Raw genomic sequence first — 117,102 nt, 5'->3', positions numbered from 1 at the left:
ATCCATTTGGAAAGTGAGCACTGCACTCCTAGGGAGTTTTGAATAAGAATGTCACAGAGGAATGAGGGTCCTCAACACGCAACCGCCGTGAGGAGCAGCATGAATTTTCCGCGAGTCTCTGTGTTTTGGAAACCTGCTGAAGAGTCAACCAGGTTGATGAAGTGACACACAAAGCAGGACTTTCCAGATGTTAGTGAGACTGGGTGCTGAAATCCCTTGGGAGATTGCCATGGGTCTGGGTTGGGGGATGACCCTGAGCCACATGCCCGAGTTTGGGAGGCTCTTGGGGACCCTCATATCTTTGGCCAACCCGTCTCATTCCACCTTGGGCACTTGCTGCTTCTCTGTGCCTTGCTCTCCTCACTCCCGACCTGCCCAGGGTGCTCCAGGTCCTCCCCCTGATCCCAGAGCCTGCAGGCAACTTGGCAACATCTTCCAGGGCAAATACACTGGCTGCGTGTCAACCTGCCTCCTTCGTGCTGATCCTCCACCTCGAGGACATCTGGGGTTGGCGGGGGTAACCAGTGTGGCCTGACCAGAGGCCTCTGTGTCTGTGGAGAAGACGCTGCGGCCAAGGCTCCAGCAGGGCAACGCCCTTTCCCCCTCCCAGGAAGGGACGGGGAAAGCAGAGACCTGCGTGGTCCTTGGAGACGGTGGAGTAGGTCAAGGAAAGACTCCTGTCTGCCTGGTTGCCTGTGAAGGCAAAGCAAATCGATGGTATTTCCTAAATGAATGAATGAAGATGAATGAGTGAAATGTCATCACTAGCCCCTCCCCCCGCTCCTCTGAGAGGACCCAAGCATCTGACTTTGGTATGGTGGTTCTCTCCAGCTCGAGTCGGGTGGCTTGAGTGTCCCCATGGACAATGTCCATCCCCGGCCTCCAAAGCTCCTCCACTCCAAGGACCTTCCATCTGTCTTTTCAGCTGCCCACTCCTGTGGCCGCACCCTGCGCCTTGTCATCACCTGAAACTGCCCCACCTCAGAAAGCTTAAATACCAGTATCCCGCTCTCATACCCAGCTCCCACTGCACTGCCCTCAGCGCGCCCACACACACACAGACACACACGCACACACCTCTGCCTTCCCCTGCTTTCACCTCCTCCCAATGCGGCTTCTTTTCATGCCAGGCAAACGGTCTGAACTGCTTTCTCATCAGCACCTCTGATGCTCTCACGTCCTACTCTCCCCGTGAATCCACCTCACCTTATTTCAGCAAAACCCTTGGTGCTCAGTCTCCCCCTGCCCCCCAGGCAGCCCAGCCATGCCCGAGAGGTGCCCCCGGGCTGCCCAGCTCCACACGTGGCCTCCGTCTGGTTGTCCCTTCCCTCCGTCACTCACCCTTCTGTGCTTTCAACGGATATGCAGAGCCATGACCGCAAGCCAGGACCGTTCAAGGTGCCAGGGACTGAGTGGTGAAAGCTAGTTCCGGTCCTGCTCTCATAGACCTCCCCGCTCGTGGGGGACACGGTAAATTGACCCAAGACCATTGTGGTGACTCAGCCAGGTCTGCCTCGCTGCTCGGCTGCAGTCTCTCCTGGAGGCTTTGCAGCCTTCATTCTGAAGATGACCTCACCCCCCACTCCCCAGGAAAGTGATACCCTCAGATGTCAGTGTTGCTTCTAATTCTGCCGGTCTATGGATTTACCACCTTATGTAGTCCTTCACCCTGTTGCTGCCTTGTTCTTGTTTAGAGGATATGACAGGTCCACCTCTTTGAGGCTGGCACCCCCTCCCCGGCTCATCACCAAAGCCTCCCCCATCTCCTCTGTCAGCTACCTCCTAGCTGTCTTTCATCATCCAGCACACCGTCACTCTACGATCCTCCCCTTCAGCGTGCAAACTCAGCCTTCTTTCTTTCTGTATTATTGTCTTAATTGTTGGCCGTGCCTTGCAGCTTGTAGGATCTTAGTTCCCTGACTGGGGATTGAACCTGGGTCACCACGGTGGAAGTGTTGAGTCTTAACCTCTGAACCACCAGGGAATTCCCTTAATCATCATTTTTATTTAAACCTCTTTCCTTGGTCCCTGAGCCCTACTCCACTGCCCCCCGGGTCTCTCTCCTTCATTCTAAATGTCCAGCACTGTGTTCACATCCCGACTGCCGGGCACACCCGCGTTCCCCTGCCTGTGGAGGACCTACTGTGTGTACAAGCCTGTGCTCATGGCCAGGGGAACCACAGGGGACACAAGACCCCGGCCTCAGGCAGCTTCCATTCTAGTGTGGAAGGCAGGTCAGATGCAAGTAAACAGGTAAATAAGCATAAGAAATTAACTTTTTTTTTTTAAGTTCTTACAAAGAAGATCAAAAGGGGGAATGAGACTGAGAGTAGCTGGGAAAACCCATTTCAAATAGGGTTCTCCCTGGAGAAGTGACAGGGCCTTGAAAGCTTAGAGTGGCCCAGATTCATGAGGGATGGAGACAGGAAGAGCTGCACCTGGTGGGAGGAATCTCCAGCTGAGCATGTGTAGGTGGGCGCTGTTCCCTTCTCAGGCCGCCCCCATCTGGCTCTGTCCTCACCACTTCCTCAAAAACAATCCTCCTCCCATTTTTCAGCCCAGGGAACAGGTGTGGTCGTGTTTATCAGTGCTCCCCTATCTAGGTTGTTGTTCAGTCGCCAACTCATATCCGATTCTTTGTGATCCCATGGACTACAGCACGCCAGGTTCCCCTATCCTTCACCACCTCCCAAAGTTTGCTCAAATTCACGTCCATTGAGTCAGTAGTGCCATCCAACCGTCTCACCCTCTGTCACCCCATTCTCCTCCTGCCTTCAATTTTTCCCAACATCAGGATCTTTTCCGGTGAGTCAGCTCTTTGCATCAGGTGGCCAAAGTATTGGAGCTTCAGCTTTAGCCTCAGTCCTCCCAAGGAATATTCAGGGTTGATTTCCTTTGGGATTGACTGGTTTGATCTCCTTGCTGTCCAAGGGGCTCTCAAGAGTCTTCTTTAGCACTGCAACTCATTTAACACTCTCCTCTGGAATCACCCCTTGTTGGGACTTGCATGAATCCATCGTCTTATGTGGTCACTCAGGCTCCTTTCTGCACATCTTTTCTCTGACGTACCTTTATTTTTGTTGTCTCCATTCATTATCCACTGCTCTCTTGCGCTACACTGGAGGTTCATGGCTTTTGAGGACTCACAGAACCCCTTTGATTCTCTGTTGATCTCTCCTCCCAGGAAAAATATGTGTATATTACATGTACATAGGATTCTTTTCATATATCATCAAGGGGTTTGTGGGCCCACCTAGACTCTTGGATTCCAGATTAAGAAGCCTTATCTATACATTTTCCCAGAGATATTTCACCCACTTCCACAGGAACTACTTGTTCTTCATAACTTTAAAAAATTCAAGTGTAGTGGAGAGGAAGGGATGAGTAGATAGAATACAGAGGATTTTTTAAATAGTGAAACTACTTTGTATTATATAATATTTTTGTAACATCTAATGGGAAAACTGAAATTTAAATTTGAGCCAACCCAATGCTATTACAATGATGAATACATGTCATTATACATTTTTGTCCAAACCCACAGAATACCAAAAATGAAACCTAATATAAACTACAAACTTTGGGTGGTAATGAAAATCAGATGAAAATATAAATTGGGATATTTTTCTGGACTCTCTCTTCTTTTCCATGATATATTTGTTGATTTTTCCTTCAGAAGCACACCATCTTGATTACGGTGACTTTATTGTAGGCCTTTAAATAGTCTCTAACTTTGTGGTTTTTTAAAAGTGTTTTGAAAATAATTTTTGTACTGCTACACATTAAAAAAAAAAAAAAAGCCTGCTGATGTTTTGCATTGAATCTATAGATTAGTGTGGTGAGAATGAATATCTTCTCATTTATTTATTTATCCCCCCAACCTTCCACCCCTCCCCCACCACCAGGACCTGTTCTTGTGTTATCTACCATCATGCCTGACCCTGAAACTGGGAGGAACATTTAACCTTGCCCTCTCCCTTAGCCCTAACGACAATCATAAAGGTCTGCTGATTTTTCTCTTTGTCCTTAGTGGTACCATGTGCAGGCCTTCCTCATTACTCACTCAAATAATTGCAATCACTGCTTAATAGCTGGACCCAGCAAATATAACTCACATATCAGCCTGAGAGGCTGCTTTTGCAAATCTGACCCCACCCATCTAGCTTGACACCCATTAGCTCAGGGTGAATTTCCAGTTGCCTTAACTTGCAATATACCAGTTCACTATCTGGCTCTTTTGTACCTTCTTGGCTGCATTTCCCAATATCCACTGCCCCTTCCTTTTCCCAAAGGCCTCCCCACCCCCTGAATGAGTTGGGGCCCCTTGTTGATGCACCCATCATGCCCAGTACGTGGGACTGGGCACATAAGGCAGGGTCTCTTGCTCCAGAATTGTTAAGAATTTCAAGATGCAACAGCAGAGTTTTAAACCAGGTGTGAGTGAGGCTCTTGTGAGCACAGGGCTCTTTATGACCGTACTGGGCCATTGCATATCTCGTGCTTGTCACTGTCTCTGTTTCTATGGAGCAGGAAGCCCTGGAGCTCTGAAGAGCCTGGGCAGGTCATCTGTGAAGTGAGCTGCTTTTTTCCAAAACCAGTGGCTTTGGTTCCTTTGTATAACCTGATCACTTTGAATGCTCTTAGAACAGAGAACATTGACTACCATTATAGTCTAGCTGCTTAATTCTGACAACTGAGTCAAGAAATAATTACGGTCGATGAGGCCTGCTGTGAACAGGGTATTTGGAGATGAAATGAATTCGCTTGTGGTTTCCTTGTCAGCCAGTGATCCCACTGGAAAGGTGGGGATGGTGATAAACCTTCAAGCACAGAGGTCACCAGTTTTGGGGTGGTATAATCAGCCTGTGCTCATTCTTAGTAAACATCTGTTCTTATTCAAAGGATTCTACACATGAAACTCAGGTTTTCCAGGTGGCTCGGCGGTAATGAATCTGCCTGCCAATGTAGGAGGTGGGTTCGATCCCTGGGTTGGGAAAATCCCCTGGAGAAGGAAATAGCAACAGACTCCAATATTCTTGCCTGAAAAATCCCATGGACAGAGGAGCCTGGCTGGCTATAGTCCATGGGACCACAAAACAGACAGACATGACTTAGTGACTAAAGAACAACAAATACATTAAACTTTCCAAAAAAGCTCCTTTAAATAGACTGGAAATGCATGCCCATGTGTATTTGGTGTTATTTACACAAAGTGTAAGTGTGTGATTGAAGGGGGAAATGTGCCCCGAGGTAGCATCCCACAGTCTGGGGCAAGGTATGGAGTGCTTGCTGTGATCTGGTTTGTTCTCAGGCCCTAGTGAGAGTCTTCATGGTCAAGTATAAGAAGGCTTCTAGTCTGACTTCTACTTCCCCTGGCTTAATTTCTCCTGCTCTGGACTCCTTTTCAGCATGGACTGTGCTCTATGCAGTCTTTTATCTCTAATATGCATGAGGTCTGGAAATAGGTCCACTAAATGGCTAATGAATGGAACATAAAGAGAGGAAAAAAAGAAAGAATCAGAGGGGAGATTTCAGGGTTGGATTGTATTATCTTATGGAAATAAGATAACTTCTATTACCCCCTACCACCACCACCTAGAGCAGACAATAAAATGAAACACAGCCTTACTTAAAGTTCAGCTTAAGTTTGTCCATAATGTAGATAATAACTCATTCCAGTTTAAGATAGCTAAATGCCCATATATGTAATACTAATGAAAACAAAAAAATTTAAAAACTAGCAGAGACAATAATAAATTTATATCAATAACATTTGTGAAAGTCGTTTTCTTAAGAACACGTATGTAACTTTGACTTTTTAAATTTAGTTGTTCATTTATTTATTCAACAGACATGAAGTGTTTATTATGTGTCTACCTAGGGAACAGATTTCCATGATCAAACATTCTATAACTCACCATCATCCATTTGTGGATTTAACATAATTAAAAAGGAAATCTTTTTAACAGCAAAAATATTAAGTCTATTCCTCTCTCTTTCTTGCCCAAGCTATATAAAATGGACAAAAAGCATAACACAAGGCCATGTGAAAATGCAGGGCAGCACCAATGTGCAAACTGCGTGTGCATTCCAGAAAACTTGAACATTATCTCATAATATTGACTCTGGAATCTGTGTACCAAGTCAGCCCACAGAGAAAGACTTACATGGTAGTATCTTATTTTCATATAATAATGTCATCTGCAAAGCATTTTCATAGGTGTAATGTCACTTCAAATATGCCTTCTAGAACCCAGCAACCTGAAGTGGACATATTGACAAATACCTGAACACACAGTAGTAACTCAATAGCTACATTTTTTTTTTTTGGCTGCACTGGGTCTTCACTGCTGCGCATGGGTTTTCTCTAGTTGTGGTGAGTGGGGGCTACTCTCCTGTTGAGGAGCTCGGGCTCTAGAGCATGCAGGTTTCAGTAGCTGTGGCACGTGGGCTTTAGTTGCCCCACACCATGTGGATTCTTCCCAGACCAGGCATCAAGCTCTTGTGCCTTGCACTGGCAGGTGGATTCTTAACCACTGGGCCACCAGGAACGTCCCTCAATAGATATTTGCTGAATCAGTATATGAGTGAATATGGTTACAGGACACATAATCAAGAGCAAAGTATTAAAAGAATACAAAAATTTTATAGGGAAGTCCCAAAGGCATTTCAAGCCAATAGCTGAATACATGTGTACTTAATTTAGTTTCTCAAATCCTTGCTGTATCTCAGAAGGGATTCTCTTCTTCTCTGGGTAGGAAAGACAACCTGTCCATGCTGATTATGATGACAATGATGGTGATGGTGACGACTATACAAGCTGCACATGGTTAGGCAGGATTCCCAGATGACCCAATGTCCTTCACCTTTGCATATTTCCCTCCTCTGTAAATATGATATCACGTTACATCACATGACAAAAAGGTTTTGCAGATGTAATTAAGGTTACTAATCAATTGATCTTAAGATAGGGCTCACCCACTCACACGAGTCCTTCTCTGTTGGATACAGAGGGGAAGTCTGAGACCTACTCTGGCTGGCTTGAAAGACTACAAGCATCTATTTTGCGAGTTGCCCGTGGCGGGAAGTGGGGGAGCGGTCACAGGGGACGAACCTGTGATCAGCTTCTGGGAGCCAGGAGTGGCCCCTGGCTGACAGCCAGCAAGGAAATAATAAGGGATCTCAGTTCTACAACTGCAGAACATTGAATTCTGCCAAAAGCAAGAATGATCTGGGAAGCCGCTTTCTCCCCAGAGCCTCCAGACCAGCCAGACTGGATGACACCATGGTTTCTGCCAGAGAACCAGCCATCCCATACTAGTCTTCTGGCATACACAGTTGTGGGTCAATATTGATACTGTTTTAAGCCACTACCTCCCCTGGAGAAGGGAATGGCTGCCCACTCCAGCCTTCTGGCCTGGAGAATTCCATGGACAAAGGAGCCTGGCAGGCTACAGTCTGCTGCTGCTGCTGCTAAGTTGCCTCAGTCGCGTCCGACTCTGTGCGACCCCAGAGACAGCTGCCCACCAGGCTCCCTCGTCCCTGGGATTCTCCAGGCAAGAACAATGGAGTGGATTGCCATTTCCTTCTCCAATTCATGAAAGTGAAACGTAAAAGTGAAGTCGCTCAGTCGTGTCTGACTCCTAGCGACCCCATGGACTGCAGCCTACCAGGCTCCTTTGTCCATGGGATTTTCTAGTCTATGGAGTCGCAAAAAGTTGGACATGACTGAGCAACTTTCACTTCACTTTAAGCCACTACGTTTGTGGTAATTTCCTATTAGCAACAGAAAACCAATCCAGTTGTTGATGATATTTTTAAGGTGTGTAAATTCCTGTGCAGGAATTTACGGGAAGCCTGAGCGATGATTTAGAGAAACAGGGAAATAGGTGGGCTTGGGCAAGGTGTGGCCAGCCACCAGGAACTTCAGTATTCTGAAACGGGGTCTGTCAGGCGGGAGGAAGACCATGCCATCAGCAAGAGCCTGAAAGACAGAGCATTATCTTTGGGAATCACTGAGAATAACATCTTTCTCTTTCGTTCAACAAATTTATATTTGTCCTGTTCTCAGTGTTGCATGTAATTACATACATGTATAGTGGTCAGATGGATAAGGTCCCTGTTCTCAAGGGGCTTCCATGCTAGTGAGCACGGAGGAACCAGAGGATAAAAAAACTTTCATCACGGTCTGAGAGCAAAGTCATTTCAGGTAATAAATGCAAGAAAGACAACAAAGCACAAGAATGTGATGGAGGCAGCCAGGTGGGGGTGGGACTGCTGTGGGTCAAAGAAGGCATCCGGGGGTGGGGAGGGACATTTCAAATGAGATCCAGATGGTGCAAAGTGGCAAAATGCTAAGGTCAGAACATTCCAGACAGAGAGAACAGCAAGTGCAAGAACCCTGAGGTCAGAAAAGCAAGCAAGTAATGTGGCCAAGCCACTGGGGAGAAAGAGGTAGGCTGAAGACAGGCAGTGGAAGATCGCATCGGCATCAGGGAGGAGCTGGGATTTAAATGTGAGTGCACTGGGTTCTAAGAAGGAGAAGGGAATCATCTGATGTGGTGTTTCTAAAAGGTTGTTCTCAGGGCTAAGAGTCCGGGTAGGAGTGAGAGCAGGGAGGTCAGGGGTGAGAGGCATCAAGAGTTCTGGTTCTTGGGCCTTCCTGGTAGTCCAGTGGTAAAGAATCCACCTGGCAATGTGGGAGACACGGGTTCAATCCCCGATCGGGGAAGATCCCACACACCTCAGAGCAACGTGCAGCAACTACTAAAGCCCTTGCACCCTAGAGCCTGTGCTCCACAAGAGTCATTGAAAAAGAGCGTGCACACCGCAACTAGAGTCGCCCTGCTCAATGCAACGAGAGAAAAGCTCACTCAGCAGCAAAGACCCAGCCCAGCCACAAATCAATAAATCAATAAAAATAAATTTTTAAAAAAGTGTTCTGTTCCTGGTGGATAGTCGGGAAATCTATACACAGGCCTCCTGTAATGCTCACGGAGAGAAAACAAGTAAGCAGGCTCCAGAAGAAACGGTGAAGCTCTATGGACCTAGCAGGAGGGCTCTCAATATCAGCTGATTCTTAAAAGACAAGCAGGCAAGCAAACAAAAAAACTTTTATTCTTCAGTAATTTTAGGTGAATTTAACTCATACAACCATTTTATCTACTACTGTGGGCAGGAATCCCTTAGAAGAAATGGAGTAGCCATCAGAGAGTCCGAAATGCAGTACTTGGATTCAGTCTCAAAAACAAACAATGATCTCTGTTCGTTTCCAAGGCAAACCATTCAATATCACGGTAATCCATGTCTATGCCACGACCAGTAATGCTAAAGAAGCTGAAGTTGAACAGTTCTATGAAGACCTACAAGACCTTTTAGAACTAACACCCCCCAAATATATCCTTTTCATTATAGGGGACTGGAATGCAAAAGTAGGAAGTCAAGAAACACCTGGAGTAACAAATTTGACCTTGGAGTACAGAATGAAGCAGGGCAAAGGCTAATAGAGTTCTGCCAAGAGAACACACTGGTCATAGCAAATACCCTCTTCCAACAACACAAGAGAAGACTCTACACATGGACATCACCAGATGGCCAACACCAAAATTAGACTGATTATATTCTTTGCAGCCAAAGATGGAGAAGCTCTATACAGTCAGCAAAAACAAGACCGGGAGCTGACGGTGGCTCAGATCATGAACTCCTTATTGCCAAATTCAGACTGAAATTGGAGAAAGTGGGGAAAACCACTAGACCATTCAGGTATGACCTAAATCAAATCCCTTATGATTATACAGTGGAAGTGAGAAATAGATTTAAGGGACTAGATCTGATAGATAGAGTGCCTGATGAAATATGGACAGAGGTTCATGACATTTTATAGGAGACAGGGATCAAGACCATCCCCATGGAAAAGAAATGCAAAAAAGCAAAATGGCTGTCTGAGGAGGCCTTACAAATAGCTGTGAAAAGAAGAGAAGCGAAAAGCAAGGGAGAAAAGGAAAGATATATCCATTTGAGTGCAGAGTTCCAAAGAACAGCAAGGAGAGATAAGAAAGCCTTCCTCAGCGATCAATGCAAAGAGATAGAGGAAAACAATAGAATGGGAAAGACTAGAGATCTCTTCAAGAAAATTAGAGATACCAAGGGAACATTTCATGCAAAGGCAGGATCAATAAAGGACAGAAATGGTATGGACCTAACAGAAGCAGAAGATATTAAGAAGTAGCAAGAATACACAGAAATATACAAAAAAGATCTTCACAACTCAGATAATCATGATGGTGTGATCACTCACCCAGAGCCAGACATCCTGGAATGGGAAGTCAAGTGGGCCTTAGGAAGCATCACTATGAACAAAGCTAGTGGAGGTGATGGAATTCTAGTTGAGCTATTTCAAATCCTGAAAGATGATGCTGTGAAAGTGCTGCACTCAATATGCCAGCAAATTTGGAAAACTCAGCAGTGGCCACAGGACTGGAAAAGGTCAGTTTTCATTCCAATCCCAAAGAAAGGCAATGCCAAAGAATGCTCAAGCTACCACACAGTTGCACTCATCTCACATGCTAGTAAAGTAACGCTCAAAATTCTTCAAGCCAGGCTTCAGCAATACATGAACCGTGAACTTCCAGATGTTCAAGCTGGTTTTAGAAAAGGTAGAGGAACCAGAGATCAAATTGCCAACATCCGCTGGATCATGGAAAAAGCAAGAGAGTTCCAGAAAAACATCTTTATCTGCTTTATTGACTATGACAAAGCCTTTGATTGTGTGGATCACAATAAACTGTGGAAAATTCTTCACGAGATGGGAATACCAGACCACCAGACCTGCCTCTTGAGAAACCTATATGCAGGTCAGGAAGCAACAGTTAGAACTAGACATGGAACAACAGACTGGTTCCAAATAGGAAAAGGAGTATGTCAAGGCTGTATATTGTCACCCTGCTTATTTAACTTATATGCAGAGTACATCATGAGAAATGCTGGACTGGATGAAGCACAAGCTGGAATCAAGATTGCCAGGAGAAATCTCAATAACCTCAGATATGCAGATAACACCACTCTTATGTCAGAAGTGAAGAAGAACTAAAGAGCCTCTTGCTGAAAGTGAAAGAGGAGAGTGAAAAAGTTGGCTTAAAGCTCAACATTCAGAAAACTAAGATCATGGCATCTGGTCTCATCACTTCGTGGCAAATAGATGGGGACACAGTGGCAACAGTGTCAGACTTTATTTTGGGGGGCTCCAAAATCACTGCATATGGTGACTGCCGCCATGAAATTAAAAGACGCTTACTCCTTGGAAGGAAAGTTATGACCAACCTAGACAATATATTAAAAAGCAGAGACATTACTTTGCCAACAAATGTCCATCTAGTCAAGGCTATGGTTTTTCCAGTAGTCATGTATGGATGTGAGAGTTGGACTGTGAAGAAGGCTGAGCGCCAAAGAATTGATGCTTTAGAACTATGTTGTTGGAGAAGACTTTTGAGAGTTCCCTGGACTGCTAGGAGGTTCAACCAGTCCATCCTAAAGGAGATCAGTACTGAGTGTTCACTGGAAGGACTGATGTTGAAGCTGAAACTCCAATACTTTGGCCACCTGATGTGAAGAGCTGACTCATTTGAAAAGACACTGATTGCCGGGAGCCAGCACGGGAGATCCCACCCATGACAAGGTAATGCGGAGAGGCCTGATGGGCAAGGCGAGTCAGGCCTCAGGGGTTCCCCCTGGATTTTCCTGAACATCTACCCTCAAAAACCAGAGTCTGCCTGCAGTAAACTGTGTTATGCTTTCCACCTACTCTTCTGACATTAACAGGGGGCTGTCCCCCCACCACCTTTTTCTGGAAAAAGTTAATTTAGAGCTTTTAGATAATAAATCTCCTGGGCATAATAGGAGTTTCAATCCAAAAACCCCTCAGATGGCTTCCTAGCCTGCCTGCCGGACTCTTACAGCTGCGCATGTGATTGTTTGCGGCCTCCCTATCGCTAGAGGCACAGGAAGCTTAAAACATCCTAGGAATGTAGGGGCTTCCGAGGAGTCAAAATTATTAGAATAGAACTGATTAAAGGTTTCATTTGTTGAGCCAATACTTGCTGCCAAATTTTCATACTTTTATTTGTAGATATAGTTGGTATATAGAAAAAACATGTAGTAGACCTGGTATTAGCAACATTAGATCTTTGAGTTAAGTACTTTCTTTGTTATAACCCACTGCACCTTTGTTCTACAGGAATGTAACTTTATTTAGTACTTTGAGGGTGATGCAGGGTAAAGAAAAAACACTTCTAGCGAAAAAGTTTTCTGGTTGATAGACATTTATCTAGGAAGAGAGCCATAAAAATGTCAACAGGCCTCTTGGCCAGAAGATAATGTAAACCACCTGAGACCTTTTGTATACAGGAAGGTATGCAAAAAGAAAGCTTGGTCTCAATGAGGGTCAGGACTGCTGCCCCTGCATAACTCTGCATATTCCACTATTTATGTACAACTTGGGGTATATAAGCTGATTTTGAAAATAAAGTTGTGAGTCTTGCACCGATGCTGGGCTCCCCTATGTCGTTCTTTTCTCCCCTTTTCCGGGTGAATTCCCATCTGGAGCACGGAGGCTCGCCAAGTCTACCTACTTGCCCTGGTTTCTAAGACCCACGAGAGGGAGCCCAAGGCGGGGCACCCTCTGCTATTCAAGTGGGGGCCTGTGGCCTGACGTAGATGGTGCAAACCTTTTGTCTCGAGGTTTTATTAGTTTTCCCCGTAAACAAATTTATTCGGCCTCTTTTCTCCACTAATTTTCCTACTACACTATTCTTTCCTAATCTCTTTATATTTCTAATTAAATAGTCCTTTTCCAGACTCCGACTCCATCCCCGCTTCGAATTCCCTGGATCCACCGGGGCTGGACCCCGGCAACTGATGGTGGGAAAGATTGAGGGCAGGAGAAGGGGACAGAGGATGAGATGGTTGGATGGCATCCCCGACTTGATGGACATGAGTTTGAGTAAACTCTGGGAATTGGTGATGGACAGGGATGCCTGGCGTGCTGTGGTCCATGGGGGTCGCAGAGTCGGACATGACTGTGTGACTGAACTGAAGACATTAACGTTGGTGCAGTTTTTATTAAGTAAACTACATGGTTCATTCACACTTTACCAGTTTTTTCACTAATGTCATCTTTCTGTTCCAGGATCGAATCCAGGACACCGTCATGTTGCATTTAGGACTTAATTCTTTCTAGTGTTTTATTTAAGGATGCACAAATGTAAACCCAGCTATAAGTTTATTAGGCTTTTCGCTCTTGTATTACTGTACACCAAAACAAACTCATAAGTTATTTTCATGCAAAATTGAAAAAAAAATTAAAACCAATATAACTCAAATTAATTTACTATGATGATTGATATATTTTTTTAAACGACAATCAATTGCTGCTTTGCTAAATGAATATGCAGCACTGCTACGGCCTGAGGGCTTTCACATTCTCTATCCCCACCCTATTTACTTCTTTCCACCTCTGTTACCGATTTGATTAACTGCAAAACCTTATTTCACACAGCAGGCCGTGACATCATTGGGTTTTCAGTAGGCTCACACTCGCCCCTACTGTATTTTTTCACACTATCACCTCTCCTTCCAACCACTGAACTGAGACAATAAAAGCAGTGGCACGTGGAACCAGTGAACTGTAAACTGAAACACAAGCTTGGTGATGGTATGAGCAGTAGTACTTTTCAGAAGATGCCAATCAGAGAATCAGATATGCTTATGGCAACTGTTTAAAAGGTGATTGTTGAAATAGGAAAAAAAAAAAAAAAAACTACACCCGAGATGCTATTTTACAAATACATCTGTAAGCTCTAGGTTAAGAAACAGTGCAGTGAGTTTACATATAATGTATGATGAGAATCTAGGTTATTTAAAGCCTCCTGGAGATGAAGGAGATTGAGTGGGAGTTGCTGAGGTACATGGGGAAGGTGGTTGGCGGAGGGGTGGAAGTAGTCAGAAGAGCAGGTGCAAAGACTTGAAGGAGGCGTGAGAGAAGGTCTCACATTTTTCTCCTTTTTATTGGAGTTTAGCTGCTTTGCAGTGTTAATTTCTACTATACAACAAAGCAAATTGGCTATCAGTTCAGTTCAGTTCAGTCGTTCAGTCGTGTCTGACTCTTTGCGACCCCATGGACTGCAGCACACCAGGCCTCCCTGTCCATCACCAACTCCCGGAGTTTACTCAGACTCATCCCCACTAAGTCAGTGATGCCATTGAATCAGCTGTACGTACACTATGTTCCTCCCTTCTGGCATTTCCTTCCCTTTTAGGTCACCAGAGAGCAATGAGTCAAGTTCCTTGTGCTATGCAGTAGGCTCTAGTTTGTTGTCTATTTTATCCATCATATCAATAGTGAATGTGTGTCAATCCCATTTGGGGTCTCATATTTTTCAAGCTGTATGTATTTCAGCTCGGAGAGTCTAGGGAGTGAGGGCGCGGATGAGAGAGGTGCTGGGAGGGGCCAACACCAGGTGTGGTGGCTGGGAAAGTCAGAAGGGGGCAGACAGGTTGTTCAGATGTGTTCTTCTAGGTTCGCGGAGAACTAAAAAGTTTTGAGTTGGAGTGTTAACGTGATTGGGTTTGCCTATTAGAGACATGACTTTGTCTCCTGTGAGAGTCAGATTTGAGGCACAAAGATCAGAACAAATGGATTTTGTTGGGCCAGGTGGGAGAGGATGACATTTGATCTCATCTCACAGTGAGAACACAGAAGAATGAATTCTACATCTGAAAGGTAGAATCAAAAGGATTTGGAGATGAATGGGCTGTGGAAGTAAGGAATTAGTAGAGGGATCTTGAAGGCTGCTTGAAGGTTTCTGGAATGGCAACTAATAACACAGCATTTAAGGTTATTTAGAGTCTACAACTTTTTTTTTTTTCTTAAACTGTTTTTAATGTTTTGGTTCCCCAGCATTAATAATAACTAGTGCATAGTGCTTACTATGTCAGGAACTGTTCTAAGCGCCCCATATATATTTTATTGAATCTAAAAGCTCATTAACTATAAGATGCACCATTATCCCATGTACTATTAGAAGAAAAATTACTGCCAATTAAATAAGTTTGACACACAAGACACATCCTGATTTCAAAGTAATAGATATCCTGGACTCAATGATTTATGGCATGCAATCATTTTATCTTTACGTCAAGCCCTCTGAGGCAGATTCTATAATTATCCTCATTGTTCAAATGAGGAAACAGAGGCAGAGAGATTACAAAACTTGTTCTCTCCAGTCTCTATCCAGGTAGCCAGTGGTAGGGCCAGAGTTTGGATCCAGGCAGTGTGGCTTTAAAGTCTATGCTCTTAGCTTCAAGGATAGGTACTGAATAAAGCACTGCATTCAAGTTCATCCCAGTCTAATAACTGAATATTTGTGCTAGAGATGAAACTAGAAACACCCGAGAAGCAGCAGCTGCTTTGTAGTTCCACCCTATAAAACACTGGATTGAACCCTCAGGCCAGTGACTGCAGGGAGGGCGCCATCCTGGCACCGAGGACCGAGAACACCTTGTTCTATCTGGCAGAAAACACTGCATTCCTTCAAGTGTGTTTCCTGATTCTAAGCTATGACATTTTTTGTTGGAGAGACAAGGTGTGTAACTGGGCATGTTTGAAACAACCATCATCTGTCAGAGAGCTGTGCTGTTTTCAATATTCCAAAGGCCAAAATGTAGGTAACAAATAACTAGGACTTTGGGTCAGGATGAGGAGTGATTAATTGATACAATTTTAAATCAAGAAATCTTTACAAGAGTGTGCTATGTGCCAGGCACTGGGGTAGGCCCAGGAAACCCAGAGATGAACTAAGCCCTAGACTTGTCATCACGTCTAGATGGAAGGGGTGGTCAGACAAGTACGTTACAACCCACAGAGGTAATTGTCATGGACTGAGTTTCAATCTTTCAAAGTAATCCAAGGATGAGGAAGTGGTGAGGGTGTAGCTGAAACATGATGGTTCATGTGTGAATTGCTGAAACTGGGTTTTACATATATGAGTTCAATACGCTATTATACTCCTAAATACATAAAACAAAATCCCTATGATAAATGAAGTAGAAAGAAAACAGGGTGAAGAATACGTTCAAAAGGAACTCTACACCACATGGAAAAAACCTAAGGGTTCATCAACAGATAAATTCTGTGTGTGTGTATGTCCATCAACACGTACAGTGGAATACTAGTCAGTCATAAAAAGAATGAAACCTTGCCATTTGCAGCAACAAGGAAGAACTTGGGGGGCACTATGCTAAGTAAAATAAGTCAGTCAGAGAAAGATAAATATATATGATATTGCCTATATATGTATTATGTTTATTCTAAAAACTACAGCAAACTAGCTGTAACAAAAGAAGCAGAGAGAGAGAACAAACTAGTAGTTGTCAGTTATGGGGGACAATAAAGGGGTGGGGGAGTGGGAGGTACAGACCACTGGGTGTAAGACAGGCACAAGGATGCATTTATAACATGGGGAATATAACCAATATTTTGTAATAACTGTAAACTACAAATAATTATAAAAGTCAATATTTCCTAGTAACCTTTAAAAATTGTTTAGAAATTGATTTTTTAATTTTTAAAAAGGAGCCCATCCCAAGTTTAATTAAAGAAAGGAAGTTTTATGGGCTTTATTTTTTTTAAAAATGACATTTTAATTAGCCTTGAGAAATTGTAACTTAAAGGCATCTAGCATAGCATGGCATCCACATTCATTATTTATTATTTGTAGGATTTTGTGTATTTTGGTAATAAAAATCTACTAAAAAACGCATTTATTCAGTACAGTGAAAGCATAGGAAGATGAGAAAAATATTCTACTCCAAGAATTCCTAAGTCCTCAGGTCTAGGCAACAATAAAGGTAGGTTTCTAAGTAACTGGATGATCATCAGTGAAAGGTTGTGAACCTTCTGAAAATGATACGTAAGTGAGGGGCTGTGACTGTCAATACCGCCACACCCATCTCATAAGGTATCACGTTCAAATCCACTTCATTCCTGATCACTTTTCTTTTTTTTCCTTAGGACATTTTTTTTTTTTATCCTTATTTAGTGGAATTGCCAGGAAGGAAAAAAATCTTTCTCTACCCTTCTAGGTTCCTTTGGCTGGTTTAAGAATTAAATTGACATCAGACAGACTAATATGAGAAAAATCAAGTAAAAGTGTACTAACATGAAACCACTAGACCATTCAGGTATGACCTAAATCAAATCCCTTATGATTATACAGTGGACATGAGAAATAGATTTAAGGGACTAGATCTTGATAGATAAAGTGCCTGATGAACTATGGACGGAGGCAATCCACCCCAGTACTATTGCCTGGAAAGTCCCATGGACAGAGGAGCCTGGTAGGCTACAGTCCATGGGGTCAGCAAAGAGTCGCACATGACTGAGCGACTTCACGTTCATGACACTGTACAGGAGACAGGGATCAAGGCCATCCCCATGGAAAAGAAATGCAAAAAAGCAAAATGGCTGTCTGAGGAGGCCTTACAATTAGCTGTGAAAAGAAGAGAAGCGAAAAGCAAAGGAGAAAAGGAAAGATATAAGGATCTGAATGTAGAGTTCCAAAGAATAGCAAGGAAAGATAAGAAAGCCTTCCTCAGCAATTAATGCAAAGAAATAGAGGGAAACAACAGAATGGGAAAGACTAGAGATCTCTTCATGAAAATCAGAGATACTAAGCAACCATTACAGTTTTTCCAGTAGTCATGTATGGATGTGAGAGTGGGACTGTGAAGAAAGCTGAGCACTGGAGAATTGATGCGTTTGAACTGTGGTGTTGGAGAAGACTCTTGAGAGTCCCTTGGACTGCAAGGAGATCCAACTAGTCCATTCTGAAGGAGATCAACCCTGGGATTTCTTTGGAAGGAATGATGCTAAAGCTGAAACTCCAGTACTTTGGCCACCTCATGCAAAGTGTTGACTCATTGGAAAAGACTCCGATGCTGGGAGGGATTGGGGGCAGGTGGAGAAGGGGATGACAGAGGATGAGATGGCTGGATGGCATCATTGACTCAATGGACGTGAGTCTGAGTGAACTCCGGGAGTTGGTGATGGACAGGGAGGCCTGGCTTGCTGTGATTCATGGGGTCGCAAAGAGTCGGACACGACTGAGTGACTGAACTGAACTGAAGGGAACATTTCATGCAAAGATAGGCTCGATAAAGGACAGAAATGGTATGGATCTGACAGAAACAGAAGATATTAAGAAGAGGTGGCAAGTATACACAAAAGAACTGTACAAAATAGATCTTCACAACCAAGATAATCATGATGGTGTGATCACTCACCTAGAGCCAGACATCCTGGAATGTGAAGTCAAGTGGGCCTTAGGAAGCGTCACTACGGACAAAGCTAGTGGAGGTGATGGACTTACAGTTGAGCTATTTCAAATCCTGAAAGATGATGCTGTGAAAGTGCTGCACTCAATATGCCAGCAAATTTGGAAAACTCAGCAGTGGCCACAGGACTGGAAAAGCTCAGTTTTCATTCCAATCCCAAAGAAAGACAATGCCAAAGAATGCTCAAACTACCTCACAATTGCACTCATCTCATACGCTAGTAAAGTAATGCTCAAAATTCTCCAAGCCAGGCTTCAGCAGTATGTGAACCATGAATTTCTAGATGTTCAAGCTGGTTTTAGAAAAGGCAGAGGAACCAGAGATCAAATTGCCAACATCCGCTGGATCATCAAAAAAGCAACAGAGTTCCAGAAAAACATTTATTTCTGCTTTATTGACTATGCCAAAGCGTTTGACTATGTGGATCACAATAAACTGTGGAAAATTCTTCACGAGATGGGAATACCAGATCACCTGACCTGCCCCTTGAGAAACCTATATGCAGGTCAGAAAGCAACAGTTAGAACTGGACATGGAACAACAGACTGGTTTCAAATAAGAAAAGGAGTACGTCAAGGCTGTATATTGTCACCCTGCTTATTTAACTTATATGCAGAGTACATCATGAGAAACACTGGGCTGGAAGAAACACAAGCTGGAATCAAGATTGCCGGGAGAAATCTCAATAACCTCAGATATGCAGATGACACCACCTTTATGGCAGAAAGTGAAGAGGAACTAAAAAGCCTCTTGATGAAAGTGAAAGAGGAGAGTGAAAAAGTTGGCTTAAAGCTCAACATTCAGAAAACCGAAGATCATGGCATCTGGTCCCATCACTTCATGGCAAACAGATGAGGAAACAGTGGAAACAGTGTCAGACTTTATTTTTGGGGGCACCAAAATCACTGCAGATGGTGACTGCCGCCATGAAATTAAAAGACGCTTACTCCTTGGAAGGAAAGTTGTGACCAACCTAGATAGCATATTCAAAAGCAGAGACATTACTTTGCCAACAAAGGTCCGTCTAATCAAAGCTATGGTTTTTCCAGTGGTCATGTATGGATGTGAGAGTTGGACTGTGAAGAAGGCTGAGTGCCGAAGAATTGATGCGTTTGAACTGTGGTGTTGGAGAAGACTCTTGAGAATCCCTTGGACTGTAAGAAGTTCCTACCAGTCCTACCATTCTGAAGGAGATCAGCCCTGGGATTTCTTTGGAAGGAATGATGCTAAAGCTGAAACTCCAGTGCTTTGGTCACCTCATGCAAAGAGTTGACTCATTGGAAAAGACTCTGATGCTGGGAGGGGTTGGGGGCAGGAGGGGAAGCGGACGACAGAGGATGAGATGGCTGGATGGCATCACCGACTCGATAGACATGGGTTTGAGTGAACTCCAGGAGTTAGTGATGGACAGGGAGGCCTGGCGTGCTGCGATTCATGTGGTCGCAAGGAGTCAGACACGACTGAGCGACTGAATTGAACTGAACTAAAGATAAATACATGGGAGAAACTCAGGGAAACTACTCAGTTACTCAACGCACCAAAACGGTCGAAACCCTCACCTTAAATGCCATCACTGCTGCTGGTGCTTAGCTGCTAAGTCCTGTCCAATTCTTTGGGACTCCATGGACTGTAACACACCAGGCTCCTCTGTCCATGGAATTTTCCAGGCAAGAATACTGCTTGTTGTTGTTCAGTCACTAAGTCGTGTCTAACTCTCTGTGACCCCACAGACTGCAACACACCAAATTTCCCTGTCCTTCACTATCTCCCAGAGTTTGCTCAAACTCATGTCCACTGAGTCAGTGATGCCATCCAACCATTCCATTCCCCGTTACCTCCTTCTCCTCCTGCAAGAATAGTATAAGAAGGCAAAAAGAACACTGGAGTGGGTTGCCATTTCCTACTCCAGAGTTATCTTCCTGACCTAGGGAATGAACCCAAGTCTCCTGCATTGGCAGGTGGATTCTTTACCACTGAGCCACCTGGGAAGCCCAAATACCATCTTTCATTTCAGTTCAGTTGCTCAGTAGTGTCCAACTCTTTGCGACCCCATGAATCACAGCATGCCAGGCCTCCCTGTCCATCACCAACTCCCAGAGTTCACTCAGACTCGCGTCCATCAAGTCAGTGATGCCATCCAGCCATCTCATCCTCGGTCGTCCCCTTTTCCTCCCGCCCCCAATCCCTCCCAGCATCAAAGTCTTTTCCAATGAGTCAACACTTTGCATGAGGTGGCCAAAGTACTGGAGTTTCAGCTTTAGCATCATTCCTTCCAAAGAAATCCCAGGATTGATCTCCTTCAGAATGGACTGGTTGGATCTCCTTGCAGTCCAAGGGACTCTCAAGAGTCTTCTTCAACACCACAGTTCAAACGCATCAATTCTTCGGTGCTGAGCCTTCTTCACAGTCCAACTCTCATATCCATACATGACTACTGGAAAAACCATAGCCTTGACTAGACGGACCTTAGTCGGCAAAGTAATGTCTCTGCTTTTCAATATGCTATCTAGGTTGGTCATAACTTTTCTTCCAAGGAGTAAGCGTCTTTTAATTTCATGGCTGCAATCACCATCTGCAGTGGAGCCCCAAAAAAACAAAGTCTGACACTGTTTCCACTGTTTCTCCATCTATTTCCCATGGAGTGATGGGACCGGATGCCATGATCTTTTCTGAATGTTGAGCTTTAAGCCAACTTTTTCACTCTCCTCTTTTGCTAAAGACAAAAAATTGTTTTGGGCTCTGCTTTGAGACTTCAAAGGCAAGGAAGGCAACTGACATGGAGATTAAAAAGCAAATGTTTAGTAAACAAATAAATGCTTGCTGGGTACCTCAGAGACAATGGGACAGCTAGAAGGATTTTAACAGACTTTGCTAGGTTCCTCCTTGTCCACCACACCTAGTTCATACTATAGTTATCTCTGGTGACAGCTCCCTTCCTAGAACAGGTCCTCTGGCTACATTCTGCTAGACAGAGAATGGGAAGGTCAAGTCTCTTCCCATGTCTTTTGGGCTGTGATTGTTTTCAGATGGAACTAATGCACATCCCAAAGAGACATGTCGGGGTGGTGAGTTTTGCTCTTCTATGGATGAATGCCAAATCCAGATGAAGGGACTTCCCTGGTCCCTGCGGTGGATAGGAATCCGTCTGCCAATGTAGAATTCCATCCGGGTCTGGGAAGATCCCACATGCTGCTGAGCAGCTAAGCCCACCCGTCGGCCGCATCCACTGAGCCTGCAAGCCCAGACTTCACAAGAGAAGACACCGCAGTGACATCAAGCAGCGCAGTGAAGCCCAAGCATCACGAAAGAGCGCCACCTCGACCCAAACTCCGCAAGTAGAGAAATCATACGCAGCAAAGACGACCGATTGCAACCAATTGATAAATACTTCCGAAAAAAATCCAGATGGAAAAAAAATCTGCATTTAATCATTTAATTTTCATCCTTGGCCACTCCATGCAACACGCGGGACCTTAGTTCCCCGAGCAGGGATTGAACCCGTACCACCTGCAGAGGAGGCCCAGGATCGTCGGGGCAGTCCCCTCAGGTTTTTCTTTTTTAAACACATCTCCAAAAGCATTTATTTCTATGGGAAGGTTGCAGAAACACCGGTGAGAACGGAATTTTACTGCCACTCCGCATTTGCTCACAGGTCTCCTTCTCTACTTGGCTTCATTGACTGGGAGCCCCCCGCCCCATTCCCGAAGGCTTCCTCCGCCCGGCCAGCCACGCCCTCCGGGGGGTACCTCGACGCTTCGGCCCGGGCAGCGACCCTAAGAGCTTCCTGCGTCTCTCTGCCATGAGGAGGGAGAGCGGTTTCGGCCCTCCCCACCTTCACATGTCTCCAAGGGCGCTGCCATCTCTCCGAAAGCCTCACCAGATCCTCTCCCCTAATTCCGTCACTTCCGGAGTCGGCCATTTTTTTCCTTTCCCCCGGCACCCGGAAGTGCGTAATCACCCAGCGCCGGCGCTCGCGCCTCACGCTGCTCAGGCGCACCGGGAGGCTTTCTTAAGTTTCTGATGCTCCCTTGCTCCGCGGGGAGAGGGTCCCGGACAGGAACGGGGATTGTTGCCTCCTCGGCGCCGCCATGCAGGTCTCCAGCCTCAACGAGGTGAAGATTTACAGTCTCAGCTGCGGCAAGTCCCTTCCCGAGGTGAGTCAGGTCGGGTCCTCCTCCTCGCGAAGGCCCCTGTCTCCTCCGCTCCGTCCCTGGCAGTTTCTGCTGGCCTCGGGCCGGCCCCGGTCTCGGGGAGGCTCAGAGGCGAGGAGTGGTACCTGGGGAAGCTGATCGGTGTTGGGAGACGACGACCGTGCTGTTACCACGCCAGAAATTGGGCCTCGGGGTAATCAGGATGGATGAGTTTTTCTTGAACTCTTTTGGGGGAAAGTTCTCTAGACAGAGGAAGTGTCCCTTTGGACTTGTATGGATGTTCAGAGCCGCTGCTACAACCAAGGAGGAAAACGTGGACAGTTTGGTTGACAGATATTTCTCCCCCGTTTAAATGCCCCTCATCAGCTTCCCTGGTGGCTCAGACGGTAAAGGATATGCCTACAGTGCGGGAAATCCAGGTTTGATCCCTGGATCCGGAACATCCCTTAGAGAAGGGAAGGGCAACCCACTCCATTGTTGTTGTCTGGAGAATCCCACGGACTGAGGAACTGGTGGGCTACAGTCCCTGGGGTCGCAAAAAAGCCGGATAGGACTGAGCGACTAACACTTTGACTTTTTTCAGCTGTTCTTGAATTTCTGTTGTATGCCAAGTTCTAGAAATACAGCAGTGAAGGGAAATGCAGGCTTTGCAGCTGCAGAATTTATGACATGGACACATTTTTGAACCTTGTTGAAGTTAACTTGATATTATTGAGTCTTTAGACGCCAAAACTGGAAGGGACTTGGAAAGTCAGCGATTCTCTTGCAATCTTTTCATGTTAGAAATATGCAAAGTTCCAGGGAGGGAAAAGGTGACTTGTCCAGGGGTCACACACCTAGGCTCTGACGCTTCAATGTTATTTCTTAAGAGTGATGGTCAAGCCACCGTGGAAGCACTACCAGTGAGAAGAAAATTTGGCAGAAGCTCTTTTCCACTTGAGACTACTTGTTAAAGAGTTGTTTTTAAAACATGGCCCTTCCTACATGCTACCATTGGTCTGAGTTCTGCCGTTGGAAATCAGAATCAGTGTAGCTTTTTTCTTGTGTCCGACCCTAAAAGATTTGGAGCCAAGGATCAGTTTCTTATTAGAATTCAGATTAAATAACTCCTTCTCCAGCTGTCACACAGCACAATCTCTCTCAGTTTGTTCTTCTCCTCCGTGCATTTCCTGGGACGTGAGTACGTGCAGGCAGCCCTGAGCTAAGTGTTGGGATACTTGATGAACTGGTCAGATATGGTTTCCTGTTGGAGAAAAAGGTAATAAGTAAGCAAATAGAACAACTTCAGATACCGATAAGTGCTTTGGATGCTGAGTGTCTATAAGAGAGCTCTTGTGGATGAAGTGTTCAGAGAAAGTGGTTTGGACTAAAGCCTTGAGGGCAGTCTTCTCTGCAGGAGGCAACCTTTGAGCAGAAACTTAGATGATGAAAAGGATGGAGTCTTGTGGTGATAAGGGGAAAAGAGTTTTTTTGTGCTGAGAGAACAGGTGTCAGTGACCTGCAGTGGAATGCACTTGGCACATTGGAGACACAGAAGCACCACGGTGGTGGCTGTGGAATGCTCAGTGGGGTGGGAGAGGGGGGCCAGATGAGACTGAAGAGATGGGCCTTGTAGGCTCAGGTAGAAAGTTAGGGTTTTATTCTTAATGCCTGTGGAAGCTATTGTTGGGTTTCAAACTGGCTACTCCATGTCAGATTACTGCAGCTGGGGAGAGTGAGTGGGGATGAGTTAGATGGTCCAGCTGAGAGACTGATGCTTGGGCTAGGATGGTGGCAAAGGAGATACTAAGACTTGGTGGCGTAAAGGAGGTATTTTGGAGATAGGCTAGTGGCGCTTGCTAGTGGGTTGAATAGTGGTAGGGAGTTGAGGTGAAGGGAAGGAAAGAATCCAGAGAGGACTGTTAGGGTTTGGGTCTGAATGACTGGGGGCACCGTGTTGCTGATAGTTGAAATGGAGAATTGAGCACATTTTGCTCTACCTACTTCAAATGTAAGATCCACTAGGGTTTTTTTTTTCCTCCCCCCTGTGACGGCAGGGTGCCTGTCCAGTGCGAGATTTAAGTCATCAGCATCTCCGGAGCTCTTTTGCTGGGTTTCAGGTTAAATTATTTGGCATTGGTAAAGTGCCATTCTTTATTAGCGGTGATTTTATAGAACACAAAGAAGATGCCCGGAATCAGTGACAACTTTCAGGTCTTTGGTGAATTTTTAAAACTTAGCCTGATTCATTCTTGTACCGGACAGACTCTGTCTAGTGTGCTGTCAGTTCGTACAGAAACTCCAGCATGAATTGTCTTTGCTTCCTGTCATCACTGTGGTACAGAATTTCTGGCCCTTTAAGGCCCCAGGCTCCCATTTAGAAGGCAGTCTCCATCCCCTTCTCTTTGCCCCATGGTCATGATGTATGAGCATCCCTCATAGAATGGGAATCATAGCATTGGGCTTCCCTCATAGCTCAGTTGGTAAAGAATCCGCCTGCAATGCAGGAGACCCCTGTTCGATTCCCGGGATGGGAAGATCCACTAGAGAAGGGATAGGCTACCCACTTCAGTATTCTTGGGCTTCCGTGGTGACTCAGCTGGTAAAGAATCTGCAATGTGGGAGACCTGGGTTCAATCCCCGGGTCAGGAAGATACCCTGGAGAAGGGAAAGGCTACCCACTCCAGTATTATGGACTGTATAGTCCATGGGGTCACAGAGTCAGACACAACTGAGAGACCTTCACCTTCACTTTTCATGATGTATGAGACCAGCTGTTGAGTGAACTGGCCTCTTCTTGAGCATAACTTCTGAGAAGAGAAATTGAATACCCTATTAAAGGAGAGGCCCTGGTAATATACCTCTGTTTTGCTTGTCTTTTGTTGTTTAGTTGCTCAGTTGTTTCCAACTCTTTGCAACCCTGTGGACTGCAGCCCACCAGTCTTCTCTGTCCGTGGGGTTTCCCAGGCAAGAATATTGGAATGGGTTGCCATTTCCTTCTTCAGGGGATCTTCCCGACCCAGGGATCGAACACAAGTCTCCTGCATTGGCAGGTGGATTCTTTACCACTGAGCCACCAGGGAAGCCCTTTGCTTGCATTAGTTTGATGTAAAAGGACATGTCGAGTGCCCAGAAATACAATTTAACATCACCTCTAGTTGAAACATTATTGCCTCAAGTGAAATCAGAACAATATAATCACAAAGACTAGTATAAACCCACAAATCAGTGCTCTGAAGACAAAAGCAGGAGGAGAACTCTGATTCGTACTCAGGCCCTTCAAAGAGTGACATGTGTTCCAGTGTCCACCCTTCCTCAGGTATCACACATCACAGTGAGTGTCTTTAGGGGTGGGTCTGCGTGACCAAAGAGCCCTAAAGATTATAATGTCTGGTATCTAACATGGGCTGTACATTGGGTTTGTGCTTTTAGAAATGGTATCTGTTAATCTTTCTCTTGGTTTTCTTTGATTTCTTGAGCATATGTTTTTTTAACCTTGTGATTATTGACATTTTGGGAGGGACAATGCTTAGCGTACAGGCTGTCCTGTGCGTTGTAGGAGGTTTGGCAGCATCCCTGACCTCTACCCACTAGATGCCAAGAGTGCCCACCCCATCCCATTGTGCCAACCAAATATGCTTTAAGAATTGCCAGATGCCCTTTGGAGGCAAAATTGCCCCTGGTTGAAAACCACTGCTTTAAGGTAATTGTACTTTAAGGTGCTTCATCATTGGACCTGTTCATGCAATGGATTTAAATTGCTAGCTAAAATAAGGTATAGTAATTACAGAACAAAATGTGGTATCTGTGAATATGAGTTTTAAAAGTATCATTTCTTTATCATCAAGTCTCAGCTATTTATCTAGTTTTTTGTTTTGTAAAAAATATATTTATTTGAGATAGTTTCTTCATTTAATGTTTTGCTTTTTAAAATTTCACTTCAAGTGGTTCCATATATTAGTTATAGCCCATATGATTTGAGGCTTACTGCTTTCCCTTAGGTTGATTTAGATGAACTAGTTTTCTCTTGTGTAAAAATATGGTAGTTCTTAAAATTTATTGTCTAGTATAGGAAAATGCATACCAGGAAAAAACCTATATGGCAGGATGTAACAGTAGGGTTAGGATTACAGAGTATTTTCCTTTTCTATCTTACATATTCCTTTAAGTTTCAGTTTTTAAATATGAGCATGTATTATTTTTTGTAAGCAGAGAGACAATTCAAGTAAATGTGTTTTAAAATGAAGTCTCCGCTTTCTTTAAGTGGCTTTCTGACAGGAAGAAAAGGGCACTTCAGAAGAAAGATGTCGGTGAGTATAATTTTTTTTTTTCCATTTCAGCCATATTTGTGATCCCTATTATAATGCTTTTACTCACTTATTGTTATATTTAAGTGAAGGTTCAGAAAAACAGTGGAATTCGTGCAGTGGGAAATAAACATTCTTGCCCTTTCCCTCTGAAGAAAACTTTTGCTGTGGTAAATACAGTCACCTGTGGGCGTGGGATTTGATTTTCACCTACTCACCTGGCAGTCAGTTAAGCCTCTTACTGTTTCATGGATGATGGCAGAAGTCATAAGACTCCTGGGTCAGAGACGAGGACCCCATGCGTCATGTGGCACAGCAAATAGTGTGAACACCAGCATTCTTCTGTCACTTCCCTGCCCAGAGTCCCAGGGGGCACTCAGGGTGGCCCAGATGGGTGCTCTGCATGCAGTAGGCTTGTGCTGCAGCCGAGGAACACTGAATATAGGGGTCCACTGCCTTTAAAGTAAGCAGTAAGCCAGCTGGCTCTTTGTCTGAAGGAGACTCACTCGTAAAGCTCCCCAGCTGCATAAATAATGCTGAGAAATGACTCAGGTTAATGGACTGACCAGGGCCTTACCGTCTTGCCATACCCACTGAAGCAATCCTAGAAGGACTAGCTGTCCTAGGTTCCATAATCGCTTTATTTTCCAGCATGTTAAAATCTTTTTCCGTTTGTTAAATCCATCTGTCAGTTTTTGAAATATAGAGACGTTGGACCTTTTTTTTTCTTAACAAAGTAATTTTATATACAGGACATATAAACATGAACCCTGAAAGATCATTGTAGAAGATTTTTTTTCATTAAGTTATGACAGCAGGGAAGATAGGCTTGTAAGATCAGTTTTTAACTTAAATCATTTCAGACAGACTTTTATTAAATTTTCTCTGTTACAACTTGTTATGTATGAAGAATGATTGATTAACTTCCCATATATTTTGTTCAAGTTATTTTCTACGAATCAGAGACCTAAGATAATGGAGGGGTTTCTGGATGTGAGATAAATACCTCAAAGCAAGCATCTTGGAAAAGTAGGCTTTATATAGTATCTATAAAATTAGAAAATTAAGGACCTCCCTGGTGGTCTAGTGGTTAAGAATCCGCCTTGTAACGCAGAGGATGTGTGTTTGATCCCTGGTTCAGGAAGATCCAGAACGTGCAGTGGAGCAACCAAGCCCCTTGGCCACAACTCTTGAGCACGTGCACCTAGAACCCGTGCTGCACAACAAGAGAAGTCACAGCAACGAGAAGCCTACACCTAGGGAGTAGCCCTCTCTCGCCGCAGCTATAGAAAGCCTGTGCTCAGCAAGGAAGACCCAGCGCAAACAAAAATGATAAATAATTTAATTTTTTAAATTAGAAAATTAAAACTTTAAATCAAAGGAAAAAAGCAATTGCTGCTTTCTCAGTGCTTACTGATTCTGATTTCTTCTGTTTCTCTCTTTGCCACTCCAGTGTTCAAGTGTGTAAGCAAACAGACTCAGATTATTTAGAGGAAAAATGTAGTTCACTGGCTGCTTTCTAACCCACCTCAAAACTATCCCTGTCTTCCAAGCTGTGTGGCCCACTCCTCCTTAGCCGGTTCAAATCTTAGGTTCAGGTTTAGTGACCGAGGCAGTGAGGGGCTGGACAGTCATATGCGGTCCTTGCAGAGGGCACATACAGCAGCCAGCCAGAATCCTCACCCCCTTGTGTTAGGCAACCCATTTTTGAGAGTCCATCTTAGTGTTTTAACCCAGAGAGGTTGCTGTAAGTCTTCTCTAGCCTGGATCCTATTGGCTGCAGATCAGTGCTGCCAAGGAGAGGCAAAAGGCAGCTTGGTACCAGTTTCTTATATAAATTTTAAAAGATTTTAAAGGTTTAAGCTTATTATTCAGCCATGATCCATCATTGAATAACAGTAGTGGTTTAATGTTTATTCTGTCCCCCTTAATCCGGGCCTTGAAACTGGATGCTTAATGCACTATTATGGACATTTTTTCCCCCATTAATGGTGATACTCTTTGCTTTTTGAAAAGTACAAATAAAATAGTTTAGAAAAATAAGGCAGGAGCTGAGAGAAAATCTTGCTGTGTAGTGGGGCTGTGTTGGTGCCTTCCCAAGGCTGGGAGGCACTGGGTTTTTGTTGTTTATAGGGACTGCTCCAAAATCTGTCTTCCTGTGACACAGAATAAGCACGTGACCATTAAACCAGTTATGTATTTTCTTTCTTTGCAGATATCCGTAGGAGAATTGAACTTATTCAGGATTTTGAAATGCCTACTGTTTGTACCACTATTAAGGTATCAAAAGATGGGCAGTATATTTTAGCAACTGGTAAGCATCGTTTTTGTTATAATTTAATATATGTTTCATACCAGGAAATGCTTTGGAGGAAAAGGGAAAATTATTCTAATATTTTATTATTAAAAAATTTCAAACATACAGAAATACTGGAAAAATTGTACAGTGAACAGCCATTTACCTGTCACCTTGATGCTTCAGTAGTTTGCTGTGTTTGCTTTATCACCTGTCTATCCCATCTTTCCATCCGTCCACCCTATGTTTAGATGCTTTTCAGAGTAAGTTGCAGATATTAGTATCTTTCACCCCTAAATACCTCAGTGTGTATGGCATTAACTAGAGTTCACTGTTTGTTTATGGCTTTTTAAAAAAAATTTGCATAAGTAAATAATTTTGATGAGTTTGAACAAATGTATATACCTATGTAGCCCAAACCCCCAGCAAGATCCAGAACTTTCCTTCCACCCAGAACAGTCTCCTCACAGTCAGTCCCTGCCCCGACTCATGTGTAGCCAGGCCCCTCTCTGTGATTTACTTTTTCCCTACAGACAAATTTAGCCTGTTTTAAATAGACTCTTTTATATAAATGCAGTCATGTACTATGTATTCTTTTTGTGTAAGACCTATTTCACCTAGGACTTTGTATTTCAGATTCATTCATGTCATTATATGTGTGAATAGTTCTTTTTTTGTTGCTGTTACCAAGCGATATTTCCTTCGAGGAATATGCCACACTCTTTATTCTTCAGTTGATGGATATCTGGGCTGTTTTCATTATTTGGCTGTTACTGATAAAGCATTATAAACCATCTCATACAAGTCTGTTTTGAGGACGTTGCTGGGTCATAGGGTAGGTGTGTATTTAGTTTGATGAGAACCTGCTAGGTATTTTTCCAGAGTAGTCAGATCATTTTATACTCCCACTGACAAGGAGTGTGAGTTCCAGGAAAGGTCATTTTTATCATAATGATTTTCTCTATCATGTACTAGTATTTCTTATGCTACTAAGACCTCGTGTTAGCAATAATTCATCAGTATGAAAAAACCATAAAATATAGGGAACTTTTAATGTTTTGTCCTTTACAGCAACATTACTCAACCATTTTTGGTTGTGATTTTGCTCCATATATTCTAGATATTGTCCACTTACTTTTTATTGTTGTTTTTGGCTTAACATTCATCTATATCTCTTTTCCAACCACTTTCTTCTTTGACAGAACTTTTATACATCTACATGCCATTCTCTTTTGTTCTGTGTCAGTGGTTGTCTCATTACTAACACTATCCATGTTTTTTAGCCTCCAGTTTTATGTTCAGGATATAGACTACAATTGTAGATTATATATAACGTGTATATTACGTAGAGAGTATGTATGTGTAGATATATTGTACTATAATGTGTGTGCTCAGTCACTCAGTCATGTCTGACTCTTTGTGACCTTGTGGACTGGAGCCCCCCAGGCTCCTTGGTCCGTGGGGTTTCCCAAGCAAGAATACTGGAGTGGGTTGCCATTTCCTACTCCAGGGGTCTTCCCGACCCACGGATCAAATCCTTCTCTCTCACATCTCCTACATTGGAAGGTGGGTTCCTTACCACTAGTGCCACTTGGGAAGCCCGGCTATACTGTGTACTATTTTTAAGTGAGATCTTGGGCTTTGATGCATGTCAGAACATATAAGACTACTTCATCACTTTCTTTTAGAAGTATCCTCATTGGTTTATGAACTTCCCTGATGGTCCAGTGGTTAAGTCTCTGTGCTTCCACTGCATGGGGCATGAGTTTGTTCCCAGCTTGGGGAACTAATTTCCCACATGTAGTAGGGCATGGCTAAGAAATTTTTAGATATAGAGATATCCTTACTGGTTTTAAAAATCAGTCTTTTCCTGATTGCAAATGTGATAATCTTATAAAAAAAAAAAGTAACAGAAATACACAGGAGAAAATGGGAAAGACCCTAAAATTGTATTAAAATATACCAGGTGTCACTGTGCTTATTCCTCCATCGATTTTTGTGCAGAGGACTAGCACTGTCACAGTTGAGTTTTACAGAAGCTGGATTGTATTAATATTACAAGCATCACCCTGCAGGGCTCACCCCTCTTGCTGCACTCACTCTGCATTTCACTTCATACTGTGTTTCGACAGCTTCCATGTCAGTGGTTACAGGTCTGTGTTATCGTCTTTATAAGTTATATAATGATTTACCATCATTTACATAACCATTTCCCTCTCAGTGGACATTTAATTTACTTTCATCTTTTGGCCATTTGTAAATAATGCTTCAGTGAACATTCTTCTTGTCTTTGGTATGCTTATGGGTGTGTTTCTGTAGAATTAATTTGTGTAAATTGAAATAAAGATTTAAGATGTAAAAATATCACATATTTTACAAATACTGCCAGATTGTCCTTCAAAGACTTTGGAACAATTTAAACTTGTCACTGTACTTTCCTGGTGGCTCAAACAGCAAAAAATATGCCTGCAGTACAGAAGACCCAGGTTCGATCCCTGAGTTGGGAAGATCCCCTGGAAAAGGGAATGGCAACCCACTCTAGTATTCTTGCCTAGAGAATTCCATGGACAGAGGAGCCCGGTGGGCTACAGTCCTTGGGATTGCAGAGTTGGACATGACTGAGCAACTAACACTTTCAAACTTTCACTTTCATGCTTGTTACCAAAGTATGAGAGTAGATTTTTTTTTAATATCCACCTAAATGCAAATATTAACCAATTTTTCATCTTGGCCATTTGATAGATAAAAACTAGTTTTTAAAAAACCTACTTTGTTAGAATATTTGTGAAGTTTATTAGTTATTTGTATTTCATTTTCTGTGTCTTCCTTGTTTATATCCTTTGCTCATTTTTCCCTTCACATGTTGGAAAGGGCTGCTTTTAAATTCTTTTTGTTTGGTAAGCTTATAATTATCCTACTTAACCGCTAAACAAAAAGTATAATCAACATGTCTGCAGGATATTGGTAATAAAAAGTATGTCCTTTAGATTTTACAGCCCATCGAATTTTTTATAGGAACATATAAACCTCGAGTTCGATGTTATGACACCTACCAGTTATCTTTGAAGTTTGAAAGGTGTTTGGATTCAGAAGGTAAGAGATTATATTTGAATTCACGAAAATAGTTTTTACATTTGGGTACTTTTCTCCTTTTTAAGCTGGGTATGGGTTGTGTATTAGTTACAGTAAATGTGGCAGCTTTGAAAATTCATTTCATTACTCATAGCTCTGTAGGTAAAGTCCCTGCAGGCTCACCTGTGTCCTGTGCTTAGGACTGACCTCATGGTGTCAGCGGGATGGGACTCTTCCACAGGCCCTGGGCAGGATCTGTTTTCAAACTTACAGGTGGTTGGCAGAATGCAGTTTGTTGTGGTTGTTGGGTTGAGGTCCTGCTTGCTGCTGGCTGTGAGCTGGGGGGCCACACTCTTCTTCTGGAGGCCCCTGTGTGCCTCACCTGGTCTCTGCCTCATTCAAGCCAGCAGCAATTCCTTGTGCTCTAAATCTGCCTCTTCTTCCAGCTGGAGAAAACACTCACTGTTTTTAAAGGGCTCGGGAGAATTATCAATCTCAGCTTTGCCATAAAATGTGACGTACTCACAAGAGTGGTGTATCCTCATGTTGACAGGGTCTACCCACACTCTCCAGAGCAGGGGACCGTACCCGGGGGAAGGTCAGTGGGGTCGTTCTTAGAATTCTGCCTGGTACCAGGGCAGGTTGAGATGGGGAAGTTCATCTCCAACATGGAGATGGCCCCATGTTTGAGGTGAGGGAAAAGACATTAATGGAATTTGTATTCTCCTAACTTGTTTCACTCTTTTTTTAAAAAAAGCAATACAAACTCCACGTGCTGCTAATAGTAACTGTTTTCACTCTTTAGTTTTGTTTAACAGGTATACTATGAATGAGTAAAAAGTTACTGTTACCTTTTTTCAAGCAAACATTTTTGAGCTTTTAATGTTTGTTATTTTACTTTGAACATCAGAAAAACTGTGGCAAAATTTACAAATCATTATATTTTGTGAATTTATTATCTAATTTGCTTCAGTTCTGCAGAAAATGTAGCTGATCTGTATTAAGAAACTATAAAACGTTTAACTTTCCACTTGGAGTTTTGAGGGCAATATAGTATGACATCTTTGTTCTTGTTGTATGTGGATGGCAAAAAAGGAAGCAGAACCCAGTGTTTGTATATTTGTGTTGAATTAGAATCTTTGCATCAATTTTATTAAAAATATTGATAATTATATTTTTCTTACTACTGCTTATTTTTCAGTTGTCACCTTTGAAACTTTGTCTGATGACTATTCAAAGGTATGTTTTATAGTGTTGCTTTGTACTGCCTGTGCTCAAGAAATGAATGAGTGGAGTTTATTTTTATGATGTGTTTTTATGGTATTTCCATGGTTAAATTTGAAGTGGCTATGCAGCAGCAGCAGCACGCAGTAAAATAAGATCTATTCTTTGCTATTAATATCTGTTCAGTTTGTCTTGTGAATGTGACAACAGGGATGGAGACAGTCTTTGGCAAGTCTGATATCAAAATAAGTTTTCCATAGCATGTATGAATAAGACATTACCTATATTTTTAAGAATTGGTAGCTGTCATCTTTTTAGACCACCTTATATCCTAGATGTGTGATTTTCATTATTGCATTTAAAGTAGTATTGTTTGCCAGCTTGCTTTCAGTTTCTTATTCATACATGAAAAATACAATAGCAGGTTGTTTGTTTAATATTCTTAACTGTGCAAGTAAGTGGTTGTTGTATATACAGAAGCAGTTCAAGACACAGCTTATATGCTTACATTTGCTTTTTTTCTTTTTTGGTGCCATTAATGTGTCTTTCAGCTCTGTGGTCATTTTCAGCAGTTACAGAATTGTCAATAGAAGTGCCTTATTAAATTCAAAATGAAAAATTTTTAGTGATGTCAGGTGTCATTGTGAAGGAAAATTGAAATTTCAGAGCTGGTATGTTTTATATATTGTCTTCAGTTTTGGCAGCTATGGAATACAGTTTCTATAGCCTATGGGAGCTATTTATCATATGTTTTAGAATATTCAATTTTATGATATATTTTCTCTAGATACTGATAAATTTGCTTGTAAGTCTTTCAGTTACAAGGTAAAGCTTGCCAAAAAACCTATCTAGAATGCAGGAAGGCATTAAGTAACTAATGGAGAGGTTGATTCTTAACATATTTCTTAGCTATGATGGTGAGTTGTGTTTATACACTTGTGTTTACAGAGAGCAAGGAAAAGGACAAAATGAGAGTTTTACTTGCTTTGCCAGTTTCACTGATGATGAAATAAACACTTTATCTAGAAACCTAAGCAAACTAATTTTCTTTTTTCATTTTCAGATTGTCTTCCTGCATAATGATAGATACATCGAATTTCATTCACAATCAGGTTTCTACTACAAAACCAGAATACCAAAGTTTGGGCGAGATTTCTCTTACCATTATCCATCCTGTGACTTGTACTTTGTTGGCGCAAGGTATTGGGTCTAATCACCCTTTGTTTTCTCCTTTCCAGCTTCCCGAATGATTTCTATTCTTAAAATGGAGGAGAGGGATTAAAAGAAGACTAAGACATTATCCCTGCCTTGTGGTTGCTCAGAGGGTGTAGTTCCAAAGTGACCGGCTCATTTAAGAGTCACATCCTTGACTTTCATTGGCATGGGGCTCTAAATCTAGAGACATGGTGACCCAGTAGGGCGACGGTGGTGGAAAGTCAGTATCTTAGCCCCATTGCTTGCATTGTAAAACATTATTCTTAAATGCTACCTTCTTTATGATTATCCAGTTTAGAAAACTGAGAAAACATGAAAAAGAATAAAGAGAAAAGTCACCTATCCTATAATTATGCCACCCAGAGAAAGCCCTTGTTAGTATTTTGCTGTTATTTCATTGTAGTCTTGTTCTTATATACACTTGTAGATGCATTTTGGATCTCCTATTCTCCTGTTATTTGTAAATAATATTCTACTTAACAACTTCATAATTTTTCATAATATTCTACTTAACAACTTCATAATTTTTCCTTGGCACATGGTTGGTTGAAATCACCCTTATGCATGAACAAATTTACAAATAAGGTCATTATCTTTTAGGTTTAGAGTACATTTTTGTATCAGTTTTACAGTGGGAAGCGATGCCTTATGACAGATACGTTTCTAAAAATTATACTCGAAGAAAAGTTCCTTTAGTATACTGGATTTTTAACCCTTTCATTGTTTGGCAGCTCTGAAGTTTATAGATTAAACTTGGAACAAGGACGGTACCTGAACCCTCTACAGACGGATGCTGCGTGAGTGTTGTTATAAGAATCCTACTGTATTTATTTCGGCCAGGAGATGGAGCCAGACTCCCAGTTTGTTGTCACATAGCCTGTGTTGCATTTAATCAGAGCTCTCTGGGCAGCTTAGGTAAAAGAGTAATGTTAAATTTTCTCCTACACACACAAAAAAAAATCGCTAAAAGACCTGGTGATGTCTTAAAATTAAAAAAAAAAAAATTTTGTATCTATCCAAAAAGGTTTTAACTCACCTCAGAAATTCAGTTATTGTTTTTTGCTGTGTTCTTTAAATTTTCATTCATGATTTTAATTTTCTGATATTTTCTCTTATAGGGAAATTTTGAATTTACTCAGAGTAGCATTTTTTTAAATTTTATTTTTCATGTTTTTGCTAGTGGACATTTAAGATTTTTTCACGTTTTCTTTTTATCATGTGTTATAGTCTTTACTTTTGTTTTATTCATAGAGAAATATTTTAGGAATGAATCTGTCATAATGTTAATACTGAGTAGTAGCAACAGCAACACAGTAGTGAAAGCGCTTACTGTGTGCCAGTCTTTATTCAGGATTATATATATATTCACTCATTTGAAGCTTATAGCAAAATTTTACAGTATAGGTACTGTTATTACCATTTTACAAATAGTACAGCTGAAACTCAGAGGTGAGTAGCTTGTTTAAGGTCACACAGCTAGTATGGAGTGGAAGCTGGATTACTTTTCATCTAGGTATATAAAGTGGAGAAGGCAATGGCACCTCACTCTAGTACTCTTGCCTGGAGAATCCCATGGAGGAGGAGCCTGGTGGGCCGCAGTCCATGGGGTCGCTAAGAGTTGGACACGACTGAGCGACTTCACTTTGACTTTTCACTTTCATGCATTGGAGAAGGAAATGGCAACCCACTCCAGTGTTCTTGCCTGGAGAATCCCAGGGACGGGGGAGCCTGGTGGGCTGCCGTCTATGGGGTCGCACAGAGTTGGACATGACTGAAGTGACTTAGCAGCAGCAGCAGGTACATAAAGAGCTTGCTAGAGTTTCCTTATTGCTTTGAAAGGGATTTTTAAAGGTTGGATGAACAGGTAATGATAAAAACCGGTAAACTCTTGTTACCTTTTTTTTTTTCACATTGCTTTGAAATACCGATTTTATTTTCTTAAATTGTAACACCATGATGCATCCTTGAATAATAGAAGAGTTATCTGCTCTTTACTTCCATAATTTCCTGTTTATAATAGTAACTTACATTTATTGAGTGTCTTATAAACTCTAGACACTGTGCTGAGCATTTTATAGTTTTTTCATTTAATCCTCATGATGATCATATGAAGTTGGTGAAAAGCGTTTTGCTGAGAAAAGAAAATTCAAGCCTAGAAACGGTGGACTCAGTAGGCTGGTCAAGCCTCTGGATTGGTGTTTTTTAGCCTGTGTTATTTTGCTTTGGGAGAAAATTATTGAGAAATTTGTTCTTGTGGCAGTAGGATAGTGGTTTTGAAGCAAGCCCTTCCATGTCTCATCCCCTGGCAGGTAGGGTGTCACGCCTCGGTCTGAAACTCCAGGGCCCTTGTGCTGCCTTGGTGCTTTTCATATGCAGATGATCGAGAATCTGCTGGCTGCCGCCTTCTCCACAGTAGTGGGTTCCTGTTTGTTTAGAAAGTTTTTTGAGTGTCCCTCCCTGGCTCAGAGGTTAAAGCATCTGCCTGCAATGTGGGAGACCTGGGTTCGATCCCTGAGTTGGGAAGATCCCCTGGAGAAGGAAATGGCAACCCACTCCAGTAGTCTTGCCTGGAGAATCCCATGGATGGAGGAGCCTGGTGGGCCACAGTGCACGGGGTCGCAAAGAATCGGACTGAGCGACTTCACTTTCACTTTCCCCCTAAAGCAGATGCTAAAACTCTCTCCCTTATCGCTTTACTGTTTTAGGGAGAATAATGTTTGTGACATAAATTCAGTGCATGGCTTGTTTGCCACAGGAACGATAGAGGTAAGCATACATTGACTTCATTTTGAAAAACATTCGCCCTGCATTTGCTAACAGAGTTTGATGTAAAGACAGGGTTACTTGGTTCCTAAGAGCAGAGTGCTGATGGCGAGACAAGCGCCCGGTTTGCTTTTCACGTGAACGGTGGGTCACGTTCCTCGGAGACACAGCTGTGCTCTTGCTGCAGACTGTGCCCCTCGGGGTTGGATTTGGCCTTGGGGGTGGGGGACCGTCATCACTGGGGGTGAAGCTGATAGTTGCCAGCTCTTGTGGCGACCACTCTTGCTCTTCACCAGCTCCCTGCTGCTTGTTAGTTTTATGACTGCATTCCTTTCTCTGAGGTTTATTTTTCTCATCAGTGAAATGGAGATGATAAAAATTACCTTGCCAGCTGTGTGGAGGCGCTGTGCTGGTGAAAATCACATGGAAGAACCTACATGAGAGCATTATCAGCTGTAAGGGGACATGGAGTGTGATTTGGACATCCTGTATAGTAGCACTCAATTATGCATGTTTGCATTTTAAACTACGTAACACCTTTGATTCAGTTTCTTTCATACTTAGGAGTTTTTCTAGATGTGCTTTTTTAAATTACAATATTGTTAAACACAGTATTAAAAAAAGGTAAATATGTCAAAAATATATTGTTAAAAAATGCTCTTCTGCACCTTCAAGTCATCAAGTCCTACACCAGAGGTGACTCTTTAATGACTTGTAATATTCTTCTTTCGTTTTTGTTTTTCTTTGTTTATGCAGGTATGCATATGTGTTAGTAACATGTTTTTAAATGTTTTTCACAAAATTGAGATAATGCTGTGGTTCTTCATTTGCTTTTTTTTTTTAATGTAATGCTATATAATGTACGTGTTTATACACTGGTGCTTGTAATTACTTGAAAACTAAGGTAATTGTTTAAAACTGGTGGATAAGATTCCATTGTGTAGATGTACTGTAGTTTATTAAACCAATTCATATGGATGAAATGTAGATTTCTTTACTCAAATCATTTTTAGGTTAAAAGATTAAGATTTGAAATGGATCGCCTAAGATTGATTTAATGGAAATATATAAAACTATGTTGACCTTGTTAGAAAAACTACTGTGCCAAAGTTAGGCCAGTGAAGCATTATCTCGCTAATTACTTTTCTTGAGATTACCAAGGGGAAGTTTTAAAATATTTTCCTTGAAAAATTTGGTTATTTGAATAGAGTCCTTATAGAGCAAGCTAGGCTAGACACCAGGAAACATGCTGTGTAAGAGAAGTTGTGAATTAGAGCAGGCTTCTCTTGCACCAGCTGTTTTAAGACCAGCCACGAGACTTGTTGAAGGGGGCGCAGACCACCCAGCCCAAAGGCTGGGTTCCTGAAATTCCTTGGGTACCTCGATTACTCTGTGTGTGTGTGTGTGTGTGTGTGTGTGTGTGTGTGTGTGTGTGTGTGCAGTCATATTCAACCCTTTGTGACCCTGTGTGTGTGTGTGTGTGTGTGTGTGTGTGTGTGTGTGTGTGTGCGCGCGCAGTCATATTCAACCCTTTGTGACCCTGTGGGGGTTTGATATTTGATATGCATAGTCAGACCACTTTAAAATTCATTTTTACATTAATTTTGATATTATATGTTGGATTTTGATTTCTTCTGTGACAGTTATTGTAGTACATATATTAAATATTTATCATTGATAACAATAATATTTACATTTAAAATTTGCCAGTTATACCAAAATGTCTTTCATAACTCCTCTCCCCGCTACCACACCAACCAAATCAAGGTCCAATCAGGTATCATGCATTGCATTTTGGACCTTTTTTCCCTTAACCATCCTTTTTTATTTTTCCTTTTTTAAATTATAAAAAAAATGCAGTTCATGATGAAAGGATTGACAGTACTAAAAAAGATACACACGATAACCAGTAAGGCTTTTCATTTTCTTTTTAGGGTGTATTTTTCTAAAAATTTCCTAATAGCAGCTGTAATTTACAATGATTGTTCTGTTTGTTTAGGGCCGAGTAGAGTGTTGGGACCCGAGGACTCGGGGCCGAGTTGGTGTGTTAGACTGTGCATTGAGTAGTGTCACGGCTGATTCAGAGTAAGTGGAAGTGAGTTTAAATACTCACCAACTTGTGATTTAAACAGATGTGTCAATGCTGAGATGTTGGGAAAGATTGAAGGCCAAAGGAGAAGGGGGGTGGCAGAGCACAAGATGGGTAGATAGCAGCACTGACTCAAAGGACATGAGTTTGAGCAAACCCTGGGAGATGGTGGAGGACAGAGGAGCCTGGTGTGCTGCGGTCCATGGGGTTGCAGAGTGGATCATGACTTAGTGACTGTAGAACAGCAACCACAGTGTCAATACTAAATTAAAAGCAGTTGCTGAAGGATGAAACTCTTAAAACATGCTTCTCCGAGGTTGTGGTTTTGTGATTGTTTTATGGAAAAATCCTTTCCTGCGGAAGCTCACTAAGTGGGGAAGCCAGTGGAATTCCTTGTTTATTTAGTTACCGTGGAACTGAGTTAAAATGTATATGCTACAGGAATTTATATTTCCCATTCTGTAGGATCTGGTGGTGGAATCCAGACAAACCACACAGTTACCTATTGCGTGTTATTACATTTTCATAGGAAAAACAGTGAACTTACATGTATATCGGGAAGAAATCTGGATATGTTGTATTGTAGTGTTGAAAGTAGCTTTACTTGTCGATTTAGTTTGGGGTGATTTTTTTAATTACTTTTTTATGGTTAGCTTTATTTTTTTCTGACATAAGTGTTATAAGCTGTCACCTCTGTTACTGGACATAGGTGACCTTCTGGAAGGAGAAGCCAGTACAGCCAGAGAAAGAAATAAGAGTTAAATATTGGCTAGGGGAGGACAGGCTTTGTTGTTTACAGGTGATGTATGTGATTGTGTGCCTGAGAAACCCAGTAGAATGAACTGAGAAACTATAAAAACTAGTATGAGATTTAAGTAAATTGGTTACAAAATAAATGTACAAAATCAGTGGCTTTGATGTTTATCAGCAAAGTCCATGTAGAAAGATACAATGAAAACCAGTTCTCTTTTATAACAAAAATTGTAAAATATTGAGGGTTAATCTTGATACGTAACTGTCAAGAAAAGGAAAACATTTTATTAAGAAACAAACAGGTTTGAATAAATGAGGAAAAACAGTATCACCTCACCAAGAATGGTTCCAGAGTTCAGTTTGAAGAGTCAGTGGTGGAAGTTGATGTAACGAGAGGACCCGATGCTTCAGTGTAGTTGCAGGCTGAGGCTTTAGGTGGCGTAAGAGGCCTGAGGATGCCAGCAGTCAGTGGCCTGGACTCTAGGTTCTGGTCCAAGGTCATGGAGACAACAGCTGTTGAAATCAGGACTATGGCCATCATCTAGGACCCTTTCCACCCCAGAGTTACTTTTGGTTACTGAGTGAGAAGCATATTCTAGATTAATAGCTGTAAACATCCATTGTTCTGTTACTTTTAGAGATTCTAGGCTCTCATCTGGGGACTAGTCTTTTTTTTTTTTTAGCTTGACATCATTGACTTTAAAAGTGAAAATGGGTATACCCATGTCTGAATATAAAACTGTTTCCTCTTAAGCCAAAAAGGGTCATTTCTGTAAATACCTCATTCTGGCTTAATCAAAATGAAAGATACTGTCATACTGGTCCTTTTCAGTTGGTTTTATATTTTCAGTAACTTTTATTGTTTGTTGTTACTTTAATAATGTTTCTTACAGTTTTAAAAGAAGATAACCTGCAAATTTTTTCAGGTAAGTTACATTTATAAGTAAAGGTTAGTTTTCATTTTGACTTGGAAAGTTTGGATACAGTTCTTTTAAATAGGAGACTAGAAATGTGATCCTCTCCATTAGAAGTGAAGAGTAATAATTTGTTACTTGGAAGAGATTTGACCATATATGCATGGAACACAAATATTTTGCCTTTCAGAATAAACAGTTTGCCAACGATCTCTGCTTTGAAATTTAATGGTGCCTTGACCATGGCCGTTGGAACGTCCACAGGGCAGGTAAATATGTTTCAGCTGGAAACTTTGCTCTTAAGTTACTGTTTCAGAGGCGTGTATATCACGGGAAATACCCACTCATCTGTTCACTGTGTGACCAGACTCTGAGGCATTACTGTTTGGCCAGCGTGGAGAGGGTACTCAGATTGCCGTGTTCTGTCAGGACCTTGAGAAACTCTGCTTCTGGCCCCAGTGGTGGGTCTGAGAGATTCTCAAGCTGAAGCTGCAGTGGGGCTATCCCTCATGTGTCCTCTTGACTGTGGTTTAGAACAGTGTTTTCTTGAGTGTGTGGAACAGAGTTCTGTGGAAAAACAAAAATTTGAAATTCTCCAGATTCCTATCTTTGAGGTTTATAGTGCGTTTAAATATACAGTGGAGGCTCTGAGAATCCCTGTAGACAAGAAATGTGCTGAGTCAGTGTTTCCAAAAGGTATTTGTCCAAGGAGCCTTTTTTTCCCACCCAGCAGTCTCCCACATCCTGTGCAGGGAGTGGTCAGTGGGACCTGCCTCAGCGAATGCTGACTAGTCTGAGGAGTATGAATGAAATAGCTTCAGAGATTTAATTTCATCTTTCCCCCTTTCCTTCAAGGCAGAGCCCACACACTTAAGTCTGTCCAGACCTCAGCACAGGCGGGAGCCCTGCTTCCAGCAGAGTGCCTGTATCATCTGCCACCTGGGTCTGAGATCCAGCTTCCCCAGGCCCCTCATCTATCAGGATAGAGCTCAGAAGAGAACCCTGCCCTCCACCCCCCCCACAAAGTCATAGCCTTGCCACCAGCATCTGTCTCTAATCTGCCACCACTGCCTTCATGATGATTCTTGTTTTTGTTTCTTTCAGCCACTGAGACAGTGCCTGGTACATACTAGGCCCTCAGTGTTTATATTTATTAAATTCATAAATGACACAAATTCTTGTGCACTTTTCCCATTTGGTTCCTTCCTTAACTTATCCAGGTAGTTCTCAATCTTAGTGTGCCTAAAAATTACTCTTAGGGTTGAATCCATAGAGCCATACCCTGGAAGGGTAATTGAGATTTTTCTGGAGTATTTTTTCTGGCTGACACTTACTTTAGAGTCTTTGTACTCTGAGTGAGGATGTTCATATTTAAAAGTTTCTTTTTAAGATGAAATATTTTATTTAAACAGAAATACCTTTTTTTTTTCTTTTAGGTTTTATTGTATGATCTTCGATCTGATAAGCCATTGCTAGTTAAAGATCACCAATATGGGCTGCCCATTAAATCAGTTCATTTCCAGGATTCCTTAGATTTGATTTTGTCTGCTGACTCTCGAATTATCAAAATGTGGAATAAGAACTCAGTAAGTATTTTTTGTTGTTAAAATGACTTACTTGCCTATTTTCTTTATGTTCCTTTTCTTTCCAGTTGCCTTGTTTGAGTTATATGGGTTCTTGAAAAAAAAATACTGAGTATCCATTCAGGCCCTTCCCTGGAAGTTAGTTACTTCCAGGTCCTTAAGGTTGTTTTCTTCCTGTTAAGAACTTTTCCTCATTTGCTAGAACTGACACGCATTTTTACATGTTCAGTTCAGTTCAGTCGCTCAGTCATCTCCGACTCTTTGTGACCCCATGAATCGCAGCAAGCCAGGCCTCCCTGTTCATCACCAACTCCCAGAGTTCACTCACACTCACGTCCATGGAGTCAGTGATGCCATCCAGCCATCTCATCCTCTGTCGTCCCCTTTTCCTGCCCTCAATCCCTCCTAGCATCAGGGTCTTTTCCAATGAATCAACTCTTCAGTTAGGTAGATATAAATCATTATTTTAAAAAAACTTGATCCATGAGAAACCCCCTAGATTTTGGGGCTCTTTTACAACCTTAGGAAACTTTTTATGAGCTACTACTAATCTTTCCAGGCTTCCCTGGTGACTCAGTGATAAAGAATCCACCTGCTAACGCAGGAGATGCAGGTTCAATTCCTGAGTTGGGAAGATCCCTTGGAGATGGAAATGGCAACCCACTCCAGTATTCTTGCTTGGAAAATACCATGGACAGAGGAACCTGGTGGGCTACAGTCCATGGGGTCACAAGAGTGGGACACAGCTGAGCACACATGCACTAATGTTCCCATATCAGTGTTATTATGCATCTCAATTTCATACCCTTTCCTTGTGTCAAACAAATAGATTTTAGATATGATACCTTTATAGTAATTTCTTACATGAAAAGTGAAAGTTGCTCAGTCGTGTCCAACTCTTTGTTACCCCATGGACTTTAGCCTACCAGGTTCCTCTGTCCATGGAATTCTCCAGGCAAGAATACTGGAGTGGGTAGCTGTTCCTTTCTCCAGGGGATCTTCCCAACTCAGGGATCAAACCCAAGTCTTCCGCTTTGCAGGTAGATTCTTCACCATCTGAGCCACCAGGGAAGCCCAATTTCTTATATAGTGTTTTTCTTAAAAGTAGTATTTTCTTAAAGAATGTTTGATATTCTGTGTCCTTTTAAATGTCATTTAAAAAGTAATAAAACCCTATGTTGTTGATTCTCCTGTTTTGAGAGAGTAGTAAAAGGTTAGTTCATCTACTGGGGCAAAATTCATTCAGTGTAGCAATTGCTTTTAAGAGTCTTCGTGTTTATTGATTTCAGACTTAGCATCTTTAAAGTGTTACTGTAAATAGAAAGATTCATTTTTGAGGTAAAGAGTATGCGGGGCTGAGAGCCTCAGCATTAGTTACTGGAGGGCAAGCGTCAGTCCTTCCTGTGGGGCTCCCCTACACAGGGCAGAGGGGCCACCAGCAGCCTCATCACAGGTCAGCTGCTGATGGGAATCCCTGGCTGCTGGGACAACTTGTCAGCTCTCAAAGTACTGACCTTACTCTGCTCTGTGTTTTCCTCTGGATCTTTGTGGAGACTGAGTTATCCCTGGGGCATGTCCTGTCTCTCAAGCCCCATCACCTTTTCGGGCCCTCCTGAGACTTCCTTACAGAGAAAAGGAAGGGCCTTTGGCTCTCATCATCCTTGGAAGAATTCCCCTGATGCTTCATTGCCCAGGAGCCAACTGTCTCGCTTTGAATTTGGAGGGTTTTGAGGGCTTTCTTGAATGTTCATGGTGTCTTAGGCCTGAATTTTTCTCTACTCTTTTCTGATAATCCAAACTAGTGTACTTTAAAACAACATTTCTTTTTACCTCTACAAATGCAGACTTTTCATGTTTGAAAGTTCCTAACACACTGGTAGAGTAAGTTTTCCATGGCCTGGCTCCCATCCTACCTAAAGGTGATGACTAACCAGTCGGAATGCCCCCTTCCCAGCCCTCCAGTAGGCATAGTTTTCCCCAGCATGGATTTCACGAACTGTGGTACCGTCTCTTTTTTGTTCTGTGCTATTTTTATTCCGATTTCCCCATCCTTTTTCCTCTTCTCTTTCCATTTTTTCGTTTCATTGGAAACTTGAGACAAAAGGGAGGTAACTGTGAGTTTCACTGTCTGTCTTGAATTAGAACCTTGCTGCTGTTTTTCATGGAGCACGAAATTAGTTTTTTAATACCTCCTCTCCCCTGCCGCCATGGAGCCTCTAATAATGGGTTAATAAATGCAAGAGCTGGCAGACATTTTCCACATCAGGTCTTGAAGTCATGTTGTAGTTGCTACAGTAAGTTTTACCTTGGCGTTGTTGTAATGACTGAATACGCCCTCTTGACCAACACCCAAATTACTTGCTTTTGCTTGACTCACCCTCCTTGTTTATCTTTCTCATCACCCTTTCCCACTCCCATCTATTATCTTCTTTTTTCTTTCACTTAATTTCTGTTAATTTTAAAAAATACAGCATATTTTCCCCCACATTTAAAATAAAATATTTTACCCTTCACTGTATAATAACTAGCACCTTATGTATTTATAGCATTTTGTTAAATTATTTTATATTCATTATCTTACTTGATCCTCCTCAAATCCTAGCAACACAGGATGGCAGATACCAGCCTCATTTTACCGTATTGACTATCTCTTCTTTGTTTCTTTGAGGACAAGTTTAACTAGGGTGTGTCTTCCAGATTATGGACATTTTTAAGTTGACGTACAGATTTATTTTAAACTTTACCCTTGCCTGTTGTGTAGACATTATCTTTAAAAGTTTGTATTTATTTTCCGAAGAAAGTCAGCTCTTCCTACTGAGCCTCGGTTTCTTCCTCTCTAAAATGAGAGGATTTGATAAATTGATAAAAGAAATTCTCTTAAGTTTTTTTTTTTTTTTTTAACCTTAAATTCTGTGATTTCTGTTAGGTGACTTTATTTTCTCACATAAGCAGGATAAATGGAGTTATGTCTCCAGCTTACTTCCTGTATATCGCATTGCCAAAAGTTGTCTTCCTTTAACTGTTTTAACAGTTCACTTTTGCTTACTCTTTTAGGGAAAAATATTTACTTCCTTGGAGCCAGAACATGACCTTAATGATGTCTGCCTCTACCCCAACTCAGGTATGCACTACGGAGCAGCAGACCATTTTGTGAGATGAATCTAGGCTTTGCTTTACAGGGTTTTAAACTCTTTTCATTTCTTAAGACAGGGTTTGGCTCAGTTAAGACAGTTTTTAGATATTGTATTTACTTGCAAAATTAAGAACAGGAAGTGATGTGGATGCTTCAGAAAGTGACACGCTCAGTGACTCAGCCCCCAGCCAGCCTAGCTGTTAGGAGAAGCTGGTGGCACTCTGTGGGTCGGGGCAGGCAAGGTGCTATTTTAGTGTGCACTTTAGCTCTTTTATGGGATTAGTAATTTTGTGTAGATTGAGGTTAGCGATTTGGAGAAGGCCGGAGTTGCCTGATGATACACAAGGCTGGCGAAGCCAGACGTCGAGTATATTCTGTGTTGCTGGCTCTTCTGTAAAGTACCTGGTAGATTTCGAGATTTAATACTACCTTCAAGCAAATCTGAAGAATTCTGGGGAAGGAGAGAAAATGAGAACACTTCTCACTCTCCCGTAGGGTTGTGTCCTGAGGACGGACACGCACAGATACTTCTGATAGAGGGATACCAGACAAAACAGGAGAAGTTCTGCTACGGAGGTGCACACTGGCCCTGTGACGGCAGGAGAGCGAGGGGCTCCAGGCAGAGGAGCGAGAGGAGGGCGGAGGGGAGGTCCTCACTGACACCGAGTATGGGTGCTGGGTGAGAGACGTGGTGGGCAAGAGGAGCCCCGTGTGCCAGAGTGCAGGGTCTGTGGGAGGAATGGGGTGGGAAGCAGGTGGTGTGCAGGGTGTGGGCCCCGGAGTGACCATGCTGAGTGGCTGGGTGCTGTCTGTGGTCAGGACTGATGCAGGCCATTCTCACAGAAGGCGGTTCTGTCCACTGGGCAGAAGGTAGATCAGTTTTGAGCTAAAACAAATAGGAGGAGAGACGGAGAGCTGAGATGGGCAGCACAGGAGAGAGGGCAGACTCGGAGAGAAAGATGGTGCTGTCTTCTCTGAGCATCTGAGTCTGAGGCGGCAGTGAGGCAGTGATGGTGTCTGGCAGAGGGTCTCCAACCTGCCTGCCCACCAATATCACCTGGGAGCTTTTTAAGAAGTACAGATTCCTCAGCCCCATACCAGCTGTGCAGACTCAGAGCGTCTGGGGGAGAGCCCCGAAATGGGTTATTTTTCACCTGCTTCCCAAGTGGTTGTGGATCCCCGCCCTGACCTACAGCCTCATCCTGGGAGCCACGTCCAGGGCACAGTAGGCAGCGTGGCCCGAGGAAAGCAGGTCTGCAGACATAAAATTTTAAGACATGTAAATAGAGGTCATCACAGAAGAAGTGGCAGTGCAGGCAGTTACCAATGAAAAGTGGAGAGACCGTAAGACAGCAGGACCTGAGTCCATGGAAAGGGAGGTGAGAGGGAAGAGCCGGCGGAGAGGCCGACAGAGTTGACAGTGAAGGAACCAGCAGCTATGGAAGTAGAGAGAAGTGATTGCCCGGGCATTGCTCAGTGAACAGAGCATTGCATCGCAGAAGTGGAGGAAGAAAGGGGCAGGAAGGCCCTGTGCTGTGGGTCTGGATGTCATCGTGGTTTCACTTAATCCTCTCATAATGTGGGAGAGTTAGTGACTCTTTTACCGTTTCTTTCCTTCCTTTCCCCCTTCCCTTCCTTTCCCCTCTCCTTTCCTTCCCTTTTGCATCTTTGGAGGTAAGGACACTGAGATACATGCCCAGGGTTGGTCACCCGGCCGCCGTGTGGCAGAGGCTCAGTTGGAGCAAGCCTCCCCTGATCGTGGAGCCTGTGCGCTTTCTTAAGTTACAGGGTACTCTCCTGAAAAAGATGAGAAACCCTGAACCTTTGTAATTAGCTTTTCATCTGTGATCGTTGGGAGAATTTTCTTATAATAGGAGTGAGTCAAATTGTGATGAATTCGAATTCAGAAATTAATGAAGGTGCTGGGGTCCTAGGTTGAGGTGCTGAGTGGTCTAAAATGGGGTTTGGGCTAGGTACAAAGGTGAATAAAATCGGGTGAAACTGAAGTTAGAACAAGAGGTTAGTTGGATTGAAGGAGTGGGGGTTTGAAGAGTGCAGACACATGGTGACGAAAGTTGTTGACCTGTGTGCTGACTGGTTTGTGCTCACCTGTGGCCACAGAGAACTTGCGGAGTAACTAATCTGAAATACGTGCTCTAAACATAAAATACACACCAGACTTCAGATGTACCACAAAACAGGAAAGAATGTGATGTAGATCATTAATTTTTGTATTGATTACATATTAAAGTGAAAATATTTTAGACTTACTGGTTAATAAAAATGTACTCAAATTTACCTGTTAAAAAAATTTTTTTTTTAATGTGTCTTACCAGAAGATTTTTCGTCACTTATGTGGCTTGCACAGTATTTCTGTTGGGCAGGGCTAGTCCAGACATGGAAGGCTTTGATAGTATAGAATACTGATAAGGTGCAAGGTGTTGAGAGTCAGCTGCAGGCATGGAATGTGACTGTAATCTCACCAGAGTAGAAACCTTCTGGTACCAGAAATACTGTTACCCCATGTAAGAAAGCAGTCCTTTCCTAATAATACCTTTCACTTTTCACATTCCCCTGCTTGTCCACCAAATGCCTTTTTAAGCCCGTTTATTTGGAACTAGTCTATCAGCAAGGTTGTGGATTACATTTAGCTGTTGTGTCTTCCACTTCTTTCAATCAGGAATTCTCTCCCATCCTTTCTTCCCCTTCCTCCACGGCACTTGAGTTTTCTACCATCAGGTCTGTAGTCTTGTAAGATGTTCTGCATCCTGGATTCCTGTGATTATTTTTCCTGGTGTCCTTTACTTGTTCTTCCGGCCCCTGTATTTTTTGTTGTTCTAAAATAGAAGTGAAATCTAACAGCCCAGTGCACTGCGGGTTAAATATTTGGGACAAGGGTGGTGCTCAGGGCTGATGGGTTCTCCATGTCGTTTCCCATCCTGTTGGTCATCCCAGAACAAGCAAGGAGAAGCGTGATGGCTCTGCCTAGATGGCCAGCAGTTCTCTCTGTTACACAGGATGCTTTCCTGGAGGTAGAACATTTAAGATGGTGTTTTGGTCAGAAGAGTGACTTTATTGTCAGGTAGCTTATAAGAGCTTAATCAAACACAAACAGTAGCCAGATGATTTATTTCACAAGCTGGCGAGCCCCAAAAGGCACGTCCCTCCACGGCTGTCTTCGGGTTGGGACCGAGCGTGGTTGGTTCACAGGTTTTGCTGTCTTTCCCTCGCTTTACTTTCCTGTCCCGTTAACATTGTTGGTTGGGTTTTTTTGCTTCATCACTATGAGCGTAAACATTCTTTATCTTCTCACTTACTCATTTTGAAGTAATTAAAGCTGAATCTTGATTGCTGTTCTGTCATGTGTTTCTGATACCCAGACTGCTCAGAACGTTGAGAAACTGTTCTGCTTTCGTGGCTGCCTCAGCTTCTAGTTGCTCATGCAGTGTCTCCACGTCGGGTGCTGCCCTGCAGGTTGGGAAACTGAGGTCGCGGCCCCACAACCCTGGTCCGCAGTGCTTGCTGAGCCCCAGCCCAACCTGTGAATCCAGAACCACTGGGAGAAGGAAAAGGAGATGTCCACTCAGAAAGGCTACTCAGGCTTCAGAATTGTACCAGTGATCCAGGCTGTTTTTCACCTGCTTTTAGGCCTGCTGGAGGCAGTCTGTATCATCAGACCTGAAGTCACCTTTTATTCTCTCAGTAGCCTCCCAGTAGCCTGCCTAGAAATAAGATGTGGCCCATCACTAGCTTGGCGCCACGTGTAGTAAAACCGCAGGCTCCCCGCTCTCTGTAGGAGTTGACCGCATGAAAAGGCGTGTCCTGTCCTTTCCCCTCCAGCACAGGGCAGTTCCGCCCAGCTTGTCTGCTCTGAGCCACTCCAGCTATGACCCGATGCCCTCCGTTTCTGGGCAGTGATTCTCAGATGTATCTGGTGAAGGACCAGCCTTTTATGTTTTTTCGTTTTGTTTTTAAATTTCCAGTCCATTGTATGTGGATGCTTTTGTTAAATATCATAAAGATGAATTAGTAGGAAAAGGGTCACATGTTTGGAACTTGCTGCAAGGTCGAGTCACTATACAGGTTTCTAAATTCTTCAGTTTCTGTACTCAACGGAAAGCTTGATAGCAGTTTTCAGACTGGCCCGGGGAGCACGCTTTGAGTTGTCCTGGCTTGAGTAGTGTTTCTGATTTTGAGCTGTGACCTTCCTGAGTCCTTCGCCCCCAAAGCCTGGACAGATGAGATTTCTTCTCTGCGTGTCTCTGGGGGCCACGTTGTGGCCCCCACTGAGCTCACCGCGTCCTACGCTCTGCTGTCCACACTGGAGCTGTGTGCTCCTCCTCCTCAGTGCTGACGATTTCTGCCTTCTCTTCCAAGGTTCCTATTTTTATTGTTGGTGCTGTTCAGCTGCCCAGTTGTATCCGACTTTTGGCGACCCTGTGGACTGCAGCACACTAGGCTTCCCCATCCTTCACTGTCTCTCGGAGTTTACTCAAACACATGTCCATTGAGTCGGTGATGCCTCCAACCATCTCACTCTCTCTCGCCCCCTTGTAAGGAAATTTAAAGGAAAAGCCATAATCTCACAATCTCTTCACAAGTGTCATTACTCCTTCCATTAGAGGAATTCTTTTTGGGGGGCCACACTGAGTGGCCTGTGGTGTCTTAGTTCCCCAGCCATGGATCGAACCTGCACTCCCTGTCTTGGAAGAGTGGAGTCTTAAACACGACCACCAGGGAATTCCCAGAGATTCTTGTCTTATAAATCACTTGTTTGTGCGTTTTAAATTGTCACCATGTGTAATTGTCTTGCTTTCCAGTTTGACATTCTTATTAAATACATTTGTCATGTTACTGTATGGTGTTTATATCTGTGTTAATGATTTATTCGATCGTGCAAGAAGTCTTTTCACTTTATCTTAGTTGTCATTGGAGTTTTAGAGTCCCATGTCACACGGGCTTTGGAATCAGTGCAGTGGTCACCTTGAGCAAATGGTCTCGCTTTCCTGAGCTACCTTCTCACCTGTGGAGGTAGAGTGCCTGAGCCTGGTACTTCGCCCTCTTCTCGCCTTTTACCTGTGATCGTCTTAATTTCTGCTGAACTAACTCCATCCCTGGCTTGACTTTCCTGCTTCCCTCTTGTTAGAAACTCCTCATGTTCCCTGGGCTGTGTGAGGCTGTTTTCTCTTTTATAACTCGTTTTGGTTCCAACTGTCCCAACTTCGGTTTCTTGGTAGGTCAGCTTGTGTTGTTGTCCATGTTTGGTCAGGTGAGGTCCTGCTCATTGTGGGAAACAGCCTGCTGCATCCGGCCTGGATTCTTCTGTGTAATTAGAGCCCAGCCTTTTCTGTGGTCTGTTTGGTAGGTGTGGTGTGTTTCCTTGTAAAGTGTTCACTGTTGAATATTCAGGGTTGAGCCAGGGAACCTGGGCTTAGGGGATGTCTTTGTTGGGAGCCTTCTTTCTGGTTGTAAGATGTCTCTTCAATCTCCAGACCTTCTTTAACCCTGTCTAAAGGTCTCGGAGAAGTTCTGATGGTGCTGTTAGACTTGGGAAGTGCAGGTCAGTAGAGGTGGTTTCTTCCTGTGGTGAATTTCAGTGAGCAGTTGTCTCCGGGACAGAAAAAGTTTCCACATGAAAGAGTTTATGGAGGCTACAAGCTATGAGAAAGTGTCTGATTCTTACTTGACTTTCATTTAGACGTACATTTCTTGCTTCCTCGAGCGAGTGAGGGAGTGTGTGTGTGTGTGTTTGTGTGTCTTGCTTCCTCAGCTCTGTGTGTGTTGTGGTGAAGGTTGTGTGTGTGTGTGTGTATATTCTGGTGAAGGGTGTGTGTGTGTTTTCTGGAGAAGGTTGGTTCCAGCTCAGGACTCACTCCCCTTTTGGACTTGATGTGTACAACATGGCTTTGCCGGCAGAGCATTGAGCTCCTGCTCTCTGCCTATCAGCGAACCTCCTCTACCTCAGCGTCGTATTTCTGTTAACAGCATTGAAGAGCATCCCTTTGGCAAGCTTTTGTGTTAACAGAAGAGCAGCACAAAAGTACTTTTTAAATCACAGAATTACATCACCATCCTTAACGTTTGGTGTACTTAATTAGGACTGTGAGCTTCCGTGGCGTCTCAGACAGTAAAGAAGCTGCCTGCCTTGCAGGAGACCTGGGTTTGATCCCTGAGCTGGGGGTCTGGTAATCCAAACGTGTGCTTTCTGTGGATTCTTCTGTTGTATTTTACAAATACATGTTTTAAATGAAGGTAACGTAAGTTGATATGTAAAGGTATTTAAAAACAAGAGCTCTTGACTGAAATTTTGCTCTTAAATTCTCTAGCTTGTAATGTTCTGAATGTTCTTCTCAGCACTCGTAACTCAGTACATATAAGCTTTACTTTTTGATCTGTAAATAAGGATGATAGTCCTTGCATCAGAGAGCGTCACGTCTTCACCAAGATAAAGTACGCAGTAGTGTTTTGTAAATGACAAAGGACTGACTTTAGTTTTGCTTCGGTGCATCGTTCTGGAACAGGGCAGAGAGGATCGGAGCTGCCACGAGAGCCCCTGCGGGGTGGGGTTGGGGAGTGGGTTGCGTGTGTGGCAGAGACCTGAGCCCAGGGCTGAGCCAGCTGAGTGCCCCGGTTCTGTGCCGAAGCATAGTGGATTCGTTACTGTTGCTCCTGGGGTTAGGGGGAGCCATCACTGGATGCCACAGGCTGTCCCTCACTCCATTCTCACTTTCTGAGAATGCTGATCCCTGGACTAAATTATCAACCACTCTCTGGGTGAATCATTTTGGTAAAGGCTGTCAGATTCTGTCTGGGTCTTTTCTAGTGTAGCTACACGTAGCATTCCTCTTAAGCCATTTTGTTTTCTATTAAGGTGTAAAGTTTAATTCAGACGTGAGGAACTACTTTGCTATGACATTTTGTGGGAAATGCTTTACTTTAGTTCTTGGATTCCTGAATAACAGAAAGATACCTTTCTTAACTTTCATAATACATAATAGTGCATCAAAGCTACCTTTTATTGGTGTGTCTGAAGCTTAAAACTTACCCCCTTAAAAATGGTGGCCCTTCTCTGTGGGAACCGCTCAATCACTTAGCTGATGCAGCCTTAGCGTTTTGCAGATGGGGAAGCTGGTCTTTCTGATACTTCAGACGCCCCATCCGGGAGGGTCAGGGACCACAGCCCACAACCTGACTCTGAGGGTGCCTGGCCGCTGGTCTGGCTCTTCTGTTCATCATGTTCTGAGCATTTCACTCATTTCAAAATATAAAGCAAGTAGGAAGAGTATTTTTCTTTTCCCTTATGTTTGCCTTTTTCATTGTGTTTATTTTTAGGAATGCTTCTTACTGCCAATGAAGCCCCCAAGATGGGCATCTATTACGTTCCGGTAAGTGATACAAAAAGAAGTTACGGTAAAAATAGAACAAGGAAAGACACTGTATTTTTAAACTGGCTGTGTCGAGGGACCTTGCGCCTGTGGCTGTCTAAATTAGACACAGTGGCTCATTTGTCAAATCACTGTGCTTCCTGGAGCCAATAAAGTAATAAATGCTTAACCATTCTTTTATGGGAAACTATTTAACATCCCATTAAAAATCGTCAGTAGAAATTCGTCTTTATTCTTCAGATTTACATTTGTTTTTTGTTTCAGAATGTTTCAGAATCTTAAACTTCCAGCTATTAGTGATCAAGAGACCTAATCCTCTAAAATAAAAGTCTAGGACTCTTTCAGTCATTGCATTGTCTTTTAAAAATGGGTTCTGTGTATAGGAAGCCATCTTAGATTGCCACGATCCGTGATGGCATGCAGTTTGCTATTTTGTCCCTTTTTTTTTTCTCCTTCCTTAAAGCATTCTTCCATTACATATGCCAGACACTTCTCTCAGTTCATCCCTACCTATGCTTAAACAGAAAAGCCTGTGCTGCAAAGTTGGCCTTCAATTCTGGTCAGCACGCATCTCCTTTTCTGAGATCTGCGGAGAAGAGCGTTGGGGTTGTAGAAGATCAGATGTTTGGGGGAGTAAACTCTCTGTGATCAATGTTAGCCTCCAGTTATGAAGATTCTTCATATTTATGATGGTTCTTTTGAAATAGTTCAAACGTGTATGTCCCCCCCGCCCCCCCCCCAAAAAAAAGATACTCTGTTAATGTTGACTTTCTATGGCTTCAGGAACCTGATATGTTGTTGAAAGCACTTTGGGATGTTTCTTTTGGTTGATGGTGAAATGAAGGTCATTCAAACAGCAGCTTTTCCATTTTCCTAAATTGTCATTTGTTCCTTTTCTCCCCGGCCTCTCAGAGATACTGCCTCCGTTTTCCTGTTAGTTTATGTATCTTTGTCTTCATTCAATCAGTAACTGTTTATTGCTTGTATCAGCTGTGTCAGGCCCAGTGCTGTAGGTTGACAGTGTAACAGTGGATAGGGTACTACCCATTTCTTTGAAGAGCTCATTATTAGAAAGTAAAACAAGAAAGTAGACAGTTTCCGGTCAGCATGATGAACACTCTTAACTGAAGTAAGGAACCTGGAACTGGAAACTAGTGGGAAGTATGGCAGATACTTGGAGAAACCTTCCAGAGAAACTGATTTCCGAGGAGCAACTGGAAGGCTGGTTCTGTGTTCTAGATGAAGAGGGTGGGGTGCAGAATGGGAGAAGGGTCTTGGAACTAAAGGGAACATTATCTGCCGAGATCCAGAAGAAGGTAACACACATGGTGGGGCATTTGCCCTTGAGGGACGGGGTGGCTCTGGCTGAAGGCCCTTCCGTGGGCTGGGTGTGGTGGTGCAGGTGGAAGAGTGATAGGATCAGACCTGCATTTCTGAAGGATTATGAACTTCTGGCTGCCACCAGGAGAATGGATTAGATCAGATCTAATCCAGAAGCAGCAAGAACAGGCTGTGGTGATCTGCAGGAGAGACATGGTCCCTCTGTTACCTTTGCCAGACCTCCCCTTTAGAAATTGGGGCTTGGGAGGTTCTAGGGTAGTTTCAGAGAAGTCTGATCTGGCAGGCAGTGATTCCAGGAAGTTATCCTCCTTGAATAGCCAGGGAGCATGTCCAGAGGCGTCCGCCGATAAAGACTTGTGTCTGTTACAAGAAGAGCCTTCCCTCAGTCCAGCACCGAGTCTTCTCACAGCATCAGCCCATCTGGGCACCTCAGGAGAGGCAGACTAAATCAGCCTGCCCCTCCCTGAACTTCTCCTGGAAGAGGTCTCTCTCTGTCTTCCTCTCAAGAGGGCGTTCTGTGGTTTGATCTTCAGCATCTGCCTACAAGTTCTTGATGTCTCATGTCGAAGAGCCCTTCCTCGTGTAAGAAGAGTGTAGAGTCCACCAGTGGGAGGGAGAATGAGCACTGAGTAGAGTGTTGAGGCCGGATCGGGAGTCTGCTCAGCTGATGAGGAGCCTCTGGCTGGAAGCCCCTCGGTGTGGAGCAGTGTGGGGCGGTTCTGTTTTTGCAGGAAGGCCATTTCACCAGCTTGTGCAAAGATGGTGGCAGTGGAGGCAGAATTGGGACCGTTGACAACAGTTGTAAGATAGGCTTGGTCATTGCCTGGATGTAGGGAGGAAAGGAGAGGAAAGAACCACAGGTGACAGCCGCTTTCTCCCTGGTGAATGTGTGGACACAGAAGCGACTGCTTGAATCCAGGAGGAGAAAGGGGATGATAGACTTAGAACTGGAGGAGACCCCCGTTCACTTCTGCTTGTCTGGATCCATTTCTCAGGCTGGGTTTTTTTGTTCCAAGCACTGGGAGCTTCACACAAGAGGGGACCCATTGCTGGCCAGGTGGTGAGAAGCAGCTTTTTCGATCAGTGTTAGCTTATCTTAGAAGATCTTCTTAGTTTCAACTCTGTAGTTCACATGTAACCAAGCGAAATCAAAAAGCCACCCAGAGACTGCTCCCAGGTGGCTGCGCATGTGGACGGTCAGTGCAGAGTTGTTCTTGCTCAGCTGAACATTGTGCAGCAGCTTGTACCTAAGTGTTCCTCCCTAACCTATCTTTCTGCCCTGCTGCCTCGCACACCGTGAGGGTTTATGGTGCCACTTATCTTTACTTGGAACCTGTTCTCTGTGACACTCCAGAGCGAAAGAGCCCAGTGGTCTGAAAGCCTGCCATCTTTGCTAAGATTTTATCAAACTCACCAGGCTGACATTTTTCACAGAGATTTATTTGAGGCCTGTAGAACCAGAGAAGTGTGTGTTGAATATGCAGTTCATGCCAAATATAGGCGGTTTGGACAACGATTTGTATTAACATCGTATAAACCAGGTATGAAAACTTTTTTTTCCCCCCTGCTTTGAGGCTGTGCTGAAAATGAAGACAGCTTCATGTTCTTTCAGCTTGTTAATTTTTGCTTATCTACCCTATACCATCTTTCTTGAGTACTTGAAATCTTTTTAAAGTAAATGCACTTCCTGATTTATATAGTCTCTGCCACTTACTTATCCCAGTAGCTAGGTAGTCTTTTATGACCAAATACGTTTTGTCCAGCTCTTTCCCCATTTTCTCAGTGTTCTCTTTTTCTGTCTCTGAGAGACCAGGATCTGTTCTTTTGTTTGTTTGCTTTTTAAATTCCAGGGCTTAATTCAGCTGCAGCTTTCAGGACTAATGCCAGAAACAGTTTTTCAAGTTTGGGTTCCTCTGAAATGTAATTTAATCGTAGGTTAGTTCTTCCTAATTAACACCTTTGGCAACTGCATGGACTCTAGATGGAATCCAAGTCCCGTGGCACCCAGCCCAAGCCTGCCAGGGTGCCGAGTACTGTTCCTGTTGGAGATGCTTCTGGGCTCCAAGGCCCCGTGGGTCAATGAGCTCCGAGACCACACATGACCGACGCGTGATAACTGGCACGCTTGAGACTGTGTATGGATGCGTAAGGGCTTCCCAGGTGGCGCGAGTGGTAAAGGACTCACCTGCCAGTGTAGGAGACGTAAGAGACACAGGTTCCATCCCTGGGTCGGGGAGATCCCTTGGAGGAAGACATGGCAACCCACTCCAGTATTCTTGCCTGAAAAATCCCATGGACAGAGATGCCTGGAGGGCTACAGTCCATGGGGTCAAAAAGAGTTGGACCTGACTGAAGCGACTTAGCACGCGTACACACACACGTGAATGCGTAAACTTGAGAAAAAGAACAATTACTTGTTTATTAGGAAGCTATTTGAATTAGAAAAGTAAAAGTCAATTGATTGAGGATGTATGATTTTTTTTAAAACACTTAAATTTTTTAAATTTGGAAAGTACTCTTGGAACCAGAGTACCTGCACATAGGGCAGAGTTAAACACATAAAGAGTTATATTTACTTACACCAGTGCTTATGTTTTTTTTTTTTTTAAGAAATAACACTGAAACTTATTCAGCATAATGCATGAAATGTACAGAACTCTTTGCAAAGAGAGATGACAATATATTAAGAAGCATAAAATCTCAAGGACACTTGCTTCACTTAGTTGTAACACCCAAGCACACATCCTCCCAGAGGCATTGCTGCTTGGGATGGGAGTGCTCAGTCGTGTCTAGCTCTGTGTGACCCCATGGACTGTAGCCCGCCAGACTCCTCTGTCATGGGGATTCTCCCGGCCGGAAAACGAGTGGATCACCATTTCTTTCTCCAGGGGATGGATCTTCATGACCCAGGGATTGAACCCGCGTCTCCTGTGTCTCCTGCATTGCAGAAGGATTCTTCACTCACTGAGCCACCAGGGAAGGCATTACTGCTTGGGATGTTTTGGCATGATTTTCCAGAAGGCTCAAGGGCATAGTTACATAGTGCTTCCTAGCAGTTACTCCTTACCTTCACCTCGTAAGATGATAACATATTTTTATCAGCTGTCCGTTTGGCAAATACATTGTTTTAGTTTTGCATTATATTTGACAGTACCTTACAGAGTATTTTGTGTCTCCTTTTTATATAGATACTCTCTTCCTCGTTTTAAAGTTTGGGGCTAGGGACTTGGTCTTTTATTTTGTCTTATGATAGCAGCACACTTCTAGGGGCAAGATGGTGAAAGTCTCTGGAAACGAGGCAGGCGGCAGAGAGAACTTTGGCCGACAGAAGGTTCTGCTTTTCGTGCAGAGTCCATTGTGCAGGCAGTCGTGCTTTCTCCCATAAGATAGATCTCGTCTGCAGATCACTTAGGAGGCATTTAGCCCCCTCGGCCAGGCCGCGCCGGCGTCTGGAAGCCACATTCTCCTGGTTGTCGTCCCGCCGCCCAGTTCGCCCTTCAGCCAGTCTGCTGTCTTGGCCTTTCCTGCTCGCGTGGCCCGGTGATTGAGCCTCGGCACTCTCCCTTTGATGCTGGGGCTTAGTCCTTGTCTCTTTGTTCTCCCCTCAGGGAGCTCACCTGTCCCCCGGGCTCCGTAGGGACACCTGTGTGCTCCGGACTTCCAAACTTCTGTCTCCAGTCTTTCCTTCCCCTCGGAGCTGCAGAGTCACATACCCACCAGTCTGCTGGGCCGTGGAGGTGGAGACCTCTCTGCTAGACGTCTCATTGGTGCCCTCTAGTTACGTGTCCACAGCAGAATGCCTGGTCCCAGCTCCCCACCCGCCCCTCTTCTCACTTCGTTGCTTACTCAGTTCCTCGGCCCAGAGCACAGGCACAACTGTGTTGCCTCGCCCGTCCTCTTCCTCTTCGTGTGTCCTTGTCCGGTCCATCCAAACCTCCGTCAACTCTTTTTCCAGTATTGGTTCAGATCCAGCCATTTTCCAGTACTTCTGCTCCTGCCACTCACCTGGGTTACCTTAATGGCCTCTTACCAGATCCTTCCTCTTTCGCTTTGTCTCCTTTGCATTCTGTTTTTCATACAACAGCCAGGTTAATTTAAAATATAAAAATAAGACTTCCCTGATGGTTCGATGCTGAAGATTCCATGCTTCCACTGCAGGGGATGCAGGCTCCACACCTGGTCAGCGAATTCCATATGCAACCTAACATGGCTAAGAATAGTGATGATAAAATGTAAAAGCAACCAGTCAGAGTCTATCACTCTTCTCCATGACAGCTTCTAAGGGCTTATCATTTTGCTCAGCATAACATCTTAGCTCCTATCATTAACTTAGAACGCCCTACAAAATGGAAAAGGCTAAAAGACCAGAGTCTCCGTTTTCTCTCACCCATCAGAGAACAGATCTCTGAAAACCACTCATCCGTTTACAGAGATCGACAAGTGGTTAGAGCAAAAGACCAAATCCCTCGCCATCGCTGCCAGCAGCAGGGAATAACTTACAGGTCGTAAATTAGCCCCCAACGCAGAATTAGTAGAGAGGAAAATCAAAGTTGGAAAAACAGAGTCCATGCAGCTCTCGTTTGGATTTATCTGTTGCCAAGGGAACAAGCTGTGCTTGGCCGTTCTTCTTGGTGCTGAAGTCTCCCTGACACTTTCAGGTGAGTCCACTGTGTGTCTTGGGTCGAGATGGCAAAAACTGTTTAAGAATAATTTTCAGAAAAAAGGAAAGTCATGACTTTCACATAGATCTCAAATAAACATGTTAAAAATTTCATTTAACTTATTAAAGGAATCAGGCACATGTCATCAAAGGTGAAGTCTAAAATAGAGATTTACGTGGAATAAGGTGATACTGAGTTGGGAATGTACAAATGAATAGATTGGCTTTCTGAAGGTATGGAGGGCTGTCTGTCCAGGACAGAATTCTTTCATGTGACTGTTAGCAATTAATCTTGCATTGCTGTCAGTTACTTACAGTTTACAGAGTTGTAAAATGTGTCCCATAGAATCAGAATCAGGTAATCTTGAAAGGCGTGCACTTAGACCAGGAGTTTGGCAAACTAAACACCTAACTAAATGCCCACTGCCTTGGAACAGTGCACCCATTCAATTATTATATGTTGTCTACAACAGCTTTCTGACCAAAAAGGTAGAGTTGAGTACTTATTATAGAAAGACCCTGTGGTCTGCAAGCCCTAAAATCTTTAAGAAAAAGTTTGTGGACCCCCTACTCTTGATTATACATAACTTTCCACTGAAGCACAAAATCTTCCTTATATTTATTTACTTATCTATATACTTATATAAATAAAAAACGAATAAATATGTAATGAATGTGTATTTTTCTTTATTATGATATAAAAATCATGGACACAGAGATACTATTTCTTTTTTTTCCCAATTACACTCCCACCCCCTAAAGCAGTGCCTTTTATGCTGTAGGCATTCGATTAATATGTGCTGAAAAATTAATAAAACATATATGAGATAATCAGATAACTGTAGTTTGAACAATCTTAGATAATGGTCGTATGTTTTGACAGTGGCTGGTTTGCAGTGATTTTTAACTGTTCTTATACCAAATTTGAGTTTCAGTTCAGTTCAGTCGCTCACTTGTGTCCGACTCTTTGCGACCCCATGAATCACAGCACACCAGGCCTCCCTGTCCATCACCAGCTCCCGGAGTTCACTCAGACTCACGTCCATCGAGTCAGTGATGCCATCCAGCCATCTCATCCTCTGTCGTCCCCTTCTCCTGCCCCCAATCCCTCCCAGCATCAGAGTTTTTTCCAATGAGTCAACTCTTCGCATGAGGTGGCCAAAGTACTGGAGTTTCAGCTTTAGCATCATTCCTTCTAAAGAAATCCCAGGGCTGATCTCCTTTAGAATGGACTGGTTGGATCTCCTTGCAGTCCAAGGGACTCTCAAGAGTCTTCTCCAACACCACAGTTCAAACGCATCAATTCTTTGGTGCTGAGCCTTCTTCACTGTCCAACTCTCACATCCATACATGACCACTGGGAAAACCATAGCCTTGACTAGACAGACCTTGGTTGGCAAAGTAATGTCTCTGCTTTTGAATATGCTCTCTAGGTTGGTCATAACTTTTCTTCCAAGGAGTAAGTGTCTTTTAATTTCATGGCTGCAATCACCATCTGCAGTGATTTTGGAGCCCCCTAAAACAAAGTCTGACACTGTTTCCACTGTTTCCCCATCTATTTCCCATGAAGTGATGGGACCAGATGCCATGATCTTAGTTTTCTGAATGTTGATCTTTAAGCCAACTTTTTCACTCTCCACTTTCACTTTTATCAAGAGGCTTTTTAGTTCCTCTTCACTTTCTGCCATAAGGGTGGTGTCATCTGCATATCTGAGGTTATTGAGATTTCTCCCGGCAATCTTGATTCCAGCTTATGTTTCTTCCAGTCCAGCATTTCTCTTGATGTACTCTGCATAAAAGTTAAATAAGCAGGGTGACAATATACAGCCTTGATGTACTCCTTTTCCTATTTGAAACCAGTCTGTTGTTCCATGTCCAGTTCTAACTGTTGCTTCCTGACCTGCATACAGGTTTCTCAAGAGGCAGTTCAGGTGGTCTGGTATTCCCATCTCTTTCAGAAGTTTCACAGTTTATTGTGATCTACACAGTCAAAGGCTTTGGCATAGTCAGTAAAGCAGAAATAGATGTTTTTTCTGGAACTCTCTTGCTTTTTCCATGATCCAGTGGATGTTGGCAATTTGATCTCTGGTTCCTCTACCTTTTCTAAAAGGAGCTTGAACATCAGGAAGTTCACGGTTCACGTATTGCTGAAGCCTGGCTTGGAGAATTTTGAGCATTACCTTACTAGCATGTGAATTGAGTGCAATTGTGTGATGGTTTGAGCATTCTTTGACATTGCCTTTCTTTGGGATTAGAATGAAAACTGAGCTTTTCCAGTCCTGTGGCCACTGCTGAGTTTTCCAAATTTGCTGGCATATTGAGTGCAGCACTTTCACAGCATCATCTTTCAGGATTTGAAATAGCTCCACTGGAATTCCATCACCTCCACTAGCTTTGTTCGTAGTGATACTTTCTAAAGCCCACTTGACTTCACATTCCAGGATGTCTGGCTCTAGATGAGTGATCACATCATCGTGATTATCTGGGTCATGAAGATCTTTTTTGTATAGTTCTGTGTATTCTTGCCACCTCTTCTTAATATCTTCTGCTTCTGTTAGGTCCTTACCATTTTTGTCCTTTACTGAGCCCATCTTTGCCTGAAATGTTCCCTTGGTATCTCTGATTTTCTTGAAGAGATCTCTAGTCTTTCCCAATTCTGTTCTTTTCTTTTGTTTCTTTGCATTGATCGCTGAAGAAGGCTTTCTTTTCTCTTCTTGCTATTCTTTGGAACTCTGCATTCAGACGTTGATATCTTTCCTTTTCTCCTTTGTTTTTCACCTCTCTTCTTTTCACAGCTATTTGTAAAGCCTCCCCAGACAACCATTTTGCTTTTTTGCATCTGCCTTTTTCTGCTACCATTAGTGAAGTTAAAAAGTTAAGAACATGACTCATAAGTGCTAGACTGTAATTTTTATACAGCAGGATAAGGATCAGTTCCTTTGCTTTGACAGTATGTTCTAATCAGAATGATCACAGAATCTTAGGGTCATGCAGTCCTTATGCATTTCTGAATCCCCTGGTAGCTCAGATGGTAAAGCTTCTGCCTACAATGCAGGAGACCTGGATTCAATCCCTGGGCCTCAGAGATCTCCTGGAGAAGGAAGTGGCAACCCACTCAGTATTCTTGCCTTGGAAAATCCCATAGATGGAGGAACCTGGTAGGCGACAGTCCATGGGGTTGTAAAGAGTCGGACATGACTGAGTGACTTCACTTTCACTTTGAAGCATTATGTTTGTGAGGGCTGACAGATTTCTAAAAGAAATGCCTCATCCAGAAGATGTATTACTGGTGTTGTTGTGAGATAACCTCTTTCCTAAAAAAATATAGAAGGAGAATATGAAAGTAAGGACATTGAGCTTTTGTTGTACCTTTTTTGAAATGTGTGGGAATGTTGGCTTTGCATCTAGGATAGGATGGGCTTATGCATTATAATGATTGGAAATGCATCATTTTTCTTCCTGTGCTTTTAGCTGGAGCTACTGGAAGTGCTGTGCCTGCTGCTTTCTAAGATTTGGCTTCTAATATGGACCATTGATCCAGTTTGATCCAAAGCCAAGACTGACGGCTCTTAGGTTTACTAATCTGATACCAGAGATTCCCCAGATCTCTTTGACCCCGTAGTATATGCTGAAATGGCCCTGAATATGTTAGTGCTCACATGGAATCCTAAAAGTGATGGATCACATTTTCCTCTCAGTTGCTCATTTAAGCAGAGAGATATTAGAGACAGTGACAGAAGTAGTTTTGTTCAAAGTTCCTGTTTTCTTCTTTTTTTTTTAATTGAGAAATTCCAATTTTCTAGTGCCATTTGCAGCGTATTTTCTTGGTTTAAGGAGGCAGTACCAGATGTATCTGGGGAACTTTCTAGCATCAGAGGACAGACAAGACAGAGCATGAACTGGACAGATAAATGCTGAATGTTTTCCACAATAAAGGGTTTTGCCACAGGCTGCAAAGGAACAGGGGAAGCTTTTGAAGCACAGAACACTAGAGGAGGTCAGGAGCTTTGAGGTCATCTAGTCCACCCCTTCCATTGATAGCTGAGAAATCGAGTCATTTGTTCAAGGTCAAATGACAAGCTAGTTCCGGAGCTGGATTGTGAAGGCATTTCATCATTCCGAGTTGATTATGAAAGGAATTTTAAAATTCATCTGACCTGAGTTTGAATTCCTGGATTTCCACTTACAAATTTGGTGACCTCGAGCAAGTTGCTTATCCTGACTGAGCCTCTGTTTCTTGAGCTACAAAGGAAGAATGATTTTGTGAGACAGCTGTGTGCAGTAGACACTTAGTCATTTATCATGGTGCTTGCTGCCCGACAGATGTTCAGCTGATTATTGCTGCTGTACGTTTCTGCGTTGAGTAAAATTTGATGGGTCCAGTGGCAAAGAGTATTTATATTTAACATTATATGAATGTGGGCTTTTATGTAGCTAGGAAGAATGTGATATTGAACAGAATAAAGATATACTGAAAAGGTTGTGACAAAATCACAGATGTGAGTGAAGAAAGTGACGTGAGAAATATGATTTGATACTGTTCAGTCTGTTACAGGTCATGTAAACTAGAGGTTGAGAGAGTACTACTGAATGCCATTGGTTTTGCTGTTAGTTATTGGCTGGATGGCATCACCGACTCGATGGATGTGAGTTTGAGTGAACCCCGGGAGTTGGTGATGGACAGGGAGGCCTGGCGTGCTGCAGTTCATGGGGTCACAAAGAGTCGGACACAACTGAGCGACTGAACTGAACTGACTGAACTGATTGAAACAGAAAGCAGTGATGAAATCTGGTTGCTTAAATTAAAAATCAGTTTTAAAGCTGAAGTCCATTTCCCACATTCTGTTATCAAAAGCACACTATAGAAAATGGGCAATAAAGACAAGTAGAAAACTCACTCTTCCATTAACCAAAGTGAAAGTGAAAGTCGCTCAGTTGTGTCCAGCTCTTTGTGACCCCATGACTACATAGTTCATGGAATTCTCCAGGCCAGAATACTGGAGTGGGTAGCCTTTCCCTTCTCCAGGGGATCTTCCCAACCCAGGGATTGAACCCAGGTCTCCCACATTGCAGGTGGATTCTTTACCAGCTGAGTCACAAGGAAAGCCCAAGAATACTGGCATGGGTAGCCTATCCCTTCTCCAGCGAATCTTCCTGACCCAGGAATCGAACTGGGATCTCCTGCATTGCAGGTGGATTCTTTGCCAACTGAGCTGTCAGGGAAGGGCAAACACATTTTACCATTTTGCTCTATTTTTTCCATTGTTTTTAATTGATATGATCTAATATCTTGCTTTTTTCTCACTCCCTGTTTTCCCATGTTATTATAAACTCTTAGAGATCACTGTTATGTGGTTGAGATGAGGCATGCAATTTGAAAGGGACTGCTTGAGTGTTTTCTTCCAAAGATATTTGTTCCCAGTACCTCTCATAGCATTGCCATACTGAGGATGATTCTGGTAATTTAAGATAAGTTTTCGGTGACAAGGCCCCTGGCTGCAGGTTGCCCTCTGTATCTGATGTTGGTCGACACCCAAGGCACACGTGCTCTTTTAGACTTACTGAAGGGCAGCCCGAAGGATTTTCAGGTTTGACTTTAATTGCTGCTGTTCTGTGCTCTGCTCAGTTGTGTCTAACTCTTTGTGACCCCGTGGACTGTAGCCCGCCAGTCAAGAAGTCTGGAGTAGGTTGCCGTTTCCTCCTCCAGGGAATCTTCCTGATCCAGGGATCAAAGCTGAGTCTCTTGGGTCTTCTGCATTGGCAGGCAGATTCTTTTGCACCATCTTGTTAATCTTAGCTGCTTGACTGTAGAACCTGATCTCTATGTAAGAAGTTAAACCAATGAAATTACAGCTCAGAAGTATTAAATACAGTGGTCAGAGTAGAAGAAAGAGAAAGAAATTTTAAATATAGTTAGCAAGTTCAGAATGAGTGAGATAGGGCTTTGCAGTGGTATCTATGAAAAAGGGTTTGGGGGTTTTGTTCAGTTCTAAGTCAAAGGAATAAATTGAGCAGGATGTTGGCAGTGATTTCACATGTGAGTAGGGCTGGGGAAGGACAAGAGATACAGTGAAGGGCTGATCTTGGGGTTGTTAATATGCTTGTTCATTGAGAAGTAATTCACAGATAGAGGATTAGAGAAAGCTCAGAAAAAGAGTTGAGGAATTGTGTTATCCAAAAAAAAAAAAAAAAAGAGGAATTGTGTTATCAGGCACCATCTAAGGAATGTTTATAGGATTTAGGATAAGAATAAGTTCCTAAAAGAAAGGCATCCCATGGGAGGTAAAGAAAATGATGCACATTAGACTAAGGAAGAAAATTTTCATTATTGAGTGTGTGGAAAGAGCTATCAGAATACAGGAAGCAGTGGAAAAGGAAAGAGAAGACAAATATGAATGAAAAACCTGATTCATTTTAAATTGAGTTCAACTCTGAGTTCAGAGATGGGTATTTTTTAGATGTCTTGATTCATGATAATGTAGATGGAACATACATTTAATTTTGTTCTCTAAGAAAAGCATTTAAAAGATAAAGCCAATCCCATAGGAAAGATCTGCGGGATAAGACATCTTATGGAAGGTGATAGACCTAATTTTATGGAGAAAAATACGTGAGGCACTTATAGGCAGAACAGCAGGTTAGTGGCAGTTAATTACAAGCTCCATGTATTTTCATTACTTTTTCTAATTAACAGAAAAAGAGAGGGATGAAAAGCAGAGTGAGCTTATTTTCTAACTTACCCAACCTCACAGCAGATCTCTTGTAACTGAATTTTCTCTTATGCATGAAATTGCTTTATAAGGTGTCGTGTTCTATTTGTAATCTTTCAGTTATATGTTCAAAATTGTGAAATGGGAAGTAAGGCATGAGTGTCAGGTGGCTAATAAAGCATCTGTTCTAATACAAACAAGTTGTTTGTGTCTTTACAAGGGGGAAATGTGGACTTCCTATTTTAATCTAAACACTTTCAGGCAGTAACTGTATCTTTGGCATTTTTCTCAACAAAGGAAATCCTCTCCATTTCCCATCACATTTTATTGGGTCACCAGAATAGCAGACGCACAGAGAGCATTAATGTGTAACACTCAGGAAGTAATTTTCTGAACATCCTGTCACATTTTCAAAAGTTAATTTCAGTTCCGGCAAGGTAAAAATGAACGTAATTTCCATATGGAAATATTTGACGCACGTATAGCATTAACTTGATTCTGTTAATATGTTTTTATATGATACTTGTTTTTGCTAAAACGGTTGCACATCTGGCACGCCTGTGTGCTTGAAAGCTTCCTATTCAGATGCTGGTTTTTAGTTTTGAATCAAATATTGACCAAAGATCATGTCTTTCCAGCTCTGGTGATTCCTTTTGTCTTGGTGCTCACCAGGTTCATCTCTTTACCATTCTTGTTTCGGGCAAAAGAGAGATGGGAATCACTCTGGTACTCCAGGGGCCTGTTGGTATGGTCGCCTAGAGGGTGCTGGTAGAAGGTAGTGCTTACAGCCAGGGGTCAGTTTTTAGTTTTTGCCTGATGGTCTGAATCCTCTGGCACTTTCTTTGACTAATATGCGTATTACCTACTGTGGAGTTGTTGTGTTTGGTTTTTTCTTTTTTAAGCTTAAAAATAGACAAGTTATACAAATAGGTAAGAAATTTGGATTAAGTTCTTTTAAAAGGCCAGGCTAATTCAGAAAACAAAAAGAAAGTTCTAAGACTTGGACTTTCTTTTACTTTAATATGGTGTCCTCTCAAATTCCAGGGAAGTGTGTCTTCCAGTGCACATGTGCCTGGATGTCAGCACGCTCAGGGCATGACTTTTGTGTGTTTTACTTTCTGCTGTATCCCTGGTGACTAGAACCATGTCCAATACTTCGTGGGCCCTCACTGAACATGTGCTGATTTGAAGGAATGCGTATTTGACACTTCATTTAAAAAATTTTATTATGTAAATATCTCAAATATGCATAAGAGTAAAGATGGATATAATGAGCCTCCGTCTATTCGTCTCCTTGCTTCAGTGTCATCTGCTTTTCCCCCATGCCCTTTTGGGTGATGATTGTGGGATTGACTTGTGTTATTAGCAGTTTAAATTGCTCTAGAAGGTAGTTGTGAAAATTGTTGTTGTTGCTGTTCAGTCACTCAGTCGTGTCTTTGCGACCTCAAGGGCTGCAGCACGCCAGGCTTCCTTGTCTTTCATTATCTTCTGGAGTTTGCTCAAACTCATGTGCATGAATCAGTGATGCCATCCAATCATCTCATCCTCTGCCACCCTCTTCTCCTGCTTCAGTCTCCCAGCAGCAGGGTCTTTTCCAGTGAGTAGGCTCTTCACATCACGTGGCCACAATTACTAAATGGAGGGAATTCCCTGGTGGTCCAGTGGTTAGGACTCCATGCTTTCACTGCCAAGGGCCCAGGTTCATTCTTTGGTTGGGGAGCCAAGATCCCATGACTTCCTGCATTGCACAGCAGATTCTTAACCACCGGACCACCAGGGAAGTCCCTGTACTGAATCCTGAAGGATGTGTAGGAATTAACCAGTGAAGAGGTAGAAAGAGAGAGCTTTCTGCACACAGGGATTGAAATTAGAGCCTCAGATCTGTTCAGTGCACTGGGAAGGAGCTTAGGTTTTCCAGGGATAGGGAGGGGCAAGAGATAAGTAAAACTGGAGAGATAAAAAGGCCTATATCCAAACCTTTTGCACAGTGTTTTTGGTTTTGGTTTAAAGTGGAGTGGCATGATTTTAATGGGTTTTATTCAGGGGTGTGAGATCAGATATGGGGATAAGATTATTCTGCCTGTAGGAAAGGGTGACTTTGAAGCAGGGGTTGTGCCTGTTAGTTGCTCAGTCCTGTCTAACTCTTTTTGACCCCATGGACTGCAGCTCTCCAGGGGATCTTCCTGACCCAGGGATCAAACCGGGTCTCCTGGATTGCAGGCAGATTCTTTACCGTCTGAGCCACCAGGGAAGCAGGAGTTAGGATTGTAATTGATCAGGAAAAGTTCTGTGAGCTCCCTCTGAGATACTGGCAATGGGTGGTGAAGGAAGACACAGAAGAGACAATAAGGAGGTAATACATCCTTAGGGCTTGGTGATCATTAGGTGGTTGTTCAGTAGCTAAGTCATCTCTGACTTTTTGCAGCCTCATGAACTGCAGCACGCTAGGCTTCCCTCTCTTTCACCGTCACCTGCAGTTTGCTCAGATTCATATCCATTGCGTTGGTGATGCCATCCAGCCATCTCGTCCTCTGTTGCCCCCTTCTTCTCCTGCCCTCAATCTTTCCCAGCATCAAGGTCTTTTCCAATGAGTTAGTTCTTTGCATCAAGTGGCCAAAGTATTGGAGCATCAGCATCAGTCTTTCCAATGAATATTCAGGGTTGATTTCCTTTAGGATTGACTGGTTTGATGTCCTTGCAGTCCAAGGGACTCTCAAGAGTATTCTCCAGTTAAAAAGCATCAATTCTTAGACACTCAGCCTTCTTAATGGTCTAACTCTCACATCTGTTCATGGCTACTGGAAAAACCATAGGTTTAGGATTTACTGGTTGGATCTTCTTGCAGTTCAAGGGACTGTCAAGAGTCTTCTCCAGCACCACAATTCGAAAGCATCATTTCTATGGCACTCAGCCTTCTTAATCGTCCAACAACATCCGTACATGACTACTAGAAAAACCGTAGCTTTGACTGTATGGATCTTTGTCAGCAAAGTGATATTTCTGCTTTTTAATACACTGGCTAGGCTTTTCATAGCTTTCCTTCCAAGGAGCAAGTGTCTTTTAATTTCATGGCTGCTGTCACTGTCCACGGTGATTTTAGAGTCCAAGAAAATAAAAATTGCCACTGTTTCCATTGTTTCCTCATCTATTAGCCATGAAGTGATGGGACTGGATGCCCATGATCTTAGTTTTTTGAATATTGAGTTTTAACCCAGCTTTTTCACTCTCCCTTTTCACCTTCATCAAGAAGGCTCTTTTTAGTACTCCTTTGGTTTCTGCCATTAGAGTGGTATCATCTGCATTTCTGAGATTGTTGATATTTCTCAAAACGAAAGTTGTGAGTGAGTTAAGTTCTTGAATTTTCTGGAGAGAAAAAAAGAGCTTTTGTCTTTCGTAAAGGTCTCTTCTCAGTCAATATCACAAATATACTAAGTTCACTAAGGGCCTCGATTCTGAATTACAGGCTGGACCCCTGCTTCTTCGTAAAGATCATCTGAAACAATTGATGTTTCAGTTTGATGTTGTATGGCTTGCTGATCAGTTGGTAACTCCATTTGTATGTGTGCCTCTCTGCCTTTGGGAACATTGTTTTACTTTAGGAAAGATGCTTTATTTAAAAAAAAATGAAATGTATGAACCGAAGAAGTCCTTCATAACTGCTACTCCCGCTAGCGTTGTTAACAAGATGGTGTACATTCTCTTTCCCTCCATACCTGTCCTGCAAACCCTGCCCACACACTAGCGTGTGATTTTGCAGAATTGGGATCTCATGATGCATACTGTTCTGAGAGAGATTTTTGTCCTGTAAAGGTATATCAACATTATTCTGATCAGATCAGATAAATGTAAAGTAAACCCATTCTTTTTAATAGCTCCACAATATTTCATTATATAGGTATGTCATAATTTATTTGCCTACTTTCCTATTAATGGGTATTCACCACTCATTTCTTTGAGTTCTCTAAACCAGTGCTGTTCAGAAAACTTTCTCTAATGGAAACGTTCCAAGATGTGCTCTGTCCAACATGGCAGCAAATAGCCATGTGTGATTATTGAGCATTTGAAATGCGCTCAGTGTGCCTCAGTTCAGTTCAGTTCAGTTGCTCAGTCGTGTCCGACTCTTTGCGACCCCATGAATCGCAGCACGCCAGGCCTCCCCGTCCATCACCAACTCCCGGAGTTCACCCAAACTTAAGTCCATTGAGTTGGTGATGCCATCTAGCCATCTCATCCTCTGTCATCCCCTTCTCCTGCCCCCAATCCCTCCCAGCATCAGAGTCTTTTCCAGTGAGTCAACTCTTCGCATGAGGTGGCCAGATTACTGGAGTTTTCCTTCCAAAGAACATCCAGGACCGATCTCCTTTAGAATCAACTGGTTGGATCTCCTTGCAGTCCAAGGGACTCTCAAGAGTCTTCTCCAACACCACAGTTCAAACACATCAATTTTTAGGCGCTTAGCTTTCTTCACAATCCAACTCTCACATCCATACATGACCACTGGAAAAACCATAGCCTTGACTAGACAGACCTTAGTCGGCAAAGTAATGTCTCTGCTTTTGAATATGCTCTCTAGGCTGGTCATAACTTTTCTTCCAAGGAGTAAGTGTCTTTTAATTTCATGGCTGCAGTCACCATCTGCAGTGATTTTGGAGCCCCCCAAAATAAAGTCTGACACTGTTTCCCCATCTATTTCCCATGAAGTGATGGGACCAGATGCCATGATCTTAGTTTTTTGAATGTTGAGCTTTAAGCCAACTTTTTCACTCTCCTCTTTCACTTTCATCAAGAGGCTTTTTAGTTCCTCTTCACTTTCTGCCATAAGGGTGGTGTCATCTGCATATCTGAGGTTATTGATATTTTCCCAGCAATCTTGATTCTAGCTTGTGCTTCATTCAGCCCAGCATTTCTCTTGATGTACTCTGCAGTGCCTAAGGAACTGAATTTTACATTTTATTCCATCTTAGTTAAGTCTGAGTAGCCACATGTAGCTAGTGGCTACTGTATTGGACAACACAGAGTCAAGTTAGGTCATCAAGCTGTTTGCTTGGATCATGTTACTTGGACCTTCATAAATAACAGTTTAATGCTTCTTTGATGTTTAACAGTCATATGAAGTTTCTTTCGTAAACGTGTTTTAAAGAAATACTGTCCAGTTAGAGTTCCTTAGAGAGAGATCTATGAAATGGTTCTCAAGTTTAGTTCTAAAAGAGAGCTTCTCTTTCCAGATATATCAGTACGCTTCTTTTTCAAGTAAATAGTGTCCCTCTACCTTATTATACGTCACTTTTTGCCTTGGTTACCATGGAGTCTGATTTTTGGAGTCCAGTTTTTGGTTCTGCTACAGGAGGTGATCTTTTCCCTTTCATCACTTCCCCCATCAAACGACATAGCTTTCCTTTCATTCTGAGTTTGAAGATGTCATTATATGTATGCTTTTCCTTGTAAAGTGCTTCTCTTTTTGAAAATGATTAGATTTATGTCAGGTTTTTGAAATCTATCCTAAGACTTCACTAAGAAAAGATTAATACAACATACATACTACATCCTTCCCACAACCTTGTACATACACACACATACCGTATATCCTAGTGAAAGAAGAAAGAAAGTGAAGTCCCTCAGTCGTGTCCGACTCTTTGCGACCCCATAGATGTAGCCTACCAGGCTCTTCCGTCCATGGGATTTTCCAGGCAAGAGTACTGGAGTGGGTTGCCATTTCCTCCTCCAGAGGATCTTCCCGACCCAGGGATCGAACCCGGGTCTCCCACATTGTAGGCAGACGCTTTACCGTCTGAGCCACCAGGGAAGCCTGTATATCCTAGTAGGGCCATTATATTGTCATGTGTAGGAATCCTGTCTATCATCATAGTGGGGAACATGCATATTTAAAATCTGAAATAGACTTTTCACCTGGGTTGTAGAAAATTACTGAAGTGCATTATAGTTGAATACATTTTATTCAATTATGACTTGAACTTGGGTTCTTTTACCCTCTTTTGCTCTGTCAGTATAATGCTCTACTTTGGCTTTCTTTGGGAATATATGGAAAATCTTCTTTTGCTTGAATTTAAAGTGCATTCTTCAGGATTTCCTAGTTCCGAATGGTACCTTGTAGATAAATATTAACTGCTAAATATTGGGGCAAAATATTTTTTGGACTCCCCCCCTAAAAAAAATAGCAGTGTTGAGGAGTGTAACCTTAATTTTAAAACATTTTACTCTTCCTATGTCTCTGCCAAGTTTCTTCAGGATACCCTTAGATTTTACATGGACTTTAGAATTAGAAGGCATCAGAATATGCTGAAAAATTTTTAATAAATTCCTTTGCCTGTAAGGAAGTAGGATAGAACCAGGAAACTGCTGATGTGGTAACCAGGATAGCACACTAAAACCATCTGTGTAACTCCTGGCAGGAATAAAATGACAAAACAAGATCTTGGAGAGTGGGTGTTACCAGGTGTGTGATCAAAAAGATAAATACATTCTCAAATGATTAAATTGGCCGAGTGCCTTTAGCACCCATGGGGCTGTTGCATGTATTCTTATGTGCAGACATAGCCGTCAAGGTTGAGCATTTTTAGCATAGTTAGGAAATTGGGACCGGAAAAGACTGGAAGCAGAAGATTTTAACATTGCTTGGAGTCTTTGGAGCTGTGGACTCTGGGTGTGAACTTGAGGAAACTGCGTGGAACATGATAAACATCCAGTGATACTTGCTGCAGAGCCACAGTCAGACTCTCTAGGAGAGAATGAGGAGGAGACCCTACGAGAGCACGTTTGCCCCATTTAACAGTGGACTTCGGAAAAGGACCATGTTAAGATTCTTCCTTTTTTCTTGAGCTTTGAAGGAAGATGGAAGCTGAGGACTTTTTCGTACTATTTAATGACTATTTGTAATTTTTGGAAAAAGCAAAAATGAACAGTTTTTCATTCTAACTCAAATTAGAAATACTTAGGTTAAATATAGTACAGCTTTGAATACTTAAAAGAGAACTTGAAGACATTTGGTTTATGAAGGAATGTCATGGTTTTGAATAAGATTTTTGCTCTCTCGAATTGGCCATGGTTCACTTGAGAGTAATTCTTTTAAGCCCTTTTCCTCAATTTAGCAGGACTATTTGGTGTTCACTAAGCTTGCATGTTCTGAATATCACCAAGCTCAAAGTCAGTAGATCTCCAGTGGATATATGCGTTTAGTTTTCAGTGCATATAAAAGTTATGTTTACATTATGCTATATTGTGTGCAAGAGCATTCTGTCTAAAAAATGTACATTTCTTAATTTTAAAATGTTTTATTGCTAAAAAAGGAGGGGGGCTTTCCTGGTGGCTCAGCGGTAAAGAATCCACCTGCCAATGCCAGAGATAGGGTTTGATCCCAGAGTCAGGAAGAATCCCCTTGAGAAGGAAATGGCAACCCATTCCAATATTATTGCCCAGGAAATCCCGTGGACAGAGGAGCCTGGCAAGGCTACAGTCCATGAGATGCCTAGAAAGCAACTGAGCACACACACTCCTACTTAGTTGCTAAGTCGTGTCTGACTCTTTGTGACCACCACGGACTGTAGCCTTGCCAGGCTTCTCTGTTCGTGTAATTTCCCAGGCAAGAATACTGGAGTGAGTTGTCATTTCCTTCTCCAGGGGATCTTCTTGATCCCAGGGATCAACAGCTTGCTAATCGTCATCTGACAATGCAGGGTTGTCACACACCTTCAATTTCTAAAGAACATAGTATCAGCAAAGTGCAATAAAATGAGGTCTGTGCCTGTATTGGAGAATTCCCAGATAGCAACATTGGGAAGGCTCTCTTTGGGGATCTTTAGTTTTCTATAGAGAATCCCCCAGTTTCTCACCAGGAGTGCTGGGGGTTTCAGCTGGCAGGGATGGAAGCCCAGCAGCACGCCTGTGGCTCCTGGGTTGGAAACGGGGTGGAGGGCCACGTACTCTGATGTGTAGGCTGCCAGTTAGTTTGTCAATTCCAGCCTTACAGCTCAAGTCACCACCACCGGGTATCCACGCACATGGAGCAGCTTTCCTTCACTCTCTCCAGGGAACGGTCCTCTGGTTTCTTAAGGGGCTTCATCAACTCCGTCATCTCCCCTCTGTTCAGGCCTGTCTTCCCAGATACATGGAGCCTGGGAGTGCTGGGTCTCAAGGACTCTAAGGAATAAATCTAGTCTCCTCCTTGTTATTACCTCTGTAATTTATGCTGTGTTAAATCTGTTAACCACTGTATTTTCTTCTCTTGTTCTTTTTGTCCTTGCAGGTTATTATCTTTTATGTTGATTTACTGTCATTTTAACTAGGCTTGGGAGGGAGAGGATATAATATATAATTAGTGTGCCACTAAAATGTTTGTCGGCTGATGGTGGTAGGGTGGCATAAGTGATCTTACTTTTTCCTTTTCACCTGGCCTTATTTTATGATCGAGCTTCCCTGGTGGCCCAGGGGTAAAGAATCTGCCTGCCAATGCAGGAGACGCGGGTTCAGTCCTTGAGTGGGGAACATGCCCTGGAGAAGGAAATGGCAACCCACTCCAGTGTTCTTGCCTGAGAAATCCCATGGACAGAGGAGCCTGGCAGGCTATAGTCCATGGGGTTGTAGTCGGACACGACTTAGCAACTAAACAATTATTTTATTTTATTATCATTTTATTTCAGTGTCTAAACTACTTTTTAAAAACGGAATGAAAATTGAAACCATGGTGGATAATAATTTTTCTCCTTTTTAAAATAAATATTTTTAAATGTTAAAATTAAATCGCTCTTTTGCTAATCTGATTTTTAGGAATGAGAACAAAGCACTACAAGTCAGGTACCTTTAAATGACTCATAATTACTCACGCAAATGCATGTAAACTTGAATATGCAATTAGGCAGCTCATTATGTTGCAAATGCAATTACATGCTCAAATTCATGGTCACTCCCTTGGCTCACCCAGCTGTCTTCTCTTGTCTTAGGCTTATTTATGATCGGTTATTAGTAATCCCCAGCTGTCAGAATTTGAAAATACATGCTGGTGCTAGTGGTGTCATTCAGCTTATAATGGAGGGAAGGTTTGAAAAGAAGTTTGCCTTTGAGTTTATGTACGCAGGGTTGGTCGTCTTAGTTGGCAAAATCCCATTCCCCTTCTGAAGGTAGAGGCTTTCCATTTAGAAAAATTGTCATCATTAATAGTGGTTAATGATATTTACAGTACAGTATACTCCATCATCTCTGATCTGCCCTTCTGAAGTCCAGAAAGCCCTTAGTTGTTTTTTTGTTTTGTTTTGTTTTATCATAACTTATTGGCGGCAAAATCAGAAATGCTTCATTAGGACTCAAATCTGACATGTAATGGCAAGACTCTTCATAGTCTGTTTATCCAGATCACTAGCATGAAGATGTATGGATTTTGCCTCAGAAAACTTTTAATATGTTTAGTTATGGACCACTGACCCATACACCACTGAAGACTTTACGTAAATGCAGTATACATACTGTGTTACCTTTCGGAAAATGCCTAAGGTTCTGCGTTTCAGATGCTTTTTGGCCCCAGCAGTTTCTAATAAAGAATATTGGCCTTACAGTGGGAGTAACAGAGTCCGCATTAGATATGGGTTAAAATTCTAGTTGGGGGAAACTTTAACTGGTAGATGTATTAGACCACTTGGGTATTTTACATACAGTTAATTTCCCATTTTGATTCAGGGTTACTGTGAAAAAAGAAGGAAGTTATTTATTATATGCTGATATAGTTCTACTAAATGGGGTAATTAAGAGTTTTCTTGGTTACTAAAGCTTTTTAAATTGTTTTTTAGATAATTAGTTTAAAACTCAAGATAACAATTTCATATTTAATTGCTATTCTATATTGTCAGTGACTTTTAGATTAATAGTAGGAAATACTCTCGGTATTGTTATAAGTAAATGGAAAAGACTGTCATCTATATTGAGTTAGTACAGTTGGTTCTTTGTCTCTAATAATGTCAATAATTGTTAATCACCCTCGATCTATTAAAACCATCCATCCAGTAATCCTCAATACTTAGTTCTGCCTTAACCCAGCTTTAGGTGTGGCACATTGGTTTTTAAAAAGAAGAAGGGAAGGGATACCATTTTCTGTCAACTCTCTGAGAATTTGAATATTCATTGTCTTTCCTCCCCACTCTTTATCATTTTTGTCCGTTACCAGAATATACGAGAATTTTGAGGTTTTAAACTAGGCATATATGCTTAACCTCTTACAGGTAGCTTGTAATCATGCAGACAAATAATCTTGGGCATGTGGCATGTATTTTCATGTACCTTCAAATTGGTTCTTTTCCCCAAATGGATTAGAGCAAGCAGATACTTGGCTGCATTTGAGTCAAGGGCGTCCCATAGCACACCGATAAAGATTCTCTCTTTTGGAGGACAGGTATTTCTGTTTAAATTGGTTGTCATTAAAATTGCTGAGAAACGCCTCAGTATCCTTTATAGCAGTTTGTTGAGTCAGTTTCCAATTCTGTACTTTTACTAACCTGTACTTTAGAAAATTCTTTATGAATAAACAGTGGAATATCATAGATCACTGAAGTTTAAAATAGAAGAATCTTCACCAGGTTTCTGAAACAAAACTCTTAGTTGCATAAAAATGTAGATCATCAAAGAATAATCTGTTTTGACTGCAGCAGAGAATGTAACAATATAATGATACTACAGAAAACCTAGAAACTTTTGAGATAGTAGTAATAGTATGTCGGTTGTTTAAAAAAAAAAAAGATGTTTTCTTCAAGTTGTGAAGCCTGAATTTTAAGAATAAGTTAATTTATTTTAAAATCTTAGTTGAAGGATTAACATTTTATGAGTAAAGATGGTGAGGAAATTTTACACATGAATTAATACTGTGGTCGTTACAGATACATCAGAGCTGTGCATGATGTGGTTAAACTCTCTTTGTTGGTTAAGCCAACCACTGTTTTTGCAACTTACTGGGGGGTAGACCTTTGCGGAAAGCTCTAATGTGGATAAAACCTCTAGTTAATGCCAGCTAAATCAGTAATTTCAACTTTGTTATCATCATTTTGATGTTTTTTTCTCTGAGTAGGAAGTAGGGAAACGTGATTAATAAAATGAGCCCGTTAGACTTTCTTGTTTTTGATGGAACTATTTCCTCCTGTAAAATTTGATGGTCGTGAATTTGATGGCAGAGATTATTTACCTAGCCAGACTTGTCCCTAGAGAGGCAATCTGCAACAATTCCATTAGAATCCAGACAACAATCAAGAAACATAATAAAAAAGAACCACGTGAAAGTAAGTCAGATCTGGTCTGATATTTTGATACTCCATCTCTTTCCCCAGGAATAGTCAGTAAACACAGAGTAGTATCTTTTCATTGTCTTTGAACCCCATGTTTATGACTGATATAAGGTTTAAATGTGAAACTATTGTGAGGTCCTAGACAATTTAAAAAATACTTTTGCCAGACAAGACCTTTTAAGTCTTGTTTGGAAATCTTAAATGCATTCATATGTGTTTTATGTAAGAATCGATTTATTTATGAAACCCTTAACACCTGCTACTTGGCAGGCAATATTCTAGGTACTGGAAATTAAGCACTTAAAACAGGTGAAGTTTGGACCCTCCTGTAAGAACCTATCTTGGATCTTAACGTCCAGGAAAAGTGCTAATAGTGAATACACCTTGTTCCTCTCTGAAAGAGAAGGCTGCTGTCCTGGGTCATACAGCAGCACGTGGTAGAGCTGCACTTTTGCAGCTTTGTGACTGATGGAAAGCAGATTCCTTTGTAGCTCCGGTGCCTAAACTCTCACTCTCAGAAGATGCCCTGTGGTTTTCCTAGCTTGCTCACATGTTCATTGCAGCCGGAAGTCCTTTCAGATATGCTTATCCCAACCCAGCCTGTTTCATCTGGCCCTCACTTGTCTTCCACAGGGACTCAGTGCAATCTCAGTCCATTGCTTTAAGCAGCTGAGTGTGTGTGCATGTGCATGCGTGTGCACACACATACACGCTATCTGCTCCAGTTAGGTTTTTTAACTCCTTGGGGGGTAAGACCATGGTCGGGGACTTTGGTTTAGCACAGTGTTTTATATCTAGTAGTAATTAATATCAGTATTTGTTGACTTCAAGTGACTGTCCTAAAATTGCTTAATATCAGAACAGTTTCTTTAAAGTGGTCTACGTTGATTTTTTTTTTAATGCCTTGAATTTCTTCAAGATTTGTCTTTTATGGTTAGTCAAACAACTTAGTGTATCAAGACCTTTCCTTCTGTTTTTAAGAATTATATAGATTATGCTAGTAAGAAAATTCTCAGTGGTACTTTTTAATGGTCATTAAGAGTTGTTTTTCTTGTTCATGAGCCCCATAGCCTTTGGCAGGAGTGGTGGGATCACTCTCTTTCTAATCAGGCAAAATAATAAAACTAAATTAGTATGGCTATATCTAACATCTGCTTTTTTCTTTTTTCTTTTTGGTTGAAGAGGATATTAGGGGCCATTTTTCTTTGATGTAACTCTCTTCCTCCTGCCTTCCTTTCTCTAAAAAGTTTAAGCTAGATTTAATAATTTCCACTATGAGTTTTGTTCTTTGTTTAATTGGTTACAGAATACACAGGCGGATAGATCCATTTCTCCATTTTGTAGGAGCCCAGAGTTCTCTCTTCTGAAAGCCTCTACCATGAGGTTGGCTTTCCTGCTGAGTGTTATTTCCTTTGGAATAAATGTTGACCTCAGTGGCATCTGGTGGGAAAGAGTTGTATCAAGGGCAAAAAAGTGAAAAACAGTCATTATTTTATGGAAGTAATTGGGTTACAAATTGAAGTATCCATATTTTATTACTTGGTTATACATTCTCTTTAATCCTTTGTTTCTCAGCCTTTCGTTGGGACTAATTGTGGATCTTGGCCACCCCTTTTAGGTTAAATCTGAAGAATTCTATACACAGAATTTTAATTTTTTCATCAACTACATGAAATGGACCATATAAGATAGAATGTAATTATCAAGTCATTAGTTGAAAACTCTAAAGAAAGGGTGATTCTCCTTTTGTTTAGACTTTTGTTTGTCGTGCATGACAAACTTAAAAAATCTGCTATGCCAAGTGTATGCCTTTGTAAATTCTATTTATGTTTTGAATGAGAGAGGTGGTGGAACTATATAGATGGATGTTATTCTTAGTACCTGAGTTATTATTTATTTTTCATAGTTCTCATGTAGGAATATTCATTAATATCATTGTATCCCAGACTGAGATTTTTTTTCCCCTGTAAGCCTAAGCTTCTTCCTACTTTGTTTATTCTTTTCCATTATAGACTTGATGATGCATTTTGCAGTTATTTCTCAGTACTTCTGATGGAATCAAGGATTTTAAAAGTATATTTATGGAAGCTGGTTGTAAAATAACTGGCTCTTAGTTGATATGATGAGGGTATACACTTGATAACTTTCTGTCAACCCGGCAGGTTTTGGGTCCTGCTCCCAGGTGGTGCTCCTTCTTGGACAACTTGACAGAAGAATTAGAAGAGAACCCAGAAAGCACAGTTTATGATGATTACAAATTTGTCACCAAGAAAGACCTTGAAAATTTAGGTAAAAGAAAATTACGGTGAAATGTTTATAAAATTATTTCTACTTGTTTTGAATTTTGAACATCAGAAGTGATGGAGTCACATTTATCTGATGTTGCAGATCTTCTCTTTCTGACGAATCAGGTATTAAACATAGTGCGGATAGTGTCTGCTTAGAAGATCCAGATGAGTTCAATCTACTGAGTGTTTTTGTATGTTAAGTGAGGAACAGTTTTTTTAGCCTACCACCCGTGTATAGGAAAATACCAGTCCAGGAAGCAGTGACTTTCTTTCAAGTACTATTTGAATATAATAAGATTGTGAGAAATCTCAGAGACTGCACGTAAATGATTTTTGTCTCTTTTGTAGGTTTGCTTATTAATAGATCTAATCCACAACTTAGAAACCATGGGTTGAATCCTCAAATATGTAGAACCTTAACTGTTATTTGGGTTTAAAGAATACAAACCAAAAATGCTTCTTAATGATGGCCAACGTTAAAATACGGCTTTCATGTGCCCAGGCAGTATTCTGAATGTTTTATATACATTTTATTTAATCCTCACACCTGTGGAGTGGATATTATTATGATTTCATTTTATAGGTAAAGAAACTGAAGCATGGAAAGATTAAAGTAACTTCCCAAAGGCTTCAGTGGTGGTAAATGTGAGGGTTATAATTTAAACCTAGAGTCTTTGCTCTTAACTAGCCTCAGCCATACTGACACCCTGAAGAACATATTTGTCTTAGTTGACTAGCACTAGTTTGCAGGATGAGAGTAGGTTTTGTTAATCTTGCTCTCTTGGGAAAAGCGTGCATAGCAAGTTATTGAGAATAGGAAAACAGGATCCATTCTTCACAAGCCTAGGCAGCTTAGTTGTCTTTAGAACAAAGAGATATACAATAGCTGTTAAAAGAAAATAGAATCACGTAACAGATTAGACAAGAGTCTTAAACTTTATATTTAAACTATATCTTTAGTACAGTTAATTCAGGCAAAATTATTTTCTGCCAGCTACCACCAAAATAATTCCTTAAATTTTAATGTGTTTAAAAAGAAAAGAGTTGTGTTTAGCCTTTAGAAAAGTGACTTACGGATGAAATAAGGTAAAATAGATCTTTCTGTGGAAATGCCTTCTTAAATATCTCCAGTGTAATTTTTACAGTATGGATGTGTGACACTCACCTACATTCTTACACTGGAGAATAAAAAGACATTTTTATTTTGTGAATTTTTAAAAACTACTTTGTTTAGTATATTTTGGGTGCTTTTTCAGTCTCTTGACTATGTTTATTTTGGGTGAGGAAGGCAGTTATAAAGGTTTAAATATGTACATTCATGCTGCCAACTTTTTTCTTCAGATGCTTATTTTTTTATGTATTTATTTCGCTGCACAAAGTCTTAGTTGCAGCACACAGCATCTTTAGTTGGTGGCATGTGAACTCTTAGTTGCAGCATGTGGGATCTTGTTCCCCAACCAGGGTTCAAATCTGGGTCCCCTGCATTGGGAGCATGGAGTCTTAGCCACTGGGCCATCAGGGAAGTCCCCACACTGCCTATTTTTAAGACTATGCAAATAGATATAATAATCAACAAAATAAATTATACTAGAAATCATCTTCATGTCGATTATTATCTTTTAATATAAATTAGCCACTGGTTATATTTTTCAATAGATTTTACCATCAGTATAAAGCATTTATCGAATAAGTAGCTTATGTTAAAGTAAAAATAAGGCCATGTAACTGACTTCTCTTGTTTGTTAAGATTATAGCATTTGAAAACTTGCTAAGTTCTGTCATTTCCTAGCTGTGGCCTTTAGCAGGTCCTGTGCCATGCCATTTCCCAGAATGTGTTGTGTGGCCCCCTGCTTCTGTAAGAATTGCTAGGTGGGCAGCATAGTGGCTAATACAGGCTTTAGAGAGGCTGACATGGGTTCACACCCGACCTCTACCACGTAATAGCTCTGTGACTTAACCAGTTTACTTAACTACATTGTGCCTTGGTTTCCTCATCTATAAAATAATAACAATGACACCTACCCATCGAGTTGCTTAGAGAATGAATCCTATCATGCCTGAAAATTACTCAGTACAGTATTTAAACAATCCATAATGTTACCTATCATTTTAAGAGATTTGTGACAAATGAGTTTGAGAAATGTTCAGTTTAACCAAGTTAAATCAGTTTCTCTACTGTGGACTTTCAGCCTTTAATGTCATTATACACTGTAAATTGCCAGGAGGGAGGAAACTTACTTAGTCACAGAACCTCATCTTCCTCCAAGATATGTTGGGGCTAGTGTTCTCTGGAGCTAAGGATGAGAAAACCTGATGCCAGATCTCTCCTTAGAATTGTTTTAATATGAAAAACTTCCTGCTGGATTTTATTCATGACCTAACTTGGAATGGGAATAATTCTGGGCCATAAATAGTTCTATATACTTAATAGAGGAAATTAAAAGTTATAAAAACACATGTGCAGGTACCTCAATGCAGATTGTTGTGCATTTGGACATTTCATTAAGGTTCAGCCCGCCCCACTGCCCTTTTAAGTTTCCACTGTGCAAATTCAAACAATGGAGTTTTATTGACCTAACATTCTAGGAAAGTATTTTTCTGACCAAGACTTATAATTACCTTATGAAATTATCCTAAATTTAGGTTTGCCTTTTGATGTTGTTGTATTTAAGTTTTGTACACCTATGTGATTTTTACCTAGACATTATTTGTAGCCCTGGAGGGTTGTTTATTTCTAAAATTTGAAAATCAGGGTAACGCTTTCCTTGGATCCTTAGTCACTTAGTATTATACCAACTAAAGCTGCTGTTCATGTGAATTATTTCATAGGTGATCTTATTCTGAAGGTGAATATTCTTGTAACCTTTCTCTGTGTAAATATTTGCAGTTAATAATTTCTGTGACATAGGCAGGGCATCCTTATGTGACCCCCAGCACCACTAATTGTAAATGAAATCTACTAAATCTTGGGAACCCTGTGAAAGAAACTCTTTAAAGCAGGGCTGCTAGACACTCATCGGCATTGGACTTTTCATTCATCCTTAATGCAGTATGCGTGTATAATAGTACATGTGTTGGTAGACGTTTGCCAGTTATTCTGTTTTGGGGGAACATATACCTTTTCTACATTATTGTTGTGACACAGTTTTTCTTTTGTTTTTGGAAATTACGGGCCATCTCCCTCACTCCCGCCCCTATCCCGGTCCTGTTCTTGCTTGGCAATATGAAAGTTGACAACCTAGTGTTGAATCTCAGTATTATTTTTAGATTTAAAACTGGCTTATGGAATAAAGGGCTTCCCTGGTGGCTCAGAGGGTAAAGTGTCTGCCTGCAATGCAGGAGACCTGGTTTGATCCCTAGGTTGGGAAGATCCCCTGGAGAAGGAAATGGCAACCCACTCCAGGACTCTTGCCTGGAGAATCCCATGGACGGAGGAGCCTGGTAGGCTATAGTCCACAGGGTTGCAAAGAGTGACACGACTGAGTGACTTCACTTTGATGGAATGAAAAATACCTGAGAACCAATAGTATAGGGAGCCCTTCTTTACTAGTCTGTTACAGCTTATGAATACCTTTCCATCATTTTTATGCTTAGTACAATGTTACATTAAAAATAAGTAAGGTAATGTTGCTGAAGTAGATTAAAATTTTCTTTGCAGTTGTTAAAGAAGATTAGTGGTTCTAATCCTTAAATTTTTACTTAGAATTGAAATTATAATCAAATTGTAGTCCATGAAAAACTGCTGAATTGTAATCAAGATTTCATAAAGATCTGCCCTCTTCTGGTTAACTTCCCCCAGGGCTCACACATCTCATTGGATCACCTTTTCTTCGGGCATATATGCATGGATTTTTCATGGATATAAGGCTCTACCACAAGGTAAGTACAAAGCTACAGTTATTTAAAGTGACTGACAATCACTTTGTGGCCATTTCTTCTCTACTTATGTATATTTTTATAAAACATACTTAAGATTTGTAAAATATCTATACTTTGGCATAATATTCATGCTGTATATGAGACATGCTGCTAAATATAGTTCTCTTCTGTTTCATTTTCTTCTTCTTCAAAAAGGTGAAATTGATGGTAAATCCATTTGCTTATGAAGAATATAGGAAAGATAAGATCCGGCAGAAGATAGAAGAAACACGAGCACAAAGAGTGCAGTTAAAGGTAAATGTTAGAGTCAGCATCGAAGCTACTAGAGAAAGGCTCTTTGTTTTTATTTTGTTTATTATTCGGAGAAGCTTTCCATCCATTTCTTTCTTTTCCCATTCTTAGTTTATGTCATTCACTAATATTCTTGACATGTTTTATTTGTCGTGAGGGTGGATGCTCTAGTTTCATCCTTATGGTAAAGGTAACGGTGTTGTGGCAAGTAATGCCAGGTGAGCCGATCCTGTCGGTCCTACCAAGAAAATATGATGCTGTTTTCAAACAGGTGTTTTTAGACTTTGGAGTGCTGGGGCTTTGCTAATCCCCATTTCTTGGTGACACGTGGGAATGTCTTAGGCTAGCTGCTTGGATCATGGGAAATGGTCATCAGACTATGCCAGGGCCCAGACAGGAATCAGGCCACTCTAGTTCTATTATCAGAGAGAATTTAATGTAAAAGAATTGTTACCCGGTTATTAGAGAGGTGAAGAGGCAAAAACACTGCGGTACTCATAAAGGAGGCGGTGGCTACAGGGAGCAGCTAACTTGCCAGGACCGGACAGTAGGAGACAGGCGGGCCTAGAGACTCGGACCTCGGAGGAGGGCTGACAGCTGGTGGTGGGGCCCTTGAGGCAGGACGAGGCTGTTCCTGGGAGTGTGGGGAAGCCACAGACTGGACTCTCTTGCTCTACTGGAGCCACGTCATTGCTGCCAGGAGACAGAACTATTGACGCATGATACCAGCCCTGCAGCCAGCAGAGGGGAAGCGGAAACCCCATCTCCTCCTGCCTTCCCGGCCTGATCGAGATCAACCACCGAGGGATATGATCGTTTCTAACTGGACATTTTGTAAAACGCACGCACACACTTTCAGTGCAGAGACTAGTAGCAAGCTTGTCCTTTTTCCAGATTGTTAGGTAAAAGCAGTGAATATGTGTGTGTATATTGGCCAGGGCAGTGTAGGACGTGGAGTCCCTTTGTCCCTACTCTTTGCTTTAACCTTCAAAGCTCAATTGTAGGTATTGCAGTACAACTTTTTTTTTTTTTTTCTCCTCCACTAGAAATTGCCAAAAGTTAACAAAGAGCTGGCACTTAAATTAATTGAGGAAGAGGAGGAGAAACAAAAATCTACCTGGAAAAAGAAAGTTAAGGTAAGATTTTATAAGGCAAAGAAAATCTTGATAAGTTATTTCTCTGTTTTCTTGATAGTAAATCGTATCCTTTTACTTTGAAAATATGTTTAGTTTTCCTTGTTCCCTCTGCTTATTAGATAGTATATGCTCAGTATGGAAAGTTTGTAAAACAGATAAGAATATAAAGAAGAAAGTCACTCATGTACTTCTCTCCAGAGAAAGCCATCATTAGTAGTTTAGTGAATTTCCTTCCTGTCTTATTTATCTTAAAATTGTAAACTGTAATAGGATACTACTGTATATATATATAAATATATATATCTTGGGTCTGTAAAGTAACACACGTGGCTTCCCATTTTACTAAACAATCTTTATAAATATTTTGAGAGCTGCATATTTTATCCTGTGGATGTATTTTAAATAACCCTTTTATTGTTAAATGTTTAGTTTGTTTATTGTTTTTCTTTGTAGTGACTAGGTTTGTTTATAACTGAAAAATAACCAGCTTTCGTTTAGACTTGGCATTACTGGGCGCATGCACTCTAAGGAATAACTGCTCTCTACCTTCCATCCCTGATGTAAAATGGACAAAGGTCGGTCGTTAACTAAGTAAGGGTCAGCTGGTGGTGTCAAGACAGGAGGCGGATTTTTTCTCATTTTCCCAGAGAATTGAGAGCTTCCTTGTTCCTCTCCGTGCTGTTTCCCCATTGGCTTAGATCAGGCAGGCAGATAAGTGGGCCGGACTCTTCTCTGGAATGAGTTGTAAAGATCCCATCTCTCCTAAGAGCCTGCAGGACCTGCCTGAGTCGATGGCCAAACTTTGTATCTGGGCCAGCTGTGTCGAGCTGTCCGGAGAGTTTTGTTAGTGTTTGTTCTTTCTGTTCTCTCCCTGGTTTTTTAACCAGGTAAGTGAATGGAGACAAGTGAGCTCTTCGTGTGTTTATTTTTGTACCACTCTTCAGGAGTGTCAGGGAGCTGCCACTGAAGAGTCTCATGTCTGGTCCCCCTTGCTCACCAATTGTGTCCTTGTGGGTGCCCCTGAGCTTCACTGGGTCATAGCTTGTTCTTCTCTAAGATGAAGAGTAGGACTGTGGTGGGGATGGGGGGCCTTCTCGGTGCTGTGATTGTGTTTGTGGCTGTGTACCTTCCTAATTTCATCAGTGTATCACATGTATGCGTAGAGCCTTAAGTGTTCAAAATGTGAGTGCTTCCGGCTCCCTTGACGTTCTCTTTGGCATGCTTCCAGTGATTTTCTTGTTAACCCAGCCCGAGGATGGTTAGGGAGGTAACTTGTCAGCTTTATAGGTCATTCCCCAAGCTTCACGGATACGATCTTTGGATTTACACACTGGAAGCTGCAGTGGGAAGGGAGAGGAGCTGGTTATGCCGAGGTCTTCTTTCCTGTCTACAGTTTATGCATCTGAGTCTGTATGACATTCAGTGTTACAAAGAATACAACACAAATTAATGTTTAATTTTGATACTTTGTGCAGCATGGTTTACACAGTGTACAGGAGCCTTTCTTAAAGGTCTTATGATTATGAAGATGCGGGGGAAGCCCCGTTTCTCTCTGCCCCCCTTCTTCACACTCTTGCTGAGGTTAGAGACGGCTGAAGGAGACAGAGCACACAGTTGGCGTTTGCTGTGCCCAGGGGTGCAGGATGGTAGCAACAACCCCAAGAGCTGAAAACATGCAGAGTGACCTGCAGAGTCCATGGGAAAGTCATGGTTGTCTGTGCCTTTAAAACAACTTATGGGGTTATCCTATAAAGAAGCATCCAGCTACGTGCTGTTCATACTGCAAGTGCAAAGAGGAAGAACCTGAGAAATCCCTCTCTTCTTCCATCAATTTCCCTTCAGCTGTTGGAAGCTGGAAGCATGGTGTTTGTAGTGGTGTGAACTCTAGAATACTGCTGGAAAGGGGTGTTTGTCATTGACTTTTCAGTGGCTTGCTGACCCAAGTCAGGTCTCATGATCAGAGTTCAGTTTCTTTCCAGAAATACTTAAATTTAGGAAGATTCCCCCAGAGAAGGAAATGGCAACCCACTCTAGTATTCTTGCCTGGGAAATCCCATGGACAGAACAGCTTGGCGGACGGCAGTCCATGGGATCGCAGAGTCAGATACCGCTTAGCTACTAAATACTAAACAACAGCAACAACAAAAAGTCTGTTGTTAGAGAGCTTGTCTAATTTGTTGTTTAACACTTTTATCTAATTCAAATGACCTTGGAACTTCCCTGGTGGTCCAGTGGTTAGGACTTGGTGTTTTCACTCCTGGCACCTGGATTACATCCCAGGATATTAAGATCCTGCAAGGTGAGGCCAAAAATAAAACAACAAAAAACAAAGACCTTAAAAACTGTTTCTGAATTAAGAAAAAAGTCCTTCATTATAATTGTAAAGAATACCTGAAAGAACTGTTAAATCCATCAGCACTTCACTAGTCTTGTCTTTGAACTCAGCTTTTCAAACCCTTAAGAGCCTTAATAGCTCTGGTAACTTCTGATTTAAAAGTCAGTATGGTGCAGTTATGGCCTGCTTTGACTCCAGCTGAAATTTCATGGAGGCAGACAATGAAATATGTTCCCAGATATTGCTCCCACTGATAACATAATTAAATTCTAATAAGATGTTTACCATTCACTTCATGTTAGATCTGCAATGGCAAGTACTCACCACATAGTGTCAGGAAGCAATTATCTGGACCTTATCCAAACTTAGAAATGAGGTGGTGTTAATTCTAATTAAGAATCAATTCATTTATTCTTTCAGCTAATACATATTGAGCTCCCAGTAGGTACAAGCACTTTGGGAGAGGCAAGCAAATGGTGATCCATTTGATCTATAAGGGTGTGCGTTGTAACTAAGCCACTTTTCTTACGAGTCCCATTTCTTGCCTATTGGCCTTTTCTGCCAAATTTTCACCATTGCCTTAAATTATCTTGTATAAAGGTACTTCTCTAGAATTCTGCAGCAGCCCAGCCAGGTACTGTCATGCATGACATCCATAGGCAAGGTGTGTTCTGTGGTTCAGAGACCGTGGGAGAAGTGTCCTACCAGCCTTAAGGATTGTGAGGTGATCAAGTTTATTGCTTAAATAAATTTTTAATGACAAAAAGAAGAAAAGAAAGAAAAGACAATGCCTGACATTTGAAAATCAAGAAGTAGCACCGTAGGCCAGCAGTAAGGGACAGAGTTTTAGACCGAAATAATGAACTAAAAAGGCAAGAGTGTCAGGGGAGCTGAAAATGGGAGAGGGGAAAGAAGAGGGTGACTAGAAGGATGGGCGGGCAGGCAACACTCCTAACAAACCTTGGAGAAATACTTAGTTTTCAAAACTCTGTGTACAGAACTGTAACAACAACAACAGAAACCACACAATCTTTAATTGGTACTGAAACGCTTTAAAACATAACATATAGACAGGCTTCCCTGTCTATAACCAACTCCCGGAGTTTACCCAAACTCATGTTCATCGTGTCAGTGAGGCCATCCAACCATCTCATCCTCTGTCATCCCCTTCTCCTCCTGCATAAGTCAGTTCTTCACATCAGGTGGCCAGAGTATTGGAGTTTCAGCTTCAGCATCAGTCCTTCCAGTGAATATTCAGGACTGATTTCCTTTAGGATGGACTGGTTGGATCTCCTTGCAGCCCAAGGGACTCTAAAGAGTCTTCTCGAACACCACAGTTCAAAAGCATCAATTCTTCGGCGTTCAGCTTTCTTTATAGTCCAGCTCTCACATCCATACATGACTATTCAGCATTTACTTTGTTACAGACGTGCAGATACTCTTTACATCTCCTCCTCCTCTGCTTAGCTCCGTTCTGGAATGGTCCCCTTCAGATCCTGGTTCACAGCCAGCATCTTGGTGGTTCACTCCACCTCACGCCCGTGATGGACCCAGGATCATAAGGACCTTCAGGTTTCTGAAGGGGTGTTGTTTCCAGCCCAGACAGACAGCAGTCTGTATAAGGTGTAGTAAAGAGATCCTCACACCCACAGTTATCAATAGCAACAACAGCAAATCACTCTTAAACATGCGGCTTTTCCTCAGAAAGTTCCTTAGGGTTTTCTCCTCCAATGTGAGACTAAGGCAAGAAGGAGAAAGAGTAAGTCTTCGGACCGGCCCGGGGCCATTCTGGGGGCCATCTTCCACCAGAGATCCACCCTCAGTGCTGGCCACCTTGGGGCCCTCTCAGTCCAGGAACTCAGGTGCTGGGAAATAGTCTTGGGTAAAAACTGTGCATAGTTTTTGCCTGCTGTGGTCCATAGTCCTTGGTCCAGATTTAAAAGAGTGGAAGATATAAAAAGCTGAGTAGAGGCCCTGAGGTGTGACAGGGCACCTCGGTCCTCTGTGTTGACCTGGCCAGTCTGTTTGTTTGGGAACGCACCAAACCTCAGTGTCTTTCAGCCTCTCTCTTCCGGTCAGACTCTTGCTCAGAGGGTGACGGCCTGGCTGCCAGCATTTCGAGGACTGGGAGCTGCAGCAGGAGGGTGGGGGTGTGGGGTGAGGCGGCATCTCCCCCTCGCCTGCCTCCCTGGGTGCCAGGTGCGTCCTCAGCGTGCTGCAGCCCCTGCCGGGCGCGTCCCCTTCCAGAAGGGCCTCCGCTTGGGGATGCCGGGTGCTAGACCCTCCTCTCTCGCTTCTGCAGCCTCATTGCTCCCATCTCCTTTCCTGGCCTCCTCATCCTTAGGGATTCGTGTTCTTTTAAAGCCCCTCTTCTATTGTTTTAGTGGTGTTTTAGCAGAGATTGGAAGGAGATGCTCCCGTTCAAACCACCATCTTTACTCAGAAGTCGGCATTACCTTAATTTCATAGATACCATTGCATTGCAAGTGTTGATCTGTTTTAAATGTGGAGTATTCCTCATGTATGTTGCTGTGTTGGGACACAGTGTGGATAATGAGCATCCCCACTCAGATCTACCCAGAACACCCTTCTCTGAGGCAGGGCTACAGTGTGACAGCACCTTACGATGTTTCCCAGATCCAGTGGCACGTGTTTGGCACACATGCACACGTGTATAGGGTAGGCTGCGAACCAGACGTACGTAAACTACCGCAGCACATCACTAGCTCCGTCTCATCCTACTTTTTTTTAAAGACAGCTGTGAAGACAAACAATTAGACTAGCAAAACTCTGTGGGGGAAGTATTTTTACAGCTTGGTTATAAGAGTTTTTACTTTATATTTGTTCATCCAAGGCATACTTGTCTTTGGGCAGTGCAACTTGTTTTAAATTAAGGGAAAAAAGAGAATACTAGCCAACTTACTCTTTTTTTTTAACATGTTTCTCTGTTATTTATTAAATGTGATAATACAGTAGGATGGGAAAGAAAAGATTTCCCTTGGGATTTGTATATTTACATATGTATAAACGTGGACATTGGCTTCCCTGGTGGCTCAGACAGTAAAGCATCTGTCTGCCTGCAATGCAGGAGACCTGGGTTTGACCTCTGAATTGGGAAGATCCCCAGGAGAAGGAAGTGGCAACCCACTCTAGTACTGTTGCCTGGAAAATTCCATTGATGGAGGTGCCTGGTAGGCTACAGTCAGTAGGATCACAAAGAGTCATACATGACTGAGCAACTTCACATACGTATAGGTTATACATTTTGTATCTAAATATACATTTTATATACATATAGATTACATTTTATATCTAAGTATATAAAACCTGACAATGTGTAACTATAAAACCTGAAAATATATACTTAGCAAATAGCTTTTCTTCTGGTCTTGGGCAGTATCACCTGACTTGTGTTTACAGGTAACTCCAAAATGTATCCAGTGTGGCCCTCTCTTTTCTCCTGAGCCCTGGTGCCTGGTTTTCAGACACCTGATGGCATCCATCAGAATCCAGGCATACACTGAGTTAACCAGTCTTATATGGAACATAATTTTGTTTTTTCTCTGTTTAACTTCTCTCATTGACTGGATTTTTCTAAAGACACTTTCTAATAACAGTTTTACCTTCACAGCAAAAGTGAGAGGAAGGTGTAGAGATTTCCCACATACCCCCTTGTCCCCCACACGTGTGTTATGTCCAGACCCACCTCGCTGTTAATATCCTCCACCAAAGGGGGATGTTTGTTACAGCTGATGAACCTACATTAATATGTGATAATCCCCTGAAGCCCACAGTTTACATTAGGGTTCACCCTTGGTGGTGTTCATGCTGTGATTTGAGACACGTGTATAGAGACACATGTCCACTATTAGAAGGTAAGCATATTTTCGCTTCCCCCACACCCTCTGAGCTCCACCTTTTCATCCCTTTCCTTGACCCCTAGCACCCACTGAGCTTCTGCCTGAGTCCATTGCTTTACCTTTTCTACAGGGTTATTTAGTTGAGATTGTAGCCTTTTTCAGATTGGCTTCTTTTGCATAGAAAGGGTCTCTCTCTGTCTTTTCGTAACTTGATACCCTGATTCTTTTTAGCGCTAAATAATACTGTGTTGTCTGAATGTATCACGGTGTACTTAGAGCCACTGGGGGACATCTGGGTCTCTTGGGTACATAATTTCTTGCCCTTTATTCCACCCTTTGTCTTTTTTTTCCTGATCATCTCCAAGGATAGATCCTAACTTACGGTATTCCCCACTTTCTAGTCACTTTAACTAGACATTTGGTAGAAATTTTTAACAGTATTTTAAAAAAAATTTTAAATACCATTTTTCAGTATTCCTCCTCCCATCTCCTCCATAGAGATATCTGTCAATTCTAGCTTACTAGTGTATCTTCACCCTTGGATTCCAGTTGCCCTGATTCAGGCCCTGTCTCTGTTCCCATTTCCTCAAGTGGCCTCTCCTGTCTTCCTCATGTCTGAGTTCTGTCTCAGTAGCCCACCATGTACTATGCGGCTGCAGAATCACAGAGCAGCTTTCTTTGTTCTGCGATTCTTGACTCACTCTTCTGCTTGTCACCTTTCTCCTCCTTATCCTCTTTTTCCCTAGTCATTTCCCCTTACCTGCAGAGTGAGGTCACGGCATATTAAATCTTTTACAATCTGGCCTGATCAAAAAAATTTTTTTTTTTTTTTCAAATTTTGCCACTCTCCTTGCATTATCAGACTGCTCACCACTCCTCAGGAGACTGGAAATGCTCTTCCCAAATTCCTATCTGTTGAAAAGTACCCTTCTTTCAAGCCTCCTCCCCTATGTGCACCCCTCCTGCCTCCCCCTCCCCACTGAGATGTCTCTGGAATTACTTTTTACCCCTCTACTCCTAGAGCACTTATGTCTGCTTAGCATCCTTCATAAAGTGCCTTGTAGCATAGAATCTGGTTTGTTTATTACTCTAGTTGTGAGTGAGTGAGTGCCTTGGGGTCAAGAACTAGGACATTATCTTTTTGTTTCTAAATCTGTCTTGGAAATGATAATAGAGAAGCCTTCAGTGTGTCTCAAATATTAAAAACTAAGCATATCATAGAATTTTAGTAAAGGTTAGTCAGAGGAGAGTGAAAAAGTTGGCTTAAAGCTCAACATTCGGAAAACTAAGATCATGGCATCTGGTCCCATCACTTCATGGGAAATAGATGGGGAAACAGTGGAAACAGTGTCAGACTTTATTTTGGGGGGTTCCAAAATCACTGTAGATGGTGACTGCAGCCATGAAATTAAAAGACGCTTACTCCTTGGACGGAAAGTTATGACCAACCTAGATAGCATATTCAAAAGCAGAAACATTACTTTGCCAACAAAGGTCCGTCTAGTCAAGGCTATGGTTTTTCCAGTAGTCATGTATGGATGTGAGAGTTGGACTGTGAAGAAGGCTGAGCACCAAAGAATTGATGCTTTTGAACTGTGGTGTTGGAGAAGACTCTTGAGAGTCCCTTGGACTGCAAGGAGATCCAACCAGTCCATTCTAAAGGATATCAGCCCTGGGTGTTCTTTGGAAGGAATGATGCTAAAGCTGAAACTCCAGTACTTTGGCCACCTCATGTGAAGAGTTGACTCATTGGAAAAGACTCTGATGCTGGGAGGGATTGGGATAGGAGGAGAAGGGGATGACAGAGGATGAGATGGCTGGATAGCATCACCGACTTGATGGACGTGAGTTTGAGTGAACTCCGGGAGTTAGTGATGGACAGGGAGGCCTGGCATGCTGCAATTCATGGGGTCGCAAAGAGTCGGACACGACTGAACGACTGAACTGAACTGAACTGAACTGAAGAAATAAGCAAGAAGGAAGGCCTGGAAATTGGTTCTTTAACAATTTCATAATAATTTAGTAAATTGTGCCTTTTTAAAAAAGTTTTTATTTTTACTTTATTTTGCTTTACAATACTGTATTGGTTTTGCCATACATTGACATGAATCCACCACGAGTGTACATGCGTTCCCAAACATGAACCCCCCCCCCCCCCAACCTCCCTCCCCATAACATCTCTCTGGATCATCCCCGTGCACCAGCCCCAAGCATCCTGTATCCTGCATCGGACATAGACTGGTGATTCTTTTCTTACATGATAGTATACATGTTTCAATGCCATTCTCCCAAATCATCCCACCCTCTCCCTCTCCCTCTGAGTCCAAAAGTCCACTCTACACATCTGTGTCTCTCTTGCTGTCTCGCATACAGGGTCATCATTGCCATCTTTCTAAATTCCATATATATGTGTTAGTATACTGTATTGGTGTTTTTCTTTTTTTTTATTTTTATTTTTAATTTTTTTTAATTTTTATTTATTTATTTATTTATTTATTTTTATTTTTATTTTTTAAATTTTAAAACCTTTAATTCTTACATGTGTTCCCAAACATGAACCCCCCTCCCACCTCCCTCCCCATAACATCTCAGTGGGTCATCCCCATGCACCAACCCCAAGCATGCTGTATCCTGCGTCAGACATAGACTGACGATTCAATTCTTACATGATAGTATACATGATAGAATGCCATTCTCCCAAATCATCCCACCCTCTCCCTCTCCCTCTGAGTCCAAAAGTCCGTTATACACAGCTGTGTCTTTTTTCCTGTCTTGCATACAGGGTCGTCATTGCCATCTTTCTAAATTCCATATATATGTGTTAGTATACTGTATTGGTGTTTTTCTTTCTGGCTTACTTCACTCTGTATAATCGGCTCCAGTTTCATCCATCTCATTAGAACTGATTCAAATGTATTGTTTTTTTTTAACAGCTGAGTAATACTCCATTGTGTATATGTACCACAGCTTTCTTACCATTCATCTGCTGATGGACATCTAGGTTGTTTCCATGTCCTGGCTATTATAAACAGTGCTGCGATAAACATTGGGGTACATGTGTCTCTTTCAATTCTGGTTTCCTTGGTGTGTATGCCCAGCAGTGGGATTGCTGGGTCATAAGGCAATTCTACTTGCAATTTTTTAAGGAATCTCCACACTGTTCTCCATAGTGGCTGTACTAGTTTGCATTCCCACCAACAGTGTAGGAGGGTTCCCTTTTCTCCACACCCTCTCCAGCATTTATTGCTTGCAGACTTTTGGATCGCAGACATTCTGACTGGTGTGAAGTGGTACCTCATTGTGGTTTTGATTTGCATTTCTCTAATAATGAGTGATGTTGAGCGTCTTTTCATGTGTTTGTTAGCCATCCGTATGTCTTCTTTGGAGAAATGTCTGTTTAGTTCTTTGGCCCATTTTTTGATTGGGTCATTTATTTTTCTGGAATTGAGCTGCATAAGTTGCTTGTATATTTTTGAGATTAATTGTTTGTCAGTTGCTTCATTTGCTATTATTTTCTTATGTTGCTTTTTAATGAATTGTTGAGTAAGATGTTTTTAAGCTATCTTCCTGGGCAGATTTTATTCTAATATTAACTTTAAATTTTGACATTCTTTTTCTTACAGAGCCTTCCTAATATTCTCACTGATGATCGATTTAAAGTTATGTTTGAGAACCCTGACTTCCAAGTAGACGAAGAAAGTGAAGAATTTAGGCTTTTGAATCCACTTGTTTCCAAAATTAGTGAAAAAAGGAAGAAGAAACTGAGACTCTTAGAACAACAGGAACTTCATGGAAAAGTAATGTACTGTTTATCATTTAGAATTTGTGTAATATTTAGTTTTCTGTATAGGTTAGAAGAGTCATTGAATAAAGCTGTAATTTGTTTGACCTTCAGCTTAGGAATATATCTTCTTTTATTAAAGACTTTTTTCCAACGAACGCAATGTCACAGACTCTGATAGGTTAATGCTATTTAAAAGGAAATAACGGGTCGATATTTTTGGCAGAGGGAAAGGAGCTGCTTCTTAACTATTTTTATTTTCAGGAAGAGGAGGAAGAACCGGAAGGAAAACCAAGTGATGCAGAAAGTTCTGAGAGTTCAGATGATGAAAAAGACTGGGTCACAGAGGTCAGGAAACAGCGCCGGCTTCTCCAACAGGAGGAAAAAGTGAAGAGGCAGGAACAGCTCCGGGAGGATCAGCAGACGGTCCTCAAGCCGCAGTTCTATGAGATCAAAGCTGGCGAGGAATTCAGAAGCTTCAAAGATTCAGCCACAAAACAGAAGCTGATGAAGTGAGTAATGCTGCCCCTGATCCTGGCTTGCTTAGTGTCCAGCCTTGCTCTTCCTGGCTGGCCCTGTGCCCTCAAGGGGTCATCTTGATCTTTGGAGTTCATGTGACAGTAGCAGCTCGAGGCCAGAGGGGACATACACTGGTCCTTACTGTAGTGATTCTGAACAACTTTTTGAGGCATAGTTTACGTAGAGTAGGATGCAGGGTGTGGCCCCAGGAGTATTGGTAAATACGTACATTAGAGCACTTTGATTCTGCAAAACCCACACTCTTAAAAATGATGGTGGCAATTATAGAGGTAACAGCTTCTTTCACAAAAAGTTATTTTTAAAATATTTCAGTTACGTTTACTCTCATCGTAGTTTATCTGAGTATTTAAAAGGTCACTTGGAAAATTTGCCAGGAATTTTTTTAGCTTTATGTAAGAAAACAAAGAGATCAGAAAGAGTGGTATTCTGGAATAGGTGAGTACACAGGATCAGAAAGTGGAATGGTGGTTGCCAGGGTTGGGGCCTGGGGAGACACCACTTAATGAGCTATGCGGTTTCCATTTGGAATGATGAGAAAGTTCTAGAAATGGATAGTGATAATGGTTGCACAACAGTGTGACTGTTCACTGAAGAATCGTTAAAATGGCAAGTTTTATGGTTAAATATTTTACTACAGTAAAAATAAAAAAAAGTCATCGTTAAAAAGAAATTATATTATTTGAATAGTCTCAGTTGTCAGGTGTCTCAGTAAGGAGTTAGGTGTTTAAGCCCCCAGTGTTTATAAGCTCTATGTCACATGAGAGTCACATGAAATTCTCTGCTTAGAGAATTTCTTGGCCGAGTGTTGATCTACGGGATCTGGATGTAATAGAGTAGACAGTCTTGTAAGAAGAGCCTGAAGATCTGGGGGGCCAAGGGGAAAGGGCGGCGGGGGGGGGGGGGCCAAGCAAGGCAGATGAGGCATCAGACGGGGGCTGTTCCAGTTCTGTGCCCTGTGCTTTTCTAACCCCCAGCTTCCTGGTTTGAAAACTGTGCTTTTTCAGACAGAAGAAGAGGGGAAAGGTGGGGAGGACATTGATAGATAGACTGAATTGTTTCTGGAATGGAGAGATGCCCATTCATCTTTATTTTGCTAGTTTCTAGCGAATGTCTGAGACACAAAATGTTGAGGGAATCCTTCAACTAGATCCAGGAGCATCTAGAAATTCTGGCTCTGCCTAACAGAAGATACGTCAGTAGACAAACAATCTAGTAATAGGTTTAATATCTCCCGAAGAGATTTTCTTTACCTACCAACCTCACTTTTTTTTGGTAACAAGTTTCTTTAAATGTAATTTACATAACTATCACATACATAAAGTACATAGTCCACTGGTTTTTGGTATAGTCACAGAGTTGGACAGCCACCGCCAGAGTCAGTTTTAGAGCGTTTCGTCACAGCCCCACATGCAGAGTTCCTTACCCCATCCGTCAGTATTCACTCCCATTTATTCCATCTCATCTCACCCCCAGGCAACCACTGATCTGTTCTCTAGCTCTATAGGTTTGTCTTTTGTGACATTTCATGTGAATGTTATCATATATGTGGCATTTTGTCCCATTGCCTTTACTTGGAATGATGTCTTTAATGTTCATCCATGTGGTAGCATGTGTCTGTTCCATTCAGCTTTATTCCAGGGTATGGGTAATGCTGCATTTTACTTACCCGTATATCAGTTGATGGGTCTGCGTAGTGTTTCAACCTTTCAGTGCTGCTGTGAACATCTGTATATGTGTTTGCATGGACATATGCTTTCATTTCTCCCATCTGCATACCTAGGAGTGGGACTGCTGGTCACACGGTAACGTTATGTCTAACCTTCTGAGAAACTGCCAAACTTTTTTCCAAAAAGACTACTTCACTTTCTGTCTCCATCAGCAATGTGTGCAACCCCACTTTTTATGTAGCTGTCATTCTTATATTTTTACCTGGAGTCCTAGTTAGAAGCAGAGGGAAGACTGCTTGTTTTTAGTATCTGTTTCTATGGAGTGAATTTCTTTGTTAGATTATCTCGTGTTTTTGTCTTGCGTTATTTGCTTTACCTCTGGCTCCGAATCTGTGTCTGGACCTGAGTAGGCACTTGATGAATCCTTGTGAGGCCAGTGGATCTTCTATGCATTGACTCCTTGTCAGGCGGCCCTGGAAGTTACTCTTCCAAGATCTGCTGAAAAAGAGCTCATTTACCCGAAAACCACTGACCAGGACAGTCTGGGAGCAGTCGTTTTCAGTGTAACCATGGTAACAGGAAGCTGCAATTTGAGGGTGGGAGACAAGACCAGACTGTCTCACGTTCTTGTTTTGCCTGTGAGCTTTGGTAGGATATTTATGTAGAAAACAAAAGGGATGTACATTTAGTATTTAACAATAAATGATAGCCAAGCTAATACACTGCAGTTACACATTCTTAATAAGTTAAGCATCAATAAGTTACATAGTTGTTTTGAGAAGAGCTGTATGAGTGATAATCCTTACACAGGCTTAAAAGTCCCATTGCTTAGAGTAACCACCCTTTGGTAGGAATAGCCCGCAGTTTGCTGGTGTTTGGGCGCACACTCCTTGTTGAATTCTAGTCTTGACTGGATTATTTTGGCAAATCCCGAACTTATAATGTTATAATATTATTTAATGAAGCATTGTACCATTATCCTTCAGAGAGCTAAAGTGACTCCTTATGTTTATTCTTGGAGTTACCACAAGGCAATCAGCAAAACGCAGCATCGGAGTCAAGTGGATTATGTTTGAAACTTCACTTGGACTTGCTCAGCTTTAAAACCATTTCAGTTTTTAAAACCAGAGTGAGTTCTCTCCATTGCTTAGCCTGGTAACAAGAGCGTCACATAAACACATACGTCTGTCAGCACATTCTTATGTGCCTTCCAGTGCACTGTGCTTTCCTCCTGAGTGTATTCATCCACATGTCAACCTCTCCACCCACCCATCCGTCAGTCAGACAGTCGTCTGGTGCCTCGGGTGAGCAGAGTGCCATCCTGGGCCCCGGGGGTGGGAAGGAAGGGCCCGGCTCACATGCTGGAAGCACCGCCATTCTCGCCGGGGCTCTGTGAGGCATCCAGAAGTCCTGGGAACGTGTGCGAGGAAGAGAGGGGGTGGATTTTTAGAGGTTCACTGAAGTCTTAATTAGAGGTCATATTGAAACTGGTCTTTTGAAAGAAAAAGGATGAACACTGAGAGCAGGGTGGGAAAGCTGGCTTTCTTGGCCAAAGGGGCCGTATGAACAGGACAGCTGTTTGGAGGCGAGGGAAGAGCTGTGGTCGTGCAGCGAGGGCACCACGTGAGCAGCAGGGAGCACAGCCCGGGAGCCGGGGAGGCAGGCGCGTGAGGCCCTGGCCCTGGCTGAGGTACGGGCGAGCCAGGGGAGGTTGGGGCTAAGATTATTGTGATCAGATCTGTTCAGTCCCTCCTCCCAGTTATGTAAATACTTAACACAGTAAAAGCAGTGCATGTTTGTTGTAGAAAATAAAAGCATAGGTGTGACAAAGCCCTATTTCCCAGAAAATATTAGTGAAATACTGCAGTTTTAGAGATTAAATGCAGGGAGAAACTGGGCCCATGAGATCAGCTAGCCAAGTGTAATAAAGCAGTGCCAGGGGCAAGTGATGAATGCCTGACATGGGGTGGAGAGGAGCAGACAGATGTTGAACCAGATTATTCCTGAGCGTGTCTAAGAAGAAGAAGCACACTACAATACCATTTGATTACTAATTTAATATCAAAGGAGGTGGGGCGATGTTGAAATGTCTAGCAGTGTTGCCACTGAGATAAAGGATACAGAATGAAAAACAAATTTAAGGCTCAATGTATTGAGCTGGGTATTCAGCACATTGAGTCTCCAAGACCCATGTGTCCTCCTGGTCATGTTCAGCTGACAAATGGGAATGTAGGAGGTAGGCCAGAGACATTGGTTTAAGAGATAGCAGCCTCCCTGTGGGGTTGAGACCCTGGCTTAAAAAGACTTTGCAGAAGTGCATACAGGGAAACGAGGGCTCAGAATAAAGCCCTTGGGAACAACAAATTTTTTTTTTAAGTCTATGGTGAAAACCATAGCCTTCTCTAAAAGCATACAAGTGCATGCGAAGTAATAGATACGGTTTTACAGGTGTCAGGAATGTACTGCTAGCCTGGGGCTAAGAGGTCTGATTTAGAGGGCTGAAGGAGAAGGTGGGCAGTAAACAGTACTAAGAAGTTGCCCAAAAGTTGGGGTGGGGGGAACTGGAAAGAGCCGAGCGTGGAGAGGATGTCACAGAGAAGGGCATGGTACCGATGTCGGGTGAAGGGGGGTGGTTCCCAACATGGAGGCGTGGCCGTGGGAAGAGTGTCAAGATCAAGGAAGGAATGGGAGAAAAAAGAACATTGTGAACAATTAGTGTAGATGGTTCCTTCAAGATACTGGCAGTGAAAGGAAGGAACCAAGGCCAAGAGCTTGACAGGAAAGGGTTTTTAGGCTTGAGAGCTGTCTTATTAATATGCAGAGAGGAATTAACCATGGAAAGGGCAGAGTGAAGAAATGACTGGACTGAATTGGTAGGGCTGTACTGGGTGAGCAGTCAGGAGCGAATGGGGCCAGGAGCTACCAGTTAAAGAGATGGTCCATCTTCAGAAACCAGGGAGACAATTCAGGATGGGTGGGAGTGACTCTGTTTCTAGGTAGAAAGAGAAGATGTTCACACTGGCCTCTGTTGGGAATCAGGGCACGTGACCCCCTTCAGTTACCGGGGTAGCCTTGGTCTGGGGCACCTGATGTACATGCTGGAGGTGTTTGTAAGGTAAACTCAGGAGAAAGAGTCCTTAGGATAGCTTTCCAGATTTCGGTAACAGATGATAGCTCCTCTCCTTAGGCGATAAATACTACATGCCGGGAGGCCCTTACAGCTCAATTCATGAAAACATTCTTTGAAGCACCTGCTCTGTGGTCGTTGTAGTTGTTGTTCAGTCACTAAATTGTGTCCAACTCTCTGCAAAGAGATTTTCTGCCTTCAAGGAACTCATCTTCATCAGGTACTTTGGTATCTCGTGGTGAGTTGCTTATCATGTCTGCAACCTTATCCTCTTTGAATCAAACAACCGTGGCCAGCTAATTTCCTTCTCACTGATAGTAGATAAGAACTAAAAGTCTAATTCTGAAAGAAGTTTCATTTCAAACTTTTTCTTTCTTGAAAAGAGAATCTTTTATTACTCCAGTAATCGGTACTCCACTGATACACAAGCATGTTATCATCGCTGTATGTGTGACTTTATTATCACAAGCATGCTATTGCTGAAATACAAATACAGGATGAAAGGTAACAGTCTCCTTTCCCCCGACACTCCCTCCCTGAGGTCCTGAGTAACCTCCTGGTCACTCCCAGGTATGCACACACTCATGTGTACACTTTTGGATCACACTAATCTCATTGCCAAGTCACATGTTCTTTTCATTGAAAAACAAGTTTTGAAATGTTTTCTTTGTAAGTGCATGGAGGTTTGCCTTATGGGTGCATAAGTATTTCAGAAGGTGGATGGGCCATAATATCTAATTTTGAGTATTTAGGTTGTTTCTTGATTTTCTCTTCCATTTTCACAGTTATAAATATGTACCCACATGCAAGAATTTCTTTAGACCATAACCTGACGATAGAGTTTGCTGGGTCATAATAGGTGTGTGTGATCAGTGTGGCCAGGTTGTCCTCCAGAAAGGCTTCATGTGCCTGTCCCCGCCACACTGGTAACAATAGTGGAACCTTCTCAGATTTTAACTGAGCTGAAGGTTGAGCTAACACCTAGTGGTTGCCTGAACTTACATCTGCTGCAGTAGAGGCTTTGAAGCAATGTGTGCAAACTGGAAGCACTCAGAGTTTTCAGTAACCTTTATGTGTTACAAAGTTACATGTTTAAAACAAAGTACTTACAATTCACCATTTATCTGTGGATTCATTTCTCTACTTTCTTTGTATCCCCTTTAATGCAGACTATGGACGGGTGATTCCTTTATTTTCCTTCAGTTTACCTCTTCTCTTCTGTGTATTCTTGCCACCTCTTCTTAATATCTTATGCTTCTGTTAGGTCCCTACCATTTCTGTCTTTTATCGAGCCCATCTTTGCATGAAATGTTCCCTTGGTATCTAATTTTCTTGAAGAGATCTCTGGTCTTTCCTATCCTATTGTTTTCCTCTATTTCTTTGCATTGATCGCTGAGGAAGGCTTTCTTATCTCTCCTTGCTACTCTTTGGAACTCTTCATTCAACTGGGAAGATCTTTCCTTTTCTCCTTTGCTTTTCACTTCTTTTCTTTTCACAGCTATTTGTAAGGCCTCCTCAGACAGCCATTTTGCTTTCTTGCATTTCTTTTCCATGGGGATCTTGATCCCTGTCTCCTGTACGATGTCATGAACCTCCATCTGTAGTTCATCAGGCACTCTATCTATCAGATCTAGTCCCTTAAATCTATTTCTCACTTCCACTGTATAATCATAAGGGATTTGATTTAGGTCATCCCTGAATGGTCTAGTGGTTTACCCTACTTTCTTCAATTGAAGTCTGAATTTGGCAATAAGGAGTTCATGATCTGAGCCACAGTCAGCTCCTGGTCTTGTTTTTGCCGACTGTGTAGAGTGTCTCCATCTTTGGCTACAAAGAATATAATCAGTCTGATTTTGGTGTTGACCATCTGGTGATGTCCATGTGTAGAGTCTTCTCTTGTGTTGTTGGAAGAGGGTGTTTGTTATGACCAGTGCGTTCTCTTGGCAAAACTCTATTAGTCTTTGCCCTGCTTCATTCCGTATTCCAAGGCCAAATTTGCCCAGTACCCCAGGTGTTTCTTGACTTCCTACCTTTGCATAAAAATTCTCCAAGCCAGGCTTCAGCAATACATGAACCGTGAACTTGCAGATGTTCAAGCTGGTTTTAGAAAAGGCAGAGGAACCAGAGATCAAATTGCCAGCATCCGCTGGATCATGGAAAAAGCAACAGAGTTCCAGAAAAACATCTATTTCTGCTCTATTGACTATGCTAAAGCCTTTGACTGTGTGGATCACAATAAACTGGAAAATTCTTCACGAGATGGGAATACCAGACCACCTGACCTGCCTCTTGAGAAACCTATATGCAGATCAGGAAGCAACAGTTAAAACTGGACATGGAACAACAGACTGGTTCCAAATAGGAAAAGGAATACATCAAGGATGTATACTGTCACCCTGCTTATTTAACTTATGTGCAGAGTATATCATGAGAAATGCTGGGCTGGAAGAAACACAAGCTGGAATCAAGATTGCTGGGAGAAATATCAATAACCTCAGATAGGCAGATGACACCACCCTTATGGCAGAAAGTAAAGAGGAGCTAAAAAGCCTCTGAAAGAGGAGAGTGAAAAAGTTGGCTTAAAGATCAACATTCAGAAAACTAAGATCATGGCATCCAGTCCCATCACTTCAGGCAAATAGATGGGGAAATAGTGGAAACAGCGTCAGACTTTATTTTTTGGGCTCCAAAATCACTGCAGATGGTGACTGCAGCCATGAAATTAAAAGACGCTTACTCCTTGGACGGAAAGTTATGACCAACCTAGATAGCATATTCAAAAGCAGAAACATTACTTTGCCAACAAAGATCCGTCTAGTCAAGGCTATGGTTTTTCCAGTAGCCATGTATGGATGTGAGAGTTGGACTGTGAAGAAGGCTGAGCGCCAAAGAATTGATGCTTTTGAACTGTGATGTTGGAGAAGACTCTTGAGAATCCCTTGGACTTCATGGATATCCATTCAGTTCATTCTGAAGGAGAACAGCCCTGGGATTTCTTTGGAAAGAATGATGCTAAAGCTGAAACTCCAATACTTTGGCCGCCTCATGCGATGAGTTGCCTCATTGGAAGACTCTGATGCTGGGAGGGATTGGGATAGGAGGAGAAGGGGACGACAGAGGATGAGATGGCTGGATGGTATCACCGACTCGATGGATGTCTGAGTGGACTCCGGGAGTTAGTGATGGACAGGGAGGCCTGGCATGCTGCGATTCATGGGGTCGCAAAGAGTCAAACACCACTGAGCAACTGAACTGACTGACTCCTTGGAAGGAAAGTTATGACCAACCTAGATAGCATATTCAAAAGCAGAGACATTACTTTGCCGACAAATGTCCATCTAGTCAAGGCTATGGTTTTTCCTGTGGTCATGTATGGATGTGAGAGTTGCACTGTGAAGAAAGCTGATTGCTGAAGAATTGATGCTTTTGAACTGTGGTGTTGGAGAAGACTCTTGAGAGTCCCTTGGACTGCAAGGAGATCCAAACAGTCCATTCTAAAAATCAGTCCTGGGTGTTCTTTGGAAGGACTGATGCTAAAGCATCCAATACATTGGCCACCTCATGGGAAGAGTTGACTCATTGGAAAAGATTCTGATGCTGGGAGGGATTGGGGGCAGGAGGAGAAGGGGACGACCCAGGATGAGATGGCTGGATGGCATCACGGACTCAATGGACGTGAGTCTGAGTGAACTCCGGGAGATGGTGATGGACAGGGAGGCCTGGCGTGCTGCAGTTCATGGGGTCGCGAAGAGTCAGACACGACTAAACTGAACTTAACTTACCTCTTCTCTGTGCCTTTATGGATTTCTTCCGCTCTCTCCCTCCCTTTCCTCACAAAATGATTTTAAGAACTCCAAGAAGGAGCATTATTATTAATTTAATATCAGTGTGTGTGTGTGTTTTAGAGCCTCAAAGTAGTAAATCATTCAGCTATCCTGGAGCATCTAATAAATACCCTAGTATTTCCCCCTGGAGTTTATGCCCACTCTTCTTTCTTCTAATACAGCCATACTGATCATGTACGTTCTTGACCTCGTGTCCACTCCATCCTGTGCTGAGTACTTCTCTCACTTTCCACCTGCTATAGCCCATGTCATATCTGTCTTTTTGGCAGTCCCCGCAGTCATCATGAAAAAAGCTTTTTTTTTTTTTTTCTATTGAAATTCTTAACTTGACCTTCAATTAGAAAGTAGCCAGAGGCAAGCCGACCTGAAGGCTAGACAGGGAGGGGAGCGGGACAGGGTGGGGAGCGGGACTGGGAGGGCCAGCCATCCTGGGCGATTGTGAGAAGGACAAGCACCGAGGCTCCTGCGTTTTCTTCTTTGTTCACAGTAGACAGTTTGCAGGTGTCTGGCCGGGTCTTCCATCGTCTCTGACCAAATTCACACTCGGGTAGCAGGCTTGGAGACTGCTGGTTTGCAGCCGCATTCACAGGCTGACTTTGAAGGGAAGAAAGTGGGACCTGCTTTACTGCAGAAACCTCTGGCCTTGGCCCCTGCGTCTGATCCTCTGCCACGGCTCCTTCCAAAGCTCAGGTCTCTCCAGGGAGCCGAGACAGGACAAGTCTCTACAAGCGCACGGCCAGGTACCCGAGAGGAGACCAGAGCTGCTCTGCCCTGTCATGGAGGAGCTAGGTCATCCTGAGAAGAGTAGTAATTTCCCACAATTTACTTGAAAAGTCTTTTTCTTCCCAAATTAGTGTTCTCTGGGTACCACCTTGTCTCAGTGGCTCCATAGTTATTCAGAATTCCTGTTACCTTTAAAATCTCAGCGTTTATAGCCCTGGAAAGAAAGAACAAAAATGAGATGAACGGCCAAATGCATTTGCTGAGGCTGACATGAGTCACACATGCTGGAGTTGGTTTACACTTTACTTTTGAATTCTGGTTAAAAAAAAAAAAAGAAAAGGCAAAACCAAACCTTCATTTCACTCAGTTTGTCATGTGGAAGCTTGTCATTTAGAATACTTAATGGACACATTTCCTGAACAAAACTTTATAAATCAAGCATGGTCTGACACACGCCTGGAAACCAGAAATTCTTAAATTGGTATCCTGGTTTTAGACTGGAATCCTTCTGTGGCCTGGGGCAAGTTATAGAATATCTTACCTCCCTTTTTGCCGTCTATATTCTGTCTCAGGGATGTTGAAAGGATTAATTAGTTAGTCTGTTAAGAACTTTGAAGATGAAAAGTACTTTAAAAGTGCTTCTTAATAGCATTATTGCTTAGAAAAGAGTTGCCACTTCTATGCTAACCACTTTATGTCTCAAATTATGTAAGGAAGGTATATTTAGTACTAACTAGTCGTCGTAAACTAGAGGTAGAGCTTTCAAAGCCGTGAACATCAAACACTGGCTTTCAGAATTTCAAAGGAGCATCACTGTCTCGTGGAGCTGTGTTCTCAGTAATTAGTCCCAAAGATCGTGTTTCAGGAAAAAGACGACTCTTTCATACAATGTACCACCACCACCACCAGTCTCTTTAAAATTCAGCCAAGCTTTTAAATTAGAAAAGGGTGCATTCAGTTTTAAGTTGGTGCAAGGAGTATTGGAAGTGTTTTTACTTGTTTTTTTTGAGGAAGGAACTGAATAGAAGAGACAACCTTATTCTTTTTGGTTCCCTCTCCTCTCTTCTCCTAGTTTCATCCCAGGGATGTGAGGGTATTGCTTTAACCTTTTCTAGAGGGCTTCCCAAATCCACCTGCCAAAGGAGATGTGGTTTGATCCCTGGGTCAGGAAAATTCCCTGGAGGAGGAAATGGCAACCTATTCCAATGTCTTTTTTTTTTTTTTTTCTTTTTAATTCAAGAATAATTGCTCTACAGTATTGTGTTGGTTTGTGCCATACATCAACATGAATCATGCCACTCCAGTATTCTTAACCTGGAGAATCCCATGGACAGAGGAGCCTGGCAGGCTCCAGTCCATGGGGTCGCAAAGAATTGGACATGAATGAATATGCACACATGCAGAGGGCTAGAGCTGACATTCAATTCAGTTCAGTTCAGTCGCTCAGTCATGTCTGACTCTTTGCAACCCCATGAATCGCAGCACGCCAGGCCTCCCTGTCCATCACCATCTCCTGGAGTTCACCCAGACTCACGTCCATCGAGTCCGTGATGCCATCCAGCCATCTCATCCTGGGTTGTCCCCTTCTCCTCCTGCCCCCAATCTAAAACTTACTAAAAATATCTATCTTTAGGCTTAGTTCTGTTTTTTCGCTCTAAAGCAAGTTAACGCTGATCTGCTTTTATAATAAAGCATTGTTATAAGAACATGTAATGAAGTGTTATATAACTGGTACTAAATTCAAAATCAGAATCAACATCTTGACTGTCATAGATGCAGTGAGTTGCCAGGCACAGCAGACCATAGCAAAGACAAAGATTATAGAAAGAGACTTTAGAAACATGATCACGAAGCGAAATTTGAGCTGGGGGTAAATTGTGTCTGAAAGTACGTCGAGTACGAAGTTGAAAGGAGAGGTGGCCCTGGATCAGGCTGAGTCAGCGCCCAGTGCCATCAGATGATCTCATGTGTCAAGTTGCTTGTGCTGTGGGCAATGAGCGTGGCCGACAAGCTAAGGAGTGAAGGAAAAGTCAGAGTTCTCGTGGCACTTCTCTGTGGCTTGACCTGAAAGGCTTTGTGTTCACTGCTGTGTAGAAGGTGAATGAGTTGCTGAGATGCTCACATACCTAACTGGTGTCTGGATTTAGTATAAAATGGTTTAGCAGCTTAAGTGCCTCTGACCGTTACAGTAAATTACATGCTTCAGAAATATGGCTCCTTTGCATTTTGGCTTCAGAATTGTGATTTAGTAACATAAATAGCAAGCACTGAAATATGTGGAACCACCACTTAAAACACTTAATTAGTGGGTGTTTGGGACAGCCATTGTTTCTACTGCCTATTTGCTGAGTCTGAGTAATGACGGTTTGAGTGTCTGCAATTCTGTCCATTGATTGTGTTAAACAAATGCCATTTTCTGTCTTTACCACATGTGTAAAAGGTCATTCTTTGTGTGATCAATTCTAATTAAAGCTTGTTTCTAATGGGAAATCAAAACATAACCCTAATTAACGTGTCATTCTCTTAAATTTCCTGCAGTAAAACCCTTGAAGACCGGTTGAAACTTGAAGCGAAAAACGGAACATTGAGTGTATCCGACACCACGGTTGGCAGCAAACAACTGACATTTACATTAAAGAAGGTAAGTTGCTTTCTCTTGTTCTTTTTTAATTCACAGAAGGAAGACGAGGCTTCCAGCAGTGTTGTGTGTGTCTGACCTCAGAGCTGCCTTCCAGGCTTCCCCCTGTTGAGGGAGCGTGTGCTGTTCGGGCGTTTTTTCCCTGCAGCCGGAGCCCCTCCTGGGTTGCAAGCACACTGCAAGGCAGAGCATTGGCAGAGCCAGGCGTATGTCTGGTGTCCCAAGGGAGGCAGACCCCCAGTGACCCCAGGCTCAGTACTGTTGGTGAAGAGCCGCAGCATGGTTTCGGGGTCACTGGGCCACCCGAGGTGGGACCTTGTAAAACAGAAGTCCTGACCATCCATGGCTGTGAAAGAATAGTTCAGGCTCACATGGACTTGATCAAGAACTGGTGATTTCTTATGTGTTCATCACAGTGCAATCAGCTTGCCCAGGGTGGATAGTTTCAGGAGGCGAATTACTCTATCCGCAGTAGGCCCCATTCTAAACTGACTTAACAACAGTCATTTCTAAGCCACCTTTGATGACACCTGGCATACAATGAAGGAGGAATAAGCTGGTTTAAATATTTGCTATGAACAGGTGAGTGAAGAAGCTCCATGGTTTTAGTTTTCAAAAAAATTTTTTTCTCATTTAGTCATTCTTGCTTAGTATGTATTGTCACAAAGAGGGAAAGAATGACAAAGACTTCGCTTCTGATCCTTTTCTTAAATTGAGATACAATACAAGTATCTAAAATCCACCCTTTTAAAAATATACAGTTCAGGGTTTTTCAATTCAGTTCAGTTGCTCAGCCGCGTCCAACTCTTTGTAACCCTGTGAATCACAGCACGCCAGGCCTCCCTGTCCATCACCAACTCCCGGAGTTTTTAGTAGTCACCAAATGCTGTGCTCGATTATCGCCATCTAAATCTGGACCATCCTCATCACTCCAAAAGGAAACCCCACCCTCTCATGTCCCAGCCTGTGGATTTGCCTGCTCTGGACATTGTGTGTATATATAGATCACACAACGTGTTTTCTTTTGTGACTAGCCTCTTTTACCTTAGCATGTTTTTAAAGGCTAGTCCATGTTGCAGCCTGTACAAAAGCTTTATTAATTTTTGCGACTGAGTAATATTTAATTCTGTGAATATACCAGTTTTTTGTTGGTCAGTTGCTAAGTGGAGTCCGACTCTTTTGCGATATTATAGACTGTAGCCTGCCAGGCTCCTCTGTCCATGCGATTCTCCGGGCAAGAATACTGGAGTGGGTTGCCATTCCCTTCTCCAGGGGATCTTCCTGACCCAGGGATTAAATCCATGTCTCCTTCATTGGCCAGCAGATTCTTTACCACTGAACTACCTGGGAAGCCCATACCACAATTTGCTTGTCCCTTAATCTGATGGTGGACATTAGAGTTGTTTGTTTTTTTAACTTTTTGAGGAACGACTAGACTGTTTTCCAAAGCTATGGCACCATTGCCCATTCCCACCATCAGTCTGTGAGGGTTCTGTTTTTTCCCTCATCCTTGCCAATACTTGTTACTGTTGGTCTTTATTGTAGTCATCCTTGTGGGTGTGAAGTGGTATCTCACTATGGTTTTGACTGACATTTTCCTGATGACTAACAATGGTAGAGGATTTTTTTTATGCGCCTCTTGGCCATTCATACATTTCCTTCGGAGAAATGTGTTCACAACGTCCGCTCATTCATCTCTGGTTGTTGACAGTTCTTTCTGATGTCGTCAGAAGGCCTGCCAAATGATAAGGATATTTTTTACTTAGTTACTGTTCATTATATAGATACAAAAAAAAAAGAGCAGAAAAAGAAAAAATATTGTTTTTTCTTTGTGATGAGAACTCTAAGGGTTTACCCTCTGAACAGCTTTCCTGTGTGTAATATAGCAGTTTTGACTGTAGTCTTCACACTGTACATCACACCCCTAATACTCCTTTATCTCGTGACTGAAGTTTGTACTTTTGATCACCTTTTCCCAAATCCCCCTCTTCCCACTCCCTCCATTAGAACTTTTTTATTCTGTGTGTAAGAAGCTTTTCGGTTAAATCTGTCTGCATTTACAGCAGACTTGCATCTTAACATTTCTCGTTTAAATAAGCCGAAACTGGCTGTGTGTTCAGACTAACTCATTGTGCCTAGTTTCTTAGAGAGTCTCTGTGTGCCCTCGACCATTCCCTAATTCCCTGTGAAGTTCACGATGCTGAGGGGGCGGCAGGCGCAGGTCCCCTGTGGGAAGACCTCGCAGGCTCCCGGCTGCCCGGCCCAGGGCTCCCTCTGCCGCACAGGGTGAGCTGGGAGGACGCAAGCATACTCCTTCCCCACGTTTCCCCAGTTGGAAGGTACTGAGGTCAGTATCAGTTTATGATTGGTGGTAAACTGGAAATAAGATGGCTCTGATTTTCCCCCCAACACCCCCAAAAAACAAAAGAGGGCTACCCTGATGGCTCAGCGGTAAAGAATCTGCCTGCAGTGCAGGAAACATGGGTTCGATCCTTTGGCCTGGAAGATCCCCTGGAGGAGGAATTGGCAACCCACTCCAGTATTCTTGCCTGGGAAACTCTTTGGACAGACAAGCCTGGTGGGCTACAGGCCATGGGGTCGCAAACAGTCGGACACAACTTAGTGACTAAACTGCAATACAAAAACGAAACGTTTAAGTGAAAATACTTAAAGCAGCCTTGCGGTTGAGTCTAGGAGAGGCTTTGACACTAGTTTGGGGAATGCATCAGTTGGTGTTCGACTTATGCCTGTTTCATCCTTTGACTAATAGAATTTCAACTATTAAATCTTAGTTTTATTTAAGAATTTTTATGGAATTATTGTTTGTGTTTTTTTTTTAATACAAATCTTTTTATACTAGGTGTGTGATATATTCAAGTAAAATCTCGAGTTTTCCAAGTATTTTCATATATACTTTCTAAAATCTTAATCAAATTGAAGGAGAAAAACCTATGCCTTAATATTATTTAAAATTGTGTAGTGGCAAAACTAGGATTAGGTCCCAGATTCTACCTTTAAATACCCTGTAGTTCATTCCCTCAGGGGCCCTGGGCCAGCCAGGTACTGGTGCAGGTGTGTGCTTTGCATTTAGCCTCCCCCCGCCCCGTCCCAAGATAGGACTGGCATGGATGTGGGGAAGGAGTCAGGACAGGAACAGGGAGGAGAAGAAGCTGGTTGACTCTTAACTCGTAACGAATCGGTCACACAGTGGCAACATCTTGCAAATATAGCTCTTCTCTAGATTGGAGATAAGGACAGTTCTTTTTCTGGACAGGGGCTTCCCAGGTGGCGCAGTGGTAAAGTGATACAAGCCTGCCAGTGCAAGAGATGCAAGAGACCCGGGTTTGATTCCTAGGGAAGATCCCCTGGAGTAGGGAATGGCAACCCACTCTAGTTTTCTTGCCTGGAGAATCCCATGGACGGAGGAGCCTGGCGGACTGCCGCCCATGGGGTCATGAAAGAGTCAGACATGACTGAACACACACATGTTTCTGGACAGAGGTTTTTCTGCAGGGATCGCTGCTACCTCTGAGCTCACGTGTAGACACCTGCCTTTGTGGGGACTCCACGGGCCGGGCCTCATGGAGTGTGCTCCAGGAGGCGGAGGAGGGGCTCCTGGAAGCCCACACCCCCAAGGGAAATCCACGACAGATGTCCGTATGAAAGATGGAGAGCAGCTCCTGACTTAAAAAGCCCCAGCACTCCCTGTTTATCTAAAGTACCTCATTTCCCAGAGTTACTTGGACCAGAGGCATTTTTAAAGGGATGCTTCTTAATATGAGAGCTTCCCTGGTGGCTCAGAAGGTTAAGCATCTGCCTGCAGTGCAGGAGATCCCTGGGTCGGGAAGATCCCCTGGAGAAGGAAATGGCAACCCACTCCAGTATTCTTGCCTGGAGAATCCCATGGATGGAAGAGCCTGGTAGGTTACAGTCCACGGGGTCGCAAAGAGTCGGACACGACCGAACAACTTCACTTTTCTTAATATGAAGAAACAGAATATTAAATAAGCAGTGTTCAGGGGCTTGCTGACACAACATTATCTGCTCTGCTAGGGAGCCTGCAGTTTCCCTTTGGTTTCTGAGTTCTCCATTCACAGAGGAGCCTCAGCCTGCTCTCTGCCACATGCTAGGGACACACAGAACAGAGATGTGGCTGTGGGTGCTACAGTCCTGTGAATGGAGGGAGATCACGTACAGTCACCTCATCGTAATGTGGGACATGCTCCTGGAGGCCCAGGGCTGGGAGTGTCAGGGGCCCGGCCCAGCCAGAGGAGTGAGGGACAGCTGGGTGAGGGGCAGCAGAGCCCCGGGGGGCGGGCAGGGCTCCAGCCTCCAGCCTCGCTGGGGGTGGGAGTGAGCCTACATGTGTGAAGCACAGCCATCACGGGGCTGCCAACTGTGGCCTCACATGTAGCCTGAAAGGCATGTAGAGCTGTCCAGCAGGGCTGTATGCAAGGTTAAATTTTAGAACCGTGGAAAACAGTTGAAAAGGTCTAGTTAGCAGGAGACCGGCATACCATTTCTATTTTCAAAAAGTCACTGTGGCCCGTTGCAGGAGGAGGCAGACTGAGGGGCCTGACAGAGGTTCCTCACCCTGTAGTGAGAGGTCAGGGCTGGCCTCAGACAGGAAGGACCACGCCCTGGGCTGGGTGGGGCCCGGGGAATGACCTACAGAGGAGCACACGGGGCAGGGTTACTTTGAAAAGGCTTTGAAAAATGGTACATAGGAAAAGTGCTCGATTCTTCAGAATCTCAGTACAAGGGTTTCCTCGAATAGGAAAGAGTCATCAGTTTTTGGTCTTACACATCATGTTCCTTTCTCATGATTCCGTCATCTCCCAGCTCTTTCACTTTACAGAAGTGGAATAATCCTGGCCATAAGTGAACACAGAGACTTGTTCTTCAAGGCGGACATGTGAATGAGTACCCCCAGGTACCTGGAGCAGGGCAGGTCACAGGCTGGCAGACCGTGCAGGTGTCTCTAACGCAGCATTTTCAACTCTGAAAGTGGTTGCCCCACCACTGCTGTCAAAGTCGGACCTTCTTTTAGTTCCACCAGCTAAGATTTTTATTTTGAGCTTCACAGTTAGGGGTTTGTATTCTCCAAACCAGACTTGGTGGAACAGAGCTGTATTCTTAGAACTCCGAAACTTCTCTTCCCTTCAGCGCAGATTCTACACTGATGTAGCTCTCTTCTGTGAAACTAGTGACACTGTTTGGAGGAGGTCTGGTTTTCTCACCTGAGTATTGAGAACAGTGCCTTCACAGCAGCCATCCCAGAATCCATGTGCCCCTTCTGGCCGTGAACTTGGGATTGACTGACCTGTCTGCCGAGCCTTTATCAGTGTTTAGTGGTAGCTCTCTGCCTTTCAAGTTTGATTCTCTTTGGAACTAGGTCCAGGGGACTGCATTGTTAATCATGGGTGGGTTATTACACAGTTTGGGGACACAGAAAGACTTTCTTTGTCTTTAAGACAGTATGAATAAACTATTGAATGGCTCTGGCTTGTCAGTGAAGGACAGTTCCGCAAGAGAAGTCGTGGGCGTTTGGAAAGCCATCGCGCCTTCTTCAGGCTGGCTCTCCCGTGAGCAGCTGAGTGGCATGTGGGCTGAGGAGCCAGCCTCGAGCTGTGTGGTTCAGTCCGGCGTGCCCAGGCCACACTCCAGCCCAGGGGATTTAAGGCTTCGGCTCTCACAGGGACCATGGCGGCTGGCACTGGTCCTGCTGTCCCTGCCAGAACCGGGCTAAGGGTGGTGGTCGTGCTGCTGGCATTCTGATGGGCCCCCAGAAAGGGCTGTTGGCATGTCCTTTCTCTTTCTTTCTCCTCATGTACTCTTCTTTCTCAGTCGGAGCAGCAGAAGAAGCAGCAGGAGGCTGAGAAACTGCACCGGCAGGAGAGGAAGGCTGTGCGCCGCTCGGCAGGTCATCTCAGGTCCCGGCCCAGGCGGGGGCGGCCATTCCACTGAGACCGGAGCAGGCCCTGCGTGTGACCCCGAGGAGCTCAGTGCATCTCTCCCGCCAGATCGTCGTTCATTTGGGCGTGTTAGCCACAGCCGGGGTCAGGCGGCCCTCAAGTCCCAGGGAACCCTCACGTCTGCAGAGAGAAGTCCAGACTGGGCCGTGGTCCCCAGGCCTCTGGTCAGACTCTGGGGCTGGGCTGACTGGCCACGTGAAGCCCCGGGGCACTTATGTGCCCTGTGGCTCCCTGAGAACGTTGTTCCTTCCCCCTGGTTTTAATCCAGTGTGAGAGGTGGTTGTCTTCTAATACTGTGAGATGTGCCCCGTGATCTGAGAGGGTCTTCTGGGGTGCAGACCAGGGCCTGGGGTCTTCTGGGACTGTCTGCCCTGCCTGCTGCCGCTCACGACTCCGCTCGGCCCCTGCCTCAGCCCCAAGAGGCCACTCTCCTCTCGCCCGACTATGGGCTTCAGTCATGTTTGTGTTTTTAAGAATGTGCCGGTAAATGTGTTTATGTGTTAGTCTGGGATTTTTTAAAACATATTTTTATACCAAGAGAATGTAAATTAAATGGTAATAGCCATCTAAAACAGAAAGTGGAAGCTGCTGGATATTCTTTTAACTTGGCAGAGGATTAAATACAGATTTTTTTTTTTCCCCAGTGTCTTAAGTGCAATTAGAGATATACTGGCTGGAGAAGACGTTTATAAAAATAAATGCTTTCATTTGAACAGCTTCTTGGAGAGAGACCCATTCCTTGAGTTAATTTGAAAAATGATTTTGGTTTCTTTGTATGCAAATGTGTGAAGAGTCCGAGATAGTGACTGTTGAGGTTGTAAATGACAGAATCTAAGTTGAGATGTCAGGAGCAAAAAGACAAAGGCATTAATGAACACAGCCAGGCTGGAGAGTAACCACCTCAGGCCACCGGGATCCAGGCCGCATCCTTTCTCGTCTCCCTCCTGTTGGGACCTTGCTTCCGTCTCCTCGGTCTCCCCTCCGGTCTTCCTGCAGCCCTGCCCCCACCACGTGTCTCTGCTGCCCTGCAGACTGGGAACAGCACGGGTCAGGCTGTGACCTCTGTGGTCAGAGAGGGAGAGGATGTTTCCAGGAAAAAAAGGAGAGAGAGAGAGAGAGAGTGTGTGTGTGTGTGTGTGTGTGTGTACAGACCCATCACCAAAAAGAGACTCTTGTTACCTGGAGGGCCCTCTGTGGTCTGAGAGTAAGAGGATGTTTCCAGAAAAAAAAAAAAGGAGAGGGAGACAGAGTGTGTGTGTCTGTCTGTGTGGTGGGGTGGGGTGTGTGTATGTGTGTGTGTACACAGACACGTCACCAGAAAGAGCCTCCTGTTACCTGGGCAGCCAACACAACTTGTGTTGTGGTGCCAGAGGGCCCCCACCATTCCTTTCTCGGCCCGTCCCCTGGTCTTTTCTTGGGGCTCCAGCTTCCTGTGACTCTTGTGTCTCCCACATTGTTTGAGAAGAAGGTAAAGAAGGACGCTGCCGGCTGGCCTGTTTCCCTGGGGTTGAGGGACCTGTTTCCAGACCTGTGTCCTGGGGTCAGGCTCTTCTGCACCTATACCTGACCTTCCCGGGCCCCTCCCCCAACCTTTTCCTTCTTTCTTTGGGGTCCTCCCTGTGGTTTGGGGAGCCAGTACACCTTTTGGGGAGTTTGCAGAAGCAACGCTGCTTCTGGCCAAGGGGCCTTGCTCGCCTGTGAAGTGAGGGCTCGTCTGTCTGGAGCCTCAGCAGGTTCAGGGCGATGGTGCAGGCCCGTCCAGGGTGCCTGAGACGGGGGCACCAGGCCGGCCTGTGACCCAGTGGGCAGTCCCAGCCCTGTTGCTACAAGCTGGGCGTCCACTGCCTGTTTTACCTCCCTGGGTCGTTCCCCCTGAAAGTGGGCCCGATCCTTGCTTTCGGTGAGGAGCGCATGGGGCCTGCGCGTCCATGAGCACCAGGCACAGTGTGAGGCTCTGCAGCGTTCCATAGAGTGCTGTCAGCGCCGTCCCACCCCCACGCTGCACACACGCGCTCTGACCTCAGCGTGTTCCTTAGTACCAAGGTGTTCCCAGGGTGAGGTGTCCCTCAGCGTTTGTTCTGGGGGATTCCTGAAAGGGCAGATGGAGGCCTGAGCTGAAGCTGTGAGGGACGTTTTAGACAACTTGCTGAGTAGATAGAAAGCTGCAGAACGCATCCTCAGGGTCCTACTGTTCCCCTAGGGACCCCTTAAAACAGCCCCTCCTCTTCAGGGGGCTGTTCCTGGAGCACCTGCTATAAACCCCCACGTTATCTACGAAGTACCTTGTGTTTTTAAAATGTCACGTGAGTTTTGTGCACCATGATTTCTGATTGCTTCCTCGCAAGCCTGAGAACATGACCGCGCTTCTCCTGGGCTTCCACCTAGAAGGTGCTGGCAGGGCGTCCATGAGCCAGAGGCCCAGCCTGAAGCTGGGGGCCTGGGTTTTGCCATTAGGACACCCTGGTGTTGTTGTTCAGTCTCGCTCAGTCATGTCTGACTCTGCGACCCCAGGGACTGCAGCACCCCAGGCCTCCCTGCCCTTCACTATCTCCTGGAGCTTGCCCAAACTCAAGTCCACTGAGTCAGTGATGCCATCCAACCGTCTCATCCTCTGTCGCCCCCTTCTCCTTATGGAAAATTTCAAACCCAAACCAAAGCCAAAGAGCTTAATGAGCTTCCATGTACCTATTCACTGTCCAGCTTCAGTAATTAACAACATAGACTCCCTCTGGTGGTACAGTGGATAGTAATCCACCTGCCAATGTAGGGGACACGGAGACACGGGTTTGAGCCCTGGCTCAGGAAGATTCCACATGCCGCAGAGCAATTAAGCCCACACACCACAATTACGGAGCCCCCATACTGCAGCTAAAGCCTGGGCTCTGCAACGAGAGAAGTCCCCACGATAAGAAACCCGTCCACCACAACAAAGAGTAGCCCCTGCTTGCCATAGCTAGAGAATGCTGGCTCACAGCAATGAAGACCCAATGCAACCAAAAACAAATGAATAAAAACAATTGAAAAAATTTTAAAAATGATTAATGACAATGACACAAGCTCATCTATTTTCCTCTTTGCTTCTGTCCATTGGCCTTTTACTTTGGACTATTTTATCCCAGACATCATGTCATTTTACCAGAAATACGCATAATGCTTTACTAACTTACTGTGTGTCCCATTCCCCCCACCCCCACCGCCACCCCACACACATACCAGAATGTAAACTCCATAAGAAAAGATAGGAGTGGGTTTTTTTCCCTTTTCTGGTCTGTTTTGCTTACTGCTATAGATCAATCATCTAGTACAATGCCTGTTACACAGTAGCTATTTAATAGGTATTTATCAAATTAATAGTTGGGTCAAGTTAGATGAGGACTGTCGGTTGGATTTTGGATTAAATAAGAGGGGTGATTCCTACTTGACCAGAGCTTTTTCAGAGCTGAAATGCTTATTTGAATAGCTCAGGAAAAGAGAGGGAAAAGGGAATCAGAAATAGTGACTATAGAACCATTAGGAATTTCAGTGTATAGAAGAATAAAAAACGTGAGATCAACAGTTTTTGAAACAGAGATCCCAGCATGACTATACGCCTCTGGAGATAATCCAGAAAAAGAAGACAGTGGGGTGGGACAGGGGATGGTTATTGACCTGAGATCCATTAGCAGGCAGTTCCTATTGCAGTATAACAGATTATCTCAAAACATAGTAGCTTAAAGTAACAGCTGTCCATCAGCATCAGGGGATCAGGAACTCAGGAGCAGCTTCGCGGGATGTTTCTG

At 42.9% G+C, this 117,102-nt stretch overlaps 1 protein-coding gene across 3 annotated transcripts; it reads left to right on the top strand.

Moving 5' to 3' along the window:
* The first annotated feature begins 22,475 nt into the window (after positions 1-22,475).
* NOL10 (nucleolar protein 10) lies at positions 22,476-113,992 on the top strand. Of its 3 annotated transcripts, XM_068963255.1 has the most exons (21): positions 22,476-22,541; positions 26,782-26,827; positions 29,040-29,138; positions 32,136-32,213; positions 33,394-33,431; positions 34,480-34,616; positions 35,363-35,428; positions 37,337-37,397; positions 39,394-39,479; positions 41,341-41,419; positions 42,587-42,736; positions 45,788-45,854; positions 53,199-53,251; positions 79,401-79,527; positions 83,326-83,405; positions 83,601-83,699; positions 84,743-84,832; positions 94,651-94,824; positions 95,073-95,320; positions 107,249-107,351; positions 113,196-113,992. In XM_068963255.1, exons 1-21 carry the CDS (start codon positions 22,476-22,478, stop codon positions 113,313-113,315), a joined length of 2,067 nt encoding a protein of 688 aa, XP_068819356.1. In that variant the 3' UTR covers positions 113,316-113,992. The 3 variants fall into 3 exon arrangements, with proteins under 3 accessions (XP_068819356.1, XP_068819415.1, XP_068819475.1); XM_068963314.1 differs by lacking the exon at positions 32,136-32,213; XM_068963374.1 differs by lacking the exon at positions 42,587-42,736.
* The last annotated feature ends 3,110 nt before the right edge of the window (positions 113,993-117,102 follow it).

This window comes from Capricornis sumatraensis, chromosome 1 (assembly GCF_032405125.1).
Source record: "Capricornis sumatraensis isolate serow.1 chromosome 1, serow.2, whole genome shotgun sequence".
In the NCBI taxonomy this organism is placed as follows: Eukaryota; Metazoa; Chordata; class Mammalia; order Artiodactyla; family Bovidae; genus Capricornis; species Capricornis sumatraensis.
This window is presented reverse-complemented; position numbering and strand designations above follow the sequence as displayed.

Coding starts and splice junctions, on each gene's coding strand:
- NOL10 (XM_068963255.1), top strand. CDS start 22,476: ATGCAGGTCTCCAGCCTCAACGAGGTGAAGATTTACAGTCTCAGCTGC. Junction 39,480..41,340: donor AGTGTCACGGCTGATTCAGA/GTAAGTGGAAGT, acceptor TTTGCCTTTCAG/AATAAACAGTTTGCCAACGA. Junction 53,252..79,400: donor TGGGCATCTATTACGTTCCG/GTAAGTGATACA, acceptor TCAACCCGGCAG/GTTTTGGGTCCTGCTCCCAG.